Below are 144,179 nucleotides of genomic sequence, written 5' to 3' on the forward strand. Positions count from 1 at the left end.
CTAGAAAAAGTAGATGAGGAGACCTCTCTTAAGGAGCTTTGTATACAACAGAAGCCATCTGTTTGCTACCCAGGAGGCTCTGATCAGCCACTGAAAGACCTCAGTCAGGGGTGCTGCACGATTAGATTTGTGTTTTCTAAGATCAGTTTGACCACAGCTTGAGAAATAAACTGGAAGAGGCAAGATGGAAGGCAAGGGAAGCAGGTGTGACACTCTTGCCTAGTCCAGCTTAGAAATGCTAAAAGGCTGGACAAAAACAGTGACAGGACAATCGAAAGGAGAGAATAGATTTAAGAGGCATTTCAGCGGCAAAATCAACAAGACCTGGTGACAGGATGGACAAGGGGTGTGAGTAAGAGAGCCGTGTCTATTAAGACTCCTGAGTTTCTGAGGATGACCAAATCATTCCCACAACAAAATTATTGCTCCCTAGCTGTGGTGCCATCTGCCAACTTTCAACCCACAGCAAATTTCATTTCCAAAGCAGAAACCATGAGTAAACAGAAATAATTTCTAACTTATAAGATACCAGATCTTAAACTCATCAAGTGCTGATACATGCAGTGATGGTAACCAATAAGTAGAGTGAAAGTATTTAAATCATAAAAGGTTTCCCTCTACTAACCACTAAAAGCTACAAAGTGTCCAACATAAAATTCTAGAGTGAGTAAAGGAAGTCATGATGAAGTGAGATAATATTCTTAGGGAATTCTGTATCCAAAGCAAATACCAACAAATCAATTAATAGTCCCCAAGTCTCCATGCACCTGCCAGGACTGACCAGGTCATGACAGGACATAATAAAATACAGTGTCCACTCCCAATGAGCTTACCTTCCTCTCGCACTCAGTCGGGGCACAGTTCCTCATAAATATTTAACTTAAGTTACAAAGTAGACAGATCAACTTGTCACATTAACACCAGGAGGTTAAGCTGAAAATCATAGGCTGATAGCCTCCATTTCAATTAATATTCTACTAGTCACACTTCTATTGGTTTTTAAAGATAGTTTTATATAAGGTACTTTATAATTACAATTTTAAAATGCAGTCTGTATTCACAAAAATTAGTTGTACAATTTCAACTAATTTTTGACACGGGAAAAATACACATACTTTGCTTTACTCTCATATAAAACACTGATTATTCGGCTGTAGTAATCCAGATTTAAGATGCTGATGAGTCTTCGTAAAGGACTTCATCTACCTTCATGTCGTTTTCATTCACTGGGACCTGGAGGCAAATCTGTTCTTTGAAAGCCAACGCTAGGGTGTAGGGCTTCACTTCCTGATGCTGCAAACAGCGCTTCAAGTAGGTATCATAGTAGCCCTTGCCCCTCCCCAGTCGGTTGCCATGTTTGTCAAACCCAAGGCCTGGCATGAAGATGAGATCGAGTCCCCCTGCGGAAAAGAGGAACAAATTTAAGAGGATTAATTGTTTCTGAAAGATCATTTCAGGATGTGTTTTTTGTTTTGTAATGACATCTATTCTTTCTCTGATTTCTAAAAACAATTTGTGACCATTAATAGCCAAAAAGCACAGAGGCGGACAAAAAAGGAAATAAAACTTCCTCAGCAACTCAGTTAAGTCTCTTATTCATCCTTCCAATAGATACTTTCCATATATCTGTACAAAAGTGCCAGATTCCCAGGCCTCATTCATAACTAGTTAAATAAAGAGAATCTCCAGAGATAGATAGGGCCCTCTTTTTTTAGTATCCTGGTGATTCTCCATACCTGTCAGGTTTGGAAATCAACGCCCCAGGATAATGACAGTTGGAGGGCGGGAGAGGGTCAAGGAGGAGCCATAAAGGACAGAGCTGTTCTCAGGGTCAGTAAGCAGAGAGTCCACTGTCAGGCATATCAAGCAGTTCAGACAGCCTACTCCCTCCTCATTTCCCCTCCCATTGGAGAGGCAAGGCCAGGCTGCCAGGCTTCCCCAGATTCATGTGAGAGCAGGCTTTGACCTACTCAGGGACATTCCAAAGGTACAAGATGGGGACCCACAACTAGTCCTCTAGCTAGAACCCTCTCAAGTAACACGAAAACCAGAACTGGCTATGACATTATCAGGACAGAATGCTGAAGCTCAGGGTGGGAGGCAGGGTCCTGGAGGCTGTAAAAGCCCAACTGCAGGAGGGGTGTGTGGGGATTCCCATGAAGATGGCAATAAAGGTCACTAGGTGAAGGACCTCCATGAGGGAATGGTACTCCAGCCTCTGGCAAGAAACATGGGGTACCAGTGTTAGCACAAGAGCCACATTACATGTGCAACCCAGTGGTCCGCCCTGTGGCCTCCTTGTACTGAGTCTTGGCCTCCTGACAGCTGTCCTGGGGGCTTCTGGGTGACCTATAGCTTAGTCGTGGACTAACCATTCACATAGCATTGCTGGCAAGATATACCAGGGTCGGAAGCCATGAATTCTCTGGAACAGGGTGTTCAAAGTAGAGAAGATCAGACTGCTAGTACAGCTGGCCCCCGCTATCAGCAGATATTCTGACTACCTACAGAACTGTGAGGTGAACTCAGCTTCTCTCTGGCTCCCAGCATACACCGGTCACCCCTGCCTGCCAAAATCCAGCAAAGCATGCCTCAGGTTACAGTAATGACCTTCCCCTGTAAACCTGCTTGTCTATTTCAATTCCAACTTGCTAAAAAGATCCTAGTCACTGACTTTTGTCTTTCCTCCCTGCCCCGTCCAGCTCATTGGCAGTGGACTGTGAATTTGGACTTTACTCCCTCGTGTCCTCTTTCTGTTGCCAGAGCACCGTCAGGCTTGAAGTTCAGTTCTGTCTTCCATACCTAGAACACACAATGCGCATACCTTTCTAAGGATTCCTGCCTCTTTACAGTATGACAACGTGCTCTGTAAGATCCTCTGGAGGACACACAGTCTCTTCCCTTCATGAGGTGGCAGTTCAGTTAGTACAAAATATATCCACATGTAATATCCATTCCAATGCACAGCAGCAGTCTCTGCCAAATGCCTCAAAAGCAACAGAGACAAGTCCTAGAGACCTCAGCAGCAGGAGAGCAAACGCTGGGTGGTCAGGGAAGAATTCATGGAAAACTCAACTTGACCTGGATTTTTAAGATGTGTCAGAGTTGGGTCTAAATATCTTTCAGAAACCAAAAGAAGGGTGGCAAGAGCCGAGTGAGGGAGTAGGAAGTGGGGAGCAGTTTACTTGCTGGGACAGAAGGATCAAGCTGAGGAGTAGCAGAAGACATGAATGTAGAGTTCACCAGGTACAGGCATGGAGATTTGGGGTCAAAGGCACAGAGACCCCCTAGAACACAATAGCAAAAAACCAAATAACCCAATTAAAAACTGGGCAAAAGACTTAAACAGCCTGGGCACGGTGGCTCATGCTTGTAATCCCAGCACTCTGGGAGGCCGAGGCGGGTGGATCATGAGGTCAGGAGATAGAGATCATCCTGGCTAACACGGTGAAATCCCGTCTCTACTAAAAATACAAAATATTAGCCAGGCGTGGTGGCAGGTGCCTATAGTCCCAGCTACTCAGGAGACTGAGGCAGGAAAATGGCATGAACCCGGGAGGTAGAGCTATCGCACCACAGAACTCCAGCCTGGGCGACAGAGTGAGACTCTGTCTCAAAAACAAAAAAGACTTAAACATACATTTGTCCAAAGAAGACATACAAATGGCCAACAGGCATATGAAAATATACTCAACATCACTGATCATCAGGGAAATACAAATAAAATCTTCAATGAAACATCACCCCACACTCACGAGGATGTCCAATATCCAAAAAATAGAAAACCACAAATGTTGGCAAGGATGTGGAGAAATTAGAACCCTTGTACACTGCTGGTGGGGATGTAAAATAATGCACCCATTAAAGAAAAGAGTATACGGGTTCCTCAACAAATTAAAAGCGGAACTACCATATGGCTCAGCATTCCCACTTCTGGGTATCTATCCAAAAGGATTGCAAGTCAGGGTCTTGAAGAGATATTTGCACTCCCACGTTCACTGCACCATTATTCCCAAGAGCCAACATATGGAAACAACCTAAGTATGCATCGATGGATGAACAAACAAACAAAATGTGGTACATATATTCAATCAATATTATTCAGCCATATTAAAGAAGGAAATTCTGCAGTATGTAACCCATGGATGAGCCCGAAGGATATTATGCCAAGTGAAATCAGTCGGTCACAAAAAGACAAATACTTTATGATGCCACTTACATGTGCTATCTAGAGTAGTCAAAATCTTAGAAACGGAAAGCAGAACGATGGTTACCAGGCGCAGGAGAAAGTGGGAGACAGAGAGTTGCCATTCAACGGGTACAGAATTTCATTCATGCAAGATGAAAAAGTTCTAGAGATCTGCTATACAACTGTGCTTACAGTTAACAATACTTTCCCAGACACTTACAACTTTCAGGAGGGTAGATCTCACATTATACGTTATTTACCACAATAAAAAATTTTAAAAAGCAAAGAGACCAAAAGAGAAGCCAGGAGAATAGTCAGGATTCCCACCAGAGTCAATACACAAGAAAGAAAAGGCAGAATTTTGGAACATCCACATTTAGGCAGTTGGAGGAAAAGAATGAAGAAATGAAACAGAGATAAAAGAAAACAATGTTCTCAAATCCCTTGAGCAAGAGTTAATCTTACTGCCTCTTTTCTTGTTACTCCCTGTACTTTGATCACAGCTCTCACTGAAGTCTACCTTGTACCACAGTTGATGGTACACGTCTCTGTCTCCCTCACCAGACAGAAAATTTCTTTGAGGGCCATAATTTTTCCAAGTCCTCTTTCATCCTTGGATTTTAATAGAATTTTAGGCCAAAGAAACTCTGAAAAATGAGTATTTGGCTTGCAGAATGGATCAATCCCAGCATGACATCCCCTATTTTAGTAATTCCAAAGTACATAAATTTAGCTCAAAGAGGCAAAAAAATAAAATAAATACAACTTTGTATGGCTGCTTTTTCAAAATGAGTTTTACACTTGAGAAGCAAGAGGAGAATGGTTTTTGGATTCCCAGGTAACCAAAGCTCAGAAAAGGCCCTTCCTACATGGAGGTCCTTGCATCATACATGGGGTATTGTTGTTGTAGCCCTGCCCACAGAACTGTTCCTGCTGCTCCCTTCAACCACAGGGATCACAGGTTGCTCCTGGCCTCAGGTCCTTAAGATATACTTCCTGGTCTGCTCCCACTTCTGCTACTTGGTAAATCCAAGTGTTCTCCCTGAAACACATTGTGTATTCTTTGTTTGACTTTATTTGTTGTCACCCTTGAAGCTCTTCCTGTGCCTTACCACCATCTCCACATGCATCACCCACCCGCCACACACACCCCTGGGGCTCCTCACACTTTGGGAACACTATGCTGGATGTTTTTCCTCCTCAAAGGTGACAGCTCAGTGGGGTTTAAAAATCAAGCAGAGGCTCAACAAGCTTCCCTCACACACACTGGTCCCACTAATAGAGGCAGACACCAGAGACATCTTCACACACCACAAGGTTAGAACTCAATAGGGGAGACAGAAGAAAAAACTTAGTCCATGCACAGTTCATATGCCTCTGGTATGGCTCTATTTTCAAATCACCAAGGGCTCATTAATAGTGTCCACTGACAGCGCAATGTGCAAGAGCCAACCTGCTGTGATTTTGTTTAATCCTGTGTGCACTTACTTCACATTCTGTGCTAGTGGGCACAGAGCTCTCTAGATGTCACAAGATTGTTCTGCAGAGTCACGGTTTGTTGAGTGTTTTTCTCCAGGTTTCACTAGCTTTCTAATGTGATCTTGCATTCCAAAACTGCAAAGGTAACCTTTGGAAAACTCACCCAACCCACACACACTGCATTTATTTGCTCAAAAACATCTTCTGTCTTTTCATTTGGTGCTGGCTCTGAAACAGCAGTGCCCTCTGGAGTCAGTCTGATGTGGTGACTCCACATCAGAGGGCATGGGCCCTCAGGCTATTTCTTAGCTGTGTGATCACAAGCAAGCTACTGCAATCTCTGTGCTTCCATGTGTTTTCTTATCTGTAAAATGGAGCTGGTCATGAAAACTGTATTAGATAATGCAGCGTATCTGTTCACAACAATTATATTTATTAGGATAACTTTCTATTTTTTTAAAAAATCTCAGGCACTATTTCTTGAACCAGGTAGCAGGGAAAGAGGTATAGTTTCTTCGATACTTCAAGTTTTTTTTTTTTTTTTTTTTTTTTTTTTTTTTTTGAGATGAAGTCTTGCTCTGTCGCCTGGGCTGGAGTGCAGTGGCTGGATCTCAGCTCACTGCAAGCTCTGCCTCCCAGGGTTATGCCATTCTCCTGCCTCAGCCTCCCATGTAGCTGCGACTACAGGCGCCCGCCACCTCACCCAGCTAGATTTTTGTATTTTTTAGTAGAGACAGGGTTTCACTGTGTTAGCCAGGATGGTCTCAATCTCCTGACCTCATGATCTGCCCGTCTTGGCCTCCCAAAGTGCTGGGATTACAGGCTTGAGCTACCACGCCCGGCCTTCAAGTATTTTTTGACCAGAGCTTTTATAATCTTACCTTAGAACTGGCTCTTACATGTTCCCTCAGCAAAGGGGTTCAGCAGAGCAAAAAAAAGGAGGAAGAAAACCAGGGGAGAATGAAGGTATAGGATGCAGATTAGCAAATTTTTCCTACAAAGGACCAGAGAATCAATAATTTAGGCTTTGCAGGCCTTAGGGTCTCTGTTAGAACAACATAACTCTGCTGTGTAGTATGAAAGCAGCCAAAGACAAATGTAAATGAATGAGTTTGGCTGTGTTCTGATAAAATTTTGTTTACAAAAACAGACAGAGGGCCAGATTTGGCCCGTGGGGCTGCAGTGTGATAACCCCCATCATAGAACATAAGGAAAGAGAGTTTCAGGGACAGAGAAGTAGACACAGTGTCAAATGTGGCAGAATGGACAAGTAAGGTAAGGACACAAAAATATCTAATAGATTTGGCAACTAGGGAATCAACGGGGCAAGGATAATATCAGTGGAGAGATGGGGACAGATGCTGAGCTGCAGAATCTTCGTTGACCAGGAAAAAAGCCTAGGTAGTAGGCCTTGAAAAAAAATGAAGAAGTAAGACTCTATAAATGCCTCTACTTCCTGAGACAGAAGTATTAGGCTCTGAGGATTCAGTTCACCTTCACAAAACATTCTTATTAATTCTGGCAGCGAGGCAGCCTGGGCCCCTGACACCTCCTAAGATGTCCTGAACTCAGACTTCCTGTCCTGAGCTTTGCAGAATATAATCAGTTCAGCCAGTGGACTGTCTTTACTGTAATACTGAAGAGAAGGCTGAAAATAAGTGTTAGAGCCCATGAAGTATGTGGGCACCTGCCTACCTGCACACCTTTGCTCCTGTGATGCTGTTCTTCATTCCTGTAAGGGCCTTCTACTCTTTTTGTTAACTTATTTATCATAACAATTATAATATCACAAATCTTAAACTTCCATCGAGTCCGCCCAGTCCATGCAGTTTGGTGTGACCAGCTCTTAGCCTATACTGTAAGAATGCCTGTGGTCCGTTAAGTAGTAGGACTCCTTCTCCCTTCCTTCTGGGAGCGGAGCTTTTGTCTTTCCCCAGAGAATTTGAGCTCAATTCTATTTACTATGAAAAAAAGAATGACAGTGAAGGATATAAGGGCTATAATGAGTAGTCTCCTTGTTATATTTATTTTAGCTTCCTGACTATATCCAAGGAGTGACTTGTTCAGATTACCCCATGAGACACCTAACTCTTAACCAAAGTCCTGCTTCTAAAAGAGAAGGACAGCACAGAAACTAACATTTGTACAGTGCCTACAATGTGTCGGGCAAGATGCCATACCCTGGAAAGAGAAGGATAAATAAAACCAGCTGGTCAGTACATCTACCTAGGGAGGCAGGAGGGTGGGAACTATTATCCCCATTTCACAAAAGAATAAACTGATGCTCAGAGAGGTCAAATTACTCCCTAAAATCATTCAACTCATAAGAGACTCAGCTTATAAGAGATGAAGCTGAGGGCTTGCTGTTCCAAATGGATAATGATTCAACAATATACATGGCTTCTATTGCCAAAAGATACAAATGAGATTAAGTAAAGATACGGAGGAAACACAACAAGGCCAAGCATCTTGGAGGCAGTAGAGGAGAGAGGTTTAAGTGTGTAGGATTCTAGACAGGCTGCCTAGGTCTGAATCCAGCACTACCACTTAATAGCTATGAAACATCAGTCAAAATTACCTTCACCCAAAATCTAGAATGGATAAGCATATTAAGATGTAAAGAGTCTCTAAGCTATTAATACCAAATGTCAACTTAATCAACTGCGGCATGCCTACTCCTCAGGCCACGTGGCTGATTACAGAGAGACACAGGCACTTCCATCAGACAAGCTTCTAAAACATGAAGAAGCTGAAATCCTAAAATAAAATACAGAACCAATAATTCATGATAGCTCTTGAGGCAGAACTGTCAAAAATCAATACCATATGTTTTGAATTCATTATGATTGCCTTAGAAAGAACAGACTGAAGCACAACCTCCTTGAAACACTCTTCATATAAAACAGTACAGCACATATAAGGTAATAAAACCTTTTACATGACTGCAGCAATAAAATATATTCAACTTCTGATTATATATAAAAATTGGGTTTTAAAAAAAATATGGTTCCCTGCAAATCTATAACATACTTAAGGAGGAGTTAACTGAGCCACCTATTATAGACCGCTAATTTTTAAAAATTACACTGTAAACACACCTTCACTCTTTCTGCTATGAATGGTCACAACCTATTTTGGTCATCTGGGAATATTCACACCGAATCAAACACACTGTAGTAAGAATCATCTGTTAAAGACATGATCATCATAATTGATCACTTCTGCATTGTTACTATAAAATGCTTTCTTTTAACTTGGATACTAACATTTGCACCAGAATATAGGGACCATATCTGTCACAAAAGCATTAGAAATAAGTACCAACCCCATGTGAGATAGCGCTTCTCCTAGTATCCCTGGGTGACACAGGTCATTCTGCTAATCAGTTAATGAGGTATTCAGAATATAAGACAATCTGTGTGTGTCTTATATTTAAAACCTAAGTGTATTATGGGTTCGAGGCTTTCACTCAACCTTATGAACACTACGTGTTTAAATGAAGGAAGTAGGAGGTGACAGGAATTTATACTCTTCTAAGTAAAGCTGAAAAAGCAAATAAGAAATGTGAATAATATTTAGCGACTTGGCTCCTGAAGATCTCACAGCAGCACTCTCCTCCTGCCTAATCCAAAGAGCCTAGAAAAATATCAAGGACAACAGGCCAGAAGTCAAGATAAAATGGGTTATAGAAACCAATCCTTCTATCCATAATACAGGTTCACCCCTTTAAGGATATCACAGGAAGGATACGAAAGAAGAGTGGCTACCTCTGAAACAAGATATTAAGTAACAGGAGACTTGGATGAGAAGAATATTTTACACTTTCACAGTACTCTTCTGTATGGTTTAAATTTTTATCATGTGCATATGGAATCAAATTTTTAAAAATATCATCCTTATAGTACATCAAGGACAAGAGCCTTGGAGGCAGTCCTGCACAGCAGTTTATCTGTGCAGGCTTCTACAGAGACTGCCTGGGCTTGAATCCCATAACTACCATTACTAGATAAGAAACATTAGTAAAGTTACTGAATTAGTAAAGTTACTCTCTTTGAAACCCAATTTCTTCTCCTTCAGACAAAAATAATGCTATCTATTTTATAGGGACTAAATAAAGGAGGTAAAACTCTAGTAAGTGTTCAGTAAATTATAGCTGTATTATACTTGGGGATATGAATAATGCCTATCCTCTTCCTGTTGACTCTGAAAGTTATTTCTTGAGTCATAATACTAACACTCCAAGAGCCAGCTTGCAGATTTCCTATCAGCCCAAACCATGGGCAAGGGTCGGCCTAGCTCTCTACCGCCACCTCCTGTCAGCTAGCAACATGCAGGTGAGAGCGGTCCGTAAGAAACTGCTCAAGCCTTAGGCAGAGCAGGAGCCCTGATGGCTCACTGAAATACACAGTCTCCGAAACAGGTGTGATAGGAAAGCATTCCTCTGTTAGAAACAGCCTTTCTCTTTTAAAGGATCCTTTGAGGTGTATCTGTTTACAAACCAAGAAAAATGAAGTTGCTCTTTTACAATCCCTTTCAGCACATTCAGCTGTGTGCTAGACACTGTGCTAAGCTCTTTGCAAACATGACTTAATTTAATCTTCCCAACAGTTCTGTGAGGTATATATTGTTATCCCCTTTTTTCAAATGGGAAAATCAAGATGATGTAATTTGCCCAAAGTCATACAGCTAGGATATGCAGGCATGGGAATGTGAATGGTGGTGTAGCTCTAGTGAAGTGTGGAAACTCTTTGTTCTTTGCCTATGAAATTAAAGCAGACAGGGAAAGCTCTGCTTATTTGCCTTGGTGGCAGAATCAGTCAAACTGGATGCAGCAGCTGTACCAGTCAGGTCAGGACCATGGTGAGGGACAGATGGCACACTCAAACCAAGGAAACGAGAAGAGATTAATAAAGAGATGGAGATGCTTAGAGAAAGCAAGAGAGATGGTACAGTCCCTGGGGTAGCTGACCGTACCATCAACTTGGCCTGAAGGTGCAAGGGGCAGGAATGGGGAGGGCATGGTTATAAGAACCCGCAGAGCTGCGATGAGAAGGCTGCCTGACTGGAGTGTGGATGTACACTGGGGGCGAGGGGTAACACCCTGCAGCCTCTGGTCTTCATTGCTGCCTGCTGATGTAGTCCACAGAGGCTGGTCTTCCCCACCACTGAGCAAGTAGAAAAGATAGACAGTGGATCTAGAGGAGGCCAACCAAAATCACCTAGCAAAAGACCGAAATGTGGTTATTATCAGTGGTTACTCTTGGCTTGGAGATTTGGGCTTATTTTTAATTTATTCTTTATGTCTTATCTTTATAATAAGAACAAAGTTATTTCCTTTAGAAAAAAAATTTTTTATCAATACTCAGAAAAATTTCCAGTCTTCTTTTTGAAGATGTACTTCAAACATGCTAGCTATTTTCTTAAGTATGTTTTTTGTATCTTAAGCCTACTACATTGTCTAGAAAATAACTCTAAAATTATGTCAACAGATAATAATAATTTGATTTATACTATTTTCTTAGTCAACATCATCATCACCATCACCATAAACAACTACAATTGTATATGAAAGAAGCAAGCTAGGTTGCTGCAGACTGAAAAGTGGGAATGGTGTCCCAATACTTTACCACTGGGGTTTGCAAACTATAGCCTGCAAGTCAAATCTGGTCCACTGCATGATTTTATAAATAAAGTTTCAATGGGACACAGACATGCTCTGTCTTTACACTAAAATAGCAGAACTGAATCACTGCAACAGACACAGACACTGTATGGACCACAAAGCCCCAAATATTTACTATCTGGCCCTTTGCAGAAAAAGCACCCTGCCAATCCCTACTTTACAGCTTCTGCCATAAGATTTTTAACAACAACAACAAAAATCTATATATCAGCTTATCCTATCTTAGCAGATATTGACAAAAATAAATCTTACTGGAAAAAAATATAATTTAAACTCTCTTTACTGCAGATATGTAAAAATGCTCTGCAGAAAATAGGATCCACATCAGCAGTAGCTTAATCTAAATGGCATTTCTAAATGTTATATTTATATGGCATCTGAGTTGTTGATAATCAGATGGACCTAAAAATGAAACGGAGAAGACATTACAAAACTTCCTATGATTTTTCACTAACTGTAGGCAACCTCTGCTTGTCTGATTTTACTCATCTGTAAAATGGATGGATGGAACTTTTCAATATCTTTTTTATTAACTTTCATATTAGGTTCAGGGGTACATGTGCAGGTTTGTTATACAAGTAAACTCATGTCCTGGGGATCTGGTGTACAGATTATTTCATCACCCAAGTACTAAGTATAGTACCCATTAGGTACTTTTCCTGATCCTTTCCCTTCTCCCACTTCTCACCCTCAAGGAGGCCTCAGTGTCTGTTGTTCCCCTCTTTGTTCCCTGTTTTCTCATCATTTAGCTCCCACATATAAGTGAGAACATGCGGTATTTGGTTTTCTGTTCTTGTGTTGGTTTGCTTAGGATAATAGCCTCCAGCTCCATACATGTTGCCACAAAGGACATGATCTCATTCTTTTCTATGGTTGCATGATATTCCATGGTATATATGCACCACATTTTCTTTATTCAGTCCACTAGTGATGAGCATTTAGGCTGATTCCATGTCTTTGCTATTATGAATAGTGCTGCAATGAACATATATGTGTATGTGTCTTTATGGTTGAATGATTTATATTCCTTTGGGTATAGACTCAATACTGGGATTGCTGGGTCGAACGGTAATTCTGTCTTTAGTTCTCCGTGGAATCACCACATTGCTTCCCACAGTGGCTGAACTAATTCACGCTCCTACCAGCAATGCATAAGCATTCCCTTTTCTCTGCAACCTCACCAGCATCTGTTATTTTTTGACTTTTTAACAATAGCCATTCTGACTGGTATGAGATGGTAACTCTCTGTGGTTTCGATTTGTATTTCTCTAATGGTGAAAAAATTTGAGCATTTTTTCATATGCTTGTTGGCCATGTATATGTCCTCTTTCAAAAAGTATCTGTACATGTCTTTGCCTACTTTTTTAATGTGTTTGTTTGTTTTCTTCTTGTAAATTTGTTTAAGTTATTTATAGATTCAATATCTCAGTTCTCTTTAGAATCAAAGCTTAGTGACTCTGAGAATTTAAGGAAAATTCCTTGTTTATCTGTGTGACTCAATCAAGAAATAAATTAAGCCAGTCACACACAAAAACAAACATTATATGATCCTAATTAAATGAAGTCTTGAAAGTAGTCAAACTCATAGAATCAGAAAGTAGAATGGACCAGAGGCTGAAGAAAGGGGGGAAAGAAGAACTGTTCAATGGGTATAGAGTTTCAGATATGCAATATGACAAATTCTGGAGATCTGTTGCACAGCAATGTCAATATACTTAACACTCCTGAACTGTACCTTTAAAATGGTTAAGATGGTAAATTTTGTTATGTGTTTCCTTACTACAAAAAAAAAAGAAAGAAAGAAATTAGGCATTGAGGGAAGAGTCTAAAGGGCAGTCCATCCTATGCTCATGTTCATGTGAGGGTGTATTCAACAAAGAAAAGTCTCTTGAAAGCAGTGAAGAACAATTTCTTCAGATACAGAAATACAAGGGTATTTTGGAGCTATTTCTGTTTTTCTCAGTTTTTAGGAGATGAGCTCTCAAAGTCACTTTTTTTTTTTTTTTTTTGAGACAGAGTTTCACTCTTGTTGCCCAGGCTAGAATGCAGTAGCACGATCTCGGCTCACTGCAACCTCCACCTCCCAGGTTCAAGCCATTCTCCTGCCTCAGCCTCCCAAGTAGCTGGGATTACGGGCATGCACCACCACACCTAGCTAATTTTTGTATTTTTTTAGTAGAGACAGGGTTTCATCATGTTGGCCAGGCTGGTCTCGAACTCCTGATCCTCAGGTGATCCACTCACATTGGCTTCCCAAAGTGCTGCAATTACAGGTGTAAGCCACCATGCCTGGCCCAATATTCTTAATTAGTTATTGCATCGTATGATTTCCAAGCCTTAAGAGTTTAGTAAAATGGAAACTTCTGTCTGCCATTTTGTTTTTTACTGAACTGTTAAATGAGCACTTGAAAGTCCTGCAACCTCTCTGGTTCAGTACATTTAACTAAAATAAAATTACATGGTACATTATATTTCTTCAGCTTGCTCTCTTCCTGCACGCCTAAGAGGACTCATAGTTCAGCTAATATGAGTCTTGGGCCATCTAGAACAAATTCTATTACAGTAAGTCTATGATAAAGTAACCTATTACTTTGAAATAATAGTACCTGGATTTTATATAATGTCCTTTTCCAGTGAGTTCCAAGTGTCTTTTTCACTGCAACTAGGCTTGTTATCTGCTTCAATAAGTCTTCTGGTGGGGGAGAAACTTGCTCTTAAAACCCAGAATCTCGTAGGGCACAGTGGCTCACGTCTGTAATCCCAGCACTTGGGAGGCCAAGGCAGGCAGATCATGAGGTCAGGAGTTCAAGATCAGCCAGACCAACATGGTGAAACCCCCGTCTCTACTAAAAATACAAAAATTAGCTGGGTGTGGTGGCACGTGCCTGTAATCCCAGTTACTCAGGAGGCTGACACAGGAGAATTGCTTTAACCCAGGAGGCAGAGGTTGCAGTGAGCCGAGATTGCGCCACTGCACTCCAGTCTGCATGAGCGAGACTCCATCTAAAAAAAAAAAAAAAAAAAAAAATCCTCCCTAAAACCTTCTAAAACAGCTTGACAGGAAAAAAGAAGCAGAAAAAAGTTTCTAATGATTGGTACTTCAATCAAAATTTAATGGATTCAAATCAATAAATAGTCATTACTAATACCTCACTTTATGGAAGGCCATGCCCAAGGAACTATAGAGAACACAGAGATAAGTTGCTATCAATGTCCTCTAGGACCTAAAAACCTGGTCAGCTAAAAATGCATCTAATCTGTTGTCTGTAAAAAGATAATTAAATAATTGTAATAAGGGGTAGAGTAATACAAGTTCCAAGGTAATAGGTACAAAGGAAGAAAGTTGTATTCCTTTGAGAAGGGAGTTAAACACAGGAAAACCTCTCTAGGAAGGTGGCCTGTTGTATCAACCATGAAAGGATGAGTCTTTTAGAGAGGAAAAGTCTTTCGGAAACAAGAACATCTGGGTTTTATCCCTCCTCTGTTTGACTGTGTGACTGCAAACAAGTCATTTCCCACCTAGGCCCGTTCTCTTATCTACAAAATGAAAAATTGACTTAGATGATCTTCAAATCTCTTCCAATTCAGATAATCCCCTGTGCCAATTAAATAACTAAAGGATACACAAATTGGGAGACTGCAGACAAATCCATCTCCGTGGACTAACAATAAATTTGTCAAACACTGACATCTGCTGGAAATTGGGAAAACTACTCAATCCATCTCATAAATAGCCTTTAAAAACCTAGTCTTGAATACTTTGTTTTGAAAACACATTATCAAAGATCCAAGTTTCTTATGAAATTAAATCTTTTAATATTATTTTATCAAACTTAAGAAAATTTTGAAGAAAATAACTTTAAAATTACTTCAGAAACGTCTGTTTCCATTTGGAAATTTGGGCCTGTGCTCCCATGCTTTCCTATATGACAAAAATAACCAGCTTAACAACACAATGGACAAACTTCTATTCATCAGAACAACAAATATAAACTGATCCAGAATACATTTAACCAAGCTCTCAAGGGGATTTTGGAAGAGAAACTAACAAAATTCTTTTAAAGTTAATCTTAAAAAACACACGTAGAATAGTCAGCTAAATTTTTCAAATTAGAATAATGGGGCAGGACTCATCCTGCCAGGTATTAAAATCCATTGAACAGCCATCATACATCTGTATTAATCAAAATACTACGGCACTAGCGCCAAAATAGGCAGATTCCACAGATAGGTGGAAAAGACAAAAACAGCCAGATACAGACCCAAACATATATAAGAATTTTGTTCATGAAAATGGTGAATCTCAAGTCAACAGAGAAAGGGTAGATTACTCATTAAATGTGTTCAGACACCTGGCTAACATTTATTTATAAAACATATTCTTGGCCGGGTGCGATGGCTCATGCCTGTAATTCCAGCACTTTGGGAGGCCGAGGCAGGCAGATCACCTGAGGTCAGAAGTTCAAGACCAGCTTGGCCAACATAGTGAAGCCCTGTCTCTTAAAAAAATACAAAAATTAGCCAGGCATGATGGCGGGAGCCTGTGATCCCAGCTACTTGGGAGATTGAGGCTGGAGAATCGCTTGAACCCAGGAGGCAGACGTTGCAGTGAGCCAAGATCGTGCCACTGCACTCCAGGCTGGGTGACAGAGCGAGATTCCATGTCAAAAAAAAAAAAAAAAATTCTTATATTCTCTCCCTATATACGTAAGGATTCAAATATAAATTCAAAAAGGATTAAGACTTTAATATTTAAAAACACAAAATACTAAGATAAAATGATGATTTATATAAACTCAAGAGAAGTAAGACCTCCTAAAAATAAAACCAAAGGCAAAAATCCTAAAAGAAAGGATTAATAGACTTTACTAATAACACTTTAAAACATCTGTATCCTCCCCCACAAAATACAAAAAATTAAGAAAAAGGTTTAAAAATGAATACAAATTGGCTGCACGCGGTGGCTCACACCTGTAATCCTAGCACTTTGGGAGGCCAAGGTGGGCGGATCATGGGGTCAGGAGATCAAGACCATCCTGGCTAACATGGTGAAACCCTGTGTCTACTAAAAATACAAAAAATTAGCCGGGCTTGGTGGTGAGTGCCTGTAGTCCCAGCTACTCAGGAGGCTGAGGCGGGAGAATGGCATGAACCCAGGAGGCAGAGCTTGCAGTGAGCCGAGATCACACCACTGCACTCCAGCCTGGGCAACAGAGCGAGACTTCATCTCAAATTAAAAAAAAAAAAAAAAAATGGATACAAATTATTTGCAGCATACATGACAGACTAATGGTTTATCTTTTAATATGTAAAGAATTGTTACCAACCTGGAAGAAAATAAATGAATACCAAAAGAAAGATAAATGTCCGGAAAGAAATGGGACAAAGAACAGCACTTTACAAAAGATGAATTAAAAAGGTTAAAAAACATTTTAGAAAGCTTACTATATATTTTGAAACTTTCATAAGGAATGTATTTTAACCATTGTAACTTTTAAAAGAAGGAGAAATTAAAATTTAAGGATTTTTTTTTGATTAGTACTTCAAAACAAAACCAGAAATACTGGTAAGACAAAATTAAGTTACTTCCAAGGTTGAAAATTCACACAACAGGATTATAAGATGCCCCAAATGAATTTCTTCTGAGAATAATTTTTTCAATATATTAATGAGGTTTCCTGTTACAGTGTGCTTTCTTGAAAGACTTATTAAAAGGGGTACATTTCCTTTGGATACAACCTCATGGAAAACTACTATTCAAAATTAAAGACTTGACTTAATTACGACTTCCCTTCTGAAGCCTTCTCACGCATTTTAGGCAAAGAGCACTCTCCATCCTGGGTCCCCAGAGCACTCTAGGGACATCCCAATGGGATCCTTAGCACCAGATTGAAATCACTAGTTCACGTGGAATAGTCATCGTCATCATCATCATCATCATCAAGCACTTATATGCAGTGGCATTGTACTAAAAGTTTTATGTAAATTTCCTATTTAATCTTCAGAACAATCCAGTGAAGCAGATATTATTACCCTCATTTTCAAATTATCAGAGGTTTAGGTGAAGGGGTTTACTCATGTCACTCAGCAGGATGCAGCAGAATCAGTAACTAAACTCAACTCCACCTAAGACCAAAACCTTGATCCTAACCACTCCTTATCCATCATCCCCTCCATACAGCAGTCTTCCCCCAGCGAAGTGTGAACTCCTGTGGCCAGACACCACTGCCCCTTATTTATCTTTTTGTTTCCAGGGCATCATATGGAGGCTGCCACACAATTGGTAGCTATTAGTGTATGTTCATTAGTTATTTCAGCCATTCGTTCACTCAGAGAAAGGTCAACATACTCTCATGTGTTAGTGATGAGTATGTAAAGTGGCATAACTTTATTTGGTAAGCAATACAGAAACATCTATAGAAATTTAGAATTCACAGCCATTTCATGGATAGAAGTTGATCCCATGGACTTACTTGCATAACTATGCAGAAACATATCTATCAGGATGTTCTTTTTTATTTTTATTTGTAATATCTAAAAAACAAAAGCAACCCAATTAGCTATCAACAAAAGACTGGTTAAATAACTTAGAGCACCTCAATGCTATGTAACCATTTAAAACACTATGCTAAATCTGTATGTGTTGCTATGAAAAGAGTTCTACAGTTTATTAACAAGTGAAAAAGCAGGATGCAAAACAAAATGTGAAGTCCGATCTTATCTGTATAAATTTTTTAAAAGGATACAAATAGATACATCTAGAAGGATACCCAAGTATGTTAACAGTGGTCACATCTGGCGAACAGGCTGGGAAGAAGAGGGGTGGGACTTTTTCTTTTATACCCTTCTAAACCATTTAAATTATTTACCATGTAATTAGTTAGACTGGCATGTAATACTTTTATGAATGAATGAATTGTTGCTCTACTGTTTGGGGTTTTTTTTTTTCCTTTTTGTTGTTTTTAACACCAACAAAGACTAAGATGAAGTACAGTTAACTTGGGTTGGCCAAGATGGCTAGCTGTGAATCCATCCTCTCATATTCCTGTTTTTCATTCAAAGACTATATCCTTATCTTAAAGATTTGGCAGCTTGTGCATACATATCCCTCCTTCCCACCCCCAAAAAACTAACTAACACACCCTATAAGTAATATCAACCTTTCCCTCAAATTTTATTTGTTAAACCTTCAAAGGGTACATGAGAAAGGCAAGTCTTACCTGTGGTCAGCCAATTAAATCTGCTTTTATTTATGGTTTATCACTAACTAAACATACAGCTAAAAGGACAAAGTTAATTACTACTCTTGAAAGGAAAAATTGAAAATGCTGATGGGTGAGCAGCAGGACAATTCTTGTATTTCTAATGTCTTACTCCCATTGATCATATCAGCCCTCACAAAAGACTGTCTTGCCTAAAGTTACCATTCCTTATTCCAGCATCCCTTTTTCATTTTATTCTGCCCTTTCTACGTAAAAAGAGGTACCAAAAAAAACTATCTTTACCTGTAGTCTCTTAATTCTGGCAAATTAATATCAATTTCTATATATTTGAAGATTCTGCTATTTTCTCCTTTTAGCTAATCCCTTCCAAATTTATATTTATAGTTTCTCTCTACTTTTATAAATTATACTAGACTACAAAATAGTTTCAAAAACATTTCACCTAGAAAACCTCATCTAGAAAGGCAAATTGATCTTGGTCTGTCTACATATGCCATGGCCTCATCCCCTAGCCACTAAGATCCCTGTTTGTAATCTCAGGTCTCACCCCAAGACCATACTCTGGCAAGTCCTGAATCAATATCTCTTATGTCCTGACCTCCAGAGCTATATATCCAACTAGCCATCTACCAGCATTTCTGGGAGGTCCCAGAGCAACCTCAAATGGGATTCACTATGTGTCCCCCAACCCCCACATCTCCTCTCTCTTCTGCATTCTTTGCCTAGGTTAAGAGCATCACATCAGATGGCAAAGCCAGACTGTCCTTCAACAGCCTCAAGTGGCCTGGAGACTCCACATTCTGCATATGTCAGAACTTGTTCCATCCTCCCCATTTCTAAAAGTGGTCATCATTTCTCATCCATTCGAACCCATCAGATTCCCAAGGGATGGCCCACACCTCGTTTCTTTGGCCTTCATCTCACCTTCTGGCAGAAAAACCTTTCACAAACGTAGAACTAGTCATGTCACTCCTATGATTAAAGTCTTTCAATAACTTACTCCCAGCACCTACAAAATAAAGTTCAAATCCCAGATGCCTGACATACAATACCCTTCACAATGTGGGCCTCCAGCCTCAGCTCAGGCCATGACACCAACCGAATCACAACCTGTCTTGAGCTGAGTGCAGCAGAGGCTGCTGGTTGCCCATCCGGACATCATTCTCTGTTTCTCCTTAGTAGTACAAAAAGAACTTTATTCAGGAGGCCATGAATCCCACTGCAACACCACATTTCTCACCTTCCCTGGTAGTTATGTATGACCTTGTGCCTAAGTTCTGACAAATGGGACTTTCAAAGTGAAGGATGGTCTTTTTCCCCCATCACCCTCTCTTTCCTCCTGCTGACTAGAATTCAGAGTTGATAGCTGAAGCTTGAGATGCCAGGTAGGACCATATGGCAGATGTGGCAGATTTGTCCCTGATGACTGTGGGGCCTCTACAACAGCCACAGACTATAAATACAACTCCCAGACTTCTCTCCCAACCATCTCACTGATATTTTGCAGTCTTCACTGATATTTTGGAGTTTTCTGTTATATACAACCAAATCTGATTTTAACTGATAAGCTGCGCATGCCCTTCTTTTACCCACCTCCACAGCACATGACGGCAGCAAGGAAAGGCACCATGTGCCATCCCACAAACTGCATGCCTTTGGGGAAAGCAGACCTGGCAGGAAGACCTGGCTCTGCCTTTTAACTGTGGCATGCCCATAAATAATGCTCTCTCTGAGACTTACTTTCTGCAACTGAGAGAGTAAGAATCTAGAAATTCTTATGAGATAATAATATAGTCATGATGAATAAGCTTACATATGTAAGAGCACTTAGCATAAAGCTTAGCACTTAGTAGACAAAGGGTAGCTACTCATAATTTACCCGTATCACTGTCTCTGTATAAAAACTCCTTGGGGCCAGGTACGGCGGCTCACACCTGTAATCCCAGTACTCCGGGAGGCTGAGGTGGGTGAAACACCAGAGGTCGGGAATTTGAGAACAGCCTGGCCAACATGGTGAAACCTCATCTCTACTAAAAATAAAAAACTAGCTGAGTGTGGTGGTGCGCGCCCATAGTCCCAGCTCAGGAGGCTGAGGCAGGAGAATCGCTTGAACCCGGGAGGTGGAAGTTGCAGTGAGCCTAGATCGCGCCATTGCACTCCAGCTTGGGTGACAGAGTGAGACTCCGTCTCAAAAAAAAAAAAAAGTCCTTGAGAGTAAATGTCCAGAAACTGAGCTTTCATAGTCCTGTACACACTTTCTGGTGCTTCAATACAGTGTAAGAAACTTGAGTCCTAAGCAGGATCCAGGCTTATGACAAATTAGTACCCCCATGCTTGGCACAGTGTCACACACAGTAGGACCTTCAGAATATTTGTTACACAAGTGAGTGAACCAATACAACACTTTAGAAAGGAAAAGAAAAAGGCAGAGTGTACATAATTGATCACTGGGTTCAGCTCCTGATTTTCATTTGCCTAATTCTGATTTCTTTTTGGCCTTAGGCAGACAGAATAGAGAGTATTTTTATACTAGCATTTACACTTTTTTAAACAACAAAAACTGGTTTTTAAAAAGTCAAAAAGAAAACACCCAAAAAAATAAACGTTCACTCCAGGCAAACTTTCAAGTATTGTGATATGTTTTCTCTTTGTTTTAGGGGAGAGGTTCACAATGAAACAAAATATCACAGCAACCTTTTGCAGATTCAAAAGGTTAAATTCAAAATGTTATCAATAATGTAACTCCCACTGTTTTTACAAAGAAAACCTTGATCCATAAAGATACATAATTTCTATTACAAGAAGACGAAGTGGAAATGTACCTGAACTTGTAAAACTGTCATTACTTAAATATAAGTCTTAAAATTCAAGATAAAGACCTTGGCACAAATATTTGACTTTCTACTTTCATTTCCAGTGAACTGAACAAAGGAAAACAAACTTGGGAAAAATGTCTATTATGATTAGGAACCAGGGAAGAATGCCATACCTAAGTTGGAAACTTTGAGGCATTTCTGCAAGATATAATTTAGGAAAAAGGGAATTTGATAATGAAGTACATGTTAAAGAAAAGGCTGCCTTGCGAAGAGCCGGAAGGAAACCAATGTGGAACTGCAGCCAAGCCCCGGGCCAGGAGGAGCAGGTATATATATTGTAACAATGGGTCTCTGGACAGTAAGCTGCTAAAAAGCAAATCTTGACCCTTCTTGGGCCTCAGATACCTAGTGCAAAGCAGATTTAATGAGGAAGACTGACTCAGCCCTCATCCCTGCTTACCCTCAGCAGTGTAGCACACACTGTGGCAAAATGTGGGTATGGCCATGACTCCTAACAAAGCCTCCATGTTTGGATCTTCTGCCCCTGTAAGTATTGGGCTATGCTGAAAACAAACAACTATGGAGAAAACAAATCCTTCATACAGTGGCAAAGCTCCCTCCAGCAGGTGCCTACAATAATTGCGTATTCCCTTCTCCCCTCAGTTTACTGAATCTTTCTCAAGCAAAACGAAATGTAGCAAATTTAAACTATTCCCTTCTTTCTTTCTCTATCTGGGCCTGAACACCAACCACACAATCTCTAACAGAGCCCATCAGAACTACCAACAGCAGGCAAACCTAAACTTCTTTAAGGTGAGAGAAGAGAGAAAACAGTCACTGCAGTTTGAAATTTTATACTTTTTTTTTTTTTGTACTCAATGGAGTAAAATCAATATGCTCTTTCTAAGGAAATAAGACCACGTAGCAAAAAAAAAAAAAAGGGACAATGAAGTTTCCTTTAGGCCTCTGTATGTATATTACCATAAGTCACATATGACAAATTTATCCCATTTTCACTCATTATTGTCTAAGTATTTTTCTTGTAATCCAGCTAAATCTTTATTCTCTTGTAGTTTATTATAACCATCAAATTCTGAAATATTTCCAAACATTTTTAAATGTAGCTAAATGAAAAAATAGAAAAAAAATGTAATGATGGTCATAAAAAAAACCAACAGAAGTTTTCCAAACACATTTCTTAACAATGCCTTAGTCACCGGTAAATTACTAGAGCTAGTATACATGAGACACAAATTTCTAATTAACATACTAAGATAATTTTTTAGAGAAAGTTTCTATCAGAAATCTAAAAATGACAATTTTCTAAATATACAGATGAAAAATCAGCACTAAAAATCTAAAGTTCTTTTTTAAATCTTCAACTTGGAAGAATATCTCCAGTCAATACAGAGACCTACAATATCTACTGGGATCATAGAAGAAAGCGCACTGAAGCTTTGAGTGGGGGGTGTGTGTGTGTGTGAGCGAGAGTATGAGTGAGAGAATGAGAGAGATCACACATATGTGAGAGTAAGCCCAACAATCCAACGTTGGTATAGACCATGCTAATATTTTTTATTTTTTATTTCAAGAGAGGTCTGAATTTTCTCTAAATATTTTGCAGTCTGTAGCACAGTGCTAGCAGACAGTAAAAGTGATAGCCAAGGTGTTGCATGCAAAATCAAGTATCTAGTTTGTTTTAAGCAGACTAAACTTAAATAGGAATTTCCAATGAATAAAGCAGATTAGGGAGAAGCACAAAATATGTAATAGCTTTTACTTTATATTAACTTTTTCTTTCCCATTTCAGTGCAGCATTCAATATATAATAGTGAATTTCCTGCAACTTCTAATATAATTTCATGATGTTGAAAATAAGTCATTATTGAAAGAACTCTGTATCAGGTTTCTGTGTGGAGCAGATTATTTCTTCATAGAAGATAATCTTCTTAGATTCAAAGTGAAATACCGCACGTACTATGAAGAGTTTGGGGAAAGGAGAGGTATTTCTTGGTGTGATGGCTAATTTTATGCATCAACTTGATTGGGCCAAGGGGTGCCCAGACCAAATATTATTTCTGTGTGTGTCTATGAGAATGTTTCAGGATGAGATTGACATTTGAATGAGTGGACTCAGTAAAGTGGACAGCCCATCTCAATGTGGGGTGGCCTGAACAGAATAAAAGGCAGAAGAAGGAATTTGTCCCTTCTTTCTTGCCTAACTGCATGAGCTATGCCATCTCATCACATTTCCTGCACAAGGACTAGAATTTACACCATAGGGTCCCCTGGTTCTCAGTCCTTCAGACTGAGTAAAAACATCACCATCTTTCCTGGGTCTCTAGCTTACAGACAGCAGACTTTGAGACTTCTGGGCCTCCATAATTACATGAGCAAATTCATTATAATAAAGCTCCTAAAAGTATAGATAGAGATGTATATAGATGCATACACACATGCACAAACATAAAACTTACTGGTTCTGGGAACCCTGACTATGCACTAAGTGCATTTTTTTAAATGTAAAACTTTTCATGAAAAATGAAAAAACAGTGAATGTTGGTAGCTTATTTGATGATACATACAGTACTTTGGGGTACTATGGCTACATCAGGTCATAAGTAATAAAAGTAAATACGTATTTATGCCACCAGCATTTAATAAAATATACAAAAGGAAGGAAAGCAGACTCTTGACAAAGTATTTTTAGTCATTGTACTTACTTAAAGAGAAAACAACTCTACAAGTATCCTTACTTTGTTGTGGTATTTAATTACTATTTTAAAAGTTAAATTCTATATCTCTCACAATAAAGATGGGGGAAGGACCAGTTTGAAGAATCAGTGCAAATACTTCCCATTAAAATAGACATATTTAAGGACAAAGCTTTTAACAATGAGATTGAGAATATGCTGCATCTATAATATAAAACTAGAAAACACAGTCACACAAAAGAATAATCTGAGATTTGTAATAATTGCTTAGAGGTTTTTTTGAGTTTTTGTTTTATTTTTTTGAGACAGAGTCTTGCTCTGTTGCCTAGGTGGGAGTGCAAGCATAGCTCTCTGCAACCTAGACCTCTTGGGCTCAGGAAATCCTCTCACCTCAACCTCCCGAGTAGCTAGGACTACAGGCGCATGCTAACACAGCCAGCTAATTTTAAATATTTTGTAAAGATGGGGTCTCACTGTGTTTCCCAGGCTAGTCTTGAATTCCTGGGCTCAAATGATCCTCCCACCTTGGCCTGCAAAAGTGCTGGGATAACAGGCATGAGCCACTGTGCCTGGTCCACTTAAGAGATTTTTTTTTAAAGATTAATAACTTTAAAATTTTAATGATGGCAAAGGAATAACAGGATAGACAGAAGAAAAACCCAAATCAATAAAATAGACAAGATAGGGAAATTCTGTTATAAATCCAAATGATTTTGAAAGTGATGGGCATAAAAAGATGAGAGAAATATATTACAGATCCAGAAGAACGAAAGTAACTATAATAATAATTTCAAAAACAGAGGAAAGAAGGGATTATCAAGAAAGATAGTTGAAAATACTTCCCTGGAGTCAAAAAAGACATGAAACTTTAGGATGAAAGAGATGACTAAATACCAATTAATTCACAAAATTAATGAATATTAAATTTGGAAATTTCAAAAATAATAAAAATTCCTAAAAGAAGCCAAGCAATGAAAAAACAAGTTTCTTACAAAGGAAAAAACGAATATGACATCAGACATCACCTACAATACTAACTGCCACAAGACAACAGACTGGTTGTCTAGAACACAGGTCACAAACTATAGCCCTAAGACTGAATCTGGTCTGTTGCCTGTTTTTGTAAACAAAGTTGTATTGGAACACTGTCTGTTTTGGTACTGTTTGTGGTTTCTTTCATATTGCAGTGGTACAGTTGAATTGTTGTCAAAGATTCCATGGCCTGAAAACCCTAAAATATTTACTATCTGGCACTTGACAGAAAATAATTGCCAAATCCTGGGCTAGAATTCTGGGTGGACAAAAGAAACAAAAACAAAAAACAGTGACCTCAGAATTCTATCCTATTCAAGAATTCACTGATGCATACAAAGACAGCCTCAAAAATAAAAGCATTGTGAAAACATACCACTCCATGGACCATGCTGAAAAAATTACTTAAAGGAATATTCCATCTGACCAAGAAATTAATCAAAATATATAAATCAAGAATAAGGAAGATATGCTATAACAGCAGGAACAAGGAACCATGATGAACCCAGGAAATTTAGAGTTCAGTTTAAATGACTGTTCTCTATAATATAGTAAGAAAATAATCGCATGTCAACGAAAAAAAATTCCTTAAAGAATATACACATCTTTAAACTACTATTAATTTTAAACACCAGTTTATGGTGACAAAAGCTAGAAAGAAAAAGCGCATTGGCTGGGTGTGGTGGCTTACACTTGTAATCCCAGCACTTTGGGAGGCCGAAGCAGGCGGATCACCTGAAGTCAGGAGTTTGACACCAGCCTGGTCAATATGGTGAGACCTGTTTCTACTAAAAATATAAAAAATTAGCTGGGTGTGGTGGCACATGACTGTAATCCCAGCCACTGGGGAGGCAGAGGCAAGAGAATTACTTGAACCTGGGAGGTGGAAGTTGCAGTGAGCCAAGACTGCTCCATTCGACTCCAGCCTAGGCAACAGAGCGAGACTACGTCTGAAAAACCAACAAGAACATTGGGAAAAATGGTCAAAATCAACTTTTCGAAACTCTAGAAATTAGCCAAAGGCTTACAACAATCCAAATGTTTATTCTCTGTAAGAACAGTGAGCTTTGTGTCTTTTCAACTTGTCCCATTCCCATCCCCCTCTCCCCAGCTTCATGGTAAACTTGAAAATCAGCAGCCTCACAACTAAAGTAGCTGTGACAACCACCAACAGCCTGGCAGCCAGTGGAGGGGCAGAACAGGTTTGGAGCTCAACAACAGCTCCATCCCAGAAAACTGTCACTAATTAATTTGTCTGGCAGTTCCCCAAAAAAGTGCATTGTCAGGTCTTATCTTTACTTGATCTGACTCATAGCTCTCTCTGTGCAAAAAGCCCTATCCCTAGGACATTTATTTTAAAAATCAATGGCAATTGTTTAATATCACAGCTGTCTGGGGCAGCAATCCAGTTAGAGCTAACAAGAGGCTAACCAAAAAACGTAAAAGGAAAAATTGGGGAAGAAGATGTCCTGAGGAGGCTTTGAAAAGCTCCCACATATTCCAAGGAATCTAGAAGGCTATCTACGCAAATATGCATGGCTGTGTGAATGCCCGTAGAACCTTAAAAGGCCCTAATCTCTGATCTCTGGCTGACCTTGAAGTTCTATGCAAGCAGGAAGTGAAAGTTAAGGCAAAGTTGTTAACTTACCTTTAAAATGGTGAAAGTAGACCCCAAACAGAGGCCCTCTAAAAACAATGAGAGATTGGCTCAAGGCATTTAAGGAAATCTCTCATTGATTAGCTGAAAATTAACCTTAACAAGCACAAATGGCAACGGCTACACATAAAGAATACGGACTTTACAAAATTGATCCAAGAAAATCACTAAACAGGTGGCTGAGAGCAGTGGCTCATGCCTGAATCCTAGCACTTTGGGAGGCTGAGGTGGGCGGAAAGCTTGAGCTCAGGAGTTGAAGACCAGCCAAGGCAACATGGCAAAAACTCATCTCTACAAAAAATACAAAAATTAGCCAGGCATGGTGGCGTGCACCTGTAGTCTCAGCTACTAGGGAGGCTAAGGTAGGAGGATTGCCTGAGCCTGAGAAGTTAAGGCTACAGTGAGTCATGATCACACCACTGTACTCCAGCCTACGCAAAACGGTGAGACTCTGTCTCATTTAAAAACAAAAAACAAAAAAAAAAACACTAAACAAATAACAACAACAAACAACAACGACCAACAACCATAATAGGATAAAGGGATCTCATAGCCCTGCCACGTTTGAATACTTTTGTCCCCTCTAAAATTCATATTGAAACTTAATCTCCAGTGCAACAGTTTGGGGAGAAGTGCCCTTTGGGAGGTGATTGATTCATGATTCTTGAATGCATTAGGGCCTTTATAAAAGGGCTAGATGAAGGGAGTTTTTCCCTTTTTCCCCTTCCACCTTCTGCCATGTGAGGACACAGCATTTCTTCCCTCCAGAGAACACAGAGTTGGAGACATCATCTTGGAAACAGAGACTAAACTCTCATCAGACAATAAACTTGCTACTGCCTTAATCTTAGACTTCCCAGCCTCCAGAACTGAGAAAATAAATTTCTGTTATTTATACATTACTCCATCTGTGGTATTTTGTTATAGCAGCACACAGGAAAAAAATTGGAATTACCAAACAAAGAATTTAAATTAGCTCTTGCAAATATGTTCAAAGAACTAAAGGAAAGCGTGTATGAAGAATTTTTTTAAAGTATGAGAATAATGTATCACCAAATGGATAATATCAACAAGGAGATGGAAATTGTTTGTTAAAAGAAGGAAAAGAAAAACCACTACCACCAAATAGATATTCTGGAATTCAAAAGTGTAATAACCAAAGTGAAAAGTTCACTAGAGCCACTCAAGAGCAGATGTAAACTGGCCAAAGAAAGAACAAGTAAACCTGAAGGTAGGTAAATTAAGACAATTCATTCTGAGAAACATTAAGAAAAAAGAATGAAGAAAAACAAACAGATCCTCAGAGACTTGTAGAACACCATCAGGTATACCATAACACATAACAGATAACACATACGAAAACAAGTAAGACATACGTGTGCTGGAAGTCACAGAATAAAAGCAAGAAGGAAAAGAGGAAGAAGTATGTTTGAATAAATAATAGCTAACAACTTCCCAAATTTGATGAAAAACATTAATATGAACTTCCAAGAAGCTCCACAAACTTCAAATAAGATAAAAAAAAAATGCACACCTAGACACATCATAATCAAACTGTCAAAAGAAAAAGACAAAGAATCTTAATAACAGCCAGGCACAGGGGCTCACGCCTGAAATCCCAGCACTTTGGAGGCTGAGGTGGGTGGATCACTTGAGGTCAGGAGTTTGAGACCAACCTGGGAAACATAGTGAAATCCCATCTCTACTAAAAATATCAAAAATTAACCAGGCATGGTGGCATGCACCTGTAGTCCCAGCAACTTGGGAGGCTAAGGCACAAGAATTGCTTGAACCCAGGAGCCAGAGGTTACAGTGAGCGAAGATCACACCACTGCCCTCAAGCCTGGGTAACAGAGTGAGGCTCCGTCTCAAAAAAAAAAAAAAATCTTAAAAGCAGCAACAACAAAAAAACATAAATCACTAGAGATCCTCAGATCCTCATAAGATTAACAGCTGAATTGTCAATGGAAAACTGGAGGCCAGAAGGCAATGAAAACAACAAATTCAAAGTGCTGAATGAAAAACACTACCAGCCAAGAATTCTATTTCCAGCAAAACTTTCCTTCAAAAACAAAGAAGACAATGCAATATGAAAAGAATCATCTTTTTAAAGATAGTGCTGGGACAACCAAATATCCATATACAAAAGAATAAGTTGACCCCAACTTACACTATTTACAACAATTCAGTCAAAATACATCAAAGACCTAAATGTAAGGCTAAAACAATAAAGCTCTTAGAAAAAAAACAGAGGCATAAATCTTCATGACTTTGGATTAGGCAATGGTTTCTTAGCTATGACACCAAAAGCACAAATAACAAAAAATTATTGCATAGGACTCCACCAAAATTAAAAACTTTGCTTCAAAGGATACCACCAAGAGAGTGAAAAAACACAATGGGAGAAATACTTGCAAATCACATATCTCACAAGGAACTTATTATCCAGAATACATAAAAAACTTAGATAACACAACAGTAAAAAAGCAACTCAATTAAAATTGGGCAAAAGATGTGAATATTTGAAGAAACAATCATCGGCTCACCAGTAAGCTATACAGACACAGGAGCAGCACCTAGGAAGCCAGGCCAAAAAATAAATCTAAGCACACAAAAATTGAGCAGAGATATCTATAGACACATATCACAGAGAGGCAGATTCTATAGGCTAAGAGCAAGCTAGTTACCAAAAAAACAAACAAACCAACAAAACACTTTAAAAAGTAAATCAGTATCCAGAGATACTACAAGATATTGTCAAAAAGATTTCAACAACAAAAAAAATATAGGACATGCAAAGAAACAAGAAAGTGACCTATAATCAAGGGGGGAAAATCAGTCAAGGAAAATGAAGTCTAAGTGGGCCAAGATGTTTAATTTAGCAAAGACTTCAAAGCAGCCATTATGAATATGAGCCAAGAATTTAAAAAAATTCTGTTCAAAAAAAATAAAGTAGGCCAGGCGCGGTGGCTCACGCCTGTAACCCGAGCACTTTGGGAGGTTGAGGTGGGAAGATCACAAGGTCAGGAGATCGAGACCATCCTGGCTAACATGGTGAAACCCGGTCTCTACTAAAAACACAAAAAGAAAAATTAGCCGGGCATGGTGGCAGGCACCTATAGTTCCAGCTACTCAGGAGGCTGAGGCAGGAGAATGGCGTGAACCCAGGAGGCGGAGCTTGCAGTGAGCCGAGATTGCACCTCTGCACTCCAGCCTAGGTGACAGTGTGAGACTCCACCCCCATCCAGAAAAAAATAAAGGAAACTAATGTTCCCAGAATTAAATGAATATATGACACCAATGACTCAACAAATAGAGAATAGCAATGAAGAAACTGAAACTTTAAATAAGCATCAAACTCTACAGTTGAAAAGAACAACTACTGGCCAGGCACAGTGCCTCACGCCTGTAATCCCAGCACTTTGGGAGGCCAAGGCAAGTGGATCACAAGGTCAAGAGATCAAGACCATCCTAGCCAACATGGTGAAACCCCATCTCTACTGAAAATACAAAAATTAGCTGGGCGTGGTGGCACATGCCTGTAGTCCCAGCTACTTGGGAGGCTGAGGCAGGAGAATCACTTGAACCCAGGGGCCGGAGGTTTCTGCGAGCTGAGACCACACCATTGAACTCCAGCCTAGACGACAACAGCGAAACTTCGTCTAAAAAAAAAGTACAACTACTGAAATAAAAAACGCATTACATGGACTCAACAATGGGTTTGAGATGATGGAAGAAAAAAGGCAGTGTACTTAAACAGATCTATAGAAATTACCCAACATGAAAAAAGAAAGAAAAAAAGACTGAAGAAAAATTAACACAGTCTAAGTGACTTGTGGGACAATATCAAGAACACCAATATACTATACATGGAATAAGAGTCCTAGAAGGAGAAGAGAGACAATGTGGCAGGAAAACAAATTTTTTTTGAAAAATAATGGCTGAGAACCTCCTATAGTTGATGCAAAAATTAATCTACAGACCCAAGAAGCTCAATAAATCCCATGTAGGATAAAACTAAAGAAATCTACATACGCCAGGCACGGTGGCTCATGCCTGTAATCCCAACATTTTGGGAGGCCAAGGCGGGTGGATCACAAGGTCAGGAGATCAAAACCATCCTGGCCAACATGATGAAACCCCGTCTCTAATAAAAATACAAGAAAACTTGCTGAGCGTAGCGGTGCACACCTGTAGTCCCAGCTACTTGGGAGGCTGAGGCGGGTGGATCACAAGGTCAGGAGATCAAAACCATCCTGGCCAACATGATGAAACCCCGTCTCTGATAAAAATACAAAAAAACTAGCTGAGCATAGCGGTGCGCACCTGTAGTAGTCCCAGCTACTTGGGAGGCTGAGGCAGGAGAATTGCTTGAACCTGGGAGGCAGAGGCCGCAGTGAGTCAAGATTGTACCACTGCACTCCAGCCTGGCAACAGAGTGAGACTTCATCTCAAAAAAAAAAAAAAAAGAAAAGAAATCTACATCTTTACACATCAGAGTCAAACTGCTGAAAGAGAAAAATAACTTACTATAAACAGGGAAATACAAAAATACAGTGAATGACTGACTTCTCATCAGAACAACAGAGGCCACAAGGCAGAAGAATAACACTGAAAATGCTGAAAGGAAAAAAATATATATGTCAACTAAGAATTTTATATTCAGCAAAACCCTTTCAAAAACAGAGGCAGAATAAGACATTTCTAGATAAACAAAAACTGACAGAATTAATTACTGGCAGAGCTGTATGAGAAAGACTAAAGAAAGTCCTTGGGGCCAAAAGGAAATTACACTGGATGGTAACTCAAATTCACAGGAAAGAATGAAGAACACTGGAAATAGTAAGTAGGAAGGTAAACACAAAAGACTGTTTTTTTCTTTTTTCTTCTATTCCTTTTTAAAACACAAGCATTCTTAAAGCAATAATTACAATACTATTTGTTGGATTTATAGTACATACAGATGTAACTTATATTGTTGTGTGAATTAGGAGGAGAAGAGAGACCTTGGGGTAAAGGAGGAGGATCTTTTCTGAGTGCACTCAGACCCAGAAGACTCAACATCCAAAAAATTGGGCCCAGAACAAAGACAGCACTTGACTCTTCTACATACTTCTAAAAGGGGATGGGCTAACTTGAGTCAGGCTTACACTGGTGCAAAGCGAAAGCAAGGAAACAGAGGCAGGACTGTTGGAAGCAAGTCCCCCAAAATCTGGCCATAAACTGGCCCCAAAACTGGCCAAAAACAAAATCTCTGCAGCACTGTAACATGTTAATAATGGCCGGAACACCTGGCCCGCCCAGGGCAGAAAACTGCTTAAAGGCATTCTTAAGCCACAAGCAATAGCATGAGCAATCTGTGCCTTAAGGACATGCTCCTGCTGCAGTTAACTAGCCCAACCTATTTCTTTAATTGGGCCCATCCCTTCGTTTCCCATAAAGGATACTTTTAGTTAATCAAATATCTATAGAAACAATGCTAATGACTGGCTGGCTGTTAATAAACATGTGGGTAAATCTCTGTTCGGTGCTCTCAGCTCTGAAGGCTGTGAGACCCCTGATTTCCCACTTCACACCTCTATATTTCTGTGTGTATGTCTTTAATTACTCTAGCACCACTGGGTTAGGGTCTCCCTGACCAAGCTGGTCTCAGTACAGGACAAAGAGAGTTAATCAAATTGTAACAGGTTCAGAACTCAGGATTACACATGACCATTGCTATGCAACTCAGATGGCCATTATCTAGGTTTGCCCTAGTGTCTAGCAAGCCTTATTCCATGGCCTTCACTATGGTGCCAGATGGCCATATCTCAGGCCTGCTCAGTCAGTTTATGACCTTCACTCCACTCCTCAGATAAAACAGAATACTTGAAGTCACTAGTTACAGAAAACAGGAATCTATAAACTCATACTGTAGAACAAAGGAAAATTTGTTTTTCTTCTCCCTATGTGGAATGAGTGGTGAGAGAATCTCCAGAGCACATTCTTTTGTTTCCTGGCTTCTTCGATATTATTATCAAGACTTTTCCTGGGTCTGGACTGTGCCCGTTGCTGCCTCTGAGACAAGTCAGCCTAATATAGGAAAGCTTATTTCTTTTTCTTTTTGTTTTATTTTTCTTTCTTTCTTTAATTTCCTGCTTCAATATGACAATAATAACATAAATGGGGAAGGAAGAATGGAATTATATAAGAAGAAAATTGCTATATTTTACTGGAATCAGGTGAATACTAATCTGAAACAGACTATACTAAATAAAAGATGTAATCCCTCCAGCAACCACTAAAACAATTTAAAACATAGCTTAAAAATCAACAGAGGAAATAAAAGAGCACTTTAAAAAAAAATTCAACACAAAAAATTTTCTTTTTCATATGTATCATGTTTTTGAAATTCCACTAAATGACCAGTACTTCCCAAATTTTTCACTAAGGTAACTGCAGAGAAAGTTAAAATCCCTGGAGGGTCTGCCTGCAGGCCTGCCCACAGAGCCAGTTTTTGCTTTAATATTTTGTGTTTTACCTTTAAATTTTTATCCTTTTTTTTGAGTTGGAGTCTCACTCTGTCCCCCAGGCTGGAGTCCAATGGTGTGATCTTGGCTCACTGCAACTTCCACCGCCTGGGTTCAAGCAATTCTTCTGCCTCAGCCTCCTGAGTAGCTAGGATTACAGGCACCCACCAGCATCCCCAGCTAATTTTTATCCTTAAAATTTGTGAATTTTATTTATCTTCTATATGCTACCTTTGTGATTGTGTTTGTTATAAAAATAATGCGTGGTTTTGTATGTTTGTATGTTTGTTTTTCTGGTTTATTTCTGCTAAAACGTTTAAGTCAAATTAATAGTTGAAGAAAATTTACCCAATAGGGCCTGTAATAGATGCACGCCTTCTTGAGAAGCAGAGGCCTAAATCAGTGGCTTTCAAACATTTTAGAACCTACAGTAAGAAAAACATCATGACCCATTTTATACACAGCACATGCATATACACACACACACGCATACATATATACACACAAAACTCTGACTAAAATCAAAATTTCTTTCCTAGCTCTTTCTTGTTTTTTAATTAATCACAGGACTTCTTGCAAGTGATTCTGGTTCCCTGTGACACTACATCCAAAGAATGCTTAAATTTTTACAGTGGATTTGACTGCTTTAACCCAAAGTAATGACATGGGCAGTTAGGAAGATATTTTTTGTTTCTGTTCAATTTCCATCTCATAATTTGCTGCCTACTTCATCTAACAGTAAATTAGCTTATTCGGCTTTTTTTTTTTTTTTTGAGATGGAATCTCACTCTGTCACCCAGGCTGGAGTGCAGTGATGCAATCTCAGCTCACTGCAAGCTCCGCCTCCCAGGTTCACAGCATTCTCCTGCCTCAGCCTCCCAAATAGCTGGGACTACAGGCAGCCGCCACCACGCCCAACTAATTTTTTTTTTTTGTATGTTTTAGTAGAGACGGGGTTTCACCATGTTAGCCAGGATGGTCTCGATCTCCTGACCTCGTGATCCACCCGCCTCAGCCTCCCAAAGTGCTGGGATTACAGGCGTGAGCTACAACGCCCGGCCTCTACTTGTTTATTTATGGATAATAATCAATACAAATCTGATTTTGTAGATGACGATTAGCATAAAAGATAAACATTGATGGATCATGTGCTATTATATCTGCATTTCTTTGTAGTACTATCAGTCATTCACTCAATATACAATTTTCAGGTGTACTTTAAAAAGGATGTTTAAGTTACTGAAGAAAGAGATGGCACCTCAGATTCATCAGGGCACTGTGCTAAGCCCAAACACACCAAAAAAAAAAAAAAGTTTGAAGATTATTTATATGTTTCTCTAAAGTACCATCAGGTGAAAGTTACATGAAGCCATAAGCTTAATATGGAGAGTAATTTTCTAACCTTTTATAAAGTGGGGTAAATGAAAAGGGATTCCCTATTAAATGGTGGACTCCTAATCCCTGCAAGTAGTAAAGCAAAAACTTTTAAATTACACATATAGGATATAATAAAGCAAATCCAATAACAAAAGGTATGCTAGGGTGTTAAAATACAGGGAGAAAACAAAGGAAGAAGTGTTTAAATATGACTAAGAAATCTAAGAAGACTTTTGGAGGAGGCAGCATTTAAGCTGGGCATTCATTTACACACAAGTCTTTACTACCCTAGCTTGAAATGTAAGGTTCAGAGGAATAAAATAAAAAAAGAGTTTATTTTTTCTAACACAACTTCACTCCTCTTAAAAATTCTGCCCTTCCTCTGAATTAAATGTATACAGAAATATATATAAACCTAATAGACATTTTAATGTCTCAATTAGGTGATAAAAGTTGATGGCCGGGCGCAGGGGCTCACGCCTGTAATCCCAGCACTTTGGGAGGCTGAGGCAGGCAGATCATGAGGTCAGGAGATCGAGACCATCCTGGTTAACATGGCGAAACTCCGTCTCTGCTAAAAATACAAAAAATTGGCCGGGCGTGGTGGCGGGCGCCTGTAGTCTCAGCTACTCAGGAGGCTGAGACAGGAGAATGGCGTGAACCCGGGAGGCGGAGCTTGCAGTGAGCCGAGATCGCACCACTGCACTCCAGCCTGGGCAATGAACAAGACTCCATCTCAAAAAAAATAAAATAAAATAAAGTTGAATTGGAAAAGCAGTTTAAACACCTGAAGTTCTATATATAGCGAGGTTTAAGTCACCTGGGTTAGTCCTTTTAAAGATAGTTAAGTGTTCAATAGTACACTCAATGAATCATTATGCTTGAGTAGAACATTTAACAGGCTAGCCCATCTTGGGAAGAATAACAGGCCATAACCCCTATGGAACTATCTTTTAATCTTAATGGGCTGGGAGTTAACAAGAAGTAAATTACCATTCTCTGAAATGAGGATGTATTCTAAAGCCGCTACAAAAGATAAAATAGATAATTCTGAGACAAGCCCAAGGAAGCCTATTGTGAGTGCACTTATAATTCAAATGAAAGGCCCTGATAGAAATCAAAGCTGTAGCTGGTTCTTCCTGTGTATTTAGCTGAATACAAAATGACTGAAAAAAAAGCTTAACTTTGAGACCAGTGTACTTTTAGATACATATGACTCAGTCCAAGTTCTTACTTGGGAAAATATGACAATGTTCCCATGCACACAATTACCAAGGGTACCTGTTCCATGAATAACGGTTTTAATGCAGTATGCTGTCAGGAGAGAGAAGAAAATCTAGGTAGTAAAGCAATCTTAATGAATGAAGTGTGAAGAAAAATGGCACTTCAAAGGGCACTGGAGTGGAAACCAGAACTGGGTGACCTCACATTATCATTAACTGCCTGTGTGTCCTTGGGGGAGTGACTTAACCTCCCTGGGTTGCAGTTATCCCATCTGAAAACAAAGAAGATGAAGCAAGGACAGTAAGGGTTCACTCTCCCTCCCACAGTGCCTAACTCAGGAGGCAATGTTCTCTATTGTCCAGAGAGGGAGGTCACCCAAAATGCCTACAATGGCATGTGCGATGTGAAAAAGCACATTCCAAAATTACAGTTGCTTTCATTTACTTTTAGTCATAACTTATTTCAAAAGTTCAAATACAATTAGTGAGGAGGATTTTTGTTAAGCTAAAGAAACACGTGTTAAAGGTTTAGAAACACTTTCAATGAGAAGATAAGCTGTAACTCATATCAAAATATCATACCATGTAGGATCTTATAACTACTTATTTCTAGGCTTAGTAAAAATTAAACATTCTCATAGACAGGCTGACAGTCACTGGTGGGACCAGTGGTGTTAGAGTCTCCACAGAATATTATTAAAAATACCCAGACTGTCAGAAAATAAATGTCTGTTATTTAAGCTGCACTGCCCACTGCCCCCAAAAAATAAAAAACAAACCCAGAGGCTGTACTGCCCCAGCAGCTGTTATAGATTTGACTTGGCACATGGGCTCAGGAAACAATCTAAGTATTACTCCATGTACTTAGCCTTACAGACGAACACAGAAGAGGAAATATGGCAGGTTCAGCATCTTTACCTCATCCAGAGCCCAGCAGCTACCTCAGTACACTGCTTCTTTTGCCTTCTCACTCACACAGGGTGCAGCAAGAGCCAAGGGGCACATAGGCCACCTTCACGCAGAGAAGCTGCAACCTCCATTTCCTGCCCATCTTTTGCAGAGATCTAGTTCCACAGACCCAAGGCTTCCATGCCAACTCACAGCTCCCAATTCAGGTATAGTAGCACACAGTAACAGGCAGGTACAGGTACATCCCACGTTATCACAACTCTATGGCTTCCCAAAAACTACTGCTGAGAGAAGATAAGTTCCAAGGATATTCCCCCAGGCAGGTCCAGCTTAGTCCAGGACTGATATTAACTCTTTACTCACAAATATAAAAAATGTTGGTTGGGTGCCGTGGCTCACACCTATAATCCCAGCTCTCTGGGAGGCCAAGGCAGGAGGATTTCTTGAGGCCAGGAGTTCGAGATCAGCCTGGGCAACAGAGTAGACCTGTCTCTACAAAAAAATTTAAAAATTAGTTAGTTAGGCATGGTAGTGTGCACGTGTAGTCCCAGCTACTCAGGAGGCTTGGGTTGGAGGATCACTTGAGCTCAGGAGTTCAAGGTTACAGTGAGCTATGATTACACTCCTGCACTCCAGTCTGGGCGACAGAGTGAGACCTTGTCTCTAAAAACAACAAGTTACAGCACCTTATAAAACTACTGACTCTGGTATACTTTTTAATGTGTCCCTGTGTACATGCATATAGTTTTTTAAATCCAGCTTTTCTTTTATAGCTATAAAGTGTTGATCATCTATTCATTTACACAGGCATTCTTTGAATTCAAAACTGTTAGCTTCACCTCAAGAAACCTTTACTGAAAGTCTACCACATAAACCACATGACTATGTACCAGGGATACAAATGATTTAGAAGAAGGTTTCTGCTCCTAAAGAGTCTAAGTCTATCAGCAAAGAAAAGGGATATACTTCCAAAAAGAATTAATAAAACATGGTAATATATGTAAAGTGCCAAGTACGTAAGAATTAAGGAAGAAAGAGACCAGTACATTGTAGACAGCCAGGGAAGGTTTGGGGAAAATAATTTCTGCTTACTGTTAATAACTACCATGTATTGATCTCTGACTACATGGCAAACTGTACTAGGCACTTTACATATATCATCTTACTTTATCCTCTCAACAACACAGTTAGTCAGTACTGTAATTATCTCCAATTTTCAGATGGGAAATTTGGACTTTGAGATGTTAAGTAATTCTGCCCAAGTGGTAAAGGCCAGATTCAAACTCAGATCAGTCTGACTCCAAAGCTAGTGATCTTAAGCACCAGACTAGAAGAGACTATCCTGAAGAAACATATAATATATTCTAGCCTGGAAAACGGTATAAACAAAATCACTTTCACAGTAAAGCACATAACATTACCCTATGCCTGACCACTCAACATCAGCAAAAACAACAGCAGCCACAGCAGCAACAAGTGCATTTTTACTGAGCACCTACTATGTGTCAAAGACTATTCAGACATTATCTCATTTAAGCTCCATAACAGATACGTAAGGTAGGTCTGAATCCACTTACAGGTAAGAAGACTGAAACCCTGAGAAGTTAAGTGATCTTCCCAAGGTAACACAATTAGAAAGGAGCAAAACTAGAATCCAAATCCAGGTTGGTCTGATTCTGAAATCCATATTTTCCATTACTAGGAAATACTGTCTTCCAGCAGACCACTTTGGCTGAAATAAGGAACTGTACCAAGGAGGCACAAGTATTAAGGCAGAAAGGCAGGTAAGGCCCAGAAAGTGGCCTGAATGTTTGGATTTCATCCAATGTCCCTTCTTTTGGCAACAACCAGCAGGAACCATTGTTTGCTCAGGTACACAGATCTATTCAGCATACAGAGAAGGCCTGAATAGGGTAGATGACCCGTACAGAAAGGTACTTTGGAAAAGTTAATATGGCCAGGAAACCAATTTAAAGTTTACTCCAATGGAACAGATACAAAGAATGAAAATTGTAGACAAAGAATTCTCTCAAAACTGGAATTAGAGAAAGACAGGTGATAAAAACATTACAAAGAAAAATCTGGTAATAACTGGATGGTGGGAAGGAGGCAAGGATAATTCCATGTCTACAAAGGGGCTGCTAACAGAAATATGAAAAACACAAAAAGAATAAGAATGAATTTCGACATGCTGAAAATAAGGAACAGTGAGACATCTAAGTGTTCAACGAAAGCTGGAAAAAGCTAAAAGTTCAACAAAAAGTTGAACAGGACAGCAAAAAGGAGAGAGCCTGTGACATGCCAGCACAAACCTGCTTCTGTGAGAACAGGCTAGTTAACTCCACAACACTGGGAACCAAGTCCATGCTGTTCCCTGCTATGTCCCCATCACACCTCCCACAGAGCAGTGCTCTACACATCTTTTCTGAATAATTATGAGCCAATACAAATTTCTCCAGCATCCCAAGGATATCATGACTCCATCAAATATGCCTTGATGAAATCCATACCCACTATCTTTTATTATATTCTTGCAGATGCCATGCAATCCTAAGAAAGAAAGAAATGAAGTCAATCTGAGCTACTCACAGTGAACCAATCATAACCCTCCCAAAAGTACTGATCATGAACAACCTAGAAGGGTAGTTCAAAGACTCTGTCCTTGATGATGCCTCACTCGATTACTTTAAAATGTTTTGAGGACTAGAAAGTCTTCATTATGATCATTGAGTTATGGCTCAGGTACCTACACATAGATATTAATTCCCAAAAGCCTCCAAGAAGATCATAAGTTAAAAATCAGCACTGGCAAAGCTATGACTGCAAAGAGCCTATTATACTCTGCAGAATTTCAGAAATGATTGATAGCAGAGGTGAGTTTAGTTTTGACTCCCCAGTATCCATTCCCCCTTGTTCTGGAAACACAACAAACACTCTCACCCTACTCTCAGCTCAGTGGTTTGGGTAGGGCTGCCGAGCTGGGCATATGACCTAGTCTAAGTCAATTGGCACTTCTTTTCTTCCTGGTCACAAAGAATGGGTCAAGGACAGGCACGTAAGACCCAGGCCTAAGCCAGTCAGCCAATTTCATATCTCTGGCCATAGTGATTAATTTCAAGATGCCCATTTGGGTCAAGAAGAGTTAGGACCAGGACTTTATCAGACTATTAGGAAACAAACTTGTTCTTTATTGCTAACAGTAAGGATGCCATGGAACCTAGAGCTGCTATGGGCCACCATGTGGCACCAGTAAATGAAACTGATATAAATGGAAGCAAAGCCAAAAGGCAGAGATAGACTGGATCCTAATGCCACTGATCCAGCCAGCCCTTCTGTGAACTTTTCAGTCTCTGGGCCAATAAAATCTCATTTTTGCTTAAGCCAGGCTGAATCAGACTATATACTTGCACTGGAAAAATTCCTGCCCTAATCTAATTGCCCAAGTAGCCCTTACCTTGAAGATAAACTTGGGAAAGAATCCGACCCTCTATTTCATTTAGCAATCTATTTCTTTTGCTACATATATAATACAAGAATAATAGCCCATGGGAAATTTTTGCTTAGGAACTTATCATTGCAACTGAGGACACAAAAGCTTACTCTTTTCTAAGCTCTGATAATGTGAGCAAACAAGAAAGATAAACAGACAACGAAAGCTACACCAAGGACAGTCTGAGCTCTGATCAGCTAGTCCCAAACACTGTAAAGCTAGATTTATGCTTAAGCACTGAAGTTGCCACATTTTAAGTTGCTGATGCAAGTAGACATCCACATTACAGAGGGTGATGTTAGGAGACAACAAACAGCCGAGGCTGCCTACTCAAACATTTCTATAAACAACAGCAGCAAGCTTTGACCCCAGACTGTAGTTTCAAGAAACTGTGGGTATAATCCTCTATCCCTCTGCAACCCAGATTGCAAGTATCTGCAAAGAAAAATGCATGGGGGAAAAAAAGTCACTGTTACTACAAATACAGCATGAATAAATGCTATAAAGGAGAAAAAAAAAATGAACAACCAGTTGTGGGGTATTTTTGGTGGACTTTTTTCTATTCAGAACCATATTCTAAATTTCTATTTTTAATATTCAGTATCTTTTCATTTGACACTTATATTTGACATATACTGTAGGTTAGGATATTCTGTTTATGTTCATTTTCTGTCTCATCAGCTACAGTGTGAGTCCCTTCAAATCAGGGCCTTATCTTTCCAGACCTAAAATAGTATCCGACACAAAGTAGATGTGTAAAAATATCTGCTGAAAATTACCAAAATATTAACTACTTGGCTAGTAATGAGTTTATCTTATAATGAATAATTCCGACTTCCTTGCTTAAAATTAATATATTACCATTTATTCGATAGCTCCTATGTGCCAAACAATGTGCTAAAAACCATACACAGGCCGAGTGTGGTGGCTCACGCCTATAATCCCAGCACTTTGGGAGGCCGAGGCAGGTGGATCATCTGAGGTCAGGAGTTCGAGATCAGCCTGACCAACATGGTGAAACCCCATCTCTATTAAAAATACAAAATTAGCTGGCCATGGTGGCACATGCCTATAATCCTAGCTACTTGGGAGGCTGAGGCAGGAGAATCGCTTGAACCCAGCAGGCGGAAGTTGCAGTGAGCTGAGATCGCACCATTGCACTCCAGCCTGGGTGACAGAGCGAAACTCTGTCTCAAAAAAAAAAATCATACATAAATGATTGACTCACTTATTTGGATTGAGATTATCCTAATCAGGAAGTGCAAATAAGTTAAAAGGAAAAATAATGCTTCTTCCTTACTCTTTTCACCGCTGTACTTGAATAGAACTAGAACAAATGCACAGAAGTTCAAAGTGATACACTTTAGCTCAACCCAAGGAAGATGTTCTAGAAGGAGCAGAGCTGTTCTAAAAGGAATGAGCTGCCTCTAGAGGAATTGGTTACTGGAGGAAACCAAGTAAAATTTCAATTAGAGATGATGCAAGCATTGAAGGAGCTGTTAACAGTATTTGGGAATTGGGACAGTATCCTGAGTTCCACCATTAAGCCTGCAAGTCTGGAGTAGCTGCATTAAGTTTGAGCAAAGTCAGTAGTTACAATTTCCCACCTTTTCTTATCTATAACCCTAGACTGTACTCCAAGATACTCTGTATTCCCTTATTATCTCATTGCCTTGAAATGCTTGCAATCTTTCCCCTTGAAAATATGAAAGAGTTTTAAAATGCTGACATTCATCTGGCCTATTGATGCAGGACATGAAGGAAGTAGATCTGAATATATTTTTGGTGCCTAAACATCTAGCAAAGCCCAAGACTAGACAATACAGGGAAAGTTAAACTAGCAAAGTACATAATCCCTCTACTGTTATGAGTCCTTGACCCTCTCCCCTCCCACTCCATCATACTGACTGTATAGGCAATGGCATTGTATTGGAAGGGGCAGAAACTGAGTAAAGACTGCATAAAGTTGTGCTGGGGCTTCTTTGCAACCATCTAAGTCTCAGTCAAAAATATACATCTCTAAGATGGGTTTCAGGCATTATACTAAAAAATAATACCCTTAGCTTATTTTACTTTCAGCTCTTTACCTGTTTCATAATGATAAAACTTCCCAAGCATCTGTTGGCCAGAAAACAGCATGTATTAAGACCCAGCAGTAGAGAAGGCAAAGTGGAGTTGGGAAACAGAGATACTCAGAGTGGCTGGAACTCAGACTATGAAGTGGGGAGTAGAAAGATGTGAAAATAGTAAGATAGCAGGGCCAAGATCAGGAAGAACCTCATTAAGTAGTGTTTACTTCAACCTAAGGGCAATAGTAAGTCACAGAAAGACTTTAAGGAGGGGAGAGAAGTGGCAGATTTGTGTTTTCAAAATCTTGTTTCAATTATTTTTAAATAACCAATAAAGAGGAAAGAGAAGATACAAGACATGGAGAGAAAGAACAGTTAAAAGGCCTTTCCAGGAATGCAGGCAGGAGGAGATGTCAGCTTAGACTGCAGTAGTAGCAGTGGGTTAGAGAGAAATGGACAGATTCACTAAATATGCAGTAGGTAAAATCATCAGGACTTAGCAATAGACCACATGTGGGGCATGAGAGAAAGAGGGGAGCCAAGGATGACCTGGAGACTTCTGGCATGGCCAGCTGGGTAGCTGGTGGTGCCATGTACTGAGATAAACACATGGTAGGTAGTCAAGGCTGAGGGGACCATGACTCAGTTTGGAACATCTCATGTTTGAGATGCACATGTGACATCCAAGGAGAGATGTCCAGAAAATAGTTTTCAGGTCTGAACTGGAGATGTAAGTGCTAATTAGCATTAATAATAATATGCTCATTAGCAAGCAGACCACAACTGAAACCACAGGAAATAATGATTCAGGAAAAATACATAATTCAGCCCACAAGGTAGGGCAACAATATGTGAGAAGTCAACAATATTATTTGTTTACACTTCACAGTTTTCAAAAGGCATCACATCCTAAACCAAGTAATACAGGTGTCGTGGAACGTAGGCAAAATACAAATTAATTCCTACAGGAAAAGCAACTCCCACTGACCCACACATAACAGGTGGATCTGAGATCTAACAACTGGTCATAACCTAACAACAACCTAACACCATAATACTCACCTGTGGACAAGGCCTCCTCCCGAACATCACCCTCACCAGGCTGAGGGATATTCCAGGATGTTTTGGGAAGTAAAGAAATTTCCTCTGGTGATTCTAGTCTCACCATATCCATGTGATTGCTCTGGAACTGATACCGAGGGATGAAACAGACTTTGCCTCGTTGGAAAATGTCCTTGATAATCTCTTCTGTCTCAATTTCATCTTGCATGCTCAGAAAGATGGAAATTCTTTTGGACTTTTGATACTCACTGTGGGCAATCACCTAAATGGGAAATTATGGCAATTATATTTTCCAAGACTATATTTAGTAACTCCCCTTAACAGTTCTTCCTTTCTCTCTCAGCCTTGTCCAATTTCTTTAAATATTAAAAAGAAAAAAAAGGGGGGCGGGGCAGAGTGATATAGTGGGTCAGACAGTATTGCATCCTGAAGCCTGACTTTTAGATTGGGACTCAGCACTTACCTGCTCCTTTTATCCCTTCCTGGTACACCCACTCTGGTAGGTGTGAAAACCCATTAAAAGGTCACTGTGGAGACAAGCTGTTTATCTAGAGAATTCCAGGCTTGATCCCCACCTACCCATTTTAGTAGTCTTCGGTCATTTCACATGCTTTCCCTAGAGTCTGCTTTATTTTATCTCTGAATCTTGGCTCCCACAAGCTTCTCCACTCCTTGGATTGTCAGGCTCTTCCCAAATTCTACCCATTTAAAGTCCAACGCAAGCCCTAATTTTTCCTACTTCTGGCGAACCCTTACTACATTTAGAGTTAATATATAACAATAATGTATTGTCATGAGTGATCACTAATTGTTTCATGTGCCCTAAATGTGGTATCTCTAACCGGTCCATGAACTGAGCTCTCTAAGGCAGAGAACATGCCTTATAATTCTCTCTTAGCTCTGCCATCCCCATCCCATTTCCTAAAATTCACCTGTTCAAATGAATATCAAAATATTCACAATTATGGGGTGGGAGCAGATCCTGATGAAAGAAATCATTTTCAATTGAATCATCCATCAGGCAAGAGAAGGGAACTGAGCTTTGCTCATCATAGAAATGTCAACAATCTCAGGAACTTATCCAGACTCAGAAGTTAGTCCTTCACTCTCCCTTTTCCTTTGCTTTTTTTTTTTTTTTTTTTTTTTTTAAATATATAGACAGGGTCTCCCTCCGTTCCCCAGGCTGGAGTGCAGTGGCACAATCTGCAACCTCTGCCTCTTAGGCTCAGGCAATCCTCCTGCCTCAGCCGCCAGAGTAGCTGGGACCACAGGTGCAACCACTATGTCTGGCTGATTTTTCGTATTTTTTTTCTGGAGACAGGGTTTCACCATGTTGCTCAGGCTGGTCTCAAACTTCTGAGCTCAACTGATCCACCCACCTGGACCTCCCAAAGTGCTGGGATTACAGGTGTGAGCCACTGCGCCTGGCCAGCTCTCTTTTTTTTCCCTTCCTTTTCTGTTCTTCCCTGTTTGCCAAACTAAAAAGAAAAGAATACTTTTCTTATTCTTTATCAGACTTTTTAATACTTTTGTTATTATTATATAATTGTAAGCTATAGAAGTAGCTTATAAATATGACTAGCAAAAAAATACAGGAATAGAAAGTCAAGTTGTTACTAATAAAAAAGGAAACACAGAAATCAAGTAGATAGAGCACATCAAACCAGTCTAAGAAAGAAAGCTAACTCTTACATCCTGAAAATTTACAAAATTGTTTTGAGGCCTGAAATGCGCAAAGAAAGGAAATGTGAAACCTAGACCTGGGCAGGCCTGGGGCTTTGGGCATCCAACTACTATATGAGAAAGTTAAGTATCCTTTTTGCTCTTTTTACAGCAGAATATAGAAGATCGAGAGTTGAATAAGCAGTAATAAACATCAGTTAACATTCAGTGTGAGACTGTGCATACATATTTATCTTCCTTCCTCAAATCCCATTAATGTGACGGTAAAGAAGCACAAAAAAGAAAATCCATTAGAGTACTGAGAACAAGGGAACAGAGACCTAATTTCTGTAAGACAAAGAGTGGATGGGACAGTATTTTGCTGACAAAACAGCAGCAGATCACAACACTCAGAGAATAAGGGTGCAGGTCAGGCAGAATCCATTCCTCCCTTGAAATCCCAAAGCAACTATAAAAGGCAGAGGAAATCCCCATTAGCTAAGACACCTTCATTCACAACTATGCACAGACAATAAAGGATCATCAAACATTTTGAAAAGTCAAAATACAAAATAGAAGGATGAAAAAAAAAAAAAACAGGAAGGGGAGAAAAAACGGACAAAGAGGAGAGATAATTTTTTGAAATTCTAATTAGTTTTCTCAGACAAACTCAAGAAGATAATTGCATTTCTAAAATAACAATAGACTGCTGGGGAGGAAGCAATCAGGGAATCATGAAATAATCAATGGAAACTAAAATTGTGATTAGCAAAATTAAACAACTTAGGAGACAGCCTTGGAGTAGGGGAAAAGACAAAAATAGGAAAAATGAAAAAAATGTTAAGAAATACAGAAGATCAATCTATGATTTTTATTATCTGATTAACAAGAGTTCCAAAAAGGCACAAAGGAAAAAGAAATAATCAAAGAAGATATACTTGGCTCACACCTGTAATCCCAGCACTTTTGGAGGCGGAGGCGGGTAGATCATCTGAGGTCGGGAGTTCGAGGCCAGCCTGACCAACATGGTAAAACTCTGTCTCTACTAAAAATACAAAATTAGCCGGGCGTCGTGGCACATGCCTGTAGTCCCAGATACTTGAGAGGCTGAGGCAGAAGAATCCCTTGAACCCAGGAGGCAGAAATTGAGCCAAGATCATGCCATAACACTCAAGCCTGGGCAACAAGAGCAAAACTCTATCTCAAAAAAAAAAAAAAAGTAAAAGAAAAACACTAGTCTCCATATTGAATGGGGGCCATGGGTGCTGAGCAGAACAAGGAAAATAATTTTAATTTTGAAATTCAAACTATCAATCTAGTATGAGGGTAAAACATTTCCTAATGTATATTTAAAAGTTTACCACCCCCATAGATACTTTCTCAAAAAAAATTATCTGAAGATATACTCTAATAAGATGAAAGGAAAAGAATCCAAGAGAGACAAAGATACTAGACTCAAAAAGCGGCCCTAACTCAGAAGTGGAGTAAGGAGGAACCCCAGGGCAATGGCAGTGCAATGGGCCGAAGGCAACCAGACCAGAAGAAGCAAGGGGCTGGAGTGTTTTCAAAAAGAGAGTGGATTTATTTTAACAGACGATGAAAAAGAATATATTGATAAGACAAACAGATATTCTTGATTTGTCAAAAAAAGAAAAATAAAGGCAATCAGAAGCTCCTGGAAAAATAGAAATATGCTCCAAATGGGAACAAAGTAAAACAGAAAATGATTTTGAGCAATTATGGAGGAAAAGAGAAAAGCTTTGGTACTAACACTTGAAGCATTACCTTCCTAGTTACACATATCTAGTGACATAAAGTCATGTCTTTTCTTACATATTCAATCATACAACTTGGTTCTGTGATGAATACCATCTATAGAACAAAAATACAGCTGGGCGCGGTGGCTCATACCTGTAATCCTGGCACTTTGGGAGGCCAAGGTGGGTGGATCACGAGGTCAAGAGGTTAAGACCATCCTGGCCAACATGGTGAAACCCTGTCTCTACTAAGAATACAAAAATTAGCTGGGCGTAGTGGTGCACGCCTGTAGTCCCAGCTACTCGGGAGGCTGAGCCAAGAGAATCACTTGAACCCGGGAGGCAGAGGTTGCAGTGAGCCAAGATTGTGCCACTGCACTCCAGCCTGGAGACAGAGCGAGAGTCCATCTAAAAAAAAGAAAAAAAAAAATACAAGGTATGTATTCAGTGCTTTACATATTTTTGTAAATACTGTTTACTGTAAATACTATTTACTGAAATCTCAAGTTTGGAAATCGGTCACAAATACTGCTGAGTAGACTCATTATAGTTACAGAGCAAAGTTTAAATATTACAAAACCTGGCCGGGTGTGGTGGCTCATGCCTGTAATCCCAGCACTTCGGGAGGCTGAGGCGGGTGGGTGATGAGGTCAGGAGTTCAACATCAGCCTGGCCAAGATGGTGAAACCCTGTCTCTACTAAAAATACAAAAATTAGTCGAGCGTGGTGGCGGGCGTCTGTAATCCCAGCTACTCGGGAGGCTGAGGCACAGAACTCCCTGAACCCGAGAGGCAGAAGTTGCAGTGAGCCGAGATTGCGCCACTGCACTCCAGCCTGGGTGACAGAGTAAGACTCTGTCTCAAAAAATGAAAAATTACAAAACTTGACAACATAACAATATAAATGTCAGAAACTGACAGAGGGAGTAGAAAACATAGTGAGTAAAGGGACACTAATTTCCTCATCTTATTAGTTAGAGAATCAAGATATGACATAAAGCTGAATTTCTTCACCATTTAAATTACTTCTCTGATAAATTTCTAAGTTATAAAAAGGTACAATGACAATAAGAATAAATATGCTTTTCTAAATGAAAGACATCATTTAACACCTTTATTGAGCATTCACTATGGCAAAACACTACACAGTACACTGATGTTTCCAGAGATGATCCATTGGTTAGTCATGAAATCAATAGCAGGCTATAATTTTTAAATGAAATAGAATAGCAAATATTAAAGTTCGAGTCAGGCACAGGGGCTCACGCCTGTAATCCCAGCACTTTGAGAGCCAGAAGCGGGAAGATCATGAGGTCGAGTTCGAGACCACCCTGGCCAACATGGTGAAACCCCGTCTCTACTAAAAATAGAAAAATTAGCTGGGCATGGTGGCACCTGCCTGTAATCCCAGCTACTTGGGAGGCTGAGGCAGGAGAATCGCTTGAACGTGGGTGGCGGAGGTTGCAGTGAGCTGAGATCATGCCACCGCACTCCAGCCTGGGTGACAGAGCAAGACTCTGTCTCGAAAAAAAAAGAAAATATTACATTTCATTGTATGTGGTAAGAGCTGTAACATGTTCCTTGTATGTGTATATTTGTTTGTACAGAGTAAAATGTATTTATCACTGAGGGTCATGGGTCTGCTTTTTAATTTTTCTCTCTCCTCCTTTAATGCCAGCTCTCAGTTGTCATTCTATTGCTGTTAGTGACTCTGTATCTATGTAGCCACTATTCCCATCTATAGTTTATGAATTCTAATCTTCTATGGACAAAGACAACATAGAAGATTAGAAACTGAATTCATCTTTATTTCCCCCATGCTCCTCCAAAATTTGTTCCACTTCCTACATTCTTTATGCCCAAGGTTAAACACCATTATACCCAGCTCTAAATTTTGGAATCATAGGTGACTCTCCTCCCCTTCCAGTATTCTCTAACCTCTTCCAATCAGTTGCCAAGTACTGCTGTTTCTCACTTAACAGTCTCCCATTTGCCTCCTTTCCCCCTATCTTCACTGCCCATGCTCTGGTTTGCATCTTTTTCATCTTTCACTTGAATTGGCACAACAGCCCCTTACTGGTCTCCATTTTTTTTTTTCTTCATTCCTCAACCCATTACCCAAATGCTGGCAGTATACCCTTCCTAAAGGACATATCAAAAAATAGGTAAAGCACTGAATACATCCCTTTACACACTTCTTTAACTCTCACAATCGACCTACAAGAGTGATATTATCCATTTTATAGACAAGGAACCAAGGGTTCTGAGAGATTATGAGACCTGTCCAAGGATATACAGTTAAAAGACAGTGGCGCCAGATTAAACCCAGATCTGTGTAGTTCCAACGCCCATGCTAAACTGTATCCTGTCATCTCTTGCCTAAATATCCCTACTCACACTCCCCTATCCCATCTTTCCCTTCACCTGAAAAAATTCATCTTGTTCTCCAAAATTCACCTCAACATTTTGCAATAGAAAGCTTTCCAATTCCCCCTCCCCAAGGCTACATTTCCACAATATTGGTGTTTACCTTTATCATAGATCTGGCTTCAATGCAATTCTTTATTCATGTCTGTTTCCTCTTTGAGGCTATCTGCTCCTTTAGAGCAACAATCATCTTTTTCATGTCCACAACCCAGTACATAGCCAAGTGTGCACTACTTAGGTGTTCAACATATGTGAATAAATTAGCTAAATTTTAAACAACTAGATATAGACAAGAGTGTATATCCTTTACATATACTAAAACACCCAGCAATGCTTCCTCATAATAGCTAAAATAATTGTTTGAACGACCGAATTAACATCTGTACAGATTCCCTCATGCACACCTACATAGATGAAGAGAGGGGTGAAATAAGTATATCTGATTTACTGCTTTAACCCATTGGCACCTTGAATTTGAGCAAATAACGGATAATAGAATAGTGAGGGGTAATTACGAAAGCCTGATGGTATAACTAATTCCAAGGAACATCAAGTCTCCAAATATCCACTGGTGTCTCTGAGGCATGATGCTGGGAAGACAGATCATCAGTTTGACTTACAACAGAATTACACATACGTACTTATTCAGGGGACATTAAATTTTTCTTCCTCTGGTGTCTAACAAAAATGAGTCCCCAAAAACTCTTTAGAACATGCCTTCAAGACAGGATATGACTCCCATTTTATTGATAAGAAAACTGATATTACATAGACAGACTAAAAATACATAGCAGTGCAGTCGGTGAAAATAATAAAACAGAGGTCTGCTAACCAACAAACAGGGACTCTCACTTATTCCTCTCATTTCTCTCTTCTGTTTCCTATGTTCTGGGGAAGCCTGGGTATGACAGCCACGTCTTCCTTTCATTCACTCAACAAAAAGCATTTAATGTTGACCAACTCTGAGACAGGAAAGGCCTAGGCCCTGGAGCTACTGAGACACAGCCTTACCCCTCCATATGCTTAGTGAAGTGCAGTCAACATCTGAGTTCTGACCTTTGGCATCTCCACACTTTTTTTGGTGTTCCCTTGTCTGAAGCACCTGCATCTTTCTCTGGCCATTTTACTAAAGTAACTGGAGTCTGACTGGTAGCTCATTAACTTTAGGACTCACTGAGGGAACCTGGGCACTCAAGAGTTCACCCATCTCCTCTACCACAACTTTCTGTTCTCACCCTGCTCTCACCACAGTACCGTCATCCCCGCGGAGGAGTTTTCGAGCACCAAAGGTGCCACCCATGCAAACGAACTCCCCTCCCAGAGATAAATCTGTCAACCCCTGCCGTCCTCTCGCTCTTTAGCCCCACAACTTTCACTACCGGGCCCCCTCTCCGCCACAGTGCGAAGAACAGCCAGACTACGACCAGGGGACGGGCGCGCGCCAGGAACGGGCGTGCGGACGCCGGGAGGGGAAACGTGCGCGCGCCTGAGGGGAAACGTGCGCGTGCCGGGAGGGCCTAGCCCTGCGCCTGCACTGACCAGGCACGGATTAGCAATCGCTGGCCGCCAGGCGTTCAGAGAGTCTGTCCGCCGCGGCTTCCGCTACAGGCGGCCTCGCACCTTCTGGGTCAGTACGCGGGACTGACGTAGCCTCTCTTCGGCGCTCATCGCCCGCAGACGCTGCTTCAGCTCTCCTCGCAGGCTCCGCTTGGCGCTGCTCACCGCTGCCGCCGCCATCTCACGCCCAAGCCCAGTCCAATCCCACCCTCGGCGCCCTGGGGTTTGGTCTCCGCCCCTGGCCGCTCCCAGGTGGATCCGCGGCCTAGGGGCGGGTCGGGACTCGGGGAAGCGCCCCCACCCCGCTTCCGGGACGCGGGCCCTCGGCGCGCCGCGCGCTTGCCTGGCCTCCGGCCATTGGGAGCCAGCCCTCGTGCGGCCGCCGGTGGTCCGGCCCGCCCTCCCTGGCTACCGGGAGCTCTGGCGAGGCGCCGTCGCTGCCCTGCCGCCTGACCTCCCTGAGCCCGAGCCCGAGCCCTCACCCGAACCGCGGAGGCGGCAGCGCCACTGGCGGGGATGGTAAAGACGGCCGGCAGTACCCACGGTGCCTGGCATCTCGTGTACTGTTGAGTACTGGGACTTCAGGGGCCAGAAGGGCAAGGCAGGACAAGTAGCGAAATCGTCACGAGTCGCTTAACTCCAGGGATATGTCTGACAGATGCCCCGATTTCCTTCTGGTGCAAACATAAAGAGTGTAGTTACAAAGTTACTACACACCTATGCTACACACCTGTACAGCGTATTTTGTACCAAATACTGTAGGCAATTGTAGCACCATGATACTTGTGCATCTAAACACAGAAAAGGTAATGTGTTGGTTGGCTACCACATCAGTAGGTATTAGGAATTTTTCAGTTCCATTATAATCTTAAGAGACCACAGTGGTTGATGGAAATGTCCTTATGTGATGAATGTATAGATGATACATAGTTGGGAATATTGTTAAAGCAGTAACTGTAGTGTAAAAGCCAAATTTTGTGGATTCTAGTGTGAATGTATTCCAGGTCATAGTGCCCATATAGGTACTTCCTGTTAACCATCAGTGACTGTTCATTCCCACCACTCAGCTCTGATTAAAACACAAAAATGAATTAAAACTGAAAGCAGTTTAGGGGGTGGGTGAGGCACTCGCAGGAAGAGGTAAAAGAAACTGTGAAGTCTTGAACTGCTCCCAGTAGACAGGCGCCTCAGATTGCCTCTCAGATGTGACTTCCTAAAACCAGAGCTGCCTCTTCCAAAACTACTTCCCTACTGACAGCCCCAGTGTCCTAATCCCCACCGTTAAGAATCACACCTCCTAAGTAAAGCATAAAAGTGCCCGGCGAGAATGCACATGGCTTGAGAGGGGAGATCTGGCTTCTTTATGGAATCTATCAACAGCTTCCGGGGAAAGGTAATGCAAGTCCCAGGGGGATTGTGTTGTAAGAAGAAGGGAAGGCCAGGCAGATATAGCGTATACATATTGCAATCAGATTTGCTGACCTAAAAATTAGAACACGAGGTCTAACAAACTACATAATTTTCTAATCTGTTCATTTTTACCAAAAAAAAAAAAAAAAAAATTAGCATTAGCTCCACGTTGAATCACTTACCTAATTTTCTTTGTTCAGAATATCGCAGAGTATCCTGCATACCAGGTTGCCATATCCATCAACCCCAAATGGCAAGCCAGAGAGAGAAGGCTGGGAAGGAGGCATCAGTGGAAACTCTAAGCAGCCAGGGGCACTGGAAACTGCAGACAGCATGGGAAAGAAGAAAGGAAGGAGGGAAGAGGGAAGGCGACCTGAGTCTGCTTCTAGCCTGAGTCTGCTTCTCAGTCTAGTCTGCATTCTAGCCTAGTGACACGGAGGACTTTTGGGTAATGGGCACACCTTAAAAGTCTGCAGAAAAGATACCCCCTTCCTAATCATCATCCCATAATTAATTGCCTGGCTCCTGTGTTGAGCTTTACCCTTTGGCTGAATTTCCAGGCAGACTCCAAAAATGAAGACAAAAATGGCATATAGAGAAAATTACATACAATTTATTTATTAAATAGGGATAAAATTTCTGTAACTCTAGAAGGTCAAGTTACATCATCAAAGCTGTTTATTTAAAAGTAGAAGTATGTGTTGGCAATCGTTTTCTTAAGAGTCAGAAAAATTAGGCCGGTTTCACAATATGGAGTGTCCTTTCTGGTCAACAGTATTGCTTCAGAAGAGATAGCGTTTCACAGATCTTTCCTGTAACTTCTAGAAAAGTCATCCAGCCAGATTTAGGCTCAAGCTTCTTTACAAAGCCATTTTCCTGAGAGAATAAATTTAACATTTTAAAAAATCACTGGAGATTATGCTGGAATAAAAAGCAAAAATATTTTCATTTAAATAATGCAAATAGTTAATCTTCTACCCCTTCTGTCCCTCTAAAGGAAGCATTGTGTAACAGAAACACAGTGTGACCTACATCTGTAATTTTAATTTTTGGTAGCCACATTTTAAAAAGTATAAAAATTGGAAAAATTAATTTTTAAGATATATTTAGTGATGATTTCAATATGTAATCAATGTCAAATCACTAATGAGATATTCTTTTTTTTTATAACAAACCTTCAAAATCTCATGAGTATTTAGTACTTACAGCACATTTTAATTCAGACTAGCCACATTTCGCTACCATAGTGGACAGCAAGCACAGCTCTAGAGGATAAAAAGTATTTTGTTGTTCTCGTTCTTGTTTAATTGTCCATTGATTTCAATGCACTTATATTTGTAATATGAATTCTATTATACAGTAAACTGCATTGTATTGAAACTCATGAGAACTCACAGTAAATCCAAATTAAACCAATACCTTTGAAGCTATGAAAAGGTTGATGGTTTCTTTTATAATCTACTCTCTTTGTGATTGGACATAGTTTTAAAAATGTAGGATAACCCAATTAACTGGACATTTTATTTAATTTATCATCTATAATCATAAAATCCTCACTGAAAAGTACCTCTGAGATCATCTAGCCTAATGCCCTCTCTTAACAAATGAGGAAAGTGAGGCCCACAAAAAAAATAAGTTATCTAAGATTAGGTAACCCTTTGGTGCCTGGATCTGGATTAGAATGCAAACACCCTACTTCTTTCCACTCCATTCATTTCCAAACAAGTGCAAAAATACTCAAAAATTGTTAAAATAATTTTTTTCAAATATTCATTTAGCAAACATTTGTGTCTGCATCTTATAGGTTCCAGAACCTAGGGTTACAAATGCCTGCAAGTAGCTCAGAGCATAGTGTAACTTAATATTGAAACATAAACCAAGCATAACCCTTTGATAGTTGGGAGAGATTTGAGAGCTCTGTGGTGCCTTGGAATCATTTTATAAGCATCACTGGCAAAGCACATGAATACCACCAGCCAGGGGGATTTCATTTGAAAGATTGCCTAAGAAAGCCATTTTCTGCCTACATGTTAAGTGTGCATTGTGCTCTGAGACATGCTGTCATGCCTTGAGAGAGGAAGGAAACTGCCCCTCTCTCTTCTTCCTCTTTCCCTCTTGCCAGTCCATACTCATAGATTACACTCTAAGGAGGTATCCACTTCATTATGCTCCTTCCTAAACCCCATGTTTCACAAGTATGATGAGGCCCTCTGAAATGATTTTTATTATGATGATAATCATTGTCTACTATCATTGAGCAGTTAACATGTCATATACATCAATGTCTAAAGAAAGGACAGTGTACAAAGAAAATATTGATGAATTCAGCCAGATGAAGATTAAAAAATTTTTTTAACTATGAAAAACTAAAAAGAACAATACAGTAGGAAAATATTTACATATACCATGAAAGTGTTCATTCAAATGTGAGAGAAAATTTTCAGGCCCTTAATAGTTTAAACAGGACAGACCATTAAAGACAGAAATATAAATCATTCACAAGTATATGGGAAAAACATTAATAGTAGTTAAAGAAATGTACATTTTAACAAAGTCTTATTGTTTTTTAGACCTACTAAACTGGCTTTATTTGATGCCTATTAAACCCTCAAAATTATTAATAGTACCATCGACACTGATAAGGTTGCTATGACATTGTTCTATTGATATAATGCTTTTGGAAAGAAAATATGTTTCCCAGTATGCTAGAATATTGTAATTCTACACACATCTTATGAACCGGTTATTGCACTGTTAGAAATTTATCATGAGGCAGTCTTCTAAAATATTGGAGGGTAGGGGGCACCAGAAAAGCATACCCATGCTTCACTATTGAAGTATTATATCTAAAAGGGGAAAACTCTGGGCGAAGTGGCTCAGAACTATAATCCCAGCACTTTGGGAGGCTGAGGTAGGGAGATCACTTGAGGTCAGGAGTTTGAGACCAGCCTGGCCAACGTGGTGAAAGTCTGTCTCTACTAAAAATATAAAAATTAGCTGGGCGTGGTGGTACATGCCTGTAATCCCAGCTACTGAGGAGGCTGAGGCAGGAGAATTGCTTGAACCTGGGAGGTGAAGGTTGCAGTGAGCCAAGATCAAGCCACTGCACTACAGCCTGGGTGATAGAGTAAAACTCCGTCTCAAAAAATTAATAAATAAAAGGGGAAAAATCAAAACCAAATTGTCTAACAACTGGGAATTAGTTAAGTAAATTATGATATGACAAATTAATGAAATAGTCTGTAGACATTAGAAATTAATGCCTAATGTTAACATGGAGTGAGACAGCATTGAAAATATTTATATGTCACACCAAAAAACTCTTATGTACACCCTAATTATTGCATACAGTGTCTGCATGTGGGTATGTTAGGGTGATGGGAGTGACTTTTCTTCCTTTCAAAAATGTTATTTTCAAATATATTTTCTTTAATGATGCTATTTGTATCTCAAGACCATTATATGAAAATAAATATACAAATAAGGATTCAATATCCTATCAGTAATGTAGTAGTAAATAAGAATTGTTCAGGCTTTATTATTTCTGGGAATAGTGATAGTTTGTTAAATTCAGCTACCTTGGTTTCAACAAAACCTAAAGCATAAAATAATATACCGTATTGGTAATCCAAAGAAAATCAGAACCTCATAATTTTTAAAGATACAGGCAGCCAGGCACAGTGGCTCATGCCTATAATCCTAGCACTTTGGGAGGCTGGGGTGGCAGGATTGCTTGAGCATGGTAAGTCAAGGCTGCAGTGGGCCTTGATCACACCACTGCACTCCAGCCTGGGTGGCAGAGCAAGACTTTGTATGAAAAAAAAAAACAGGCAAATATCATGCTTTCTCACTTCTCTAAAGACTATCCCTTTGTTCACTCAGGAAATAGTCATTGAGCATTGGCCACATGCCAGAACCAGTTAAAGTGCTGGAAACACAGTGGTGAAGAAAGCATACAGGATCTCTGTCCTCACTAAGCTTATGTTCTCATGGCAGACACAGACGATAAACAGATAAGCAAATAAATATGCAATGGGATGTCCAGTCATGAAAACTATTATGAAGGCAATAAAGTAGGGTAGGGAGACAGAGAGTGACAGTGGTACTTTCTTAGATGGGGTGATCAAGGAAGACTTCTCTGAGGAGAATTCCTCGGAAGGGACACCTGAACAAAAAGAAGAGGGAAGGCAGGCAAACTTCAGGCAGAAAATTATTCCAGGCAGAGGCAACAGCAAGTGCAAAGGCCTGGAGGATGGAGTGTGCTTAGCTTATCCAAGGAGGCTGGAACTGTGAGAACACAGAGGAATTCGTAGAAAATGAGATTTGAGAGACAGGTAGAGGCCAGGTTATAAAGGGCTTTGGGTAACTCATACTCAGGATGTTGTACTTTTGTTCCCAGGGTGAAGGGGCACCTTGGAGAGTTCTGATTCAGCCAAGATCCGATCTAATTCAAGTTTGTAACATCACTGTGGGTACTATGTGGAGAACAAATTATAGCAGATAAAGGATGGAACCATGGAGTCTGGCAGGAGGCTACTGACAGAGTCAAGTGAGAGAGGAAGGTGGCCTAGATGCACAGGGGATTACAGCATTTCAAGGGGCAGCCAGGGGGATTTGCTGATGGATGGATGTGGGCTATGAGAGACAGGAGTCCAGGCTGACTCCCAAGGTTAGAGAACTAGCACTTAAGAGAGCTTGACTGAGGGGCCCCAGAGAGGTGCTTTTCTCTAACTCCTGTGTCAGTATCATACATTTCCGCCTGACTTGAGGGTCATTTATTTTTCACTAAATGATTTTAAAATCTCAAGTAAAAATTCAAAAGAAACAGAAAAATTTTGCCCCAAAACTTATTTAATAAAAGGATATATATGAATACTTGGGATTATATCACCTTGCTGCTAGATCTTTATATGTTTGGAAATGCCTTTGCCAAACTGAATGCTTAGTCAATCATCTGTATGTCTCTGTGTGCCCATTTATTTGGCCTCAAATTAACCAGACTATTATTTAGGGTAAGAAGACAACAAAGAAAATAGAAACCTCTTGGCCTAACTCTATGACCCAAGCTTTAAAATGGTGGTTACTTGGAAAGCACCAGCTCTGACTGTACATCCTACTTTCAGAAGGGCAAAGAATTACCTATCTAAACTTCCTGGAATTTCCCATATAACCCTCATAGTTGCATAGTATTTGACAGTTTGCAAAGCACTTTAAAAAAATGTTTTATAAGCCTTTAACTTTCCATTAAAGATAGGTATTACTGTTTTCATTAAATATTATATATAATTATCATATGTCATATCATATTATTATATACATTATATAAGGAATCTGAGTCTCAGAGTACCTCAGTAACTTACCCAAGGTTATACTTCTAGTGAGGGAGAAAACCAGAGTTCAAATCTCCAGTTTCAGTGTTGCTTCACTGAATCATTCCATCAGCAAATACTTGTTGTTACCTTCTATGCAACAGGTCCTAGGCATGAGGTACACAGTGATGCATTAAGTAGACATGATTTCTCCCATGTGGAGCTAAGTGCCAAACATTCTTTCTACTCCCCCAGCATATGCAGAGGAGAATGCTTCATTGAAGGCAGAGGAAGTAAGAAGAGCCACTGGTTCAAAAGGAAGGGTGATCCCAAGGGAAGAGACATGAGTTTCATCTCAGGATCATTCTAATGGTTTTTAAGAACCATCCTTTCCTCATGAATGCTGAAGGCAGCCAAATGGCACTAGCTCTCCTCTCAGATCTTGTGAGAGCACCTCCTTTCTCAGCACTTCAAATTAGGAGAGGGGACAGGAGGAAATCATGGTAAATGTGGAAGAGGAGAAAAAGAGAGATGAGAAGCCACAAAAAAAGAGGGCAGAAAGGCAGGCAGGCAAGAAAGACAAGCTGATAAAAAGGAGAAAGAGAATAAGGAAAGAGATTATGAGTCCTATTACTGATAGACCAGTCTTGTTTCTCCCCATTAGGGGATCTGTTTTACATGGTAACTAGTATCTAACTGTATTTGATCATATAATTTATGGAAACGAAATAATAGATTCTCTCAATGGAAGCTAGGTAATACTACTGTTACTAACAACAACAACCCTAAACTTGTATTGAGTACTCATTTTCAGGAATTGTTCCAAGTGCTTTGTTTACATTAACTGATTTGATCCTTATACAAGTCCCAGGAGATAGGCTGCAATATTTTCCTGTTTTTACAGATGAGGAACCAAGGCTTAGGGAAGTTAAGAAACTTGTGTAAGTCCGAGGTCAGGAGATTGAGACCATCCTGGCTAACACAGTGAAACCCCATCTCTACTAAAAATACAAAAAAAAAAAAAAAAAAAAAAATTAGCTGAGCATGGTGGCAGGCGCCTGTAGTCCCAGCTACAGCCTTCCAGCTGCCTGGGAGGCTGAGGCAGGAGAATGGCATAAACCCAGGAGGTGGAGCTTGCAGTGAGCAGAAATCATGCCGCTGCACTCCAGTCTGGGCAACAGAGGGAGACTCCATCTCAAACAAAAAAAGAAAGAAAAGAAAAGAAAAAAGAGAGAGACAGAGACAGGGAGGAGGAAAAGGGAGGAAAAGGGAGGGGAGGGGAGGGGAGGCAGGGCAGGGCAGGGCAGGGCAGGGCAGGGCAGGGCAGGGCAGGGCAGGGCAGGGAAGGGAAGGGAAGGGAAGGGAAGGGAAGGGAAGGGAAGGGAAGGGAAGGGAAGGGAAGGGAAGGGAAGGGAAGGGAAGGGAAGGGAAGGGAAGGGAAGGGAAGGGAAGGGACAAACTTGTATAAGTCACACAGGTAGTAAGCACTTGAGCCCAAAAATGAAGCCAGGTCTGTCTGCTTCCAAGTTGGTGCTCCAAATATCTATGCTGTACTCACATACTACATTCTTAATACAAAGTTTTCATAAAGTCTCTGGGCACTTTTAAAATTAAGTTATAGATTGTATGTTTTATGATCAGTGATTTCTTGAGAGTTTTTTCAGGCAAGTTAAAGCCAGTGCCACATCTTGATAAAGTTGTGAGTGCCTCCTCTACTCTTACCTCTTCTTGTGGGCCACTGACTACTAGCATGAGGAAGTGATTGTGCCATTTCCCCTGAAATGAATCATTCAGGAGTAAATTCATTCATTTGAGCAGATTTGTCAACATCACTATGAAAAGAAGGTAACGGCCGGGCGCGGTGGCTCAAGCCTGTAATCCCAGCACTTTGGGAGGCCGAGACGGGCGGATCACGAGGTCAGGAGATCGAGACCATCCTGGCTAACACAGTGAAACCCCGTCTCTACTAAAAATACAAAAAACTAGCCGGGCGTGGTGGCGGGTGCCTGTAGTCCCAGCTACTCGGGAGGCTGAGGCCGGAGAATGGCGTAAACCCCGGAGGCGGAGCTTGCAGTGAGCTGAGATCCGGCCACTGCACTCCAGCCTGGGCGGCAGAGCGAGACTCCGTCTCAAAAAAAAAAAAAAAAGAAAGAAAAAAAAAGAAAAGAAGGTAACAGTTTTCCATGCCAGTTTGTACTGACCCAAAAAAGCACTGCCTTTCCTTAAGAAGATGAATGTCTCATCTGAGCTGGAAAAGGAGCACATAGACTGCTTTGAAGTGACATCTTCAAGAGTATTTATTTCATGTCTACAACCTGAACTATTCAGGTGGTTTTTAAAAAAAAAAAAATCACATAGATTGCTTTGAAGTGACATCTACAAGAGTATTTATTTCATGTCTACAACCTGAACTATTCAGGTGGTTTTTTTTAAAAAAAAAAAAAAAAAAAAAGAGAGAGAGAGAGAGAGAGCTTGGAAACTTTAGAAAGGCTGAGTGTGTGCATGTGCAGGCAATGTGTGTATTTGTATCTACACTTGGGAGAGGTTCATCCCGCCACACTCATGTTTACATCTGTACCACCCTCGAAAGATGAGGGTACTGCTAGAAATTCTCAGAGACAATTCCACACCCTTTGCTAACAATGAGTTCCAGGAGCTCACAAAATTTACTGTGGAGAAGTTAAATTTTTAAGTAATATTTATTCACTGTCTGTGTGTTCCAAGTACTAAGCTAGGCATTGGGAATACAATCCAAACCCACATAGAGCCTGCAAACTAGTAGAGTATTTCTCCGCAGGCTCATCTGTGGTCCTCTGTGCTAGAGAACGTTTGCCTTCACCTGAAATCTACACAGTGCTGCTGAAATTTCCACCAGTCCTCAAGTATAGCCTCCCACAGCCAACCAGAAGCAAACATGACAAAACATTTCGCATGCTTCGCCCAGCCTCAGTCAGGCTGAGTTAGAAAGAACTAAGTTCCAGGAAGAAGGTGACTGAGAAAGGGGAGTAGCTGCAGTAAGCTCTATCATGCAGGAAGGCCTTAAACAAAACGAAAAAGGCATCAAGTAAAAGATCAATAAATTTGATCGCAACAAATTTTTAAACAGTTATAATGACTGAAGACATTGTCAGCTTTAAAGAATAATCAGCAGGCCGGGCTTGGTGGCTCACGCCTGTAATCTCAGCATTTTGGAAAGGTGAGAGGGGTGGATCATGAGGTCAGGAGATCGAGATCATCCTGGCTAACACGGTGAAACCCTGTCTCTACTAAAAATACAAAAAATTAGCCAGGCGTGATGGCGGGTGCCTGTAGTCCCAGCTACTTGGGAGGCTGAGGCAGGAGAACGCTGTGAATCCGGGAGAAGGAACTTGCAGTGAGCTGAGATCGCACCACTGCACTCCAGCTGGGGGGACAGAGGGAGACTCCATCTCAAAAAATAAAAAAAAAAAGGAGGTAATCAGCAAACTAAAGTTAACTGCCACATATATAAAAATAATTTGTATCCAGAATATTCAAAGAATTCCTACAAATCAATAAGAGACCAAATAATAGGAAAATGGGAAAAGGCTGTAAACAGGCAATTCCCTGCATAAGATTTACAAATGATCAGTTAATATACGAAAAGATGCTCAAATGGAAAAAATATTTAACCTGACTGGGAATCAAGGAAACAAGAATTAAAACAAGATAAACTCTGTAGTTTTTTAGCCCAACAAATTAAGGAAATTATAACAGATTGCTACAAACTAACCTTAGTCAGCAGGGTGGGGAGAAATGGATACTATAACAAGCTGCTGATGGGAGTGAAGCTTGGTGGAGCCACTTTGTAAGGCAAGGACCTAGTAAATTAAAAAATGTACGCCACCATGACCCAGCATCTACAACCCAACATCCACCCTGGAAAACTACACGCACACACGAGGAAAAATGATATTCAATAAAGCATTGTGTGTGATAACAAACTTGAAATAACCTAAACAGCTATCAGCTACAAATGGCCACTCTACAGCATTTACATACAATAGAATATACATAGCACTCTTAATAATACTATTTTAAATAACTTTGGATAAAAAAATTTGCAGAAGTACTACCATGTACTGTTTTTACATATATCCATGTAAATATATATATGCAAAATCTTTATGTATATATAAAATACATAAACATGCATATACATATATATATGCTTACATAAAATATTTTACATAAAACATTTACAAAAAGTTTTTTTACAAAGAGGTATTATGTTAGCCTGGCCAACATGGTGAAACCCCATCTCTTCTAAAAATAAACACCAAAAAAATTAGCCAGGCATGGTGGCAGTCACCTGTATTCCCAGCTGCTCTAGACGCTGAGGCAGGAGACTCACCTGAACCTGGGAGACAGAGGTTGCAGTGAGCCGAGATTGTGCTGTTGCACTCCAGTCTGGGCGACAGAGTGAAACTGTATTAAAAATAAATAAATAAATAAATAAGAAAGAAAGAAAGAAGAACTTACATTACCAAAGCCATAAAACCTACATTCTTTTACAAGTTCATTTTTGCTACTAAAAACTAGTGCACAGGAGTCACATACAATGTACTTTGGCTAGTACAGATAATTACTACAAGAAACAGCGTATTATGGTAACACAAACCATTTACATTAAGACATTACTTAATTCTGCTATTTACTGCCAAAATTGTCTTTTTCAAATATCATGCCAAAATTATATGAATTTATATAGTTGTAGACATGTTCCTAGCAGAAGGGCAGGGAGGCAGGGGTCTGGGTAAGGGTAAGGAGAAGGCAAGTAGCCCTTTTGGGCTACCAGGGCATCAGGACCAGGTTCCCTGAGCAATTTGGCACAGGGATTTGAATGCAGGGTAGCCTCAAAGATGGGACAGAGGAGCAGTAGCAACATTAGCCATCCAAAAGGTTCACAGGATGTGAGCAATACTGCTTTAGGTTCCTTATCTGATATTCCTAAAAAACAAAGTTGCTGTTGTTTTTCACAAAAACAGACTACATAGTTTATTTGGGTAGATATGATAAACGTTTTAATAGTTACACTTGTGCAATTTCATTTTCTAAATGTAAAGTTAGGCTGGACGCAGTGGCTCACGTCTGTAATCCCAGCACTTTAGGAGGCCAAGGCAGACGGATCACCTAAGGTCATGAGTTCGAGACCAGACTGGCCAACATGGTGAAACCCTATCTCTACTAAAAATACAAAAATTAGCCGGACATGGTGGCAGGCCCCCGTAATCCCAGCTACTTAGGAGGCTTAGGCAGCAGAATCACTTGAACCTGGGAGGTGGAGGTTGCAGTGAGCCGAGATCAGGCCACTGCACTCCAGTCTGAGCGATAGAGTGAGACTCCATCTGTAAATAAATAAATAAATAAATAAATAAATAAATAAATAAATAAATAAATAAATGAAAAGTTAAGAATAAGAGGCATTCTAAACCACTTTTGGTCATGGATGCTATCCAAGAAATTTTTTTTGTACAATTAAATTGTTAAATTTAAAACAAACAAGTATAATAGATCATAAAATCATATCAGCTGTCTTGGGTTCCAATTCCATCAAAAATGCATATCTAAACTTATTGAAACCAAAATTTCTCCATCTGTGACGTATAATCTTACTAGCACTAAGTAACAAGGAAAACGTCAATGGCTTGTAATGTATCAGGTTATATTGTGATCCCTACATGACCATGGGGTAATGAAACTGACAAATTTTATCAGTAGAATTTTTTAAATTATAAAAGCAGTTCATGTTCATATGAGAAAACTTAGAAATCACAAAAAGTACAAGGAAGAAGTTTAAAACAAAGTGCTTCTGTAATCCTACGAAACAGAGCCATGCCAGTATTTTGGTTAATTTTAAAACTGATTTTTAAAATCAGACACTAGATCTAGACAGTATTTTCTTCTTTAATTCATCATGGGAAAGTACCAATTCAATACTGCCATTATTCAGAATCTGTGTGAAATACCTGATCTGTAACTGGCATAAAGGTCATGTAAGAAATTTGGTCTCATCAGTTTATAGCTTCACCTCATTTTAACCTAAATCACTGACAGATTGATTTCATTTAAATTAGTATAACTGAAGTCTTACTATACTGTGGTTCTGTTCAGAAACATAAAGATGAATATAGTACTGTCCTCCTGCTTAAATTGCTCACAATCTAGACTACACAGACCAAAGCACAAGGTGGCTGTGTTAAATATACTCTAAGAAAGGAAATATAAACAGTGATAATGTATCCAGAGTTGGTTCCTTCCAGTGGGTTCTTGGTCTCCCTGACTTCAAGAATGAAGCTGCAGACCTTTTCAGTGAATGTCACATCTCTTAAAGATGGCACAGACCCAGACAGTGAGCAGCAGCAAGATTTATTGTGAAGAGCGGAAGAACAGGCCGGGCGCAGTGGCTCAGGCCTGTAATCCCAGCACTTTGGGAGGCTGAGGCGGGTGGATCACCTGAGGTCGGGAGTTCGAGACCAGCCTGACCAACATGGAGAAACCCCGTCTCTACTAAAAATACAAAATTAGCTGGGCGTGGTGGCACATGCCTACAATCCCAGCTACTAGGGAGGCTGAGGCAGGAGAATTGCTTGAGCCTGGGAGGCGGAGGTTGTGGTGAGCCGAGATCATGCCATTGCACTCCAGCCTGGGCAACAAGAGTGAAACTCCGCCTCAAAAAAAAAAAAAAAAAAGAAGAGCAGAAGAACAAGGCTTCCAAGCAGATTGCCTCTGCTGGCTGGGGTAGCCAGCTTTTATTCCCTTATTGGTCCCCGCCCATGTCCTGCTGTTTGGTTCATTTTACAGAGCACTGATTAGTCCATTTTACAGAGTGCTGATTGGTGCATTTTACAGAGTGCTGATTGGTGCATTTACAATCCTTTGGCTAGACACAGAGCACTGATTGGTGCGTTTAAAATCCTCTAGCAGGACAGAAAAGTTCTCCAGGTCCCCACTCGACCCAGGAAGTCCAGCTGGCTTCACCTCTCAATGGGTTAACATTAAAGAGGAAGTAAACCAAGTTAAAAATTCAGGAGAATTTCACAATGGAAAGAAAATCTGCATTGTGCTTGAAGAATAAGGAAAATTTTGGTAAGAGGAAGAGAAAAAAAGGTATGAACATCAAATGCCAAAGGACGTAAATGTTCATAAAGGTTCTGGGAAAAGCAAGTAAATCTAGGAAAAAGGCAAATTGGCATTGGACTGCCGAGGACTTCTAAGTATCTTGCTAATCCATTTTTATTCACCAGGCATGATAAGGACTTCTAATGGTTTTCAAAATTCAAACCTATCCTCAAGAGGAAAACAATTGGCCATTACTAAGGATATTCAGAGAAATGTGCCATAGACTTAAAAATAAAAAATCCATGATGCTTCCATTGCTAAAGATCTCTCCCACACTAAAGCTTAGCACTTTGTCTTGAAGGTATCTTATGCTCCCACGGAGACCGCAACAGAATTAAAAGAACACTTAGAATTCAGATAACTTTTTTACTTCTTTGTAACATCCCCTGCCACAGGAATATGTGGCAGTCTTCTGAAGGTTATTTCCACAATTTTTTCCAGTAGTCCATATCATCCAAAAACACCTCTATTAGAAAATCCTTCCTTCTACTAAATCAAAATTTGCCTGCCTCTAATTTACACCTATTAGTGTAATGATGAGGAGTTATATAAGTAATAATCCTTATTACAGTCCTTCAAATATTCAAAAAGTTCTCTTCCCAAGCTAAATAGGCTTAATAAAACAAGATCAAACGTTCTTCATTAGACATGACTTTTAGGTTTGGTGTGAATCTCAATTGCACTTTATTAGCTATGCGACTTTGGGTTTAGCTTCTTTTACTGTAAAATGGGGATAACATGACACATTCTACCACATGGATGCACTGTGAAGACATTATGCTAAATAAGCCAGACACAAAAAAACAAATATTGTATGATTCTATTTATATGAGGTACCTAGAGTGGTCAAAATCATAGACACAGAAAATAGAATGGTAGTTGCCAGGGGCTGGGGGCCATGGGAACAGGCAATTGTTGTTTAATGGGTACACAGTTTCAATTGAGGAAGATGAAAGTTCTAGAGATGGATGGTGGTGACGATTGCACAACAAAGTGAATGTATTTAATGCCACTTAACTGTACACTTAAAAATGATTAACATGTTAAATTTTGTTATGTACATTTTACAATAAAAAAAGAATAGTAAGTATGACAAAATTGTACACTTTAAATGATTTAACATGTGTAAAGAAGCTGGGTATAATGGCTCACGCCTGTAATCCCAACACTTTGGGAGGTTGAAGCAGGTGAATCACTTGAGCACAGGAGTTCAAGACCAGCCTGGGCAACATAGTGAGACCTTGTCTCTACAAAACAGAAAAAATAAATTAGCCAAGCGCGGTGTAATACACCTGTGATCCTAGCTACTCAAGAGGCTGAGGTAACACAATTACTCAAGCCTGGGAGGTCAAAGCTGTAGTGAGCTGTGGATTCCACCATTGCACTCCAGCCTGGGTAACAGAGTGAGTCTCTATCTCAATTAAAAAAAAAAAAAAAAAGTGTGTGGCCAGGTGCGGTGGTTCACGCCTGTAATCTTAGCACTTTCTGAGGCCAAGGCGGGTGGACTGACTGAGCTCAGGAGTTTAAGACCAACCTGGGCAACACAGTGAAACCTCTTCTCTACTAAAATACTAAAAATTAGCCAGGCGTGGCGGCATGTGCCTGTAATCCCAGCTACTCAGGAGGCTGAGGCAGGAGAATCGCTTGAACTTGGGAGGTGGAGGTTGCAGTGAGCCGAGATCACACCACTGCACTCCAGCCTGGGCGAAAGAGCAAGACTCTGTCTTAAAACACACACACACACACACACACACACACACAAAACATAAAATGCCTTACACTAAGTGTCCCCAACCCCCAGGCCATGGACCAGTAACAGTCAGCAGCCTGTTAGGAACCAGGCCACATTGCAGGGTGAGTGGCTGGGCAAGTGAGCAAAGCTTCATCTGTATTTACGGCCAATCCCCATTGCTTGCATTACCGCCTGAGTTCCACCTCTTCAGGTCAGCGGTGGCATTAGATTCTCATAGCAGCGTGAGCCCTATTGTGAATTGCGCACACAAGGGATCTAGGTTGGGCACTCCTTGTGGGAGTCTAATGCCTGATGATCTGTTACAGTCTCCCATCAATCCCAGAAGGGACCATCTAGTTGCAGGAAAACAAGATCAGGGCCCTCGCTGATTCTACATTGTGCTGAGCGGTATAATTATTTCATTATATATTACACTGTAATACTAACAGAAATGAAGTGCACAATAAATATAATGCATTTGAATCATCCTGAAATCAACCCCCATCTGCCACCCTCAGTCCGTGGAAAAATTGTCTTCTGCGAAACCAGTTCCTGGTGCCAAAAAGGTTGGGGACTGCTACTTACACAACACTTGTCCTATAAAACATGGACACACAATAGTGACTATAATAGACTATTACCAACTATGGGGCCTTGCTTAGCTAAATTCTATTTTTTAAGAATGTAAGAACTAGGCCGGGCGCGTTGGCTCAAGCCTGTAATCCCAGCACTTTGGGAGGCCGAGACAGGCGGATCACGAGGTCAGGAGATCGAGACCATCCTGGCTAACATGGTGAAACCCCGTCTCTACTAAAAAATACAAAAAACTAGCCGGGCGAGGTGGCGGGCGCCTGTACTCCCAGCTACTCGGGAGGCTGAGGCAGGAGAATGGCGTAAACCCGGGAGGCGGAGCTTGCAGTGAGCTGAGATCCGGCCACTGCACTTCAGCCCGGGCGACAGAGCGAGACTCCGTCTCAAAAAAAAAAAAAAAAAAAAAAAAAGAATGTAAGAACTTGCATTATCGTGTCTCTCAGTGTTCCCAACACTGTGCTGCACACAGGTACTCTGAGAATTCGTTCCATTAAAGAAAAAATTTTAAAGCCATTTTAGGATGACTGGAAAACCACTGCAAACAAGGGAATAGAGGGCCAGACATGGTGGCTCGTGCCTGTAATCCTAACACTTTGGGAGGCTAAGATGAGCAGACTGCTTGAGCCCGGGAGTTTGAAACCAGCCTCGGCAACATAGCAAGACCCCATCTTTAAAAAAAAAAAAAAAAAAAGTTGATTAATCTAACACACACACATAAAGAAACCACATTACTTTAAAGTAACATCTCCTTGGTACAGAAGAGTCTAGAAAACACAAAACTTCCCAAGATGTTAGTGTGTTAATCAGTGAATGACTGCCAAACTATTCAGAGAAGTGGTGATAAGTACACAAATTGCTTTATTAACTTAGGCTTATCAAATTAAATTACAGGCAAATTTTACCAATGGCCCTCTACAAAAAGCATACATAAACAAAGAAGTCATGTAATAAATAAACTCTCAGCAGTGAAGAGTCACAAGTGACAAAAAAGAATAAAAACCACAGAGCTACCTGTCTCTGAATTGGGACATTTATCAACAAAGGTTATTGATGAGAAGTCAGTATGAGTTTAAAGCATCTTCATAAACTTAAGATAAAATTGATCCAGTGAGCCAGGATGTAGCTTGACATGGGTTTAGGCATATCACTCCCAGTGATGGAAAGGAACAGAAATTTTATCACTAATATCATGGTGAACATTGGCAGGATCAAAAGTCTGGATAAAAGGAAATATGAGAATTTCTCAAGAGAAAAAATAAGCAGTGTCTAGAAAGTCCAGACCAAACTGATTCCTTGCAAAATTCAAAATTAGATTAAAAAGAATGTTTGGAAGTTAGTAAAGGAAAAGTGAATACATGAAATCCTAGCTAGAAGATTCACCATGAACAAGTTCAACCAAATCAACTGCAATGGTTATTTTCATAGCTTAGTAATGTAGTATTATTCGCTGTAGGAGAGAATATTGTAGGCACAGTATAGCTTAATTATAGTACGGCATTTGACAAAATCTTTCCTAATATCCACACAAAATGTCATATGGGCCTGACAATAATAGATAGAACAATGCCGGGCGCGGTGGCTCAAGCCTGTAATCCCAGCACTTTGGGAGGCCGAGACGGGCGGATCACGAGGTCAGGAGATAGGGACCATCCTGGCTAACCCGGTGAAACCCCGTCTCTACTAAAAAATACAAAAAACTAGCCGGCGAGGTGGCGGGCGCCTGTAGTACCGGCTACTTGGGAGGCTGAGGCAGGAGAATGGCGTGAACCCGGGAGGCGGAGCTTGCAGTGAGCTGAGATCCGGCCACTGCACTCCAGCCTGGCCGACAGAGTGAGACTCCATCTCAAAAAAAAAAAAAAGATAGAACTAGTAGTTATTGAACAACCATAATGTGTGCTGATTAATGTACTGGTGTTAATCTGAAGTGAGTCTAGTTGACTTGCACACTTCTGAGTAATTTATTCTGTCAATATTTTTATAAACAATTTGAATGAAGACATAGTAGGTATGCCTACCAAATATAAAGATGACCAAATAGAAAGTGTAATATTAAATGTCTAAAAACTAACAAAAGGAAATTTAAAAGCCTTATATTTAAGCACACCTAAAAAAAATAAATAATAAAAATAAAAGCCTTATATCTAAGCTTAAAAAAAAAAATCCACTTCACAAAAACAGGATTAGGGAGACTCAGTTTAACATCTTATATATAAAACATTTTGGAGAGAAGTTGATACTTCTGGTTCATATTAAGCGTAAGTAACAGAAGTTGAAACTGTTAATGAAATATTTGATTTAAAAAAAAAAAAAAAAAAAACAGCATTTGGCTCATTCCCGAACCACACACTCTGGTCAAATATCATCTAAAATGTTGGGTATAATGTATAATGACAATGATCAATTAAGGGTTAATTAAGAAAAAAATAACCATGGTTGAAGGATCAGAGCATTACATTATCTAAGAAATGGTTAAACTAACTGGGATTATTTACTCTGAAGAAGAGAAGGGAATGCCCACCATGTATGGCAGGCAGTAAGAGTCAGCAGTGACAGGACAGTAGTCTTCAAATATGTGAAGGGGCCATTCATGTGAAAACGGGATCATACTTGGAAAAAGCAAAATACAGTGAGAACAGCATAGGCTACGATGTATAAAGACCGAGATTCAAATCCTGGTGCCATTATTTACTGTGTGTCACTTGGCTTGGAGAGAGATTGGTGCCCTTACCTAGAAAATGATACCTACCTCATAAATGTATAAAAATTAGAAGCAAAAAATATTTATAAGCTGCCTGACACAGACTGACACACTGTGATGCACAGTGATGTTAGTTCTCGTCCCTAGACCTTTCTGTTATTCTAGAACAGTGTTTTCAAAGTGAGAATTGAAACTCATTAATGGGTCACAAAATCACTTAGCTGGAAATAAACCAGCATTTTTTTCTAATGAAACAGAATAGAAGGAAAATATTAGAGCACACCATTTGTGGTAAATGTAATCATAATTTTGTGAAACTTCTGTTTCAGTTATTCATATACCTGTGAATAGATTATGAGTTAAAATATATTTCTTATCATGAAGTTGGATCCAATAAAAAAAAGTCTGAAAATGACCACTGCAGAGTACTATTTTTATGTGTGTTCTATAAGATACTAGTTCCTTGGGAGCTCAAATAGATTTAGGAACAAACCATACTCCTTAGAGATTTACTATGTTCAGTATACATTAGCATCTCCAAGAGCCCAGCATTAAAGAAACCTGTTATCTTTGTTGAATCCAGTTTTTCCCACATTTATTCAACCCCAGAACCCACCCACTTTTTTTTTTCCTACATGGTATTTATTGACATCTTCAGAACAAGCACTTTGTGGCATGTACACTCCAGAGGAAACATTCTTCTAGATAAAAAGAACATGCAATGGCTAGAAGTTACAAAAGGTAGATTTTTAGCTTGCTAAGAAAGAAAAAAATCTCGACTTTGAATCTTCCTGCCACTGATATCCACCCCCAATAACTTTTACCCTACACACATGCCCCAATGCATTTTACATGTGGTTTATCCAACTTTCAATTCACACAAATGTTCTCAGAAAAAGTGTAGGACATCTATAATATTTAGATATGAAGCCAGGATCAAAGCAATAAGCAGGAATCATGTGGTCAAAAGAAACTCCTGGCACAGTATTTAGGAAGACTTGACAAAGCTTAACAAAGCTCATGCTCAGGAACCAAAGCAGCTCAAGACTTAATCGGCTTCTCCAAGTGGACTCAATGTGTTCTAATAATACATAATATAAAATGGGCTTGTTATAAGTGAAATGTTTATTTAGAAACAGAATGCTTGCTCCTCAGTACTGCAAGGAAAAATCAGCATTTAGATTAAAAGTTTTTTCAGCAAGGCAATTTTACTTTCTGCAGAAAGGGTGCTCCTTGCAGATGAAACAATGGCGACAGCACACCCGAACAAAGGAGGGAAGCAATTTTTATCCCTTGTGCAGCTTGTCCCTGCTACTGTGTCCTGTCTCCATTGGCTGGAGCTGGACCTCACAATTTAAATTAAAACCAACTGGCTAAAACTTAAAACTTTCCTAAATAGGGAAAGGCAATAGAGAACAAAGGAAAAGGGGAAGTTGCTTGCGAAAGTACTTAGAAAAGTAATATTTCCAAATAAGGAAGGGGCATAGGCTGTGAGCTGGAATGTGCCTGAGAGCATGTCCAGCACAAATATCTTGGTTAAAGTATAAGGACATAGAATATACTTATTCCCTTATATCTAACAGCTACATAGGATAGGGCTTAACAAAGAGTTTTTAGCACAAAGCAAAGAAGGCTTGAAGGAAGTTAGTCTTTAAGAGAAACTATTATTTCTAACACTTACAATTTATTCTTTAACAAGAAGGGAAACTTTGAAGAGGAAACTTTTTACTTTCTACAATTCTCTCCTCTTGATTTTATATTTTTCTTTAAACTTTTTTTTTTTTTTAACGTGTTTTGGCTTAGTTGTTTTGCTTGAGTTTTTAAAAGAAAAAGTTTCCTGATTGATGAAATGTGAAGGCAAAAGGGATAGCCAATCGAACTAGAGCACAAGTACTGCTTTAATTACTTGGCAGAGTGTCCAGCAAAGGTCCTTTATAATACTACCATACATCTGCTTGGGGATGAGTAAGGGTGGACTGATGGGTCAGCTTTTGGAAGTGCCTGACCTTACTGAGCCTGGTAAGTCTCCAAGGAATGCCAAATGTTCCCCTTGTCATTGGAGACAAGAGATAAAATTGGTCTTGGAAGATGGAGGCTGAATGACCCTTGAGGACTGACCCCCACAGTACTGCACTTTAGGAAATAGCAGAGAGAGTCTGGCACAGTTTACTATCCTAGGCTGTAGGATCTTGAAAAAGAGCTACCATGCAGTCCATGTCTTGTCGATTAGAGGACCATCTGAGTGGAAAGGAGACAACCTGAGCTTCTGGGCTACCATGTGCACAAGCATAATAATTGCTTTTATTTACAGGGCAGAGGGAAAATTTAATCCATTTTAGCTAGGCATCTACATCCTGATAGCCTGTCTTAATTGCTATGGCTTGCCTTAGATATTTTATTTCTACTACATAGACTTTGGTTTTGTCGCTATGTTTGGGAGAAGTGATTGATGGAGAGGTTGAAGGAGCAATAAAGCGTATTTTAAAAATTCCTTTAGGATCCTTTCCTGAAATGTCAGTTTCCATATTATAAATACGACTTAATGAAAGGGAGGAGTTTTCAGATGTTGCAACAGTAAGCTGTATAGGATTACATTGGTTATGTTGACAGCTAGAAAGAGCAACTCTTGGTGAAATGGATATACAGTTTTAAGGACAAAGACCTCTGGAAGCAGTCCACCTTAGACTTTTAGTGTTCTATAGGATATTAGATCAAACAGAATATAGAGATTTTGTTTTAGAGGGACAAGAGTCCAGTTCCTACAACTTAAATAGCTACTATTCTCTGGATTATTAGTATCCTTACAGGAACTTACATCTTTCTAAACTAAAGAAGTCCCAGAGGGACAGAGATATTTTTCTGAAGTAGTAAGCTGTCTTTGGTTATTTAAATCTTCACAAGATATAACTAAACAGGCATCACAAGTAATAACTTCAGGTGAGTTAGATCTAGTTACATGAATAATAACATGGGGAATAAAGGGAAGAAAAAGATAAAGCTTCTCTTAGCCTTAATTTGGTAGCTCTTGACCTTGGAACAATGGCTCATGATTTTGAAGGTGATGACGCTTTCTTGACTCGGGTATGATATGTCCATCCTTTTTCTGCTGTGTGAACAGCAGTCTCCGTGGTTAGCAGCACAAGGTAGGGTCCTTCCCAGGCTGGCTCGAGTTTTTCTTCTTTCTATCCTTTGATGAGGACGTGCTCCCCAGGCTGCTGCTTGTGTACTGGAAATTCTAGGGGTGGTACCTGTGCTAAAAGATTTTTAGTTTGGAGAGAAGGGAAAGTGGAAGATAAACTAAGTATATAATTTCTGAGAAACTGATCTTTTGTTTTAAATGTGGGGGCATCAGCAGTGGAATGTAAGGTATCTTTTTTACTTTACAGTCCCTACTGCCTTTTTGCTAAGAAATTTCTTTTTCCTTATTTTTACTTATGTTGTTTCTGAGGGACCCTTTGGGGCTCCTTATTTTGTCAGAACTTTGCATATCCTGGGGCGTGAGGCACCAGCATGATGCTTCCCTCTCCATTCCAGCTCAGCACTGCCTAGGGCACGCTGCAGCCCCACCCCCTCTTAAGGTCTTGGCTTCCCTGTGGCCCTCACCGCTCCCATGCATTGGGGCCTTGGGTATGAGGGGCCTTGTGATTCACCCGACCACCCCTGGACCTTGCTCCTGCCCGAGCCCCTGCCATCTGGCCCCTGGTCTTGGGTTGGGCTGGGCTGGCTAATGGCTGCAGCGGCCCCCTCCCCTGCACAGCAAATATCTGTCTGTGGTTAGGTCCTCCAGCCAGCTCACACTACAGCCTCTCTAGGAGCTGCTGGAGGTGGAAACTCGTTGGCATTAAGCCTGAGCTTAGAGGGGCCCGGCCTAGGTTCTTTGATGCAGTTGGAACAAGATTTTTTTTTTTAATAAGGTGTTCAGATAATATTTCTTTTTGGTTTAGTAATATTCCTTTTCCTTTCGAATTTTTTAGCACCTTTTTATAACCTTTTAATGTAGGTAAAAATACATATTCTTATGCCTCCTTATTTTACTACAAGTATATTTTACTTTCCCTACATACTCTGCACATAAACTGTTTAATTTTACATTCAAGATGCCTACTTTTAAATTATACAATATTTCTTGCATAAATTATCTTTTATAACTTTTTTGCAACTTTCACAATCACTGACATGCCTCAACTCTTTGACTACCTTTTGCCCTATTTCTCTCCCCAGTCTTACCTTCTGTGTCTTTCTCTGATCTCTGTCTCTTTCAAGTCTTTCACTTATTCTCTCCCTCTCTCTCTCTCTCATTTGGGCTCTTTTTCTGTCATCCCGTTTCCTCTTTCTCTTACACTTAGTCTTCTGCGCTGGGTGGGATCTGCGTGGCCACACAGTCCGGGCCCTGGCCACCGCCAGCCTAGAAGCTCGGGAGGTGCCTGCCCCAAGTTGCATGAGTCATGCCCCTTCGCCTCCTTTGTTCTCCTCCTGGGGTCCGATCCCCACCCTCTTCTTCCACGCAGAGCCAGGCTGGGGAGAGGGACCCACCCTCTGGCGCGCCTAGCTGCCTGGCTGCGTGGCACAGGCTCCTGGCCCCAATGCCCTCATACTCCCCCACTCGGCTCCAACTTGCAGGCGTCCATGGCCAGCCGGCCTCCGAGGGTGGTGAGACACACCCGAGCAGCGAGCAGCGCACAAGGCGCAGGGCTCAGGGACCGGCAGGCTGGGTGGCTCTGGCTGTGCGGGAAGAGAGTGTCCCAGCCACCGCTGCTCTGCCAGGTGCCGGCGATCTGCAACAATGTGGAGCCATACTCACCACTCTCACTTTCTCTCTGACTTCCTTTCCTAGTTTCTCTTTCCTCTCTGCTGGTCCTTCCCTTGCCTCTTTCTTCTCCCAAGAAGAGGGGAAAGGGAAGTTATGAACATTTTTCCTATGACCGGAAGTTTGTGTGAGGTTCAATCTCCCCCAACGGGGATTTTTCACCTCTTTTTAACCTCCAAGACACCTCAACTAAGGAATACTTCACCCCCCAGGCCTCCCTGTGGCTTTTCTTTCCTTAGTCCTGACTATGGAATGCTTTACCTTGATATGTACCAACCAAAGAGCGCTTCACCGCCCCGTGGCTTCTTTTTCCTTAGTCCTGACCACCAAGGAAATATTTTACTGGCTCCCATGGCGTTTCCTTCCTTGGTCTGTGCAGAGTTGCCTGGTCCACATGGTATGTGAGGATCTTTTACTCCAGGTCACCAGCGGTTTCTTTCCACATTGCTGAGACTCCAGTTTATTTGTCACACCTGGTGGGTCTCGATTCCTTAGCTGGAGGCCTCAGTAACAAGGCAGTGGGGCACCTTCCTCGTGAGAGAGGACCAGAGACCACCACCCGCCCCCCACCCCCGCCCCGCCCCCGGAGGAGAATGGCTCCCCATAGAGGCCACCACCATTGCTATAAGTAAAATGTTTATTTAGAAACAGAATGCTTGCTCCTCAGTACTGCAAGGAAAAATCAGCATTTAGATTAAAAGTTTTTTCAGCAAGGCAATTTTACTTTCTGCAGAAAGGGTGCTCCTCACAGATGAAACAATGGTGACTACACACCCGAACAAAGGAGGGAAGCAGTTTTTATTCCTTATGTAGCTTGTCCCTGCTACTGTGTCCTGTCTCCATTGGCTGGAGCTGGACCTCACAATTTAAATTAAACTCTACTGGCTAATAACTTAAAACTTTCCTAAATAGGGAAAGGCGATAGAGAACAAAGGAAAAGAGGAAGTTGCTTGCGAAAGGACTTAGAAAAGTAGTAATATTTCCAAATAAGGAAGGGGCATAGGCTGCGAGCTGGAACGTGCCTGAGAGCATGTCCAGCACAAATATCTTGGTTAAAGTACAAGGACATAGAATATACTTATTCCCTTATATCTAACAGCTACATAGGACAGGGCTTAACAAAGAGTTTTAAGGAGACGAGGCTTGAAGGAAGTTAGTCTTTAAAGGAAACTATTATTTCTCACTTAACATTTATTCTTTAACAAGAAAGGAAATTTCGAAAAGGAAACTTTTTACTTTCTACAGGCTGATGAGTGCAGTTAATCCTCATTGTTATGAGCATCACTATTATCATCACTTGCAAGAGCCATGTGACAATATTTAGATGATTCTGGGTTCTTTTAAAGTACATACATACTCAGGATTCCTTTGGGAGGATGCAATTTCACATTTATATGAAAAACTGTCACTACCATACTCAGCTCTAATAATATTTGATATCACTTGGTAATAAAGGTTTGTCGGCTAGGCACAGTGGCTCACGCAGCACTTTGGGAGGCCAAGGCAGGCAGATCACGAGGTCTGGAGTTCAAGACCAGCCTGGCCAGTATGGTGAAACCCCATATCTACTAAAAATACAAAAATTATCTGGGCATGGTAGTGGGCATGCTACTTGGGAGGCTGGGGCAGAAGAATTGCTTGAACCCAGGAGGCAGAGGTTGCAGTGAGCTGAGATCATGCCACTGCACTCCAGCCTGGGTAACAGAGCCAGACTCTGTCTCAAAAAAAAAAGGTAAATAAAAAATAAAGGTTTGTCATCATATACTCAAAAGTACTTCTGTTATTCAAATCTTCCTAACTGGGAGTTAGAACTATCTCTGATTCTGTTCTTGTAGTTGTCAGAGCATAAAATGCCCTTCCCACTCTTTCCTCATTTCCAGACTCCAAAGCCATCTCCTCCTCAAAGTTTGGCCCATCTACTTTGGACTACTGTTTTCTTACTGAGCACTGACAGTACCTTTTGTTCTCTCTCTCTTTTGGTAATATCTCTCTTTTGGTAATTCACTATACACTTTCTAGTTTATTTAACTGCATAAAACTTAGTTCTCCACAAGACTATAACTGCCTTATGAACAGAGATCAACACCTGAGAATCTTCAGAGTCTCCTACTACATCATGTAAGAGCTCACTAAATGTTTGATTTAAATAACTAGGCTTAAGAATAATATATTGGCCGGGCGCGGTGGTTCAAGCCTGTAATCCCAGCACTTTGGGAGGCCGAGGCGGGAGGATCACGAGGTCAGGAGATCAAGAACATCCTGGCTAACATGGTGAAACCCCATCTCTTCTAAAAATACAAAAACAAAAAATTAGCCGGGCGTGGTGGCGGGCTCCTGTAGTCCCAGCTACTCGGGAGGTTGAGGCAGGAGAATGGTGTGAACCTGGGAGGCGGAGCTTGCAGTGAGCCGAGATCGCACCACTGCACTCCAGCCTGGGCGACAGAGCAAGACTCTGTCTCAAAATAATAATAATAATAATAATAATAAACAGCAGCTAGTTTTGGAGAGTTTACTATATGCCACATCCAGTGCTAAATGCATACGTGGATTATCTTACTAAATTTTCTGAACTCTATAGAGTAAGTGCTATTATTTGAGAAAGAAAGTGAGGCTCAGAATAACTTGCTCAGGGTCATACAGCTAGTAAGTGGCAAAACCAGGGCCTGAATCTAGCAAAGCTCTTAACTACCTCAGAACACTGCACAGTTCCAGCCCTGCTATACTATAGTCCACGAATGATTTCGATTTCACTAAGTTAGCAGTTTGAATTTCAGCTGAGCAGAGACATTTTAGCTAAAAAGTAAAATTTTTAAAAGGATGAATTAAGAGAATTTCCCACAGACATCTTTATAATAAAACGTGGGGAAAAGCCTCCCATGTCCTATTTATGAAAGTGATATTAAGGTGTGGGTCACAATTTCGTCAAGAAGTGGCTTATGACAATACAGCTTTGGTTTAGATATTTAAATAGGACTCTTTCTCTGCCCCTAGGAGGACGTGGAAATGAAGGATGGATGTGATAACTGTCAATTCAGAACTCTGCAAAATGCCAGACTCAATTCTTGTTTTAAGAAGAGCCAGGGCTCTTGTTCCACCCTGGATTCTTCACACAAAACAGCACCATCCTCTGACCTCTTCACACAGAGCAAGCTTTACCTCACTACCCAAAGGGGAGTGCTGATCCACATGGTCTCCCCATCCCCGCTAGAAACTGATCCCAAACACCAGCCGCTGCACAGACGTAGGCTACTTTGGTCTGCAACCCCCGAACTTGGTAATACCTCATCAACCCGACCCCTCCCCAACATTCAAAATGCCCGGACCACCATCCGAAAGCCAGTCTCTTATACAAAGGAGAATCCCTGCCTACAAAGTAGTTTTCCACCTCCGACTCCTCCCCACAGCGAACAGCCCCTCTGGATCCAACTAACCCACCGACCCCAACAAGGCCCAGCACCCACAGGGTTCACAATCCAGAGGAGCTACAAGCCCTGTTACTCGAAAGTCTCGAGCGTCCAACTCCAACTGACCTTCCCTCTGCCAGAGCAAGAACACCACGAGTACCCGCCGAGAGCGAACCTGGCTACACAAAGCCAGGCGCCCGACCAGAGGGACCCTCGGGGATGCCCTCCGCCCCTGGGGCTTCCCCGACCAGCCCCGCCGGGCGCCCCGCGCTCACCAGCTCTCCTCCCCCTCCTCCCAGCCTGACAGACGCTCCAGCTAGTCCAGCAAGCCGCCCTCCCCCGCCGCCAGCAAGAAGGTGGCGTCCCGCAGCTTCTGGTTACTCTTCCGCCTCGGGTACATACGGCCCCGCCGCACGACTCGGCGCTGAGGCCCAAGGGGAAGCCCCGAGGGGACCCCGCGCGGTAGGAGGGAGTGGAGGCGCTGGCGAACCACCCTGCCGGGCCGATGGAGCCGGGGCCCCGCACAGCGCGAGCGGCTCCTCAGCTGTTCATGCTGCTTCCCCAGCTTCTTCACCGGCTCCTGCAGCTTCCGCACCTCTTGGTCCGCGTTCACGTTGGAGTTAACGTCCTCCATCCCGGCCCGGCTGCCTCCGTCGCCCGCCGCCCACTCGCTCTCGCAGCAACAGGGAAAGAGCCGGAGGAAAGAGGCGTCCCCGCCGCTCACTCCAGCCGAAGCGCCCGCATGTAGCAGGACCAGGCCCCGCCGCCAGGGTCCCCCCAGCGCGGGTCCCGAAGTGCAGCTGGCGCCAGCCGAACCGCCTCCTCGGCGCCGGTCCGGGGTTCAGGGAGGGAGCACCAATATCTGGCCTCTGCCGCCATCGTCCCTCCGCCCCCCGAGGGTCGCCCCTGTAAGTGACCTCAAAGCGTCGGGGGTGGGCGTGGCCGCCGGCGGGCGTTGAGAGAACCCTGCGCAGAGAGGATCACCGAGCTCCCGACAGGGCGGGGCCAGGTGTGTGAGGGGCGGGGATTGGGCCAGGAGGGGTGTGTCCGGACTGCTGGCTGAAGTGGCGCGCTACTGGACGCGCGACTGAAAGTCCCTGCGGTCCCGGAGGCGAGCAGAAGGTATGCCGCGAGCCGGGCCGAGGTGGTGAACAAGGTCGGCTTGTGGTTCCCACGGACCAGTCCCGCCCGACTCCGGGCCAGATCTCGAGTGGGCACTCAACGGGGTCCGGGGAGAGACAGTTAACTTTGTTCAGCAAATATTTAACCGATGCCTACTTTTAATTAGAGATTGTCTCCGCTGGCGGGAGCCTCAGAGACAGCCTGTGTCTTCTTTCTTCACCTGAAAGAAACCCAAATTTCAGACAATTAAGAGAGGTCTAAGTTAAAAATAATAAATATAATTTCTTCCTACTGGCCAGATACCATGCTAAGCCCTTTTTTTAATTATTATTTTTTATTTTTGTCGCCCAGGCTGGAGTGCAATGGCGCGATCTTGGCCAGTTGGATCGAGTATTTTCCTAGCTATACAGACCTAGTCAAAGAACGTATTTGTTTGCCAACGTAATTGTCAAGTACTATATATTATCTATATAATGGACATCTAAAAATCATTGCTGTTTCTGACCAGTCTAAACTTGTTGCCAGAGGGTTGAAAATCATGACTACTGGCCAGTCACGGTGCCTCACGCCTGTCTGTAATCCCAACACTTTGGGAGGCCGAGGTGGGCAGATCACGAGGTCAGTAGATAGAAACCATCCTGGCCAACATGGTGAAACCCCCTCTCTACTAAAAATACAAAAATTAGCTGGGCGTGGTCGCACACACCTGTAGTCCCAGCTACTCAGGAGGCTGAGGCAGGAGAATCCCTTGAACCCAGAAGACAGAGGTTGTAGTGAGCTGAGATTGCGCCACTGCACTCCAGCCTGGGGACAGAGTGAGACTCCATCTCAAAAGAAAAAAAAAGACTACTTCATGCATAGAAGTTTTCACTGGCATTTAATGCTTTGTGAAATAGATTCCAACTAGTCAGTGTCTGTAAGGAGAACCCTTCCAATATACTCCTTGAAAAGAATAGTTCACTGGACATATGAAGTTAGCACTAACGTTTGGAGCAAGAAGAGCTTGTTGTAGTGTGGAACAATGAATTAAGAATCAGAAAGCCTGATGTTGGGTTCTAGCTGTAGCATAAATGTGCTTGACCCTGATCACTGGTCTCTTAATCTCTGGTCCTTAACTTACTTTAGAATATGTGAGTTGGAGGATCTCCAATATTTCTTCCAGGACCAAAAAGTAAAGGATTCTGATGAGTCCTCATGGTTGCAAAACATAAGAGTAAATATATTTAAATATATAGAGAAGTTCATAGTAGATAGATATACTTGGATTTTTTAATTCAGTTGCCTTACTCAATATGTTACCTTTTTCACTCGATAAATATTGAGCTTCTACCTTGTGGCAGGCACCAGTCTAGGTATTTGGATGTTTAATAGGCCTTGTAAGTACAAGACAACTTTCATGGGTTTTATTTTGTTTTGTTTTTTTGGGGGTGGGGACAGAGTCTCACTCTATTGCTAGACTGGAGTGCAGTGGTGCGATCTCGGCTCACTGCAACCTCCAACTCCCAGGTTCAAGCTATCCTTCTGTCTCAGCCTCCCGAGTAGCTGGGATTACAGGCACGCATCACCACGCCTGGCTAATTTGTATTTTTAGTAGAGATGGGGTTTCACCATGTTGCCCAGGATGGTCTTGATCTCCTGACCTCGTGATCTGCCCGCCTTGGCCTCCCAAAGTGCTGGGATTACAGGCGTGAGTCACCGTGCCTGGTGACAACTTTCAACTCAAACCCACAGACACACACACCCTCAAGTCTGCTAGTCCTGTAGTTTTCACCATTCCAGTAAATGGCAGCTCTTTTCTTCTAGAAAAGAGCTTTTTTGGCCTTCCAAAGTGTTGGGATTACAGGTGTGAGCCACTGCGCCCGACGTACCAAATCCATTCTTTAAGCAAGTCATGCTGGCTCTGCATTCAAAATATGTCTGATTATTTCCCAGTACCCCCACTGCTGCAACTGTAATTCAAATCACCATCTTCTCTTGCCTAGATTACAGTGGTACTGTTTTAATGAGCTATTCCACTTTGCTACTTACAGTCTCTTGTGTACACGGCAACCAGATGATCCTTTGTGTACGTCACATCAGGTTACTCTCCTGCTCAGAATCCTCCAGTTGCTTCCCAGTGTATTTCAGAGCCTTTTCCCTGGCCTATAAGGCTCTAGATACTTGGCACCTTCCGCAAGTATCTCATTAAACCACCCTTCCCCTTCTCACTGTATCACACTGGCCTTCCCGATGTTCTTCAAACAAGCCAAGCGTGTTTCTATTTTAGGAACTTTGCACTTGCTTTTCCATCTATCTAGCATCTATTCTTCCTCCACGTTGTCAGGTGACTGACTCCCTCACTTCATTCAGGTCTCTGCTCAAATATCACCTAAGTTCACTATCCTCGTTATGCTGATTCTCCATAAAATAGCATCCCTATACCCCATCCTCTTAATCCTGTTCATTTTTCCTCAGACACATCTTTCTTTCTTTCTTTCTTTCTTTCCTGCCTGTCACTCCCCAATAGAATGTGAACTTCATGAGAACGGAGTTCAGTTACATCCCCAGTGCCTACAACAGGGCCTAGGACATGCTAAGTGCTCAATACATGTTTTTTGAATGAGTGAGTGAATGGATTTAGGTTAAGTGAAGGCTCCTAAAAGAGAATTTCAGATGTGGTTATATCTCCAGTCATTGAAGGGGAAATTTGCAATTATTTTGAATGGCTGACTTTTTTTTATTTTGAATCAGAATTTCGCTCTTGTCACCCAGGCTGCAGTGCAATAGCACAATCTCGGCTCACTGCAATCTCCACCTCCTGGGTTCAAGCGATTCTCCTGCCTCAGCCTCCATAGTAACTGAGATTACAGGCGCCCACCACCACACCTGAGTAATTGTTGTATTTTTAATAGAGACGGAGTTTCACCATGTTGGCCAGGCTGGTCTCAAACTCCTGACCTCAGGTGATCTGCCTGCCTCGAATTCCCAAAGTGTTGGGATTACAGGCGTGAGCCACTGCGCCTGGCCAAATGATTAATGGTTGACTTTTTTTGTATTTTTTTTTTTTAAATGGAGTCTCGCTTGCTCTGTCGCCCAGGCTGGAGTACAGTGGTGCAATCTCAGCTCACTGCAACCTCCGCCTCCTGGGTTCAAATGATTCTCCTGCCTTAGCCTCCCGAGCAGCTGGGATTACAGGCATGTGCCACCATGCCCACCTAATTTTTGTGTTTTTAGTAAAGACGGGGTTTCACCATCTCGACCAGGCTGGTCTTGAACTCTCAACCTTGTGATCCACCCACCTCAGCCTCCCAAAGTGCTGGAATTACAGGCGTGAGCCATCACACCCAGCCGGTTGACTTTTACAATTATATTTTCCCCTTCCAAAAGAGCAGCATGTCATACTATATATGTTGTCTTTAAAACTAGGTCAGTCTCCACCTCCTGAGAGCCAGCATCCCTTAAGAGTTGCTGAGGAGGGCCAGGTGCGGTGACTCACGCCTGTAATCCCAGCACTTTGGGAGGCTGAGGCCGGCGGATCATGAGGTCAGCAGATCGAGACCAGCCTGGCTAACACAGTGAAACCCCCATCTCTACTAAAAACACAAAAAATTAGCCGGGCATGGTGGCGGGTGCCGGTAGTCCCAGCTACTCAGGAGGCTGAGGCAGGAGAATGGCGTGAACCCGGGAGGCGGAGCTTGCAATGAGCAGAGATCACGCCACTGCCCTCCAGCCTGGGTGACAGAGCAAGACTCCATCTCAAAAAACAAACAAAAAGAGTTGCTGAGGAGAGAGTATGAGGACAACAATATTTCCTTTCTATCCTTAACCTTGGCAGGATCTTCCTCTTTCATGTTAACTATGATACCCTGTCCTCTCTGGTGACTCAGAAGTGTTACAGCATTTTTTTTAAGTCACTCTAAATGTGACTGTTATATAGATACAAGAACTGTTATATAGATACAGAGCTGGTAGGTGTCTGAAGTATGCATCACAGTTAGCCCAACTAGCTTTTCAGGTGTTGTATTTTATAATAACCTTGCTTTCTTACTGAAAGAGGGACTTTCTTCTTTTCTAAGCAGGTGTGGCCATTTTCATGACTTGCTCCTACATGCATGTTAGCTCTTAGCAAAATTCCTGACAAAGTGGAAAATATTACAAGCCACTAAAAGCATTTAGAATGAAAAACTATTCGTCAGTGGCTTAAAGATATTTAGCCATTCTAAATCCTAAATCAAAGTGTGTGTATGTCTGTCTGAGCACATGCTAAAAAGTAATTTAGAAATTACTAGACACAGAAATATTTGCATTTCCTTAGAAAATGCTCACATTCTTTGACAAAAACCTTTGCCATCCATTTTTTAAAATAACAGATAATTTCACTAGACAGTCTGTTTGTTTAAACTTCATGGGTACACGTGATCAGGAATTTTCTATTTATCGTCTTTCATCTATTTCTTAACAGCATCCTTCCTCCAGATGTGCCTCCCTCTGGTCTATCAAAGGGCCTCTTCTTCACTGTCTTGGCACAGTGCAATTTTACAAAGGAATCCCAGGAACCTTAAAGGTTCGGTATATAAGAATTGAATTGAAAGCTTGGTGGCAAAAAGAAGGGGGACTTTTTTAGGGAGATTCTGTCTAGACGGTGGTCCTATACCACAGTGTTAGGGGGCATATATTATATAGATGTAGGGGTGAGAAAGTCTGTGATCAGAGCAGAGGGTGAACAGGTTCTTGAACTGTTAGGAAACTGCTGTCTTACCCAAAGTGAAACAATACCTTGTCTTTCACCGTTTTTCTGGCAGGAGATGGGAAAATAAGATTCTTAAATAACAGCTACTATTTCTTTTTTTTTTTCTTTAAGTAGTATATCAGTAGGTCAGTGAAGTTGGAAAAGTGGAATATGAACCACTTCTAAATGTCTTTGATGTTCTAGAGAAACTACTATTCAAAGATGGAAGAAAATGTACTAGGAATAATCCAAATCTCCAATCTCCAAGTCAATAAGATAAGTCTCAATAATCTGCCCTAGGATTTAAAATATATTATTCTGAGTATTGACTTAGAGATGCAATGGAGAAAGTAGATTATAAATAGAAACTTGTATCAAGCAAAAGTAAATTAAGCTGCCATTAAGATAATAGCCTTATAATTAGCCTTCTAGGAAGTTGTAGAGAATTCCATTTCTGAGTCTTCGGGTACCCCTGGAGTATTACACAGACTGAAGGACATCATTAGCTATTCAGTTTGACCAAGTATGTCCACAAAGTTACTTTCTATTCATCATCCTTCTTATGTAGACAAAGTTATATGTGCCCTGGAAGTTTAATTCTGTAAATATCCAGGTCTCCAAATTGGCCCAGTAATAATAGTAACTAATAGCTATTGACCACTTTTATGACACATAATAATTCATTTAAAACTCACAATAGTCTTTGGAGGTAGCTTCTGTTATCATCATCATCTGCATTTTACAAATGAAGAAACTGAAACACAGAGAGGTTAGATAATTTCCAGTCCCATAGCCAGAAGGTAGTGGAGCTGAATTTGGACCCAGCTGGTCTGACTTCAGAATTGCGCTCACAATCGTCTTTGGCCCATGAGCATGATGAGTTCTCCATTCTTTTACTTAAGAGAGTACTAATACCTAGTTAACCACCCTCTGGGGTGGGGATTGAGGAACAATGTTGAGAACTTAAGGGTCATTGCCTTTGGGATACCCAACAACTCAATCTTCTCCCTCTAAGAGCAAGTTTGCCAATTTTGATGTCTCAGCACCTCTGGAACCCAGCACTGAAGGAATCAGTTCCTTAGAGAGGAAGGTAGTTCCTGGTTCTCTTACTCGAAAGTTGGCTGTATATTTGGGCAGTACTCCAGGTACTAGAGAGATAGGTAGGAATGCCGGGAGACCCATCAGTCAGCAGTTTGCTAAAGTGAAATTTCAGTGTCCGGGCACAGTGGCTCAAGCCTGTAATCCCAGTATTTTGGGAGGCCGAGGCAGGCAGATTATTTGAGGTCAGGAGTTCGAAACCAGCCTGACCAATATGTTGAAACCCCATCTCTACTAAATATACAAAAAAATTAGCCGGGCGTGGTGGTGCGTGCCTGTAGTTCCAGCTACTTGGGAAGCTGAAGCAGGAAAATTGCTTGAACCCAGGAGGTGGAGGTCATAGTGAGCCTAGATTCCGCTACTGCATTCCAGCCTGGGCGACAGAGTAAGACTCTGTGTCAAAATAAAAATAAAAATAAAGCTTCAGCATCTGAGCTGCTCATTGCAAAGGTTAGTGAACTAGCCCAGCCTGTAGGAGTTTTATGGGGGCAGAAGTTAGTGGAAGGAGTCTTTTACCCAGGGTAGTAGTGCCACCACAATCAACAAAGCAAGAAGATTTGAGAGTCAGAATTTACTGGCAAGAGTCCTGGGCCTATACACCAGAGAAGAAAAACTTGAACAGGTCCTGAAATAAGATTAGAAGCAGATCTGAAAAGCCAAAGTATAAGGCCAAGGAAACAAATGAAAGCCAGGAGCAATGGATTCAATGCTAGATGAGAGGGTGATTCTTTGTGAATGCCAAAAGGAAGTGGTTGCAGGCAGTTGCAACCTTTGTTTCCATGCCCTTTGTAGCAGGGCATTTGGAAGAAACAGTTGCATTTAAGGGTTAGGGATTCTGTGCCTTGGCAGGATTGTGAGTTTCCAACATTGAGACAAATTGGTAACCAGATCTGCTGGACTAGAGCCCAATCTGCAAAGCTCCCTAATGCAGAAGAGTGTAATCAGATTCTATCTTCCCATAGTTCCTAGAAACCAGATCGCCTTCATTGCACATCTTCACTCTAGTCTAGAGAAATGAGGGCAAGGTGTTGGACAGGGCAGGTTGGAGATGAATAGTTGGGTACGGCACCGGTGGCTCCCTGTTATCAGTGGGTATGGTTTACTTCACATAGGGCACCTACAAATGAAGTAGTGGCCAACAGAGCTGCTTTGTCTGTGGGCATGTTCGTCTACCTGCATTATTAGAGGACTTGTTTCCTCTTCCCTACCACAACAATCCTCCCAAATTCTTTGAGCTTTTTAGTAAACCACCAAAATTCTGCTGTGCAGTAACAGCAGGGCAGATCATGGTGTTAAATGTATTTATCTTGGCAGGGAGAGGGTATGTGTATACTATAGGACAGCTGGAGTGTGTGTATTGCTTTTCAAAGGGGGGATTGCAGGCTACATGAGAGGCAGTGAATTTCCCCAACCTCTCCAACAGCCAAGATAAAAGACATGCCTTTCTATCACTTCACCTTTGATGCATTCAGAGCTACATCATCATGTTGCACAAGGCCCCCTTTAAGAGTAGGCATAGCCTGGGCCAGGCATGGTGGCTCACGCCTGTAATCCCAGCACTTTGGAAGGCTGCAGTGGGTGGATCACTTGAGGTCAGGAGTTCAAGACCAGCCTGGCCAACATGGTGAAACCCCATCTCTACTAAAAAATACAAAAATTAGCTGGGCGTGGTGGCAGGCACCTTTAATCCCAGCTACTAGGGAGGCTGAGGCAGGAGAATTGCTTGAACCCAGGAGGTGGAGGTTGCAGTGAGCCGAGATCATGCCACTGCACTTCAGCCTGGGTGACAGAGCGAGTTTCTGTCTCAAAAATAGTAATAATAATAATGCTGCAAAAATAACATTCTCATTCACCAATCTCACTCAGTTGTTGGAGAAATTACTTAATTTTCAAAATTGTGGGGTAAGATGTGTAAGACCTATGCACAAAGCTATTTATTATGGTATTATTGCAATAGCAAAAGACTGAGAACAACCCAAAATTATCAATGTGGGACTAGTTTTAAAAAACTATGATACATCCACGTGATGGAGGACTGTGCATCAATGAAAAGGAAAGAGATGGAGATCATGTAGCTCCAGGATAACTGGTTCAGAATGGTGCTTATAGCATGCACCTTTAGTACACGAAGCAGGAAGGGATATGAAAATATATACATATATACTTATGTTTGTAAGAAGCTATTATGAGAAGATAAACCCAAAATAAATAAAAATGGTAAACAAATGGAGAAGGAGGGCATAGAGTGAAGGGCATAGAAATAGTCCTATGGAGAAAAAATACATCAAGGAGGGAGGAATAGGGAGGTTGTTGGGGGGCGGAGGGCAGGATTGCAGTTTTACCATTTATTTATTTATTTTGAGACAAAGTCTTGTTCTGTCACCCAGGCTGGAGTACAGTGGTGTGATCTTGGCTCACTGCAATCTCTGCCTTCTGGGCTCAAGCAGTCCTCCCACCACAGCCTCCCAAGTAGCTGGGACCACGGGTGCTTGCCACCATGCCTGGCTAATTTTTGAATTTTTTGTAGAGACGGGATTTCACCATCCTGCCCAAGCTAGTCTCAAACTCATGGCCTCAAGTGATCCACCCAGCCTGGCCTCCCAAAATGCTGGAGTTATAGGCCTGAGCCACCACGCCCAGCCAAGGCTGCTTTTTAAAACAGCTTTCTTGACACATATCATATTCACCTTTTTTTTTTTTTTTTTTTTTTTTTTTTTTTTTTAGACAGAGTCTCACTCTGTCACCCAGGCTAGAGTGCAGTGGCACTATCTCAGCTCACTGCAACCTCTGCCTCTCTGCCTCCCAGATTCAAGCAATTCTCCTCCCTCAGCCTCCCATGTAGCTGAGACTACAGGCGCCCGCTACCACGCCTGGCTAAGTTTTGTATTTTTAGTAGAGACAGTGTTTCACCATATTGGCCAGGCTGGTCTCAAACTCCTGAGCTTGTGATCCACCCGCTTCGGCCTCCCAAAGTGCTGGGATTGCAGGCATGAGCCATCGCGCCCAGCCAATATTCACCCTTTTAAGTATACAATGCAGTTAATTTGAGTAATTATACAAAGTTCTGCAATCATCACAACCACTGAGTTGTAGTATATTTCCATCACCCCCCGAAGTCCTTCATGCTCATTTGCAGTTACTCCTTGTTCCTTTCCCAGCCCCAGCCAACCACTAGTCTACTCTTTACTACTACAGATTTGCCTTTTCTAGACATTTCCTACAAATAGAATCATTTTGTGTCTGGCTCCTTTTGCTGGGCATAATAATTTTAAATTTCACTGAAGTGGTAGCATATATCAGCATTTCATTCCTCTTTTGTTGCTAAATTATATTGCATTGTATGGATATACCACATTGCGTTTATCCCTTCTCCTGTTGGTGGCCATTCAGGTTGAGTCCATGTTTTGGCTATTATGAAGAATGCTGCTCTCCAGGCGCAGTGGCTTATGCCTGTAATCCCGCTTTGGAAGGCTGAGGTGGGTGGACCACCTGAGGTCAGGATTCGAGACCAGCCTGACCAACATGGAGAAACCCTGTTTCTATTAAAAACTTAGCCTGGCATGGTGGCACATGCCGTAATCCCAGCTGCTCAGGAGATTGAGGCAGGTGAATCACTTAAACCCGCGAAGTGAAGGTTGCACTGAGCCAACATCACGCCACTGCACTCCAGCCTGAGCGAGACTCTTTCCAAAAAAAAAAAAAAAGCTACAAAAATAACATTCTCATTCACGTATCTCACTCAGTTGTTGAAGAAATTACTTAATTTTTAAAATTGTGAGGTAAGATGGTATAATTTGGAGTTTTTCCTCTCGTTTCCGATTTCTCAGAAATTTGGTTACACTGTATTTACAGTTTTGAGAATAAATTTTATTTATTTGATTTAAATTTTATCATGAAATAGTTCAGTCATATACAATGGCATAAGAAGTGTAACAACAATCATGTACCCACTACAGCTCAAGAAATATCCCTTCCTCCAGGAGAAAACCACTATCATGAATTTGTGTTTATCATTCTCACATTTATCTGTATGTACTTTTACCAACATATACACATTCTTATACAAATACAGTATTGTTTTGCATGATTTTAGATGGAATATGCACTGCATAAATATAATCCTGCTATGTATTCCTATTACTTTAGTACTAACATATTGAAATTTTCACAATAACCATAAGATGTGGAAAATATTATCCTAACTTTACAGATAAGAAAATGGAGGCTGATCAAGGTTGGAGACGTGCCAAGGTCTTACTGTCAGGAAAGAACAGAGGCAAGTTTGAACCAAGTGAGTCTGACACCAGAACATCTGCATGACTATGCCACACTGTTTCAAATGCTGTTATACTCTTGGTATTCTTATGCCATCTTCTTTTTTCCTCAGTATTATGTTTTCAAGACTCACCATGTTGATACATGTAGCCCTAGTTCATTATTTTCATTACTGTATGGTATACTGTTCAATAAATAGACCATAGGTAATTTGTTCATTCTTCTATTAATAGAAGACATAACCAACAAAGTTGCAAGTGCATACTTGTACATGTCTCCTTGTGCATATGTGCAAGAGTTTCACTAGGGTTTACACCTACAGGTACAATTTCTGGGTTACATGGTATGTGCATCTTCAAATTAACAAGATATTACCAAGTATTCTCTAAAATGGATATCATTTTACTTTCAGGAAATAAGTTTGTAAGAAATTCTGCTGTCCATAGTTACCATGTATAAAAAAAAGATACTACAATAAAAGAGAAGAAAACATCAAGAAAAATGACAAAAAATAGAAGCTAAAATAGAATAGCAAAGTAACCCAAGTCTGCCATTTATTTATACATTCTTCCTCTTAAATGCATGCAACAGAGGTGAAACACAGCATTTCTCTACTCTCAATTTTCCTTGCCTTCTAAGTAGTATTCAACTCTCAGACCTTCTCTGAAGAGTGTGGACATGAGAGTTTACTACAAATATTAAAATTTCTGAATTTGACATGAATCACGTTAAGGTGGATTTCCCTCACAATTCGGCATTTCATTTGATCCCTCTCCTCCTCAAGCATTGCCATTCCCTACCAGCTTGAAATTTGCTATTTAATTTCACTCACAATGATGGAGTACGAAAGAGCTGAAATGCTCTATTTCATATGGAGATGTAGATACACTGTAGAGACATAGCTATAGACCTCAAGTAAGTTTTCTCAGCAAAGACCTATGAGAAAGTTGTAAGAAAACAACAAATTTGGCATGATATTTTAGTTTGATAATTTAGATGCATCCAAGTAATAACAAATCTAACTGCATTTTAAAATAAAAATATAGCCCTAGTGATTTTCACTACTGTATGTACTGTATGTATACTGTTCAATAAATAGACCGTAGGTAATTTGTTCATTCTGTGCAAGCGAAGGATGATGGCAGCCTGAACTAGAGAATCTGATAGGTATGGAGAGGTGGTGACAGAGAGGAGGCAGAGTGGCAGGATTTGTCAATCAGATGTGAAGGGTGAGAAAAAAAGAGAGAGGGAGGAGGGATGTTCCAAAGTGTCCAGACTGTGCAATTTAATTTCCTTCACCTCCCTGTCAAATGGTAAGTTTGAATGCCAGCAGCACCAAAGCATCCTGTGATTGAAGATCTTTTGTTTCCCTAGATGCATAGTAAGGCAAGGCTAAAAGCCTCCAAGAAAATCAGAATGGCAAAATAGCCCCATCACATATTCATGTAGAAGAAGAGAACTCAGAAATGAATATTCTCTCTCAAGTGATGGCCTGGTCTCCCTTTGCCATTTACCTCCTCCTTTTCATCATATTGCTTCTTACCCTGTCTTAAGGTGCAATGTTTTGGAGTAAAAAGAGTACTCACTCTCATACAACAGCCAATGAAAGTGTAAATTACAGCAAGCTGTTTGGTTTTTGTTGTTGTTGTTGTTTCTGAGACAGAGTCTCACTCTGTCACCCAGGCTGGAATGCAATGGCACCATCTTGGCTCACTGCAACCTCCGCCTCCCAGGTTCAAGTGATTCTCCTGCCTCAGCCTCCTGAGTAGTTGGGACTACAGGTGCCTGCCACAATGCCCGGCTAATTATTTGTATTTTTAGTAGAGACAGGGTTTCACCATGTTGGCCAGGCTGTTCTTGAACTCCTGACCTCAAGTCATTCGCCCTTCTCGTCCTCCCAAAGTGCTGGAATTACAGGCATGAGCCACTGCACCTGGTCTACAGCAAGGTTTTTGAAAAACAATATGGCAATATTCTCCAAGAGCTTAACTATATTGATAGGTTTAGTCCAGATAATTCTAGATCTGATGATTTAACTTAAGAAAATAATTATCTGGAAAAAATATTTATGTACATAAATGTTTATTTTGGAAATATTTATAACAGTAAAAAACTAAAACCAATCTCCATGTAAAAAAATTTGTACCTTGTGAAATTAGACACATCTCTGTTTTCATTAATGTTTTAAAAGAATTTTTAAATGAGAGAATGTTTATATTATAATGTTAAGAAAAAGCCAGGCAAGGTGGCTCATGCCTGTAATCCCAGTACTTTGGGAGGCCAAGGCGGGTGGATCATGAGGTCAGGAGATTGAGACCATCCTGGCTAACATGGTGAAACCCCGTCTCGGCCGGGCGCGGTGGCTCAAGCCTGTAATCCCAGCACTTTGGGAGGCCGAGGTGGGCGGATCACAAGGTCAGGAGATCGAGACCACAGTGAAACCCCGTCTCTACTAAAAATACAAAAAATTAGCCGGGAGCGGTGGCGGGCGCCTGTAGTCCCAGCTACTCAGGAGGCTGAGACAGGAGAATGGCGTGAACCCAGGAGGCGGAGCTTGCAGTGAGCCGAGATCGCGCCACTGCACTCCAGCCTGGGCAACAGCGTGAGACTCCGTCTCAAAAAAAAAAAAAAAAAAAAAAGAAACCCCGTCTCTACTAAAATAAAAAAAAAATTAGCCGGGCGCGGTGGCATGCACCTGTAGTCCCAGCTACTCAGGAGGCTGAGGCAGGAGAATTGCTTGAACCCGGGAGGCAGAGGTTGCAGTGAGCCGAGATCGCACCACTGCACCCCAGCCTGGGTGACAGAGCAAGACTCTACCTCAAAAAAACAAAGCAAAACAAAAAGAAAAGAACAAGGCTGAGGTGGAGGATCACTTGAGACCAGGAGTTCGAGACCAGCTTGGGCAACATAGCGAGCCTCTGTCTCTACAAAAAATATTCAAAATATTATCCAGGCATGGTGGCTCATACCTATAGTACCAACTACTCAGGAGGCTGAGGCAGGAGGACTGCCTGAGCCCAGAAGTTCAAAGAGGTTATAGTGAGCTATGATCGCACCACTGCACTCCAGCCTTGGTGACACAGCGAGACTGTCTCAAAAGAAAAAGAAAGAAAAGAAAGAAAAGAAGGAAAGAGAAAGAAAGAAAGAGAAAAAACAGTATAAAAGTAAATATCTATTATAATGTCAAGTTTATTTTATAAAAGCATAGCAAAAACTGGAAAAATATATCAGAGGATTGTGATATAGGAGATTTTTGTTTTCTTCATTTTTTTTCCCTCAAATTTCGATAATGTAATGATATCTTATATAATGAGAAGAAAGGGTGCTTTTTTTCAACCCTACCCCACATCCACCTGGTAGATCAATTCCGAGGTGTTAAAGCAAGATCATTGACAAAGCAAAATAGTTAAAAGACAAGTACAGTATGGCTGGGTGCAGTGGCTCACGCCTGTAATCCCAGCACTTTGGGAGGCTGAGGCTGGTGGATCACAAGGTCAGGAGTTTGAGACCAGCCTGACCAACATGGTGAAACCCCGTCTCTACTAAAAATACAAAAATTAGCTGGGCATGGTGGCGTGCACCTGTAACCCTAGCTACTCAGGAGGCTGAGGCAGGAGAATCGTTTGATCCCGGGAGGCAGAGATTGCAGTGAGCTGAGATCGCACCACTGTACTGTAGTGTCGGTGACAGAGTAAGACTCTCTCTCCAAAAAAAAAAAAAAAAAAAAGACAAGTACAGTTCAACTGGACTCCTGGGTAGATTACTAGAAAGAGTGCAGCATCAACCTGAGCTACCCATAGAAGCTCAGCAATTAGTTAGCAGCTAATTAATACTGAATTTAAGCCAGAGTAGGAGAGAAGAAGAGCTGACCTTTGGGCTTTACCCGTTAGAGATTAGGATTGAAAGCTACAGGATAAGGAGCCAGCCAGTGAGGCTGAACTGATGGCCTCCTACCTTTTACCACTGCCTCCATCTTTGAATTAGAACAGCTCTGTCACCAGGACATCATTCTCTCTACCTTGTGGGCTAGGACCAAGGCTTAACTTCTCACGTTCAATTCTTGGACGCTTTGAATAATTACTAGGAAGATAATAAGCATGGCCGGGGAAATATGCTCATCTTTATCTATGATTAATAAGGCCCTTAATAATTTGTAATATGTCAAAAAACATTAGAGGGAGAAGAACTAAAACACTAGTTGTCAGTGCTGGGACAACTTAATGTCCACATGCACGAGAAGGCAGTTGGACCCCTGCCTAACATCATATTCAAAATTTAACTCAAAAAATATCAAAGTCCCGAATATAAGAGCTAAAACAATAAACACTTAAAAGAAAAATAGGCATACATTCTTCATCACTTACATCATCAAGTTCATAAGTGGTTTCTTAGTTAGGGCCCCAAAACCACAAGCAACAAGAAAAAATAGGTAAACTGGACTTCATCACACTGAAATATTTGTGCATCAAAGGACACCATCAAGAAAGTGAAAAGACGACCTATAGAATGGGAGAAAATATTTGCAAATTATGTATCTGATAAGGCATTTGTATCCAGAATATATAAAGAACTCTTACAACTCAGCAATAAAAAGACAGATAATCCAATTTAAAAATAGGCAAAGGACTTGAATAGACATTTCTTCAGACAAGATATATAAATAGCCTTTAAGCACATGGGAAGATGTGTTCTAATGATGTTCAACATCATTAGTCATTAGAGAAATGTACTTTGAAACCACAAAATAGACACCACTTCATACCCACTAGCATGGTTGTAATTTAAAAAAAAAAAAAAAGGAAATAACAACTATTGGCAAGGATATGGAGAAATTGAAACTCATACCCCTGGGAATGTAAAATGATGCAGACAGTTTGGAAAACAGTTTTGCAGTTCCTCAAAAAGTTAAATACAGAGTTGTCATATGGCACAGTAATTTCACTCCTACATATATACTTAAGAAAACCTATTCACATAAAACTTGTTTATGAGTGTTCATAGCAGCATTATTCACGATAATGAAAAAGTGGAAATTTCTGTCAAGTTTCTACCAACTGATGAATGTCTAAACAAAATGTAGAATTTTCATACCTTGGAATGTTAATCATAAAAAGGAATGAAGTACTGGTATATACGGTGACACGGACGGACTTTGAAAATTGTATACTGCCTGGCTCATGCCTGTAATCCCAACACTTTCAGAGACCGAGGTGAGGGGATCATTTGAGAGTTTGAGATCAGCTTGGGCAACATAATGAAACCTCATCTCTACAAATAATAATTTTTTAAAAATTAGCCAAGTGTGGTGGCATGCACCTGTCATCCCAGTTACTCGAGAAGCTTAGGTAGGAGAATTGCTTGAGCCCAGGCAGTCTGCAATGAGCCATGATTATGCCACTGCACTCCCAGCATGGGTGACAGAGCAAGACCCTGTCTCAAAAAAAAATTTTTTTTTAATATAGTAAGTGAAAGAAATCAGACACAAAAGGCCACGTATTGTATGATCCCATTTATATGAAATGTCCAGAGCAGGCAAACCCATAGAAACAGAAGGTAGATTAGTGGTTGCCTGGGGCAACTGGTAGAACTGGGGTACAGGATTTCTTTTTGAGTTGATGGAAATGTTCTAAAGTTAGAGTGTGGTGATAGTTGCACAACTCTTGACTATACTAAAAACCACTGAATTGAACATTTTAAAAGGGATTTTAATGTTATGTGAATTATATCTTCCTAAAATAAAAGAGATAAAAGAAAATATACATTGTAGGGGGGAATGCAATAAACATAAACCAAAAACAAACTTTGGGTACCTACAGCGAAAGGGTGAGAGCTGGGTGGAAAGAATGGGAGGATGGGAATGGAGTAGCAGTGATGAGGAGAGAGTAGCATTTCTCCTGTTGTAGTTTTGTATATAGTTCTGACTCAGAACCATGGTAATGTTTCACATACACACATACAGTCAACCAGGGTGTGGAGGCAAGCCAAAATAGAATGCAAGCAGAAAAAAAAAAATGTGTTATAAATGACTAACATCACCATCACAAAGTGGGTGGAGAAGAAAATCACTCACTTAAGTAATTTAGGAAACTTTTATTTTGACTATGTCATAAGACTAAAGACAAAAACACTTCATACAAATATTGTCCTCTCGTTAGTACATTTGTTTTTCACAGGGGTATAAATTAGCAAGTGTGAATCTACCTTATCTGTATCTGTGTATCATTGAACAAATAAGTAAAGTTGTTGTGACTAATGACAATCGGGATTCTCCCTGTTGGAAACACAAGTTATAAATAAGAAAAGGGGGAAGGCTAGAATGACCTCTGTTGTTTTGGATTAGAATCAGAGGTGTCAATCCGAGGTATGAGCACATGGTTTTTAGTGTACATACACAGATAGATATGGCAGGAACCCGCATCCAGGAACAGAGCCCTATGCTCCTCCCTCAGAATGAATGGAGACCAGAAATCACATGTTTATGCCCAATAAAAGCGGGATTTCTTTCAGCACTTTTCCCAGATCTTTGGGGTGCTGACTGAGGATGAGATGGGGCACCCAGAGACAGGAGATGCTATTGTCCGGCTCAAGGTGGTCCTGGAGTACAATACCATTGGAGACAAGTATCACCGGGGTTTGACAATGCTAGTAGTGTTCCTGGAGCTGATGGAGCCAAGGACACAGGATGCTGATAGTCTCCAGCAGGCCCTGAATGTAGGCTGGTGTCTGGAACTGCTGCAAGCTTTCTTCCTGGTGACAGATGACATCACGGATTCATCCCTCACCCGCTGGGGACAGATCTGCTGTTATCAGAAGCCGGATGTGGGGTAGGATGCCATCAATTATGTTATCCTTCTGGAAGCATGTATCTACTACCTGCTGAAGCTCTATTGCTGAGAGCAGCCCTATTACCTGAACCTGATCAAGCTCTTCCTACAGATTTTCTATCAGACTGAGATTGGGCAGCCCTGGACCTCGTTGCAGCCCCCTAGGACAATGTGGATTTTGGCAGATTCACTGAAAAGAGGTACAAATCTATTGTCAAGTACAAGACAGCTTTCTACTCCTACCTTCCTGTAGCTGCAGCCATGCACATGGCAGGAATTGATGGCGAGAAGGAGCATGCCAATGCTTAGTAGATCCTACTGGAGATGGGAGAGTTTTTTTCAAATTCAGGATGATTACCTTGACCTCTTTGGGGACCCCATTGTGACCGGCAAAGTTGGCACTGACATCCAGGACAACAACCTGCTGGCTGGTGGTTCAGTGTCTGCAGTGGTCCACTCTGGAACAGTACCAGATCCTGAAAGAAAATTACAGACAGAAGAAGGTCAAGAAGGTAGTCCGAGTGAACGCACTGTATGAGGAGTTGGATCTGCCGGCTGCGTTCTTGCAGTGTGAGGAAAACGGTTACAGCCACATTATGGGTCTCATTGAACAGTACGCAGCGCCCCTGCTCCCAGTCATCTTTCTGGGGCTTGCGTGCAAAATCTACAAGCAGAAAAAGTGACCTAGAGACTGCACGGATGGGGAGAGGAGTTACTCAATAAATAAATTATTGTGTAAAAAAAAAAAAGATACAAAATATATAGAAATATCTTTATTTACATTTTTTTCCTATATTTTATTAACTAGTTCTGTTTGGCCGGGCGCGGTGGCTCAAGCCTGTAATCCCAGCACTTTGGGAGGCCGAGGCGGGTGGATCACGAGGTCAGGAGATCGAGACCATCCTGGCTAACATGGTGAAACCCCGTCTCTACTAAAAATACAAAAAACTAGCCGGGCGTGGTGGCGGGCGCCTGTAGTCCCAGCTACTCGGAGGCTGAGGTAGGAGAATGGCGTGAACCTGGGAGGCGGAGCTTGCAGTGAGCCGAGATCGCGCCACTGCACTCCAGCCTGGGTGACACAGCGCGAGACTCCGTCTCAAAAAAAAAAAAACCAGTTCTGTTTGTGAGAGGACCTAGAAGCAATTATACACCAGTAGCAATGAATTCTAACATCAAGATCTTGGTTCCTTAATATCATTTTCCAATTAAAAAAAAAAGAGCTTCTTGGAGAAATGACTGATTCTAGAGTTGGGGCTAGTGAAAATCAGCCGAGACTGGAGCATCTTGTGGTGCCGCAAAGCAAGGACATGCTCTGAAAGGAAGGAAGCATGACAAAAGGGAGCCAGGAGCTGAATCGGGATTCCCAATGGCTAATGCTTGGACAATCTGAGCAACAAAATAATGATAATCTTACATCATAACCCATAAAATAAATATCCATAGTGCACACTGATATGAATAAATAGGAGAGAAGAGATATGCTTCCTTGTCACGTAATTCCAGTTAATAAATGTGGAAGGAATAATGGAAATGGAAAATCACCATGAAGCAAACATTGCAGTTATAATTGTTGCAGACGAAAACTATTGATGGATGCTAAGCTTATTAGGTGGAAGAATGAGAAACATCATAATCTCAAAAATATCATAATCTCAAAAATATATCCCCACAAGAAACTTAATGGTGGAGAAACCTAGCAGACACCACCTTAACCGAGTAGTCAATGTTAGCATTACCAGTAAGATGACATATGTTCCCCCCAGTATGATGCACTGGAAAGGACACAGATTTCTGTTGTAGTCCTGCCGGAAATGTATAACCTCAATCTAATCTCGAGAAACCATCAAACCCAAATTGAGGGACATTCTACAAAATGCCAGACTAGTACTCTTCTGAAGTCCCAAAGTCATGAAAGACAAAAGACTGAGGAATTGTCACAGCTTTAAGGAGACATGACACCTAAATTACATGGTCTGTTTTCGATTTTGGACTGGAAAAGGACATTAGCGAGAAAACTGGGGAATACCAGTAAGATTTGTAGATTGGTTAATCATACTGTATCAATGTTAGTTTCCTTGTTTGGATAGTCGTACTATGACCATGTAAGATGTTAATGTTGGTGGCAGCTAGGTGAAGTACTATTTTTGCAACTTTTCTGTAAAACTAAAATTAGTGCAAAATAAAAGTTCAAAAAAATTTTTTAACTGTTAAATAAACTGTGAAAGCGTGTGATAGGAGAGACCATCCTGTGAAAAACATGGAAATTTTAGTTGACCCTATGTGTTCACTCAAAAAACATGTAGCTGGGCACAGTGGCTCATGCCAGTAATCCCAAAACTTTTGCAGGCTGAGAGAGGAGGATCGCTTGAGCTCAAGAGCTCCCGACTGGCCTGGGCCACAGAGCAGGATCTCCATATCTACAAAAAAAATTTAACGTTAGCCAGTTGTGGTAGCATTCACCTGTGATCCCAGCTACTCGCGAGGCTGAGGCAGGAGGATCACTTGAGCCCAGGAGGTTGAGGCTGCTATGAGCCATGACTGCACCACTGCACTCCAGTCTGAGTGACAGGTGCTTTATTCACTAGAACTCCCCCTAGGAAAGTACCATGTGTATGAGTTCTTTTTTTAAGAAGTACTTCTGGAAGTCACTTGGGGTAGAGAGCTGGAAGCCAAAATGATAAAACATAGTCCCTCAACTGCTGTACATAAGATGACTACAGGACTTAAAGTTGCTTCTCAAAGGGAAGAGTGGAGAGAAATCACTCAAACACAAAGAAAAGATTGTGGGGATAAGAAGGCTAGTTTCTCCTGCATTGGAGGGAGAGGAGAGAAGGGGAAAGTCCCTGGAAACAACACAGCCAGGAAGAGAAACTTTGAAGAATAAAAATGTCTAAGAGTAATTTTTTTTTCCAGTTATATCTTATGTGGCCTCTCACCTCTCTCCCCGACAAAATATTCAGTGGTCCTTATTGCACAGTTGTGTGAGTGGATTCTTGTGGGTAAACATAAGGCTGATTAGCATGGGACAAAATTTAAAAACTGGAAGATGAGCCTGGGTGCGGTGGCTCACGCCTGTAATCCCAGCACTTTGGGAGGCTGAGGCGGGCGAATCACAAGGTCAGGAGATTGAGACCATCCTGGCTAATACGGTGAAACCCCATCTCTACTAAAAATACAAAAAATTAGCCGGGCATGGTGGTGCGTGCCTGTAGTCCCAGCTACTCGGGAGGCTGAGGCAGAAGAATGGCGTGAATCTGGGAGGCAGAGCTTGCAGTGAGCTGAGATCATGCCTCTGCCCTCCAGCCTGGGTGACAGAGTGAGACTCTGTCTTTAAAAAACAAAACAAAACTGGAGGATGAGAGGAGAATGGGCATCTGGACTAGAATAAGGTCAGTGATAATCGGTAGCATTTTTGAGTTTACTAAATGCCAGGTGCCATGTTAAATTTCTTATGTACTTTCTATGTTCCTCAAAACGAACCACAAAGTACATATTATTACAGTATTTTTATAGAAGAGGAAACAGGTTTGGAAATCCTAGGTGTCTTGCCCTAGCTCATGTAGGTACTATATGAAGGTTATCAGATTCTAACCCAGGATCTCCAAAACTGGCACTAAACTGCACCTCCTCCTCTGTCACAGCACTGTTTCATTAGCTCTGTAGCTCTGTTCTTGTTCTTCCTGTGGAGTATGAGATGGGCCCATGTTCTGTAGTCACCTGTATCTTCACTGCTCAGCACCGGGCCTGATGTGGAAGGGATGCACAGCAGATAGTTGCTGAGTCTGTGAGGGAAGGCTGTGTCATGTGACAACGAGGTGGGAAGAGCAACTTATTAAGCTAATACATAACTGCTGCCGTTTGTTGGAAGTCCAGATCAAGAGAAGAAACCCCATTGTACTCTTTGCTGATGGAGTTACAGCTGAAGCCCTGCACCACACTTTAAGGGTGGCATGGCAAGCTAGTTTTCAGAAGGGGCTGACTCCCTCAGCTCGGGGTGGTAGGTAGTCATTACAGAAATTTAAAAGAAAAGCCACAGTGTCACCAGGGAAAACCCAGTAACCAACTGCCATGCGGTCTCACTGGCTGTGTTTGGGAAGTACTACCATTAATCAATGTATAAACCAAGTGTGAATTTGCAGGAAGAAAGAAAATTATCATGCAAATGATATTATAGCCAGCCTGCACAGAGCATTCTCTCCATTTAGATAGATCAGGAAGTTGCTGGTGACCCCTCCTTCCCCCGTTCCACCATCACCCCACCCCCATTCCAAGGAAATGACTTTTCAGCTGAAATCACAAGGCTAAGTATGCATTCATTAGTTGAGAGAGTGAGTGAGAACAGGGAAGAGAGAAAAACTAGAAAATTTTTCATAAATAAACAACTGTATATACAAAGGTTCTAAAGGGAAACATGGAACCTTTGAGAGGAATTGAAAGGTGGCCACAATGGCTAATCGACCAAGAGCCAAGAGGAGAGAGACATGAGATGAAGCTGAAGAACCAGGGTCCAGATGACATGAGCTTGTATTTTGTTTGTCTGGTGGTTTTTTTTTTTTTTTTTTTTTTTTTTTTTTTTTTTTTTTTGAGACGGAGTCTCACTCTGTCACCCAGGCTGGAGTGCAGTGGCATGATTTCAGCTCACTGCAACCTTTGCCTCCCAGGTTCAGGCAATTCTTCTGCCTCAGCCTCCCAAATAGCTGGGATTACAGGTTCCCGCCACCATGCCCGGCTAATTTTTTGTATTTTTAGTAGTGATGGGGTTTTGCCATGTTGGCCAGGCTGCTCTCGAACTCCTGACCTCAGGTGATCTGCCCGCCTCAGCCTCCCAAAGTGCTGCGATTACAGGCATGAGCCACTGAATCTAGCCAGTGTCTGCTGTTTGTGTTTGTTTTGTTTTGAGATGGAGTCTCACTCTGTCACCCAGACTAAAGAGCAGTGGCACGATCTCGGCTCACTGCAACCTCTGCCTCCTGGGTTCAAGTGATTCTCCTGCCTCAGCCTCCCAAGTAGCTGGGATTACAGGCACCTGCCACCACGCCCTGCTAAATTTTTGTATTTTTTTTAGTAGAGACGAGGTTTCACCGTGATAGCCAGGATGGTCTCTATCTCCTGACCTTGTGATCTACCTGCCCCTGCCTCCCAAAGTGCTAGGATTACCAGTGTGAGCCACCAAGCCCAGCCGTCTGTTTGTTTTTTAATGAACATTTTGGAAAAATTTGAAATTCACATAAAAGTTGCAAAGATAATACTAATAGTTCCCACATATCCTTTATCCAGTTCCCCCTAATGTTAGGATCTTACATTACCATGGCACATTTAACAAAACTAAGAAACACTGATATATTACTATTAAATAGACTCCAAACTTTTTTTACTGGTTTTTCCAGTGATATCTGTGATATCTATTTTCTGTTCTAGGATCCAATCCAGGATACCACACTGTGTCTCTATAGACTCCTCTTTTTTTTTTTTTTTTTAGTTGGAGTCTCACTCCATCGCCCAGGCTGGAGTGCAATGGCACTATCTGGGCTCAGTGCAACCTCTGCCTCCCAGGTTCAAGCGATTCTCCTGCCTCAGCCTCCTTAGTAACTGGGATTACAGGCATGTGCCACCATGCTGGCTAATTTTTGTATTTTTAGTAGAGACGGAGTTTCACCATGTTGACCACGCTGGTCTTGAACTCCTGACCTTGTAATCCGCCCGCCTCGGCCTCCCAAAGTGCTGAGATTACAGGTGTAAACCACTGTGCCCGACCTATAGGCTCCTCTTAAATGTGAAAATTTCCTCAGACTTTTTGTTTTTGATGACCTTGACAGTTTTGAGAAATACTGGTTGGATATTTTGTAGAATGTCCCCAAATTTATGTTTGATGTTTTCCTGGGATTATGGGTTTTGGGGAACCAATACCACAAAGATTAAATGCCTTTTCATCACATGATATCAAGGTGTGCTATCAACTTATCACCTTAACCTTGATCACCTGGCCCAGCTAATTTTTGTATTTTTAGTAGAGATGGGGTTTCACCATGTTGCCCAGGATGGTCTCGATCTCCTCACCTCGTGATCTTCCTGCCTTGGCCTCCCAAAGTGCTGGAATTAATCAAATGATTTTTAAGCAGTATTGTGACATCAGATTTCCTTTTTAAGATTAATATGCTGGCTGTATCGAATGTACCAAATGGAGACAAGTAGATACGGATACATTAGTAAAAAGGTTGCGGCTGGGGCCAGGCGCAGTGGCTCATGCCTGTAATCTCAGCACTTTGGGAGGCCGAGGCAGGTGGATCACGAGGTCAGGAGATCAAGACAAGTTTGACCAACATGGTGAAACCCCGTCTCTACTAAAAATACAAAAAAAAATTAGCCGGGCGTGGTGGCAGGTGTCTGTAGTCCCAGCTACTAGGGAGGCTGAGGCGGGAGAATAGCTTGAACCCAGGAAGCGGAGGCTACAGTGAGCTGAGATCTCGCCACTGCACTCCAGCCTGAGCAATAGAGCAGGACTCCACCTCAAAAAAAAAAAAAATGTTCTATCAGTGGTTGGCATAAAAGTTAAGAATGAGAAAAGTGGGTAGATTAAGAGGCATTTAACAAGTAAAACTGTCAGGATTTGTCCATTTTTAGTTGAATAGAAGGAAGGAAGAAGGTTTGAGAATGACTGCCAGGAACCAAGTTTCTGGTTGAGAAGCTGATTGGATATCAACAAGGGTGAAAGCAAAAGTACACTGAAGAGGCAGGCAGAGCAGCCTGAGGACTTGCTGATGGAGGCAACCCCAGCGCTATGGAGGAAGAAGAACGCTGTGGGTCAGATGCCCCTGCGGAATTCCGGAGGCATCGATTTTCTGTGTATCCATATCTACTCTGATGATTCTGCACCCTGGACAGAACCCTTTAAAAATAAAACACCCCTGTCCAGTTAGGTAAAGCTTTGATTCCCTTGAGGGAAAAGTCTTCCTCATTTGCTCGAAAATCCTTGAGAGTAACAACGATGTAGTATTCATACTCTGCATTTCCATCAAGGATTGTACTTTCAAAGCACCAGCACTTGTACATGCAACACTAGGTGTGAAGTTCATTATGGTTTTGAGTCCCCAGAGAGCTCTGTGGACATTTCACCAATTTTGTTTAAGCCTCAGTAGCCATATTACCAAGGCAGAGATCAAGATCCTTAAAAAAAAGACTCAGTAACATAAGAGGTTTCAGATATTGGGAAGAGAGAGTGTGGTTGACACCGCAGGGAAGCTTCTTGAGCAAGGGAAAGATGAAGTCAAGCTGTTCACAGGGAAGTAAATTGTGAAAGTCCTTGGAGCCCATTTTAAGAACTTGGACTATTTCTCTGTGTGCGGCAGAAACCACTGAGTTGTGAACGGAGAGGGAACACAAGTGATCTTACATTTTGAAGGATCCTTCTGACCGCAGGTTGGGAACAAATTGCAGAGGAGCAAGGAAATAAGCCAGACGACCAGCTAGGAGATCACTGCAAAATCTGTACAAGGGACTTCAAGTGGCTTGAGTCAGGATAGCAATTAGTTTAATAAGTAATTTTTATATATTAAATTATATATATTAATTTTTATATAAAATATAATTTATATGTTAATTTATATATAAGTATACATAATTTATATATAAGCATGTATATAATTAAATATATAATATATAATATACATATATTTTGAGACAGAGTCTTGCTCTGTCACCAGACTGGAATGCAGTGGCGTGATCTCAGCTCACTGCAACCTCCATCTCCTGGGTTCAAGCGATTCTCCTGCCTCAGCCTCCTGAGTAGCTGGGATTACAGGCACGTGCCACTACGCCCAGCTTATTTTTTATTTTTAGTAGAGATGGGGTTTCACCATGTTGGTCAGGATGGTCTCAATCTCTTGACCTCGTCATCCGCCCGCCTCGGCCTCCCAAAGTGCTGGGGGTGAGGGCATGACCCACTGTGCCTGGCCCTGGATGTATTTTGATGAAAGAACCACACAGTTTTGCCTGATGGACTGAATGTGTATAGTGAAAGAAAGAAAAGAGTCAGTGGGTCCAGAGGATTTCCACCTTTAGTGGGTAAAAAGATGGAAATGCAATTAACTAAGATGGTGAAAGATTCAGGGGTTAGAGGTTCAGATATTCAGATTTAGACAGTAAATCTGAAGTGCTTGTTAAACATCCAAATAGACATCAGGTCAGCAATTGGATATTTGAGTCTGGAGTTGAAGGGAGAGGTCTTGTCTGGAGATATGATTTTGGGAGTCATCAGCACATGGTGGATCGTAAAAGCCTTGCTACTGAAAGAGGTATCTAGCACCTGAAGGCAGGTAAGGAAAAGAAGTAAGCCAAAAACTAGCCAGGGCACTCCAATATTTAGTGTTAGAGAGTTTAGCTTGGGGAGATGAGGAAGATTCATCAAGGGAAGCAGAGGAATCAGTGACATGGGAGGAGAACCAAGACAGAGTAGTGTCCCAGAAGTCAAATTAAAATATGTAGAAAGTCATATAAAAGTCATATAAAAATAAAAGAAAGTCAGATTAAAAAAAAAAGTCTACATAGAATATGTAGAAAGTCACTGTGTCGAATGTCACATCAAGGAAGTTGAGGACTGAGAATTCATCCCTGAACTTAGTAGTGGGGATGAGAGTCTGTCTGATTGATACATGTTCAAGAGACAATGAGAGGAGAGGAATTGGAGACAGCAAGTATTATAGACAGCTCTTTTGAGGATTTTTTCTATGAAGGGAAACAAAAAAATAGGGTAGTCACTGAGAGACTGTGTGTTTGGTTTTTTGTTTGTTTGTTTTTTACCATAGGAGAAACTATAGCAAGATCAGGTGCTAATAGAACTGGTCCATTAGAGATGGGAAATTGTATGATGCAGAGTACTTTCCTCCTGCAGAGGAAATAAGAAAAAGGTCTAACATGCAAATGTAGGGGTTGGCCTTAGAATAACTGATTCACCATAATAGCAGGAAGGGAAAATGAACCAGTGTAGATGCAGCAGGGGAGGTAGATATGGCAGAGAAAGGATGTAGAAGTTCTCAATGAAATAGGAAGCAAGGTCAATGGAAATGAGGTTGTGTCAAAATAATTGTGTTGCAAGAGTTTATAATACTAAATTCTCTATATACATTCTTCTGTTGCTCAAATAGCCTAGTCATCCACCTCCTACTTTAAAACAGTGTAAGGAATCATGGGTCATGGTGTGGATCTCACATGAGCTGGTCAGGCTTAGCTTTTAAGGCAATAAATTGTAGCCCTAGGCTTAGTCAGCTGTCTTGAAAATGCTGCCTCTAGTCATAAGGCAGATGAATCCACAAAAACCCAAACTGTAGAAAAACGATTTAGCGTTGCCCTGTCCTAGTGATGGGATCCTAATAGCAGAAATAATCACACAGCAGAAATAGCCACACAGAGCTCCCAATTATAAATAAAGGATTTGTTGTATTTTCATGTTCTGTGGGATGTTACAAAGCAACGTTTCCCTGTGAGCAACTTTGCACACTATGCAAAACGTGTCCAGATCCAAAAGAGTGGCAAGCAGTTTAAGTTGGGGACAATACAACTGGGAGGACACATATAAAAGGGTGGAAGGTGAAAAAGAAGGAGTATGGGAATGACCACCTGGCCACCAAAGGTCCTCACCATCAGTGGGGAAACCAGTTTCACCTAGCTGACCTTCATGCAGAGTTTCAGCCTGTGAAAGGGATGGGGAAGGAAGCAGAGGGTCTAAGTGGCCCCATGTGATCAGAAGGAAGTGGTGCAGTAGGAGGACGCCCAGTGACTGAGAGCCAGTGAGAACTACTGGGAGGTCAGATGCCCCCAACTCTGTGACATTGGGCACGTTTCTTACTTGTTTTAAGCCTGTTTCTTCAACAGTAAAAGAGGGAAAATATCTACTTCAGAGGGTCATCATGAAGATTAAAAATTATGTATCTAAAGTTTTTCGCACATGGACAATGACCATTAAATAGCCACACACTCTCTCATGCTGTATTAGTCTATTTTCTGTTGTTTATAACGAAATACCTAAAATGGGTGATTTGTAAAGGAAAGAAATGTATTTTTGTCTGCTATGGAAGTCAGGAAGTCCAAGGTTGAGGAGGTGCATCTGGTGAGGGCCTTCTTTTTTTCTTTTTTTTTTTTTTTTGAGACGAGGTCTCACTCTGTCACCCAGGCTGGGGTGCAGTGGTGCAATCTCGACTCACTGCAACCTCCACCTCCTGGGTTCAAGTGATTCTCCTGCCTCAGCCTCCCGAGCAGCTGGGACTACAGGTGCACACCACCACGCCTGGCTAATTTTTGTATTTTTTTTTTTCCAGAGAGACAGGGCTTCACCATATTGGCCAATGTCTTGAACTCCTGACCTCGTGATCTACCCATCTCGGCCTCCCAAAGTGCTGGGATTACAGGAGTGAGCCACTGCACCTGGCCCTGGTGAGGGCCTTCTTGCTCGTAGGGACTCAGTGGAATCCTAAGGCAGTGCAGGGTATCAATGGCAAGAGGACTGAGCATGCTAGCTCAGGTCTCTTCCTCTCCTTATAAAGCCACCAATTCCCCTCCCATGATAACCCATTAATCCATTAACCCATTAATGTATTAATCCATAAATGGATTAATTCATTCATGAGAGCAGAGCCCTCATGATCAAATTAGCTCTTAAAGGCCCAACCTCTCAACACTGTTGCATTGGGGATTAAGTTTCAACATGAGTTTTGGAGCAGTCAAACCACAACACATGCTATTACTGAGAATATGATGTTCAGCCTCACCCCAGCCTCATTTGCTACCAAATGACATAATCAAAACCAATTAATGTTCATTCCCATTTGTTGTTGTGGTTTTTGTTGTTCTTGTTGTTGAGACAGAGTCTTGCTCTATCGCCCAGGCTGGAGTGCAGGGGCACCATCTTGGTTCACTGCAATCTCCATCTTCCGGGTTCAAGCAATTCTCCTGCCTCAGCCTCCTGAGTAACTGGGATTACAGGTGCGCACCACCACGCCCAGCTAATTTTTGTATTTTTAGTAGAGACGGGGTTTCACCATGTTGGCCATGCTGGTCTTGAACTCCAGATCCCAAGCAATCCACCCGCCTCAGCCTCCCAAAGTGCTGAGATTACGGGTGTGAGTCACCGTGCCTGGCCCCCATTTCTTTTTAAACAAAAATATTATTGAGCTCTTACCAGGCTCTGAACTGAGCTCTGAAATAAAAGGGTAAACAAAAACAGCCATGGTTCCTGCCCACACAGAACTTAGTATCTGTTGGGGAAACAGATATATTGATTTAAAAATCACACAAGTGTGACTCCGTAATTGAGACAGTGGCATTTTATAAGACTATAATTGCAGAATTTAACCTAGTCAGGGAAGGCATCCTGAAGAAGTGAATTTTGAGCTGAAATCTGAAAGGCAAGTAAGCATTAACCAGATGCAGAGGCAGAAGGAACAACATGGGCAAACATCTGTGGCAGAAGGTCCTGAAAACAGCCCAGCAAAGCTGCAAAAGAGACAGACCCCCGAGGAGGACACAACTGAAATGAAGTAGGACAATCATAGTAGAGACCAAACCACGTAGGGAGGGCCTGGTAGAACGTCAGCAAGGCTCTAATTTACAATGACAAAGTTCTTTTAAATGACAAGGCAAACAAAATAATGGGGCTTCAGGACTTTATTCATGGCATTAATAACTTTCCAGTTTAAATTAGTAGTTGGAGTGATTTTTATTTCTTTCATTTTGTATGTTTTCTTATTGTTTACATTGCTTCTGATAAGTGTTTATCATTTTTCACAAAACCACTTTTTTCTTTTCTTTCTTTCTTTTTTTTTTTTTTGAGATGGAGTCTTGCTCTGACACCAGGCTGGAATGCAGGGGCGCAGTCTCAGCTCACTGAAACCTCCGCCTCCCGGATTCAACCAATTCTCCTGCCTCAGCCTCCGTCTTAGTTGGGACTACAGGTGTCCGCCACCACACCTGGCTAATTTTTGTATTTTTAGTAGAGAGGGTTTCACCATGTTGGCCAGGATGGTCTTGATCTCCTAACCTTGTGATCTGCCCGCCTCGGCCTCCCAAAGTGTTGAGATTACAGGAGTGAGCCACCATGCCTGGCCCAAAACACTTTTTTCTAAGTCAACTTCATTGAGATATTATTTATCTACAATAAAATGCACCAGTTTTAAGTGTACATCTCTATGAGTTTTGTAACTACTACCACAATCAAGATGAAGAATATTTGTATCACCCCAGGCAAACTTCTTTCTCAGTCAGTACTCACATCCCAGCCCCAGGCAACAACTGACCTGCTTTCTGACACTACATGTTGGCCTTTTTTGAGTTTCACGTAAAGGAGATAATACACTATGTACTCTCCTGACTGGCTTTTTTCACTCGATATGTTTTTGAGATTTATCTATTCTGTTGCATGTACCAGTAGTTCATTCCTTTTTATTGGTGAGTGACATTCTGTCTTATGGATATTCCAAAATGTGCTTATTTACTCCCCTGTTGATGAACATTTGGGTTCCAGTTTGGGCTATTATCAATAAAGCTATGAATAATATCAGTATATGTTTTTATTTCTTTGGGGTAAATATCTAGGAGAGGAATTTCTGGGTCCTACAGTAAGGTATGTTTAACTTTAAGAAATTTCCAAGCTGTTTTCCAAAGTAGTAGTGCAATTTTACATTATCATCAGTAGTGTGTAAGACTTCCAGTTGCTCCACATTTTCCCAAAAGCTTGGCATTATCTATGTTTTTCATTTTAGCTGTTCTGGAGAATGTGTAGTGGTCTCTTGCTGTGGTTTTGAATGCATTTCTCTGATAACTAATGGTGCTGAACATCTTTTCCATGTCTATTGGCCATTTGTGTATCTGCTTTTGTGAAGTGCCTGTTCAAATCTTTTACCCGTGCTTAGTATTAGGTTGATGATGGTCTTGTTACAGAATTGTAAGAGTGTCACATATCACAAGTCCTTTATCAGATATTAGCGTAGTACAGATTGTCTTCCATTATGTGGTGTGCCTTTTTGAGAGCTTTTTTGTAATAGCTTTATTGAAGTCTAATTCAAATACCTTCTGTTTGAGTTCTTGAAGTATCTTTTTAAGAGTAAAAATTAAACATTTTTTAATTTTCAAATTATCAATATTTTCTTTTCTGGCTCAAGCTTTGTGTGTTCTGCCTAAGAAGTCTGCCTACACCAAAGTTGTAAAGATTTTCTCTTACATTTTCTTCTAGACGTTGTATAGTTTTCACATAAATTTAGGTCTGTGATCTGTTTTCATTTAATTTTTCTGTGCCACGTGAAGAGTTGAGGTTTATAAAAACCGTTTTTGTTTGTTTGTTTTTTGAGACGGAGTTTCGCTTTTGCCACCCAGCCTGGAGTGCAATGGTGCAATCTCGGCTCACTGCAGCCTCTGCCTCCCAGATTCAAGCGATTCTCGTGCCTCGGCCTCCAGAGTAGCTGGGATTACAGGTGTCCCCAACCACGGCACGGCTAATTTTTGTATTTTTAGTAGAGACGGGGTTTCACCATGTTGGCCAGGCTGGTCTCGAACTCCTGAACTCAGGTGATCCACCCACCTCGGCCTCCCAAAGTGCTGGGATTACAGGCGTGAGAAGTGCTGGCATTACAGGCCTGAGCCACCACGCCGGCCATAAAAACCTTTTTTAAAATTAAATTAATAAAACACACAGCAAGGCACAGTTTAAAAGACCGGGTCACAGACCAAATCAGAAATAGTCACTGATTTCCCAGTGTCACATTGCTAAAGAAGTAACTGCAGGCCGGGCGCGGTGGCTCAAGCCTGTAATCCCAGCACTTTGGGAGGCCGAGACGGGCGGATCACGAGGTCAGGAGATCGAGACCATCCTGGCTAACACGGTGAAACCCCGTCTCTACTAAAAATACAAAAACTTAGCCGGGCGAGGTGGCAGGCGCCTGTAGTCCCAGCTACTCGGGAGGCTGAGGCAGGAGAATGGCGTAAACCCGGGAGGCGGAGCTTGCAGTGAGCTGAGATCCGGCCACTGCACTCCAGCCTGGGTGACAGAGCGAGACTCCGTCTCAAAAAAAAAAAAAAAAAGAAGTAACTGCAGTGGGGCCGGGCACAGCGGCTCACACCTGTAGTCCCAGCACTTTGGGAGGCCAAAGTGGGCAGATCACGAAGTCAAGAGATCAAGACCATCCTGGCTAACACGGTGAAACCCCGTCTCTACTAAAAATACAAAAAATTAGCCAGGCTTGGTGGCAGGTGCCTGTAGTCCCAGTTACTCGGGAGGCTGAAACAGGAGAATGGCTAGAACCCGGAGGCGGAGCTTGCAGTGAGCCGAGATGGGACCACTGCACTCCAGCCTGGGCGACAGAGCGAGACTCACCTCGAAAAAGAAAACAAAAAAAAAAAAAGGAAGGGAAGACCAGGAAGGTCTAGAACAAGGTATAGCTTCCATATTGCAATCAGATTTGCTGACCTAAAAATTAGAACACAAGGTCTAACAAACTACATAATTTTCTAATCCGTTCATTTTTACAAAAAAAAAACAAAAAAAATTTTTTTAACACTAGCTCCACATTGAATCATTTACCTAATTTTCTTTGGTCACAATATCCCCGAGTATCTTGCATATCGGGTTGCCATATCCATCAACCCCAAATGGCAAGCCAGAGAGAGAAGGCTGGGGAGGAGGCATCAGTAGAAACTCTAAGCAGCCAGGGGCACTGGAAACTGCAGACAGCATGGGAAAGAAGGAAGGAAGGAAGAAGAGGGAAGCCGACCTGAGTCTGCTTCTAGCCTGAGTCTGCTTCTCAGTCTAGTCTGCAGTCTAGCCTAGTGACATGGAGGACTTCTGGGTAATGGGCACCCCTGAAAGAGTCTACCGACGGGCAGAAAACACACCACCTTCCTGGTTGTCATCCCATAATCCATTGCCTGTCTCCTGTGTTGAGCTTTACCCTTCGGCTGAATTTCCAGGCAGACCCAAGAAATTAAGACAAAATGGCACATAGAGAAAAATACATACAATTTATTCATTAAATGGGGAAAAATTTCCATAACTATGGAAAGTCAGGTTACATCATCACAGCTGTTTGTTTAAAACTAGAAGTATGTGTTGGCAATCGTTTTGATGAGAGTTAAGAAAATTAGGCCGGTTTCACAATATGGAGTGTCCTTTCTGGTCAACAGTATTGCTTCAGGAGAGAGAGCATTTCACAGATCTTTCCTGTAACTTCTAGAAAAGTCATCCAGCCAGATTTAGGTTCAAACTTCTTTACAAAGCCATTTTCCTATGAGAGAATAAATTTAACATTTTAAAAATCATTGTAGATTAAGTATGCTGTAATAAAAAGCAAAAATATTTTCATTTAAATAGTGCAAATAGTTAATCTTCTACTCCTTCTACCCCTCTTAAGCAGCATCATCTAACAGAAATACAGTGTGACCTACAGCTGTAATTTTAATTTTTTTGTAGCCATATTTTAAAAAGTAAAAAAATAGGTAAAACTAACTTTTAAGATACATTTAGTGTTATTTTAATATGTAATCAGTATAAAATCATTAATGAGATATTCTTTTCTCATAACAAATCTTCAAAATCCAATGAGTATTTAGTACTTACGGCATATCTTAGTTCAGACTAGCCACATTTCACTACCATAGTGGACAGCAAGCACAGCTCTAGAGGATAGAAAGCCTATTTTTTTTTTCTTGTTCTTGTTCAATTGTCCAACATTTATTTCAATGTGCTTATATTTGTAATATGAATTCTATTATACTGTAAACTGCATTGTATTGAAAATCATGAGAACTCACAGTAAATCCAAATTAAACCAATACCTTTGAAGCTATGAAAAGGTTGATGGTTTCTTTCATAATCTACTCTCTTTGTGATCAGACATAGTTTTAAAAATATACAGTAACCCAACTAACTGGACATTTTATTTAGTTAATTTACAGTCCGTAATCAAAGAATGCTCACTGAAAATTACCTCTGAGATAATCTAGCCTGAAGCCCTCCCTTATTTTAACAAATGAGAAAATCGAGGCCCAGAAAAAAAATAGGTTATCTAAGATTAGCCAACACCTTGGTGCCTGAACCTGGATTAGAATGCAAACACTCTACTTCTTTCCACTCCATACATTTTCAAACAAGTGCCAAAAGAATTAGAAAATTGGTAAAATAATGTTTCCAAATGATCATCTGGCAAACATTCACATCTCCATCTTACAGGTTTCAGAACCTGGGGTTACAAATACCTGCAAGTAGCTCAGAGCCTAGCGTAACTAATATTGAAACAGAAACCAAGCATAACTCTTTGATAGTTGGGAGAGATTCGAGAGCTCTGTGGTGCCTTGGAATCATTTTATGAGCATCATTGGCAGAGCGGATGAATATCACCAGCCAGGGGGATTTCCCATTTGAAAGATTTCCTAAGAAAGCCATTTTCTGCCTATGTGTTAAGTGTGCATCGTGCTGTGAGACATGCTGTCATACCTTGATAGAGGAAGGAAACTGTCCCTCTCTCTTCCTCTTTCCCTCCTGCCAGTACATACTCATAGTTTCCCATACACTCTCAAGAGGTATCCACTTCATTACTCTCCTTCCTAGAATTTTCATAAACCCCATGTTTCGCAAGTATAATGAGGCCCTCTGAAATGATTTTTTTTTTTTTTTTTTTGAGATGGAGTCTGGCTCTGTTGCCCAGCCTGGAGTGCAGTGGTGCGATCTCGGCATACCTCAGTCTCCGCCTCCTGGGTTCAAGCAATTCTCCTGCCTCAGCCTCCTGAATAGCTGGGACTACAGACGCATGCCCCCATGCCTGGTTAATTTTTGTATTTTTAGTAGAGATGGGGTTTCACTATGTTGACCAGGCTGGTCTCAAACTCCTGACCTCATGATCCAGTCACCTCGGCCTCACAAAGTGCTGGATTACAGGTGTGAGCCACTGTGCACAGCATGATTTTTATTATTATGACAATGATCATTGTCTATTATCATTGAGCAGTCATAACATATCATCTTATATACATCAATGTCTAAAGAAGGACAGTGAACAAAGAAAAAACTAATGAATTCAACCAGATGAAGATTAAAATTTATTTATTATTATTATTTTTTGAGTCAAAGTCTTGTTCTGCCACCCAGGCTGGAGTGCAGTGGCGCGATCTCGGCTCGTTGCAACCTCTGCCTCCTGGGTTCAAGCGATTCTTCTGCCTTAGCCTCCCAAGTAGCTGGGACTACAGGCACATGCCACCACGCCCAGCTAATTTTTGTATTTTTAGTAGAAACCAGGTTTCACCATGTTGGCCAGGATGGTCTTGATCTCTTGACCTCGTGATCCACCCACCTCAGCCCCTAAAGTGCTGGGATTATAGGCGTAAGCCACTGTGCCCGGCCTAAAATTTTTTTTAACTATGAAAAATTAAAATTAAAATTAAAAGAACAGTAGACTAGGAAAATATTTACATATAGCATGAAAGAGTTCATTCAAATGTAACGGAAAATCCTCAGGCCCTTAATAGTCTAAAAGGGAAAGACCATTAAAGAGAGAAATATAAATCATTAACAAGTGTATGGTAAAAACACTAATAGCAGTTAAAGAAATGTACTTTCAACACAGTCTTATTGTTTTTTAGACCTATTAAATTCGCTTTGTTACTTTATGCCTATCAAACCCTCAAAATTATTAATAGTACCACCCACGTTGTTAAGTTTGTTGTGACATTGTTCCATTGACATGCTTTTGGAAAGAAAATATGTTTTCCAATATGCTAGAGTATTGTAATTATATACATATCTTACGAACCAGTCGTTCCATTGTTAGAAATTTATCATGAGGCAGTCTTCTAAAATATTGGAGGGTAGGGGGTACCAGAAAAGCATACCCATGCTTCAGTACTGAAGCATTATATCTAAAAGGGGAAAACTCAAAAAAAAAAAACTGTCTAACAATTGGAAATTGGTTAAGTAAATTATGATATGACAAATTAACAGAATATTCTGTAGATATTAGAAATTAATACCTAATGTTAACATGGAATATGTGAGACAGTGTTGAAAATATTTATAATATGTCACACGAAAAAACTCTTGTATGCCCTAATTACAGTTGCATACAGTGTCTGCATGTGGATATGTTACGGTGATGGGAGTGACTTTTCTTCCTTTCAAAAATGTTATTTTCAGACATATTTTCTTTAATTATGCTATTTGTATCTTAAAACCATTATGCAAAGATAAATATACAAATAAGGATTCAGTATCTTATCAGTAATGTAGTAGTAATTAAGAATTGTTTCAGCCTTATTATTTCTGGAAATGGTGATAGTTTGTTAAATTCAGCTACTTTGGTTACAAGACAACCAAAGCATAAAATAATATGCTGTATCAATAGTCCAAAGAAAATCAGAACTTCAGAATTTTTAGAGATAGAGGCAGCCGGGTGCAGTGGCTCAAGCCTGTAATCCTAGCACTTTGGGAGGCTGAGATGCGAGGATGGCTTGAGCCCTGGAGGTTGAGGCTGTAGTGAGCCAAGATCGCGCCACTGCACTCCAGCCTGGGTGACAGAGCAAGACCCTGTTGCAAAAAAAAAAAAAAAAAAAAAGATACAGACAAATACCATTATGTTGTTCCCACTTCTCTAAATATTATTTATTCATTTATTCATTCAGGAAATATTCACTGAGCATTGGCCACATGCCAGTAGCAGTTAAAGTGCTGGAAACACAGTGGTGAAGAAAGCATACAGGATCCCTGTCCTCACTAAGCTTATATTCTCATGGCAGACACAGACAATAAACAGAGAAGCAAACAAATATGCAATGGGATATCCAGTCATGAAAACTATTATGAAGGCAATCAAGTTGGGCAGGGAGACAGAGAGTGGCAGTAGTACTTTCTCAGTTGGGGTGATCAAGGAAGACTTCTCTGAGGAGGCAACCTTGGAACAGAGGCCTGAGCAAAGGGAAGAAGTAAGGATAACAAAGAAAAGAGAAACCTCTTGGCCTAATGGTATGACCCAAGCTTTAAAATGGTGGTTACTGGGAAAGCACCAACTCTGACTGTACATCCTACTTTCAGAAAGGCAAAGAATAACCTATCTAAACTTCCTGGAATTTCCCACGTAACCCTCATAGTTGCATAGTATTTGACAGCTTGGAAAGCACTGTTTTACAAAAAGTGTTTTATAATTGTTTAGCTTTCCTTTAAAGGTAGGTAAGATTGTTTTCATTAAATATTATATATAATAAATTATCATATGTCATATCATATTATGATATACATTATATAAGGAATCTGAGTCTCAGAGTACCTCAGTAACTTACCCAAGGTTATACCTCTAGTGAGGGAGAAAACCAGAGTTCAAATCTCCAGTTTCAGTGTTGCTTCACTGAATCATTCCATCAGCAAATATTTGTTGTTACCTTCTATGCAATAGGCCCTATTCTAGGCATGAGGTACACAGTGATGCATTAAGTAGACATGATTTCTCCCATGTGGAGCTCAGTGCCAAGCATTCTTTCTACTCCCCCGGCATACGCAGAGGAGAATGCTTCATTGAAGGCAGAGGAAGTAAGAAGAGCCACCTGGTTCAAAAGGAAGGGTGATCCCAAGGGAAGAGACATGAGTTTCATCTCAGGATCATTCTAATGGTTTTTAAGAACCATCCTTTCCTCATGAATGCTGAAGGCAGCCAAATGGCACTAGCTCTCCTCTCAGATCTTGTGAGAGCACATCCTTTCTCAGCACTTCAAATTAGGAGAGGGGACAGGAGGAAATCATGGTAAATGTGGAAGAGGAGAAAAAGAGAGATGAGAAGCCACAAAAAAAGAAGGCAGGCAGGCAGGCAGGCAGGCAGGAAGGCAGGAAAGACAACTGATAAAAAGGAGAAAGAGTAACGAAAGAGATTATGAGTCCTATTACTGATAGACCAGTCTTGTTTCTTCCCATTAGAGGATCTGTTTTACATGGTAAACAACAACCGTAAACTTGTATTGAGTACTCATTTGCAGGAACTGTTTCAAGTGCTTTGCATATATTAACTAATTTGATCCTTATACCAGTCTCAGGACATAGGTTGCAATATTTTCCTGTTTTTACAGATGAGGAAACAAGACAGGGAAGTTAAGCAACTTGTACAATTCACACAGGTAGTAAGCACTCGAGCCCAGAAATGAAGCCAGGTCTGTCTGAACATCTATGCTGTGCTCACATACTGCTTTTTTTTTTTTTTTTTTTTTTTTTTTTTGAGATGGAGTCACTCTGTTGCCCAGGCTGGAGTGGCACAATCCCGGCTCACTGCAACCTCCGCCTCCCAAGTTCAAGTGATTCTCCTGCCTCAGCCTCCCAAGTAGCTGGGATTATAGATGCCCGCCACCACACCCTGCTAATTTTGTATTTTTAGTAGAGACAGGCCTTTACCATCTTAACCAGGCTGCTCTTGAACTCCCGACCTCAGGTGATCCACCCACCTCAGCCTCCCAAAAGTGCTGGGATTACAGGCATGAGCCACCGCACCTGGCACATACCACATTCTTGATTAAAAGTTTTCATAAAGTCTCTGGGCAATTTTAACATTTAATTAAATTACAGATTGTATGTTTTATGATGACTTCTTGAGTTTTTTCAGGTGGGTAGAAGTGAGAGGCTGGTGCTCACATCTTGATAAAGTTGTAAGTGCCTCCTCTACCCTTACTTCTTCTAGTGGGCCACTGACTCTACTAGCATAGGCATGTGATTGTGCCATTTCCCCTGAAATGAATCATTCAAGAGTAAATTCATTCATTTGAGCAGATTTGTCAACATCACTATGAAAAGAAGATAACAGTTTTCCATGCCAGTTTGCACTGAATCAAAAAAGCACTGCCTATCATTGACAGAACCAATGTCTCATCTGAGGTGGGAAAGCAGCACGGAGATTGCTTTGAAATGACATCTTCAAGAGTATTTCATGTCTACAACCTGAACTATTCAGGTGCCTTTTTTTTTAAAAAAAAAAAAAAAAAAAAAAAAAGAGAGCTTGGAAACTTTAGAAAGGCTGAGTGTGTGCATGTGCAGGCAATGTGTGTATTTGTATCTACACTTGGGAGAGGTTCATCCGGCCACACTTATGTTTACATCTGTACCACCCTCGAAAGATGAGGGCACTACTAGAAATTCTCAGAGACAATTCCACACCTCTTGCTAACAGTGAGTTCCGGGAGCTCACAAAATTTATTGTGGAGAAGTTAAATTTTTAAGTAACATTTATTCACTGTCTGTGTGTTCCAAGTACTATGTTAAGCATTAGAAATACAATCCAAACCCACATAGAGCCTGCAAACCAGTAGAGTATTTTTCTGCAGGCTTACCTGTGGTCCTCTGTGCTAGAGAATGTTTGCCTTCGCCTGAAATCTACAGAGTGCTGCTGAAATTTCCACCAGTCCTCAAGTATAGCCTCCTCCCACAGCCAGAAGAAAACATGATAAAACATTTCACATGCTTCGCCCAGCCTCAGTCAGGCTGAGTTAGAAAGAACTAAGTTCCAGGAAGAAGGTGACTGAGAAAGGAGAGTAGCTGCAGTAAGCTCTATCATGCAGGAAGGCCTTAAACAAAATGAAAAAGGCATCAAGTAAAAGATCAATAAATTTGATCGCAACAAACTTTTAAACGTTTATAATGACCAAAGACGTTGTTAGCTTTAAAGGATAATCAGCAAACTAAAATATATCTGCCACATATATAAAAATAATTTGGCTGGGTGCGTGGCTCACACCTGTAATCCCACAACTTTGGGAGGCCAAAGTGGGAGGATCACCTGAGGTCAGGAGTTCGAGACCAGCCTGACCAACATAGTGAAACCCCATCTCTACTAAAAATACAAAATTAGCTGGGTGTGGTGGCGCACACCTGTAATCCCAGCTACTTGGGAGGCTGAGGCAGGAGAATTGCTTGAAACCAGAAGGCAGAGGTTGCAGTGAGCTGAGATCACACTATTGCACTCCAGCCTGGGCAACAAGAACGAAAACTCTGTCTCAAAAAATTTAAATAATAATAATAATAATTTGTATCCAGAATATTCAAAGAATTCCTACAAATCAATAAGAAAAAGACAAAATAAAAGGAAAATGGGCAAAGGGTGTAAACCGACAATTGCCTGCATTTACAAATAATCAATTAATATATGAAAAGATGCTCAAAATGTAAAAAAAATTTAGCCTTACTAGTAATCAAGAAAATAAGAATTGAAACAAGATAAACTCTATATTTTTAGCCCAAAAAATTAAGGAAATTATGACGAATTGCAACAACCTAATGTTAGTCAGCTGGGGTAGGGGGACTGTGGGATACTCTAACAAGCTGCTGATGGGAGTGGAACTTGGTGGAGCCACTTTGGAAGGCAAGGACCTAGTAAATTAAAAAATGTACGCCACCATGACCCAGCATCTACAACCCAACATCCACCCTGGAAAACTACACACACGCACAAGGGAAGATATATGTAAAATGATATTCAATGAAGCATTGTGTGTGATAGCAAACTCGAAATAACCTAAAGAGCTATCAGCTACAAATGGCCACTCTACAGCATTTACATACAACAGAATATACACAGCATTCTTAATACTATTTTAAATAACTCTGGATAAAATAATAAGTGGCAGAATTAGTACCATGTACTATTTTTACATATACACATGTAAAAATATGTACACAAAATTTATTGTATATATAAAAAATTATGTGTATATGTAAAAAAGTATGTGTTATATGGTATAACAGATACGTTATGTAAAACATATACATAAGCATACATACACATTTTACATAACTTTTTTTACAAAAAATTTTTTACAAAGAAGTATTGTTTATTTTCTATGGATATATACAGTAGGCATGTTTTGCATGCAAAATAATTGATAACAGTGGTTACCTCTTGGGAGAGGTGAAGGCCAGGAATTAGGCGTTGGAGAGAGGATTCATGAACACTTACGTGCTTTAAAAAAATAATAATTAAGTATATTGGGATATAAAGGAAAGCATATACATCCAGCTGTGTCAGGCTTTTTACCAACATGAGTTTCAACACAGGCCCCTACACAGTCTTGGCTTTTTGAGGCACTGGATAATAAAGTGAATTTTTAGTTGAAAATTCTTGAATAAAGTTTCTTGCTGGTGATACTGTACATTATGTTTTAATCAACAAACTTTAACAGCCCAGAATTTATTATTAGTAATAATTTGTTATACATTATATATAATTTGCTATACATAAGTATATGTTACAATTTGCTATGTATTAGTAAACTGGAAAACACCAATTTGTAAGCAATGAACTTACAAAAATTTACACCTGTCTTTTGCAACCTTATAAATGCCTAAAAATAACAGCATCTAATAGCAACTCTTTCTGTACTGATTGTGGAAATTTCTGTACTGTCTGTACTGTCATGACAACCCTAGCAAAAGCTAAGTACTAGATTAGAGTGTGTACACAGCTGACTGTGAAGCTGAATGAGAGAGGTGCTTTGTTAGTCCCCAAACTTCACTACTGTAATTTATACTGTTAGGAATAAAAACTGGAAACACAAGTACTTTCCAACTATAAAGTTCAAGTTCAAGGATTCATCGGAAATAAGCCAGAAAGTATATTATTTTAAAAATTAAAACAAACCACCCAAGGAAACTAGTATTCTTAGGTAAGTGTTTTGTTGTTGTTTTAATTAGCAAGGAAATTCTCAATTTCTATTTCACAGTAAAGAACAATGAAGAATTTTTCCATCACACATACCCAGCCTCCGTTTTGCCTTATCCATTCTCCTGTGTTATTCATTATGAACTCAGCAACAAAATACGAAATCTCCTTATAAGTATCCACATCCGGGGCAATTCGCTGTCGTAGAAGTTTCTTGATGAGAATACCTTCAAATGCAAATATGGTTACAATTCTTCCCCAGTTAATGATGCCATCTTCAAACTCCTTTTCCATCACTTGATTGAATAGTGTTCTGGCAGTGTCTATGGATGCAACATTAACATTGTCCAAGCATGGCTTCAGATTCTTTTCCACTTCTTTTTGGACTGAGAATGCAACCTTTTGTAGCACTCTGGACGTTTTGCTTGGACCCGATCCAGGTTGTGGTATCTGCAGAACGTACTGCAAATAGTCCTGAGCTAGCCTGTAAATATATCCAAATTCACAGTCTGTCATCTTCTGCCTGGTGGAGAGCAAAGTCTTGAGCTGGCTCACCTTGAAGCTGTTGAGGCAATGTGACGAGAATGCTCCCTGAGCTTGGCTGAGTTATGACACATGATGATACGTGGAGGTTGGTGGAATTTCTGTTTGCATCACTTTATAATGGCCTTCCTCCTAGTCACTTTCGTGCGTAGGCTGTGTTTCATGTTGTGTATGAAAGAGAAAGTTTAAAATGTGAAAGAGGAAAATGTTTCAGAGAGGCCACTTCCTCATCCTGTGATTAATTCAGCTTTACAAGTCTTAAATGCAGGATGTGGAGAAATTAGAATCCTTGTAGATTGCTGGTGGGAATGCGAAAGGGCGCAACCCCTGTGAAAAGGCTGGCAGTTTCTCAAAAAGTTAAATACAGAATTATCACAAGACCCAGCAGTTCCATTCATAGGTACACAACCAACAGATCCTCAAATACTTACATACGAATGTACATGGCAGCACTATTCACAATAGCCAAGAGCTGGGCACAACTCAAATATCCATCAAGAGATGAATGGATAAATAAATTATGGAACATTATTCATTCAAAAAAAGGAATGAAGAACTGATACATACATGCTTCACCAGGAATGAACCTCAAAAACATTAGGCTAATAGAAAGAAGCCAAACAGAAAAGGTCATACATTATGTGATTCTATTTCTATGAAATATCCAGAATAGTTAAATCCATAGGAATAGAAAGCAAATTGATGGTTGCCAGGGACTGAGGAGAGGGAGGAGTAACTGCTTAATGGGTAGAAGGTTTTCTTTTGTGTGATGAAAATGTTTTGCAAGGCCGGGCCGTTGGCTCACGCCTGTAATCCTAGCACTTTGGGAGGACAGGGCAGGTGGATTGCCTGAGCTCAGGAGTTTGAGACCAGCCTGGGCAACATGGTGAATACCCATCTCTACCAAAATACAAAAATGTAGCCGGCGGGCAGCATGTGCCTGTAGTCCCAACTACTCGGGAGGCTGAGGAAGGAGAATTGCTTGAACCCGGGAGACAGAGGTTGCAGTGAGCCAAGATCACGCCACGGCACTCCAGTCTGGGCAACAAAGCGAGACTCTGTCTCCAAAAAAAAAGAAAAGAAAATGTTTTGCAACTAGATAGAGGTGGAAGTTGCACAACACTGCGAAGGTACTAAATGCCACTGAATTGTTTACTTTAAAACGGTTTTGTGAATTTCAAATTTAAGAAAAGTCTTAAATGCCATCCACGAGGTAAACCGGAGTAAAGACAATTTGGAATGGAGACTACAGAACAGTCTGGGTGGCAGAGAACAGGGCCTCTCGAGGTGACTCTGGCAGTACTGCCCTTGATCATCTGTAATTGAGTAAGGATGATACAGAGAGGGAAGAAGAAAATGCCCTCTTTTCAGGAGATCGAGACCATCCTGGCTAACCCAGTGAAACCCCGTCTCTACTAAAAAATACAAAAAAAACTAGCCAGCTGTGGTGGCGGGCGCCTGTAGTCCCAGGTACTTGGGAGGCTAAGGCAGGAGAAGGGCGTAAACCCCGGAGGCGGAGCTTGCAGTGAGCTGAGATCCGGCCACTGCACTCCAGCCTGGGCGACAGAGCCAGACTCCGTCTCAGAAAAAAAAAAAAAAAGAAAATACCCTCTTTGGGCCAGCCACCGTGGCTCACGCCTGTAATCCCAGCACTGGGAGGCCGAGGCAGGCGAATCATGAGGTCAGGAAATCGAGACCATCCTGGCTAACACGGTGAAACCCCGTCTCTACTAAAAATACAAAAAATTAGATGGGCATGGTGGCAGGCGCCTGTACTCCCCACTTGGGAGGCTGAGGCAGGAGAATCGTTTGAACCCAGGAGGCAGAGCTTGCAGTGAGCCGAAATTGCACCACTGCACTCCAGCCTGGGCGACAGAGCGAGACTCCATCTCCAAAAAAAGAAAGAAAAAAAAAAAGAAAAAGAAAATATCTTCTTTGGTCTTCACCTTCCGCCTGCTCTAGGATTTCTGATAGAAAACAAAATTCTGCTTTAAGCCTGACTTAATTCACATTTTTAACTCAGGTAAACTATCCAATGTGTGGATTAGAAATTTCGGGACCAGAAAGAGCACTGGACTTACAGTCAGAGGGCCTGGACTCAGTCCCAGTCAAATCTCTCTTTCCTAAGTGTGTACCCTGGGTCTGTGCTTAATTTGTAAAATGAGGCAATACATGTTGACCTCAGAGGGCTGAGGTGAAGTTCAAAGGGATGACCTGTGTAAAGCCTCTATCACCATGCCTGGTAAAACGTAGGTGCGTAATCAAAGCTAGTTCCCCATTGTTCTTTTGTGGACTAATGAGGAATTTGGCCTCCCAGTCATCTCTTTACCTAGCAAGGGTATAACTTCGTAAGTGAAATGCAAATCTCATTTTATTTAGCTATGACAGCAAATCTGAGAAAAGGTTTGCAGTGGGTGGATGAAAAAGGAGACAATTCACGGTCGCTGGAGAAATTGAATTCACTTTTTTTTTCCATCCACATATGGAATGACTTTGAGTCTTTTATCCTGTCTGTGACCAGCTGCAAATAGGAAAAATGATTCATATAAAACTTGCGTTTCTGAACTATCACCATAGGATTAAGGAGGAAAGGAGAGGTGTTGCTTAGAATGCTCGTTAAATAGAGTGGCAGCCATGAAAATGCACCTTTCAGACCTACTGCAGTGGTTTAATTGACTAAGGGCCCCAGCCTCAGTGCTTTGAATCTACCACAGCTTTGCAATGAGGCCACATATCCTATAGGCTGTTCCCAGACAATGACTGAGCAAAGCAGGAACCTTAAGACCGGTTTCTGCAAGTCAACTTCCTTTGATAGGTAACTTTGGTTCAATGACTCCCCATGGGCTTTGCTGAAACTTCCTTTGACTGCACTGTCATGGAAGACTTCCCTACCCCATCTTCCTCCTTCTCTCTCCTTCGCAGAGGTCAGTCCTGAATTGTAGTCTGTCTGAAGGCTCTGTAGTCTCTTCTGCCTCCCTCCCTTTTTTCCCTCACAGGTATTTACCACAATCATTTACCAATTAAATCTGTTAGACATTTAATCCCCTCATGACATTTTCTTGGAGTACCCAGACTGATACAGGACCTGTAGAGCACAAAGGAGCATACAGATATGTGGTCAAGCTACTTCTCCAGGAATTCCGCTGGGAAAGTTCTCCCATGCCTCCTAGACTGTGCCCGTTGGCCCACAGGAGCACAAAGCCAAGAGCAGGCTGCTTTCCCTCCTTAAATCATCTTTGAGCATCATAAGAACCAGGGAAAGGATGGGAAGATTGAGTTTTCTCTCCCCCATTACATTCCCTTGGTGCTGAACATTTCTTCAAATATAACAGCAGCAGCCGGACGTGCTGGCTCATGCCTTTGGGAGGCCAAGGCGGGTGGATAATTTGAGGTCTGGAGTTCAAGACCATCCTGGCCAACATGGCAAAAGCCCGTCTTTACTAAAAATACAAAAATTAGTCTGGCAGTAGAGGTACATGCCTGTAATCCCAGCTACTTGGGAGGCTGAGACAGGAGAATCTCTTGAACCCAGGAAGTGGAGGGTGCGATGAGCCGAGATTGTGCCACTGCATTCCAGTCTGGGCAACAGAGTGAGATCCTGTCCCCTCAAAATAATAATAATAATAGAAGCATGTGGTTTTAAAATTGCAATCAAGCATCTTTGGCTGTGTGTAGTCGCTTATGCCTGTAATCCCAGCACTTTGGGAGGCCGAGGCAAGCGGACCACTTGAGGTCCGAAGTTTGAGACCAGTCTGGCCAACATGGTGAAACTCCATCTCTACTTATATATAAAAAAAAAAAAAGTACAAGGCCAGGCAAGGTGGCTCATGCCTGTAATCCCAGCACTTTGGGAGGCCAAGGCGGGTGGATCACGAGGTCAAGAGATCGAGACCATTCTGGCCAACATGGTGAAACCCCGTCTCTACTAAAAATACAAAAATTAGCTGGGCGTAGTGGCACACCCCTGCAGTCCCAGCTCCTTGGGAGGCTAAGGCAGGACAATCATTTGAACTCGGGAGGTGGAGGCTGCAGTGAACTGAGATTGCGCCACTATAGTCCATCCTGGGCAACAGAGCGAGACTCCGTCTCAAATAAAAAGAAAAAATTTAAAAAAATAATAATTAGCTAGGCATTTCATTTATTCAACAAAGATCAACTACCTTCCTTCACTGGGTCCTGGCTTGGGCAATGGGTGGAGACAGAAAAAAGATAGACCCTTGTTTTTGTTTTTTTGAGATAGAGTTTTGCTCTTGTTGCCCAGGCTGGAGTGCAATGGCACAATCTAGGCTCATGGCAATCTCTGTCTCCCAGGTTCAAGTGATCTGCCCGCCTCAGCCTCCCAAAGTGCTGGGATTACAGGCAAGAGCCACCACGCCCAGCCTAGGGCTTTATATTTCTAATCTTCTGTATACAAAAAGGAGTTGCTTTAAAAATTCTTACATATTGTGGGCCAGGCGCAGTGGCTTACACCTGGCAATCCCAGCACTTTGGGAAGCCGAGGCAGGCGAATCACCTGAGGTGAGGAGTTTGAGACCAGCCTGACCAACATGGTGAAACCCCGTCTCTACTAAAACTACAAAAGTTAGCCAGGCATGGTGGTGGGTTACTATAATCCCAGCTACTCAGGAGGCTGAGGAGGAAGAATCGCTTGAACCCAAAGGTGGAGGTTGCAGTAAGCCAAGATTATACCACTACATTCCAGCCTGTGCGACAAGAGTGAAACCCCATTTCAAAAAAATAAATAAATAAAAATAAAAAAGTCTTACATATCATGGTCTGCTTTAATTTCTTTTGGGGAGTTTCCAAATTATCACTTTTCAAGGATAGGTGGGAGAGAGAAAGACAAAGTTCTTTCCAAAAAAAGGAAAATTCTTTCTTTCTTTTATATGAAATGCAAAAGGACTGGTGTGGGGTGGAATGGAGGGAAGTGTGGGTCAGAGGCAAGTAGCTGACCATGGGCCAAGTGTGAAGACATGGGGGCTATATTTCCGCAGTGCCACTGCACTCTGAGTCTGCATTCACCAGGGTCTAGTGTACAGGTTCATAAAGACCAGCTCATGGTTCCCCATCCTCTGAGCTGCTCTGTCAATGCATGGAATTTTGTATGAAATTAGGGGTCCACCCCAAGTACATTCTGAATGAGTCAATCAGAAGGCATATTGTCTGGAAACCGTATGTGTATCCAGTTATCCCATAAACATACACTAAACTGCTACTATGCAACAGGGACCATGTTAGGCGCTGAAGATAAAAATTCTTGCCTTCAAAGGATTTTCAGTCTAGAACCTATGCCATATTATAGGCAAAGGAAATGCATAAGGGAATAATTAAAGTAGGTCACTGCAGTGGCCCCAAATGCAGAGACCCTCCCTGGAACCCTTGCTCAGGCCCTGGAGCCAGGTTTGCAGCCTCACAACTGGGAGGTTCTGGAAAATGCACATGTGTAACACTCTTCTATTATATGTGGAAAGGGCAGCCAGTTGGGGAGAAGGTGATGATGGAAGATAATTGGTGAAACCTGTTCACACTTAACAAGTACCTAGCCGGGAGCGGTGGCTCACGCCTGTAATCCCAGCATTTTGGGAGGCTAAGGCGGGTGAATCACAAGGTCAGGAGATCAAGACCATCCTGGCCAACATGGTGAAACCCCCATCTCTACTAAAAATGCAAAAATTAGCCGGGCATGGTGGTGGGCGCCTGTAGTCCCAGCTACTCGGGAGGCTGAGGGAGGAGAATCACTTGAACCCAGGAGGCGGAGCTTGCAGTAAGCTGAGTTCATGCCACTGCACTCCAGCCTGGATGACAAGAGCAAGACTCCATCTCAAAAAACAAACAAACAAGAAATAATAATTATTATAATAATAAGTACCTATGGCCCGACCAAGGTTCTCTCTGTGCTTATTTTGTCCAGAAGTTCTTACTGAAGAAGCGTGAAGTCCTGGCTAGGACTGAGGAAACTACTTGTGTTTGTCATGGGAATAACAAGAAGAAGAATATGAACCATCTTAGTAATTAACGATTTCTTCTATTTGTAAGGTGCTTTGGACTTCATTCTTGAGATTCTTATATACAAATATGTGAACTACAACCTCATGAATATTCATTGTGCCTACATAAATTGCCACATTTATATACATATGTTCCAGTTATACATTGCTTTGGTAACAAACTAAGTTCTCAGAACTTAGTGGCTTAAAACAGTAATAATTTATTTTGCTCATTAACCTGAACTTTGGGCGGGACTCATTAGGAATTATTGGTCTCTGCTCCAGAATGTCTGGGGTTTAGCAGGAATGATTCAAACAGCTGGGGCTTGGCTCTCCTCTGACCAGGGAATAGAAGCCATGGGCTGACACCCTAGCCAGGTAAGTCTTGATGGGGAATAAGAGGGAAGAACCCTGGAGCCACCCTGGCTGATGAGTGGCCAGAGGAATGCAAGCTACAAGACAAGGTTTGTAAGCTCAGAAAGAACTCCTGAGGTCAACTTCTCCTTTCTCCAAAGTTGGCTGGGCTTTTGGCTGCTTCAGAGGAGGTGACTCAGGGAAACTCCCACCCCTACTGTGCTCTTTAGCTTCTCGAAGCTTATCATGGCTACTTCCCTATTCCAAGGCCCCGACCAGAGCAAATTATCTGTAGGGGAGAACGATCTTCAATAGTGACACAATTGTAACACAAAGGGGAGCGGGAAAATATGCACGAGAAGCCACCTGCATGTCCTCCAGTCGTCCCCCTTGGTCCCATGGGGCCAAGTCTTGATGGTCAGAGAACACAATGAGGGAAAGTCCCCCAGCCCATCAAGAAAAGCCAGAGGCCCAGTGTGACAAGGCTTCATTCAGTGGGAGCTTGGTTTCTATCTGGGGAGATGAATTTCCAGGAAATCCTACAAGCACAGGATCCATGTCAGCAGGATTTCCCCCCCAATTTTCCTGCTATCTTTGGGAACGAGGTTTAAGAGGGTACTGGAAAGAGTGACTAGTTGTGAACCAAGGGAGCTGAGAGGCAGGGAGGGAAGGAAAGAAGTTTCATGAAGCCTGCCTAGTGGGGCAGAATGTTTTGACTGAGGTTGTGGGGAACTCAAAGGAGATGGAGGAGGAAAGAGTTGGGGAAAGGAAGCAAGAGGGGAGTTAGAGTTATGGATGGTCTATATAAGATGGAGTACCTGAGTGCAACTGTCATCATGTCACTAATTTGTCCTTCCTCATCCCCTCCGGCACACCTGTGCGTGCAGGTGTGTGATCAGCGCAGCCTTGCCTTACCCTCCGGGAATCTGACTTTACTGTCCACTGGCCCTTCCAGTAATCAGCTCAGGATCCTCCAGAGGATTCCCACTGCCCATGAAGAGGAGCTCAGATTCCTAAAAGACTCTTCATGCTCTGACTCAGCCTCCCCAGTCAACCCAATCTTACCCCACTCCGGTCCCCTGCCAGTGCCTGCCCTAATACTGATAGGCACTTACTTCCCTGGCACCAGCAATGTGTTCTTACTGTTGTTTCTAACTGAAATGGCTCTTCTCTTTCATTCTCGTGTCTTTAAATCTTCTCCATCTCCAAGGCCCAGTCAAATAAAGCCTTCTTTGTTTACCCTGGCCAAAAAAAACCTCTTAGTCTGTGCCCCCAAGGAATTTGTGCCTGTGTAATAGCAGGTCTCATGGTGTATCTTATACTGCAGCCATTGTGCTGTTTTATACCCTTTGCTGGACTCCAGACTGGCAGCTCTCCCAGGAAGAGGGCTGTCTTACTTCTCTTTGATTCCCTTAGAAGGCATAGTGACTGGACTGCCATATGCTAAGCACATGAGAAACGCTGACTGGATTCTATTATTATCATTGCCGGTAATGTTGAGTATTCTACAAATGGCCTGTTTCATAATCAGGGTGATACTGTAGCTGAAGCTAAATTAGTATTTCTGTTCATTTTTACTCCACAAAGCAAAAGCAAAATTTTCTTTTCTTTCCCTAAATGACATCTAGGGGGAAGTACAAGAGAAAAACCTATTTGAATAGGACCTTTAAGTGATTTGGGCAGAAGGCCTTGGACTTTCCACTGCTCTGAATGGAACAGCAAAATATTCAACACGAACCAAAGAAGCAGAAGTACTCAGTAACAGCAAGCACAGCCGGGCCCCTGGAAGGTAATTCTTTGGGAGAGTCGAGGCCTCAGAATGCACCAAAGAGCAAAGTACAGAGAATCCACAGCACTCACTCAGCCCATTGCTCAGTCAACTTTACTGAGCACCAACTGCATGCAAGGCCCTGCACTGGGCTCCAGGAATACATACACGGGGATGTTGTTTTGCTCACAGGGCAGTAGGGGTGCCACACCTACTGCCAGGAAATTTACCTGCAGAAGGTTAAGTGCCACAATACAAAATGACATGAAGTTCATCCTAGAGGAGTAAGAGAGGCCTTGCAAAGTAGGCTGACATACAAGCTGGCTCTTATGGGACTAATAGAATGCCACTGTGCAGACAGCATAGCATTGGTAAATGTCAGGTGTGAATCATGAACTGTGCTTCTAATGAAGTTGAAATGTAGAATCTGGGGCTGTGGATAAGTTGTAAAAGGGGAGCAGAATTCCGGTTGTAGCAGCCTTGTGTACTGGGTCAGAAATTCAGAATTGACTTTGAAAAGTAACAGGGGCTGGGTGCGGTGGCTCACGCCTGTAATCCCAGCATTTTGGGAGGCCAAGGCAGGTGGATCACGAGGTCAAAAGATCAAGACCATCCTGGCTAACACAGTGAAACCCCGTCTCTACTAAAAATACAAAAAAAAAAAAAAAAAAACTAACCGGGCATGGTGGCAGGTGCCTGTAATCCCAGCTACTTGGGAGGCTGAGGCAGGAGAATGACGTGAGACCGGGAGGTGAAGATTGTAGTGAGCCGAGATCGTGCCATTGCAATCCAGCCTGGGTAACAAGAGCAAAACTCCATCTCAAAAAAAAAAAAAAAGAAAAGAAAAAGAAAAAAGAAAAGGAACAGGAACTTTTGAAAGGTTTTAAGCAAGAGAGTAACATGGTTAGATGTGCATTTTAGGAAGGCTATTTGGAGAATCCTTTTTTTTTTTTTTTTTTTTTTTTTTTTTTTTTTTTGAGACAGACTCTCACTTTGCTGCCCAGGCTGGAGTGCAGTGGCGCCATCTCAGCTCACTGCAATCTCTGCCTCCTGGGTTCAAGCAATTCCCATGCCTCAGCCTCCTGAGTAGCTGGGACTACAGGTGCACACCACCATGCCCCACTAATTTTCGTATTTTTGGTAGAGACAAGGTTTTGCCATGTTGTCCAGGCTGGTCTTGAACCCCTGACCTCAAGTGATCTGCCCTCTTCTGCCTCCCAAAGTGCTGGAATTACAGGCATGAGACACCACGCCCAGCCTAAACAGTCCTATTTCTAATGGACTTATTTCTGGGGAAATTGGAATCAAGAATAGCAGAGATTATTTTGTAAAATCAACTTTAAGGAGGTGTAATTTCCAAAAATAAAATCCACTCTCTTTAAATGTACACTTTGATGAGTTTGGGGGGAGGCGGTATTTTGGTTTTTGTTTTGTTTTGTAGAGACAGGGCTTTGCCTTGTTGCCCAGGCTGGTATCAAACTCCTGAACTGAAGGGATCCGCCCACTTCGGCCTCTCAAAGTACTGGGATTACAGGTGTGAGCCACCGCATCTGACTATTGACTTTGATAAGTTTTGACAATTGTAAATACAAATGTAAACATCTCTACCACAATATAACACAATATAAAACATTCCTACCACCCCAAAATGTGCCCTTATGCCCTTATGTTCCTTTGCAGTCAATTTTTTTTTTTTTTTTTTTTTTTGAGACAGAGTCTTGCTCTGTCTTTTAGGCTGGAGTGCAGTGGCAAAATCTCAATTCCCTGCAACCTCTGCCTCCCAGGTTCAAGTGATTATCCTGCCTCAGCCCCCATGCTGAGTAGAGTAGTTGGGATTACAGATGTACGCCCCTACGCCTGGCTAATTTTTGTATATTTAGTAGAGACGGGGTTTCACCATGTTGGCCGGGCTGATCTTGAACTCTGGACCTCAGATGATCCACCCACCTCGGCCTCCCAAAGTGCTGGGATTACAGGCGTGAGCCACCATACCCGGCCTTATAGTCAACTTCTTACCACCCTTAGCCAGAAGCAACCATTGATCTGCTTGCCATCACAATAGATTCATCTTTCCTGTCCTAGAATTTCATATAAATTGGCTAGGCATGGTGGCTCATGCCTGTAATCTCAGCACTTTGGGAGTCTGAGGCAGGTGGATTTCTTGGGGTCAGGAGTTCAAGACCAGCTTGGCCAACACAGTGAAACCAGTCTCTACTAAAAACACAAAAATTAGCTGTGCATGGTGGTGCACAAGCTTCCAAGTAGCTTGGGAGGCTGAGGCGGGAGAATCCCTGGAACCCGGCGGCAGAAGTTGCAGAGAGCTGAGACTGTGCCCACTGCACTCCAGTCTAGGTAACAGAGCGAGACTCTGTCTCACACACACACACAAAATTTCATATAAGTAAAATCAGTCAGTATGTACTCTTTATGTCTAGCTTCTTTCACTTAGCATGATGATTTTGAGATTCGTCAGTGTTATTCAACACATCAGTAGCCCGTTCTTTAAAACTGAGTGAGGTATTCCATTGTGTGAATATACCACTATTTGTTTATCCATTTTCCTGTTGATGAACATTTGGGTTGTTTACAACTTTTGGCTATTATGAATAAAGTGTCTGCGAACATTCACATATAGATGTTTTATTTACATAACTATTCAATGTTGTAAGTATGTCACAAGTATCATTTGCCTGTTGCTACAATAATGCTGCATAATAAACTTCCCCAAAACTCAGCGCCATACACCAATAATCGTTCAGTATCATGGCCACCAGTTTGCAGGATTGGCTGGGGCAATTCTGCTACAAGCTGCAGAGCTGCAGGTTAGCTGGGCTGACTCTGCTCCCCCTGGCTCTCATCCTGTGGGACTAGTGGCCTCCATGGGATGTACTTTTCTCAACGAGGTGGCAGAGGCACAAGCAGCCCCAACGACAGAAACTCATTTCAGGCCCCTGCTGGAGCTGCATCTGTTAACACACGCCTTAGACAAAGCAAATCGGATGCCCAGTCCTCTAGTGAAAGGGCAGTGAACATTTGCTGAATAATCCAAACTATAACACCAGCTATAAAGGAAGTCCCTCCCTTGGTAAAGAAAAATTGGTCTTTACTGATCTGCTATTGTAATGGACATCTATTGTTTGTCTGCCCTGCACGCTTCCCTCCTTTTTAGAAACAACACTTCCCTTTTTACTGAGAAATTTTCCGCTCACCAACTCTAATAGTAAGGTTTCAATTATAGGTATCAGATTTGCCACAAAACCTTTCAACCCCCAAGTGATAGTATCTAACCCCACCGGAGGCCAATTAGAGCCCTCCCTCCAGATTTTTAATTTTAATAACACAGCAAGAATAATTCTGTTCCCTCCAGCATGCACGTTCTGGATATGAGGCCCAACAGCTTCAGCGGTGTGTTTCTGACTTTGGGAAGGAAATTGGTAAACATAAATGAAGTTTGTATGCAGGAGAAGAGATGGCAGGTGGGGAGGGTGTCCTAGTGGCCTTCAGGTCCTTTTTTTTGAATTGTTCCATCCTGTATTTAGGTACAAAAACATCTCAGAGCCCCTCCAATAAATTCTTTTTGTCATCTCTAACTACAGGGCTTCCAACAAGTATATTTCCCCAATACAGGACCATCGGGAGAATCTGCTTTGGCTCTACTGAGAAAATTGAACAAGGGTCAGGATAAAAGACTTCGAGAAAGAAGGCCGGGTGCGGTGGCTCAGGCCTGTAATCCCAGCACTTTAGGAGGCCGAGGCAGGCGGATCACGAGGTCAGGAGTTCCAGACCAGCCTGACCAACATGGTGAAACCCCGTCTCTACTAAAAATTCAAAAATTGGCCGGGCGTGGTGGCGCCTACCTGTAGTCCTAGCAACTCAGGAGGCTGAGGCAGGAGAATTGCTTGAACCTGGGAGGCAGAGGCTGCAGTGAGCTGAGATCGCACCACTACACTCCAGCCTGGGCAACAGAGTGAGACTCCATCTCACAAAAAAAGACTTCTGAGAAAGAAACACTGATCTTAGTGGACTGGAGTGAACAGCTGCAATAGTGATTTAGATGGATAGTAAGCCTCAGGTGTTTCCCCCTGCACCCCTTCCCCACTTTTTCTGGTTGATAGAACTGCACTTTCCTGGAGGGACAATTCCATGTGGTCTGTTGCAGAGGGACTGTCCTTGGCATTCCCTTCCTGCTTCTGTGCTCCTTGACACTGAAGGCACTCGGATCATTCAGCTTCTTGCCCAAGACTTGCTTCTGCAGTTATCTCCATGATCTCTCAGACTAGCAAGTGTGTTCTTCACTAATGGAACATTCCTGTCTGTCTGCAAGGTAAATATTTTGGAATTATCTCATCTTCAAAGAAAAAGACATAAACTCCCTTGATTTCCAACCCTCTATAGTTGCTACCACATTTTTCTACCCTTCACAAGAATTTTCTCTACTTTCTATTTCTATTTCTTCCTGTTCCATTCTCTCTCAAACCTACTCCAATTAGCTCTTTGTCCCCACCATCTCACCAAAAATGACCTTGGCCAGTGGTGACATGGGAAGCAACAAAGAAACATCTGAACTCTCTCGGCCAGGCGCGGTGGCTCACGCCTGTAATCCCAGCACTTTGGGAGGCCAAGGCAGACAGATCACGAGGTCAAGAGATCAAGACCATCCTGTTGAATGTGGTGAAACCCCGTCTCTACAAAAAACACAAAAATTAGCTGGGCGTGGTGGCACGTGCTTGTAGTGTCAGCTACTCGGGAGGCTGAGGCAGGAGAGTAGCTTGAACCCAGAAGATAGAGGTTGCAGCGAGCCAAGAACTCACCACTGCACTCCAATTTGGTGACAGAGAGAGACTCCGTCTAAAAAAAAAAACATCTGGACTCTCTCTTTGACTCCTATCAATGTAGATGTGGCAGGTGTTAAGTGGTGTGGCTCAGAACATGCAGAATTCCAGTATTTCTTCTTCTCTGCTGATCAATATGTCCATCATGTCTTTCCTCCAAACTCTAGACTCATATGTCCAACTGCCTACCTTACCTCTCTCCTGAAATATCTAATAGTTATCTCAAGCTTAGCATGTCCAAACTCAACTTCTGATTTCCCACTTGCCTTCTGACCTACTTCTCCCATGGTGTTCCTCAACTTAGGAAAGGCATCACCATCCACTCCACTCAAAACACTCAGAACACTTGCGTGTCTTCTCTATTTATCTCATACCCCATATCTATCAGCATGTCCTAACAACCTTACCCTCAGAATATGTCTCAATCTGACCACTCCTGCCACTTCCACGCCTACCAATCCTACTCCAAACCACCATCATCTCTTACCTGAAATATGCGATGGTCCCCCAACCGATGTCTTTGACTCCATTCCTGCCCTACAATCTGGGCTTCCCAGGACCACCAGTTCCCTTCATTCCCTGTAAACATGCACCCATCCCCCATCCCTCATGCCAACATTCCCTCTGCCCACACCCTGCTTGCCACTGTCACCCAACCACCTGCAGTAGCAGGCCACCTCTTTCCCTTGAAGAAACTCAGCCTGGCAGATAAGGGCTGAGAGCAAGAGGGAGATCTTTCAGGAGTTTTCAGAGTCCACTAAAACTAAAGAACCTGCCACCTGCATGAAACATGAATCACATGGAAGACAAGCGAAAATTGCAGCTGTGCTCCATGATTCCGATTGAATAACATGACATTTGGCAGGTGTACCGGAAAGCCAAGGTTTCCTATTAGACAGTTGAGGAGGTAGATTTCTCCCAGGACATTGAGCACTGGAAGCCCTGAAGCTTGTGGAGCCAGATCACAGGTTCTGGCTTCATGGCAGCAAGTGATGGAGCTGGACTTGCTGAGCTGATTTAGTAAAACAGGACACGTTACAGAAGCACAGTGTTTCTAAAGTTTCCCAGGTAATGTGGACAATGTGTATGCTGAAATGTAGAGTCTCTTTTTCAGACAGAGTCTCCCTCTGTTGCCCAGGCTGGAGTGCAGTGATGTAATCATGGCTCACTGCACCCTCGACCTCCCAGGTTCAAGTGATCTTCCTGCCTAAGCCTCTCGAACAGCTGGGACTACAGATGTGCACCACCATGCCCGGCTAACTTTTTAAAATTTTTTTAGAGATGTGGTTTCCTTATGTTCCCCAGGTTGGTCTTGAACTCCTGGCCTCAAGCAATTTGTTCACCTCCACCTCCCGAAGTGCTAGAATTACAGGCTTGAGCCATTGCTCCTGGTCTGAAGTATGGAGGTTCTTTGTTAATATTTACACAAAAGATTCCAAAAAGGAGACCTCTCTCTTCAATGCCATCGAAATAATGCCCTGTGTAAAGAAGAAGGCAGAGAAGCTGCTCGTGGAGAATGGCTCTTTCAGCAGTAGAGGAGAGCTCTTTTGGTGGTTTTGCATGGACATTCTGTCTCAAGAAATGAGGATAAAGACCTGGGACCACAGCAGCCAAGGAAATTACCAGCAGAGGCCAGGCAAGGTGGCTCATGCCTGTAATCCTAGCACTTTGGGAGGCCGAGGCGGGCGGATCACCTGAAGTCAGGAGTTCAAGACCAGCCTGACCAACATGGTGAAATCTCATCTCTACTAAAAATAAAAATATTAGCCAGGCGTGGTGGCAGGCACCTGTAATCCCAGCTACTCAGGAGGCTGAGGCAGGAGAATCACTTGAACCCAGGAGGCAGGGTTGCAGTGAGCCGAGATCACGCCACTGCACTCCAGCCTGGGTGACAGAGTGAGACCCCATTTCAAAAAACAAAGAAAGAAATTACTAGCAGAGATGAAGTTGACACTGTGACTTCGCCTGTCTCATATTTGATCACCTGTTATATAAACCTTCAGAGTGAAAGCTAAATGAAATAATGGTCAGTGCTATTAGGCATTGAACAAAAGCTCCTGAGGCCTGCTCTGAGGCTTATTAGAATGAATTGCATTTTAATGAGTCAGTACATAGAATTCGTAGCAAACAGACATGATAGAACTGGGTTTTAGCAAAGATTTGGAGTAGAAAAGCCATTTGACATGTTTTGTGATAAAATATACAAAGCATATACTTTAGCCATTTTTAAGTGTACAGGTCAATGGCATTAAGTACATTAATGTTGTTTTGCAACAATAACCACCATCTATCTCTAGAACATTTTCTTCATCCCAAAGAGAAATTCTGTACTTTTTTTTTTTTTTTTGAGTTTTTTTGAGAGGGAGTCTCACTCTGTCGCACAAGCTGGAGTGCAGTGGTGCGATCTCGGCTCACCACGACCTGTGCCTCCCGGGTTCATGTGGTTCTCCTGCCTCAGCCTCCTGAGTAGCTGGGGTTACGAGCATGCGCCACCATGCCCAGCTAATTTTGTATTTTTAGTAGAGAGGGGGTTTCTCCATGTTGGTCAGGCTGGTCTCGAACTTCCCACCTCAGGTGATCCGTCAGCCTCGGCCTCCCAAAACGCTGGGATTACAGGTGTGAGTCACTGCACCCGGTCAGAAATTCTGTACTCTTTAAATAATAACTCCCCATTCTCCCCACCCCAGCCCCTGGTAACCACCATGTAAAGAAGGCAGAGAAGCTGCTCATGGAGAACTGCTCTTTCAGCAGTGGAGGAGACTTCTTCTCCTCATAAAGACTTTATGTCTTTGATAATTTGACTATCCTTGATATCTCATGTAAGTGGAATAATACAATATTTGTCATTTTTATGTCTGGCTTATTTCACTTAGCATAATGTGTTCAAGGTTCATTCATGTTGTAACATGTGTCAGAATTGTATTCCTGGCCAGGTGTGGTGGCTCACTCCTGTAATCCCACCCCGGTAATCGGGAGGCCAAGGTGGGTGGATCATTTGAGATCAAGAGTTTGAAACCAGACTGGCCAACATGGTGAAACTCCATCTCCACTAAAAATACAAAAATTTGGCCCGGCCTGGTGGCTCAAGCCTGTAATCTCAGTACTTTGGGAGGTCTAGGCAGGCGGATCACTTGAGGTCAGGAGTTCCAGACCAGCCTGGCCGACATGGTGAAACCCTGTCTCTACTGAAAATACAAAAAATAGCTGGGCATGGTGGCAGGCACCTGTAATCCCAGCTACTTGGGAGGCTCAGGCAGGAGAATCACTTGAACCTGAGAGGTGGAGGTTAGAGTGAGCTGAGTTTGCACCATTGCACTCTAGCCTGGGCAACGAGAACGAAACTCTGTCTCAAAAAAAAAAAAATACAAATACAAAAATTAGCCAGGCGTGGTGGCACACCCCTGTAATCCCAGCTACTTGGGAGGCTAAGGCAGGAGAATCCCTTGAACCCAGGAGGCGGAGGTTGCACTGCACTCCAGCCTTCATGACAGAGCAAGACACCGTCTCAAAAAGTAAATAAATAGGTGGGGCTCAGTGGCTCATGCCTAGAATTCCAGCACTTTGGGAGGCCGAGGAGGCGGATCATGAAGTCAGGAGATTGAAACCATCCTGGCCAACATGGTGAAACCCCATCTCTACTAAAATACAAAAATTAGCTGGGCATGGTGGCACATGCCTGTAGTCCCAGCTACTTGGGAGGCTGAGGCAGGAGAATCACTTGAACTTGGGAGGTGGAGATTGCAGTGAGCCGAGATTGCGCCACTACACTCCAGCCTGGCGACAGAGTGAGACTCAGTCTCAAAAATAATAATAATAATAAAATAAAAATACATAAATAAATAAATTATAGCAAATTGGAAGATGTCAGTTTTGTAACTTCAAAGGTAACTTTGAAGTCTCCTTGTTAAATAGACTTTAATAAGTCCATTTAATAGTCCGTAAGTTTGTAGCATATTTTACATGTGTGTTTATGTGTGTGTGTGTGAGTGTGCATATATGCACACCTTAAAATTCCTCATTGTTCAAAATCCTCTACAGTTTGCTTTAGCACTGGAACAACAAGAAACCACACTCTAATATGCCTGGAAGAGCCCATGCTATCTGGCCCTGACTCCTACTTTCCTCTTCCCTCCCTTCCCGTTGCTCGCCTGACTCCAACCACACCATTCGTCTTGCAGTTCCCAGCACACCCCATGCACACACCATGCCTCTCAGCACCTTTGTACTCACAGCCCTCTGCTGCCTGGAATGATCTCCTCTGATATCTGCATGAGTTTTCCCTTCACCTTATCTTCTTCATAGTGCTTATTGCCACCTGACAATAGATGATTTATTTGTTTGCTTCAGCTTCTGTCTCTCCCACTAGAACGTAAGCTCCCTGAGGAAAGAGGCCTGTCTTTGTTCACCGCTGTAAACTCAGTGCCTCGAATATAGGATTTGTTGAATGAAAAATAGATGGGTGGAAAAAGACTGTTTGAGACATGGGGAGTAATAGGACCCTAATGCTATTGTTTAAGATCCTTAATCCAGTCACATCTGCACCAGACACACTGCCAAACTTTTCAGTTATCTCAACCAATAAAGTCTTTTTTGCTTAAGTCAGAGTGTAGCCAGCTATTGCTGTGATAATGCTATGTTACAAACAATTCCCAAATCTCAGTAGCCTACATATACAAACATGTTTTTGTTGTTGTTTTTTTTTTAACTTGCAAGGTCTATGAATTGGTTGGCGTGACTTTGTTTTAGGCTGTGGGTCAAGTTCTAGTCTGCAATGTTATGTCTCTCATACTGGGTCCCGCAGCTACACCGGGCCTGCTTTTCTCACAGCAGATAGCAGCAAAGAACCCAAACAGAACTACCGAGCACACACACACCTCTGCTCACATCACGTCTGCTCACACTCCCAATGCCAGTGGGGCCAGGAAATAGCCACTCTAGTGGGAAGTATTATAAAGTTACATGGGAAAGAAAAGGCATGGATTTATAATTTCAGTACAGGGAAGAAGCGAAGAATCAGCAACAATAATTCAATTGATCACATTCAGTAAGCTCCGGTTGCTTAAAAGTGAAAAAGTTGTGACTGATGCAAATCTACTGCATTAGGGCTAAAGCTGCAGTGGAGAAGTCGGACTAAGAGACACGGGTGATAGAGGTCACAGGTAGAGACAAGGTGGGTAGAGAAGGTCATGTGAGTGAGAAAAGGCTACAGGGGAGCTGATCAGGAGAAGACAGACATAAGGACAGCAGTCCTGGGCATATTCATGTGGCAGTGGAGGTGCAGACTCTGCATTCAGTACCCTGGAGCCAGCCGACAGAGTGGAAAGAGCCAGAGAGAACTGGACTCTGACCCAGCTTGGTCACTGTAACTCTGTGGTATTGGAGAAGTTTTCTAACCTCCCTGAGCCTCAGTGGCTTCATCTGTAAACTGGGATGAACAGTAGCAATAGTAGGTGTGTTTTGAAAGTTACAAAAAAAAAAAAAAAAGCCATTAAAGGACCTAGCACAGGACTTTGGCCCACAATAAGCCCTCATAGTGCTCCTACACTCCCCAATTCTTGCCTAAGGGCAGAATGGAAAGTGGCAGCCTCTCCCTTGCTGATTGTACTGATGTTCCAAGACCCTTTGAAAGTTATGTATTTGGGATTTAGTGCTAAAGAACTGGCCAGCCCTGCCACTCAGATGCTGCCTGGCCAGTCAGTGAAGGAAAGATTCACTCCCCATCAAGCATGTATCCCTTCATGCCCAAAGGCTTCTGGAACACTCTGACCCTCCCTCCCCCAGCTCTGCATCACCTTCAGCCACATCAGGGAAGATGTTCCTGCTTGGTGGGGAATCTTGAGCCCAAAGTCACAATGGCATCCCAATGCCTGGATCTTACCAAAGAGACCAGATTTCCGCCCTTCACAAAGCCACTGTCTTGTGGTTTTTCCTCTTCGGGGTAAAACTGCAAGAGATGCTTGGGGTCTCAAAGCTACTGGATCCTAGAGGCAGGCAGCCCAGCTCTGGAGCATCCCACCTTTCACCTGGGACACAGCCAAGCCAAGAGAAGGACCCTGGGCTGGAAAAGACATTCTGAGACCTTGGGGCTAATCCTGGATCAGCCACTGACTCAAAACCCTTTACTTCCTGAATTTCCTATTGTGTTTACAAAGATAACACCTACCATTCATAGACTTTGTGAGGATCAAATGTTCTGATCAAAACGAAGGTGTTTTGCAAACTCCTAAGCTCTGGGTCCATGTGAGCTGCCTCATGATGTTCAGTGGGTTTTGAACAGGAAAGTGTCTCAAGTGTTCTTGCAACACTCTCTCTCCTTCATAATAGATTTTGCTGCAACCTTCAGTGGCTCGTCATTGCCTGAAGCTGGACGAGTCAGCCGCTGGGAGGTCTAGGCTCGGTCTCTAGCCCAGGCCCAGACTCAGGCTTTCAGTGTGCATTTTCCTCTCTGAGTTTCAGTTTTCCTACCTGTAACCTAAGTTGGACTAGAACATTTCCCAGGTTCCTCCCAGCCTGTAAATTCTATCTTTGATACTTATCTTAGATCTTTACAAGGGCTTAGCAGTCTCCTAAAATAAGGGAAGAGAGTTGCTTCTACTCTAACAAAAAAAAAGTTGGGGAGAGATGAAGGAAGAGTGGGTGAAATGTTGGAAAGTTGTGAAGCTGAGTGAGAAGCAGGTGGGGGCTCATTATGCTCCTTTCACCATTTTGTGTATTTTAAAATTTTTCTCTGATAAAAAAAGTTTTTATAAAATAGAAGTTCCATTGAATTTGGGTGTCTTTACAGCCTTTGTTTTCTGGTACCCCTGGGAGGCATCCATTCTGTTTAATAAAAGGTACCTTCCACAGGAAACTCCCTTCCTTTGTCATCTTTGGTATCCCCATTTCCATCTTCCACAACAGACAGTTTCAACAGCCACACCACCCTAGCATCAGGACAGTTTGGGGGGGTTTCCAGAATCTTCTATTCCCACTTCCCATTTCTCAAATCACTTGACCTGTCATATATATAAAGTAAAGAGTCACAGACAAGAGACAAGAGAGGATTCAAATTCTCGGCCAAGCTGGGGACATTAAGGAGGCCTCCAGGGCAAAGTCTCTATGCCTACAGCTGAGTCTTCATTGTGGATCTTAGTCCAGGTACAGAGGAATTAGTGGTCAGAGGTGGTTTCTCCCTGGTTCATGACATGCCTTGTGTTTGGTAGCATCTTGAACACACTGGGGAAGCGGTAGGGCTCAGTGAAGTGGTTTGGAGACCCCATGGCCTGTGCACAAAGCATCTCCTCATGTTTCAATTGCCCCTCACTGGTGAACTGTTCATAGTGCAGGTCCCTGCTCAGGAGGACTTCTCTGAACCCGAGGCAAGGTGGGTGACTCCCATTTTCCCACCTAGATGGGCTGGCCATCCTAAGGAAAAGTAGCGATCATTCCAGGCCTAGGTACATCCTCTCAGTGGAGATGCCTGAACCTCTTCCCACAATAACAGAGGGGCTGTCAGGATGACAGGGACTCAGACATAAGTCCAAACCAAGGGAGGGCAATCCCAGCCCACCGGTCCTTTCTATCTTGGTTCCCTCTCTGCCAGCCAAGCACAAGTGGCCAGTCCCAGCTGGTGGCTCCTGCCCATAACAGGGGATCATGTGTCTGCCCTGAGGGGCTGCACTTCTCTCCACAGCCAGGCAAGTCTACCCTGGAAAGTTGCTTTTTTTTTTTTTTTTTCAGAGACGGAGTCTCGTTCTGTCACCCAGGCTGCAGTGCAGTGGCTCGATCTCGGCTTACCTCTGCCTCCTGGGTTCAAGCGATTCTCATGCCTCAGCCGCCTGAGTAGCTGAGATTACAGGCGTGCGCCATGGATGCCTGGCTAATTTTTGTATTTTTAGCAGGGACAGGGTTTCGCCATGTTGGCCAGGCTGGTCTCAAACTCCTGAACTTAGGTGATCTGCCCGCCTCAGCCTCCCAAAGTGCTGAGTTTACAGGTGTGAGCCGCCACACCCAGCCTGGAAGGTCGCTGTTCAAACCACTCTGCAGTTGGCACGTGCAGGCAGACAAGCCTCTGGAGTTGATGATTGCAAAAGTAACTGTTCAGGTTTTATCAAATTTTCCCTGTTGTGTGTTTTAAGCAAAAAATACCCCAAAATTTTGATCTGAATAGCTCAGGTTTTTCTGTGGTCCAGTAAGAGGACATTGGGTGGGGAAGTAGGGGGAATGTACCCATATAAACTGGATGCATTCATTATGTTTTCATTGATTATTTATTGAACTCCTGCTATGTACCTAGCACTGAGCTGGGTGCTGAAGATGAAGAAAAATCAGACAAGTCCTGCCCTCAAAGAGTTCCCCAGACTAGATTAAGTAGCAATAAGACATAAACAGAAAAAGCTACCATAAAATAAAATAGAAAGCAATGAGTGTGAAGGGATTATGTAAGGTGATGTAATAATTTTTTTGTTTTGTTTTGTTTTTTAGACAAAGTCTCACTCTGTTGCCCAGGCCGGAGTGCAGTGGTGTGATCTCAGCTCACTGCAAACTCCACCTCCCAGGTTCAAGCAATTCTCAGCCTCCTGAGTAGCTGGGACTACTGGCGTGCACCACCATGCCCAGCTAATTTTTTTTTTTTTTGTATATATATATATATATATATATATATATTTTTTTTTTTTTTAGTAGAGACAGGGTTTCACCATATTGTCCAGGCTGGTCTCTAACTTCTGACCTCGTGATCCACCCACCTCGGCCTCCCAAAGCGCTGGGATTACAGGCATGAGCCACCACACCTGACCGTAAGGATTTTTAAAAGGGAAAAATGAATATTTACTGAACATCTAGCATGTGCCAGGATCACACTGAGAATTCTAAAAACCTCGTCTCATTTAAAGTTTGCAAAAGGACTTGTTAACTGTTTCACGGAGGAGGAACCCAAGACCTGGCACTTGATGGGTCACACAGCTAGTAAGTAGCAGAGCCAGGATTAAACCCCGGGGCCATCTGACTCCAAAATACATAGATTAAATGCTACTTGTAAATTTTTCCGCTAGGCATGGTGGCTCACACCTGTAATCCCAACAGCTTGGGAGGCCAAAGCAGGAGGATCATGTAAGGTCAGGTCGAGATTGCAGTGAGCTATAATCACACCACTGCACTCCAGCCTGGATGACAGAGTGGAACTCTGTCTTTAAAGAAAAGTTTTTTTGGCTGGGCGTGGTGGCTCACGCCTGTAATCCCAGCACTCTGGGAGGTCGAGGCGGGTGGATCACGAGGTCAGGAGATTGAGACCAGCCTGGCCAACATGGTGAAACCCCGTCCCTACTAAAACGCAAAAAATTAGCCGGGCGTGGTGGTGAGCGCCTGTAATCCCAGCTACTCGGGAGACTGAGGCAGGAGAATCGCTTGAACCCAGGAGGCGGAGCTTGCAGGGAGCCAAGATCACGTCACTGCACTCCAGCCTGGCGACTGAGTGAGACTCCGTCTCAAAAAAAAAAAAAGGAAAGTGTTTTTTTCTTAAATTCACATATAATGAATGATAAATGCAACCATTTGATAGCTCTATTCAGCATAACAAACAATTGGGTATCAATCTCATCTCTAACTCTCGGTTATTGGAGCTTCTGCTGTTGCTGGGCTTGGCAGGCTATCACGTAGGAAAAATGTCCCAAGACTATCTCAACAGGCCGCCGCAGGGCGCCATCTCGTGTTCTCAAATGGAACTGCAGTAGAGGACGCTTCGTAGGACCGAGCCCCTTCCTCTCTCTGTGCTTAATATCAAACTGTAAGGTGCTGCAGGCACCATTACCAAAGGCTTAGCCTGAATTGAGAAAACCAGAGACCTCTGTCAATTCTTTATGGGAAAACACCTGCAAATCAGAGTTGCTGTTCTGCTGTGTTTGCAGAACGTCCTTCATAAGGAGTTCCTTGTCTGTGACAGCCCTTTGCTAAGGCACTGGGGATTTGAGAGGGAAGATATGGCCCTTGAGTCACTCACAGTCTAGTGAGGGAACAGCCAAATGCATGAAAATCATAACTGCATGTGCCAAGTGCTCTGATAGAGAGGAACACAGAGCGAATTGGAAAGCCTCCCAGATGAGATTACCATGGTGCTGAAGTTTTAGCATGTGTAGGAGTCTGCCAGACTGAGAAGAGGTTGAAGATAGATGATCCAGGCTGAGGGATGAGATAGAAAAGTGAACAGAAGCTGGGGAAGAACTGCAGGTGTTTCAATTTCAACAAAGTCCAGTTAACAACCAGTGGAGGAAAGGCCACAGGTGGCCAGGGGCCAGGTCATAAAGGATCTTCAAGTGATGCTAAGAAGAGTAGACCGTCTCCTGCAGGCTATGGGGCTTGGAGCAAGGCACTGACTCAGTTAGATCTGAATTTTATTTTATTTTATTATTATTATTATTTTGAGATAGAGTTTCGCTCTTGTTGCCCGGGCTGGAGTGCAGTGGCACAATCTGGGCTCACTGCAACCTCTGCCTCCTGGGTTCAAGCCATTCTCTTGCCTCAGTCTCCCGAATAACTGAGATTACAGGAGCCTGCCACCACACCTGGCTAATATTTTTTGTATATTTAGTAGAGACGGGGTTTCACCATGATGGCCAGGCTGATCTCGAACTCCTGACCTCAGGTGACCCACCCGCCTCAGCTTCCCAAAGTGCTGGGGATTACAGGCGTGAGCCACCATGCCTGGCCTAAATCTGCATTTGGGAAAGAATAATCTAGTAACAGAGGAGAGTCTGGAAGGGAGAGGACCAGAAACAATGGAACCTGGTTCACATGCTTTAGTAATTTTGTAATCGCCTTTGTAACTAGAGAAGACATGCTTGGGACCCAAATTAAGGTCAAGGTCATCAGGGTGGAGCCAAAAAGACAGATCTGAGAGGCATTAAGGAAGCAAAATCACAGTGACCAATGACTTGGGAATGAGGAAACTGGAGGAGTTGAGTAAGTAAAGGATACACTCCTGAGGGCAGGTTTGATGGAGAGGACAAGATCCGCTTAGGACATGTTGAGTTGGTATTGAAGGAACAAAGGAGGCAGTTTAGTGGGTCTGGAGCTTGTATTTACAGCTCTGAAGTCTTGGAAGAAATTGAAATCACCC

General features: G+C 41.8%; 2 protein-coding genes, 1 long non-coding RNA gene and 2 pseudogenes across 15 annotated transcripts; 2 read left to right on the forward strand and 3 right to left on the reverse strand.

Moving 5' to 3' along the window:
- Positions 1 to 992: 992 nt before the first annotated feature.
- On the reverse strand, positions 993 to 52,659 carry MTHFS (methenyltetrahydrofolate synthetase). Of its 9 annotated transcripts, none has more exons than XM_065548272.2 (4): positions 50,898 to 51,040; positions 47,006 to 47,259; positions 43,433 to 43,694; positions 993 to 1,400 (listed from the first exon to the last, which is right to left on the reverse strand). In XM_065548272.2, exons 3-4 carry the CDS (start codon positions 43,638 to 43,640, stop codon positions 1,168 to 1,170), a joined length of 441 nt encoding a protein of 146 aa, XP_065404344.1. In that variant the 5' UTR covers positions 43,641 to 43,694; positions 47,006 to 47,259; positions 50,898 to 51,040; the 3' UTR covers positions 993 to 1,167. The 9 variants fall into 9 exon arrangements, with proteins under 9 accessions (XP_065404344.1, XP_065404346.1, XP_045251823.1 ...); XM_065548274.2 differs by having other exon boundaries at positions 50,817 to 51,040; XM_073996504.1 differs by lacking the exon at positions 47,006 to 47,259 and adding an exon at positions 17,825 to 17,885 and having other exon boundaries at positions 1,261 to 1,400.
- A 178-nt stretch (positions 52,660 to 52,837) lies between these two features.
- Positions 52,838 to 78,820, reverse strand: LOC135971863 (uncharacterized). 5 transcript variants are annotated; one of them, XR_010588190.1, is made up of 6 exons: positions 74,783 to 78,820; positions 72,745 to 72,967; positions 62,846 to 62,919; positions 61,926 to 61,999; positions 57,605 to 57,720; positions 52,838 to 53,120 (listed from the first exon to the last, which is right to left on the reverse strand). It is a non-coding gene; the product is annotated as an uncharacterized lncRNA (long non-coding RNA). The 5 variants fall into 5 exon arrangements; XR_010588188.1 differs by adding an exon at positions 61,305 to 61,392 and having other exon boundaries at positions 72,745 to 78,820; XR_010588189.1 differs by lacking the exon at positions 62,846 to 62,919 and adding an exon at positions 61,305 to 61,392 and having other exon boundaries at positions 72,745 to 78,820.
- On the forward strand, positions 76,794 to 89,314 carry LOC141407223 (uncharacterized; annotated as a pseudogene).
- Positions 89,315 to 91,912: 2,598 nt separating this feature from the next.
- LOC135971864 (farnesyl pyrophosphate synthase pseudogene) lies at positions 91,913 to 96,763 on the forward strand (annotated as a pseudogene).
- Positions 96,764 to 110,933: 14,170 nt separating this feature from the next.
- BCL2A1 (BCL2 related protein A1) lies at positions 110,934 to 120,183 on the reverse strand. The gene is made up of 2 exons (XM_005560237.5): positions 119,700 to 120,183; positions 110,934 to 111,215 (listed from the first exon to the last, which is right to left on the reverse strand). The coding sequence occupies exons 1-2, from the start codon at positions 120,117 to 120,119 to the stop codon at positions 111,108 to 111,110; spliced, it is 528 nt and encodes a 175-aa protein (XP_005560294.1). The 5' UTR covers positions 120,120 to 120,183; the 3' UTR covers positions 110,934 to 111,107.
- Positions 120,184 to 144,179: the final 23,996 nt, after the last annotated feature.

The sequence above is a fragment of the Macaca fascicularis genome, chromosome 7, assembly GCF_037993035.2.
Source record: "Macaca fascicularis isolate 582-1 chromosome 7, T2T-MFA8v1.1".
NCBI lineage: Eukaryota > Metazoa > Chordata > Mammalia > Primates > Cercopithecidae > Macaca > Macaca fascicularis.

What these genes read in the sequence shown, in the direction of transcription:
- MTHFS (XM_005560231.5), bottom strand. Translation starts at nt 51,014, where the DNA reads ATGGCGGCGGCAGCGGTGAGCAGCGCCAAGCGGAGCCTGCGAGGAGAG. An exon ending in CCCGCGTACTGACCCAGAAG is followed by an intron (nt 43,695 to 50,897) that starts GTGCGAGGCCGC and finishes TTTCCCATTTAG; the next exon opens with GTGATTGCCCACAGTGAGTA. An exon ending in GGAGGAGGCCTTGTCCACAG is followed by an intron (nt 1,401 to 43,432) that starts GTGAGTATTATG and finishes TCTTTTCCGCAG; the next exon opens with GGGGACTCGATCTCATCTTC.
- BCL2A1 (XM_005560237.5), bottom strand. Translation starts at nt 120,119, where the DNA reads ATGACAGACTGTGAATTTGGATATATTTACAGGCTAGCTCAGGACTAT. An exon ending in TAAGGCAAAACGGAGGCTGG is followed by an intron (nt 111,216 to 119,699) that starts GTATGTGTGATG and finishes ATTCTCTCATAG; the next exon opens with GAAAATGGCTTTGTAAAGAA.